At 35.7% G+C, this 136,789-nt stretch overlaps 10 protein-coding genes across 40 annotated transcripts; 6 read left to right on the top strand and 4 right to left on the bottom strand.

Annotated features, from left to right (window-relative positions):
• Window positions 1-8,869: 8,869 nt before the first annotated feature.
• Window positions 8,870-17,521, top strand: LOC124180926 (H(+)/Cl(-) exchange transporter 7). Of its 3 annotated transcripts, XM_046566867.1 has the most exons (13): window positions 8,870-8,972; window positions 9,243-9,408; window positions 9,471-9,599; window positions 10,175-10,373; window positions 10,775-11,028; window positions 11,535-11,712; window positions 12,105-12,629; window positions 13,469-13,638; window positions 13,719-13,898; window positions 14,171-14,380; window positions 15,088-15,333; window positions 15,946-16,026; window positions 16,401-17,521. In XM_046566867.1, exons 2-13 carry the CDS (start codon window positions 9,265-9,267, stop codon window positions 16,500-16,502), a joined length of 2,418 nt encoding a protein of 805 aa, XP_046422823.1. In that variant the 5' UTR covers window positions 8,870-8,972; window positions 9,243-9,264; the 3' UTR covers window positions 16,503-17,521. The 3 variants fall into 3 exon arrangements, with proteins under 3 accessions (XP_046422823.1, XP_046422824.1, XP_046422822.1); XM_046566866.1 differs by lacking the exon at window positions 8,870-8,972 and having other exon boundaries at window positions 8,992-9,408; XM_046566868.1 differs by lacking the exons at window positions 8,870-8,972; window positions 15,946-16,026; window positions 16,401-17,521 and having other exon boundaries at window positions 8,989-9,408; window positions 14,812-15,158.
• On the bottom strand, window positions 17,114-17,283 carry LOC124180930 (phosphatidylinositol N-acetylglucosaminyltransferase subunit Y). Its single transcript, XM_046566872.1, has one exon. The coding sequence runs from the start codon at window positions 17,281-17,283 to the stop codon at window positions 17,170-17,172; it is 114 nt and encodes a 37-aa protein (XP_046422828.1). The 3' UTR covers window positions 17,114-17,169.
• Window positions 17,522-18,132: 611 nt separating the features above from the next.
• LOC124180929 lies at window positions 18,133-19,913 on the top strand. Its single transcript, XM_046566870.1, has one exon. The coding sequence runs from the start codon at window positions 19,095-19,097 to the stop codon at window positions 19,662-19,664; it is 570 nt and encodes a 189-aa protein (XP_046422826.1). The 5' UTR covers window positions 18,133-19,094; the 3' UTR covers window positions 19,665-19,913.
• A 570-nt stretch (window positions 19,914-20,483) lies between these two features.
• On the top strand, window positions 20,484-27,457 carry LOC124180928. The gene has a single exon (XM_046566869.1). It carries the CDS (start codon window positions 21,021-21,023, stop codon window positions 22,194-22,196), a length of 1,176 nt encoding a protein of 391 aa, XP_046422825.1. The 5' UTR covers window positions 20,484-21,020; the 3' UTR covers window positions 22,197-27,457.
• A 1,167-nt stretch (window positions 27,458-28,624) lies between these two features.
• LOC124180924 (catenin delta-2) lies at window positions 28,625-58,198 on the bottom strand. Of its 11 annotated transcripts, none has more exons than XM_046566857.1 (16): window positions 57,204-58,195; window positions 51,406-51,482; window positions 50,646-50,711; window positions 46,871-46,912; window positions 46,655-46,784; window positions 46,230-46,512; window positions 45,905-46,030; window positions 45,669-45,728; window positions 44,103-44,731; window positions 43,251-43,638; window positions 40,963-41,580; window positions 40,150-40,288; window positions 39,709-39,832; window positions 38,427-38,525; window positions 31,135-31,384; window positions 28,625-30,995 (listed from the first exon to the last, which is right to left on the bottom strand). In XM_046566857.1, the coding sequence occupies exons 2-15, from the start codon at window positions 51,435-51,437 to the stop codon at window positions 31,139-31,141; spliced, it is 2,982 nt and encodes a 993-aa protein (XP_046422813.1). In that variant the 5' UTR covers window positions 51,438-51,482; window positions 57,204-58,195; the 3' UTR covers window positions 28,625-30,995; window positions 31,135-31,138. The 11 variants fall into 11 exon arrangements, with proteins under 11 accessions (XP_046422813.1, XP_046422811.1, XP_046422816.1 ...); XM_046566855.1 differs by having other exon boundaries at window positions 28,625-31,384; window positions 57,204-57,772; window positions 57,866-58,195; XM_046566860.1 differs by having other exon boundaries at window positions 28,625-31,381; window positions 38,427-38,522; window positions 57,204-58,198.
• A 1,267-nt stretch (window positions 58,199-59,465) lies between these two features.
• Window positions 59,466-66,947, top strand: LOC124180563 (tyrosine-protein kinase transmembrane receptor Ror2). 8 transcript variants are annotated; one of them, XM_046566231.1, is made up of 7 exons: window positions 59,466-59,606; window positions 59,699-60,479; window positions 60,559-60,749; window positions 63,230-63,491; window positions 63,835-64,077; window positions 64,497-64,684; window positions 65,829-66,947. In XM_046566231.1, the coding sequence occupies exons 2-7, from the start codon at window positions 60,419-60,421 to the stop codon at window positions 66,828-66,830; spliced, it is 1,947 nt and encodes a 648-aa protein (XP_046422187.1). In that variant the 5' UTR covers window positions 59,466-59,606; window positions 59,699-60,418; the 3' UTR covers window positions 66,831-66,947. The 8 variants fall into 8 exon arrangements, with proteins under 8 accessions (XP_046422187.1, XP_046422188.1, XP_046422191.1 ...); XM_046566232.1 differs by having other exon boundaries at window positions 59,694-60,479; XM_046566235.1 differs by having other exon boundaries at window positions 59,466-59,633; window positions 59,998-60,479.
• A 7,927-nt stretch (window positions 66,948-74,874) lies between these two features.
• LOC124180561 (RUN domain-containing protein 1) lies at window positions 74,875-87,323 on the bottom strand. Of its 2 annotated transcripts, XM_046566222.1 has the most exons (9): window positions 86,742-87,322; window positions 85,558-85,651; window positions 84,576-84,746; window positions 80,867-81,047; window positions 80,320-80,414; window positions 79,491-80,237; window positions 79,315-79,412; window positions 78,828-78,922; window positions 74,875-76,604 (listed from the first exon to the last, which is right to left on the bottom strand). In XM_046566222.1, the coding sequence occupies exons 1-9, from the start codon at window positions 86,900-86,902 to the stop codon at window positions 76,498-76,500; spliced, it is 1,749 nt and encodes a 582-aa protein (XP_046422178.1). In that variant the 5' UTR covers window positions 86,903-87,322; the 3' UTR covers window positions 74,875-76,497. The 2 variants fall into 2 exon arrangements, with proteins under 2 accessions (XP_046422178.1, XP_046422180.1); XM_046566224.1 differs by lacking the exon at window positions 79,315-79,412 and having other exon boundaries at window positions 86,742-87,323.
• Window positions 87,324-89,407: 2,084 nt separating this feature from the next.
• LOC124180562 lies at window positions 89,408-92,084 on the bottom strand. 4 transcript variants are annotated; one of them, XM_046566226.1, is made up of 3 exons: window positions 92,016-92,084; window positions 91,218-91,322; window positions 89,408-90,726 (listed from the first exon to the last, which is right to left on the bottom strand). In XM_046566226.1, exons 1-3 carry the CDS (start codon window positions 92,067-92,069, stop codon window positions 90,142-90,144), a joined length of 744 nt encoding a protein of 247 aa, XP_046422182.1. In that variant the 5' UTR covers window positions 92,070-92,084; the 3' UTR covers window positions 89,408-90,141. The 4 variants fall into 4 exon arrangements, with proteins under 4 accessions (XP_046422182.1, XP_046422183.1, XP_046422184.1 ...); XM_046566227.1 differs by lacking the exon at window positions 92,016-92,084 and adding an exon at window positions 91,595-91,748; XM_046566228.1 differs by lacking the exon at window positions 92,016-92,084 and adding an exon at window positions 91,591-91,742.
• A 45-nt stretch (window positions 92,085-92,129) lies between these two features.
• On the top strand, window positions 92,130-106,715 carry LOC124180558 (myotubularin-related protein 13). 5 transcript variants are annotated; one of them, XM_046566209.1, is made up of 26 exons: window positions 92,133-92,731; window positions 92,809-92,844; window positions 93,402-93,487; window positions 93,703-93,990; window positions 94,137-94,356; window positions 94,448-94,689; window positions 94,822-95,127; window positions 95,842-96,019; window positions 96,144-96,348; window positions 96,466-97,323; window positions 97,477-97,714; window positions 98,119-98,314; window positions 99,563-99,872; window positions 99,951-100,144; window positions 100,619-101,017; window positions 101,134-101,350; window positions 101,723-101,924; window positions 102,347-102,492; window positions 102,675-103,341; window positions 103,510-103,688; window positions 103,898-104,045; window positions 104,716-104,861; window positions 105,020-105,249; window positions 105,331-105,537; window positions 105,616-105,698; window positions 105,787-106,715. In XM_046566209.1, exons 1-26 carry the CDS (start codon window positions 92,638-92,640, stop codon window positions 105,877-105,879), a joined length of 6,168 nt encoding a protein of 2,055 aa, XP_046422165.1. In that variant the 5' UTR covers window positions 92,133-92,637; the 3' UTR covers window positions 105,880-106,715. The 5 variants fall into 5 exon arrangements, with proteins under 5 accessions (XP_046422168.1, XP_046422165.1, XP_046422164.1 ...); XM_046566208.1 differs by having other exon boundaries at window positions 101,711-101,924; XM_046566211.1 differs by lacking the exon at window positions 92,809-92,844.
• A 2,156-nt stretch (window positions 106,716-108,871) lies between these two features.
• Window positions 108,872-136,252, top strand: LOC124180559 (open rectifier potassium channel protein 1). 4 transcript variants are annotated; one of them, XM_046566215.1, is made up of 9 exons: window positions 112,624-112,721; window positions 112,836-112,955; window positions 120,174-120,766; window positions 129,042-129,218; window positions 130,691-131,065; window positions 131,367-131,629; window positions 131,744-131,899; window positions 132,141-133,361; window positions 133,589-136,252. In XM_046566215.1, exons 3-9 carry the CDS (start codon window positions 120,625-120,627, stop codon window positions 135,077-135,079), a joined length of 3,825 nt encoding a protein of 1,274 aa, XP_046422171.1. In that variant the 5' UTR covers window positions 112,624-112,721; window positions 112,836-112,955; window positions 120,174-120,624; the 3' UTR covers window positions 135,080-136,252. The 4 variants fall into 4 exon arrangements, with proteins under 4 accessions (XP_046422170.1, XP_046422171.1, XP_046422172.1 ...); XM_046566214.1 differs by lacking the exons at window positions 112,624-112,721; window positions 112,836-112,955 and adding an exon at window positions 108,872-109,221; XM_046566216.1 differs by lacking the exons at window positions 112,624-112,721; window positions 112,836-112,955 and adding an exon at window positions 118,795-119,132.
• The last annotated feature ends 537 nt before the right edge of the window (window positions 136,253-136,789 follow it).

Here is a 136,789-nt window from a genome sequence, read left to right as displayed (position 1 = left end):
AATTCGTTCTGTGATTCCAGCAGGAATTTAAATGTTTTTCAGTGCTTTCTACAGGAATATAAAATTCATTCCGTGATTCCAGTAGGAATTTAAATGTTTTTTAGTGCTTTCCACAGGAATATAAAATTCGTTCAGTGATTCCAGCAGGAATTTAAACATTTTTCAGTGTCTTCCACAGGAATATAAAATTCGTTTAGTGATTCCAGTAGGAATTTAAATATTTTTCAGTGCCTTCCACAGGAATATAAAATTCGTTCCGTGATTCCAGTAGGAATTTAAATGTTTTTAAGTGCTCTTCATAGGAATATAAAATTCATTCCGCGATTCCAGTAGGAATCAAAATATTTTTCAGTGCCTTCCACAGGAATATAAAATTCGTTTGGTGATTCCAGTAGGAATTTAAATATTTTTCAGTGCCTTCCACAGGAATATAAAATTCGTTCCGTGATTCCAGCAGGAATTTAAATATGTTTCAGTGCTTTCCACAGGAATATAAAATTCATTCCGTGATTCCAGTAGGAATTTAAATGTTTTCAAGTGCTCTTCATAGGAATATAAAATTCATTCCGCGATTCCAGTGGGAATTAAAATATTTTTCAGTGCCTTCCACAGGAATATAAAATTCGTTCAGTGATTCGAGCAGGAATTTGAATGTTTTTTAGTGCTTTCCACAGGAATATAAAATTCGTTCAGTGATTCCAGCGGGAATTTAAACGTTTTTCAGTGCTTTCCATAGGAATAAAAAATACATTCCGCGATTCCAGTAGGAATTAAAATATTTTTCAGTGCCTTCCACAGGAATATAAAATTCGTTTGGTGATTCCAGTAGGAATTTAAATATTTTTCAGTGCCTTTCACAGGAATATAAAATTCGTTCTGTGATTCCAGCGGGAATTTAAACGTTTTTCAGTGCTTTCCACAGGAATATAAAATTCATTCCGTGATTCCAGTAGGAATTTAAATGTTTTCAAGTGCTCTTCATAGGAATATAAAATTCATTCCGCGATTCCAGTGGGAATTAAAATATTTTTCAGTGCCTTCCACAGGAATATAAAATTCGTTCAGTGATTCGAGCAGGAATTTGAATGTTTTTTAGTGCTTTCCACAGGAATATAAAATTCGTTCAGTGATTCCAGCGGGAATTTAAACGTTTTTCAGTGCTTTCCATAGGAATATAAAATACATTCCGCGATTCCAGTAGGAATTTAAATATTTTTCAGTGCCTTTCACAGGAATATAAAATTCGTTCTGTGATTCCAGCAGGAATTTAAATATGTTTCAGTGCTTTCCACAGGAATATAAAATTCATTCCGTGATTCCAGTAGGAATTTAAATGTTTTTCAGTGCTTTCCATAGGAATATAAAATTCATTCCGTGATTCCAGTAGGAATATAAATATTTTTTAGTGCTTTCCACAGGAATATAAAATTCGTTCAGTGATTCCAGCAGGAATTTAAATGTTTTTCAGTGCCTTCCACAGGAATTTAAAATTCATTCTGTGATTCCAGTAGGAATTCAAATATTTTTCATGTACCTGGCATGTAAATAAAATTCCAGTTTATATTCACAGTGATAACTTTTTTATCAAATTTGTCAAAAAGTATATTTTTCTATTCGTGGCGGGTGTAAGTTATTCAAAAAGTAGAGTCTGAGGTGATTGTGACAATGCAGCGTCAGGAAATCCAAACATGTCGAAGATGTGGAACAGCTGAACCGATCATTTTTTTTTTACACAAGGTACACAAACAAAATGATTTTATAATTGTTATATATCCTTCAAATCATCAATCATTTCATTCATCTTTTTTACTTATTGCATAAACAATGCGACTAAGTAATTTTTTTTGTTCATTTTTCAGTGTGGTCTTTGGTGGATTCATCTGGACAGGCAGTGCGAGGATCGCTTTCATGCCGTGGAGCTACGGAGCTACAAGGTAAAATTTCCCATACATGATAATCTACAATTTTCTAACATTTTTTATGCATCTGTAAATTGAAAAACGACGGTACTCAGTTTTCTGTACAATGAATTTAAAAAACATCACGCTATTGCATGTATGATACAACAGTTTTCTAAGCTTAACCGTTACTTCTGTATTCGTTTTAGCATTCAGCGGAGACATCCGAGTAACTTCTCCATTACTTGGCAACGTTGGTGAGTTTGCATGTGTTGGGTTACGGTTTTTTATCCCCTGGGATTCCTCTGTCACGTGGCGTGGCGGTAACAATTGTTACACAAATCTTCGATTTCTTAGCTGCATGGATAGGCTCATTCACGATCACAACGTGCTTCACTTGCAGTCCAATAATTTTTTTTCGCAATTTAATGTACCGTAGCTTACTCGAAGTTAGAAATTTTGCACGTTGCTAAAAGTGGAATGAGCATCGCGACAGGTAACCGTCGCTTACTCGGCACTCGCGAGATCGAATTGTGTTTCGCAAATGATGTAATAATCTACGTTTGAATTTACCGATGATGTCGTTTAAGTGATGGGTTCACCTGAGGTTTGAACGTATTCAATTATTCACAATATTGATAAATCGATAAAATTCCAAAGTCTGGCATAACGTAACGTAATGAAATTGCATCTTATATTATTATATATCATTTTCAACCCTTTAAAAGTCAACAAATATTGATCAACTGCAGGCTTAGCTCGCTTAGAAAAATGCTAATTGGCATACAGGATGTTTTTAATCTATTTTACAAAATGTTAATGTACCGATAGTCTGCCAACATTTACTAAAATAATACATACAACACTAGAGTTGGCGGGACATAACCGCGATACTGTATTCTGAGTAGGCAGACTATGATATAAAAACATTTTGCTCCCAACAGGTAACCAACGAAAATGTAAGTCAGCGACCACGGCGCGAATGATGAAGAATGATGTGTGTTGGAAAAAATGGCGAATCGTTTAGATCGAATATAGGTAACCGGGTAGGTAGGTGGACGTTTTGGGATCCGTCGCGGGGTTTATGCATGTGTGTGTGAGTCTCTCTTTTCCGTTGGGTGGTTCCGTTGGGGAACGGGTAAGGTTAGGAAGGTCGCGATATACCGTGATGTTACTGACTTTTGTAATCCACAGCGTCAAACGATCACAGAAATCTTGCTCTCAAAAGACTCCGTATTCGAGTCTCTTGACCATTTCCAAGCATTTGAATAAGAACGAGATTGAATTTCTTATTTCCTGTAACTCTGCAACCATTTTTCAATTCCAACAACTGAAAAAGAATAGAAACGGAACTATTAGCAGAATTATGGATCCCGTTTCTTCAGGTTACCGAATTAAGCATGTTTTATTCCAATGAGAAACTGTGCGTTTTAATTTGTATCTTCGTTTATATTCGATTTTATCTGTTCTTTCCGATCCCGTCCGATCCGCGACAATGTCACATCTTATAGCCTATTCATTTCAATTATTCATTTAGAATATGGGATTGCAATTTCCCGATTCTGTTCTTTCCATCCGAATCCATTCGTTTCAAAAAATACAATTCATCCGAATCCGATTCGTATGCTTTCATATTCTTTGAAACGAATTGATTCCCACGGAAAGAACAGAATCGGATTAGAATTTGCAATCCCCCTATTCTAAATGAATAATTGAAACGAATAGGTTGTGAGAGGTGGCATTGTCGCGGATAGGACGGGATAGGAAAGAACGGATCAAATCGAATATAAACGAATAAACAGATTAAAACGAACAGTTTCTCATTGGAATATAACATGCTTAATTCGGCAACCTACAAAAACGGGATCCATAATTCTGCTAATAATTCCGTTTTTATTCTTTTTCAGTTGTTGGGCTCGTTATTCAATTCAATTATTAAGTCATTACCGATGATTATTCCATACAATTGATCTCTGTGATCGTCTGAATGGGCAAAACGCATCTCTGGACCATCTATCGCGTTCCGTGGTACGCTAGATGGGGAGAGATGCTGAGCTCGAAGACTTCGCGTCGAAGAGGACCGCCGACCGTCACGCCACACAATAATGCATGCCCTCCAACCTCCTTCCTCATTTCAAATTGATTTGTAATCTGAGAACAACAATCCGCATAGCAATGTATCTCATACAAAAAGATACAGATGCGGATTGGGCTTCTACAGAATTTTTGGGACAAGTTCCACATAATACAAATTTTTTGACAGTTTAATCTGTCGCGCCTTTTTGCGCGTAGATTAATCACGAGAGTTGGACGCAGCCTTTTGCGCGTAAATTAACCACGGGAATCGGACACGTTTTTACGCGCCGATTTTGAAAACGGTATATGGAAGAGTTACACACTTTCGATGTGTTAATCTTTCAACTCTTCGGTCAATTATGTACGAATAATAAAGTTTTCAAGTTCCTCGGCGCCTTTTGCGCGTGGACTTGATACCTTTCAGTCGTGAGAGAAAGCGCGTTATTTTACAACCGGAGCTCAACGCGCAGGTATAGAAATCTCGGTAGTGTTCAGTGAAAGTGGAGAATCTTGACGTAAGTATTTATAAAATATATATGAAACGTACAGAAACACTCGTTTAACTGATCGTATTATTTTCTGTTTCAGGGCAACAAAACCAATTTTTTAACAAATGCACTGAGAACTATAGAATTTTCAGTCGAAAAAGATATTCACTTCAATAACTCAATGCAGAAAAAGATATGGATTCAACACAAATTTTAAATGCTTTTTATTCATCAATACAATTAATAATCGAAGCAACGAATATTAACGTGAATATCATGTTAGACTCGATCCATTTTTGGTCTATGTATGGACTTGTGTGATTGTGCTAACCATACCTTCGTTTGTTTCAGGTAATAAAATTTTAGCTTGTTTAAGGTAATCACCCCTTTGTCCGATCGTGCTAATCATACCTTTATCTATTTCAGCTAACCAAACTTTTTATCTGTTTCTGCTAATTAAACCTTTTGTCTGTTTTAGGAAATCAAATTTTATGTCTGTTCCAACTAACCGAAACCTCTGTCTATTTCAGATAATGAAACTTTTTGACCGTTTCGCTAATCAAACCTTTTGTCTGTTTCAGCCAATCAAACTTTTTGTCTGTTTTAGCTAATCAAATCTTCTATCTGTTTCGAGTGAATAATTTGTCTCTTTTTTCGTTAATTTTTTTTTTTATTTATCTAACTGTGAGTTAAGAATATTTTTGACTGTATCGACATATGTCACTAATTATATATTTCACCTGTTTCAGGTAACTGCATTTTATTGACTGTACAGAAAACTTATCGTTCCTTTCCTAGGCTTAGGTCTGGTTTAGGTCTAGTTCAGGGTCAGTGATCTTGTTTTCACCGATAGATAGATTTAGCGATGAAGGTCAGAATCATCATGATCACAAAGTGTGGTAAAAGTTATTCAGATGTTGTTTTTCTTAATGGTTTTACAGTCTTTTATTGCGATTGTTTTAGTGATTGAGTTTTTTTTCTCGAGTGGCTCACAGGTCATGTTCGGTTTGTATTTTACTGTAGAATTATACAGCTCTGTCTTATTTTGGTGGTTGTGCTGATTCTACTCTGATTTGTTTTCATTCCTTCAAAGATTTCTGCATCGTCTTCCGATAGGTAAATGCCAACGTCTTACAGCCATTCGTAATTTCGATCTTGGTTTAGGTATTGATTGTTTTACATATTCACCAGGTTCTCCATTTTATTGATTATCTCATACCTCATAAGAAAAATAACCCGTACGCGAACATCCAAAATCAATCGCTGTTCGCCTATAGAATGAACATAAATACCCTTCATGCATAATAAAATAACCATCTTTCATCCATAATTGAAACAGTCATCTTTCATCGATCATAAATAGTCAGCGAGTTATATGAACTGATAAGTTTCGAACCAACCGCGAATATACGCAAGTACAAATCGATTGGGAAAAACAATTTACCGTCATTAACATGTGAAAAAAAGTCACTTGCAATTTTTCGAAGAACGTAAGATCGATCTTGCTACGATTCTCTATGGAGTAGGCCCACTGGGGATACCACGTAAAAAAAAAAAACGCGCCAGGTGCTTACCGCTTGCGGTGGTGTGGAAACAAGCATAAGAGAACTTATTTTCACTGGCCAAATACTAACATATTGTAATTTTTCAAATGACAATTTTATTCTGGCGTTAATATAACTCATTGTCAATAAAATTTATGCTTCGATAATGTATAACGCATATGGAATCGTAATACCTTTCTCTAGTTTAATCAGAGTGAATTCCACGTAAATACATTTTCAGGGTTCGTACGCACAGGGAAAACTGGGAAAACCGGGAAAACTGAGGGAGTTTCTTACAGCAGGGAAAAGTCAGGGAAAAGTTAGGGAATTTCGAAAGTAAGACTGGAATTTTAAGTTTCTTGAAGAAATAAACTCGTTCTTATACGTACATTACTTGATATCAAACCTCCTTTCGTGTTTTCTTACCGAAAATCGCTGGCTGTTGTTTGTAAATTAGTAGTCGGACAGTAAATTAATTACTAGGTAATATCGGAGGTATTGGTATTAATACGCAAAAAAATTGTCATTAATGAGCGGCATATTTCTTGGAAGGTTACTGAAAAAAAATCCTATTTTCAAGCTGGAACACTTGGAAAAGTCAGGGAAATTCGGGTTCCAAAAAGCGTACGAACTCTGGTTTTCCTTTTTGATAAATTTCGTTTCTTAACAATCAACAAGGTGCACATCCCTTTGGCAAGTTAGAGTATACATACTATAGTTGTCAACGGCAAAAAGGAAAACAGGAAAGTTAGAAAAATTTTAAAATCACTTTTGTAACAGAGTAGCAACCGCAGTATAATTTTTGTAATTTTGTGATGACTTCGGAAACTGAATAACGCGAATATCAGTAAGTAGAATGACGTTAAAAACCCTTGTATCCACAAAAATACTTCTTTATCGTGAAACCTATTAGAATGGCTACCCTCGAAAATTATTTCGTTGTTTAAAAAAAAAACTATCTGAATAGATATTGGCAAAAATTATTTTTACATGTACAAAAAATATTGAAATTAATTCTCAATACTGTCAAGTATATCATTCAAAGGTAACTTCATGTAGAGAGACATCCCTCTTCGGAAAAATGTTGAAATAAACGTAACAAATAAAAAGTTAGTTAGGTATAAAGTGAAAACATTTATGCACTATACGTGGCGAACCTCTTTATAAAATATTTATGAAATAACTAGTAATGTCATCGATACAGATGCAACAGCAGCCAAATAACTTTATTAAAGGTTTCTACTTTAATACAGAATCTGAATAATCCATGTTGAGGGAAAACTTTAATTGCGGGGTCGTTTGAAAATAGTACATCGGTTCTGAGTGCAAGAGAATATTGCGCAGACAAAACGTGACATATGTATATCTAGACGTGAAGCACGCTATTTCATGCCGCGGATTCGCACTCTGTAGATTTCATTCGCGTACTTACTGCTAGCTCAAAGAAGATTGTGTTTTTCGAAAAGAGTGGTAACAGACTATGTTGGTGGTCTTGAATTTGTTAGACCCAATCCGAGAATCTGTGCATTTAATTGCATCAAGATGCTGTGTATAGTAAATTCTTCAGTCATACGTGTAACAATATAATCACAGAATCCGCTCAATCATTTCTTTACTTTATTTTATTCTAAATTCTAAAAGGTCCGCCAAGTACTCCAATTTTTTCGTTTCTTGACTAGATATTTATTTGTTACGCTTATTTCGAAATTCCTATAGAGATATAATATGTCCTCTTTCTATTAATTTATGATTGATTGAGGTACTTGACAGTTAAGATTGATTTTAATATTTGTATGTAACACTAGTACAGTTACGCGTCTTCTTTCGCCCGCGTTCGGTATGTAATCATTCTAGCGACAGTACAAAAAAAGAGCGATCAGAGCATGTAGTAATTCAACTTGTTCTTTTTTCTACTTTGCTATAAAACAAAATTTGTCAACCACACTTTTGTTACATAAAGTATCATGTGTACCACAGAGGCAGTGTTTTTCGCCCCGCGCATTTGCAACATCAGTCTTCGACTTGCAAACGTGCTCGCCGATGACTCTGCTTACAAATTTATACAAAAAGACCTACTTTACCGCCTTGGTGCACAATCTACTATTGTTTTTACTAACTCTGTATCGATCAATGCAGCTTTGTTCAGCTAAGACTGGTTTTGGTTTTTATTGGTTCTGTAGCTTCAAGAGCTTGACCTTCACGGTGATTCAACATTTGTAATAAACAATTCCAGAAACAACTACGTAGAGGTTTTATGGAATTCCTAGATAACAACACGCGTACAAATTTTATAGCAAAAAGACAGCAATGCTTACAAAGCATTGCTAGCAATATTAGGAACAGATGTATGCCCCAATTGCTATCAAAATCGAAGCTGATCATTCTAAGCAAAACTTGTCAGCAAATATCTGCTAAATGAAAACAAAACGCAACAATAATCGCCGCAAGCGAAGCAAACTTTTCGCATAAACGTAGACAAAGCTGACACCCACATCTATGAAGTTAGAATAAAATAAGGTAGTGAATTTGAAACATCAAAACGTACAAATATCATTAAAGAGCTATTCTACGTATGTCATATATTATTTCACTTCGAGAATTACATGTTAAACACTGTTCAGCAAGGTCCTTATGTACGTTGCAAAAGTTTCGCGTGTCCAGCTATCAGCTCCAACGGCTAGTTTTTCATTCACATTATTTAGAACGTATACCTACCCCATGTACATTCAAAGAGAATAGTCTCCGCCCCACGGTCTTACATCACTCTCTTAATCGTACGTCAGAGAGAGAACCACCGCGGGACTAACTCTGTCCTTTGGTCTCTGCTGCAGCTGATTCGTCACGTGACTGATCAGCGTTCTCCATTCGAATGTCATATTTTTTCAGTGGCAAACGTGCCTTGCCTGGTTGAGTCAGGCGTGATGCGAGGAAATGAAACCATAGGATCACTGATATACTACACGAAGGTTATCTTCTTTTTTCCGCGTATGAATGTTGAATCACGCGGTGAAGTCCCTGCAATGACGCAATATGCTTTTGTCGGGGTTAGAGACTCGCACATTGCGTAGTTTCTTCTGGTTCCCTGTCAATCGCAAGCTGTATAACAGAACAGGTGTATAGATCGTGTGCTGTCAAATGAAGTGTCACCCACGTGATTTTTGAACAAATGTTGAACGTCGCTCTCAATAATGTGCCGCTTTACTGTTGTCGTAATTTCTTAATTTTTAAACTGGCAGAAAACGATCTCTAAAGAAAACCATGGAGCAAGACGAACCAACGGTCTCGAACGTAACCATAAACGATAGTGTTGACTTTTCGACCGACGACTTTGATAAACTTTTAAAACCGCCTCGGAATAATTTTCATTCTTATTTAAACGAAGACGTCAGCGTCAGATTCCCGGTAAGAATCATGCAATTCTAATCCCTGCTGGCACGATTTTCATTCGCTTTTGTTTTCCACAGAGAACGAGGACCAACCATAATGCTACTTTATCCAGTGCCTCCGAATGCACAAATCACATGTCGTTTACAAGGCTTTCATCAGAGGCAATACTCCCTGGGGCTATGAACTACCTTTCGGCCAATTATGAGGTTACATAAAATTTTAATGTTTTTGTCTTATTCCTCACATTTCCATTAAACTATATTTTGGACTATTGTCAGTTAATCGTCATACCTAGTAACACGATCATGACTCAGCTAGAGTTGCGATAGTCATGCACTCTCACAGCGGAGGTTCGAATAAATTCAACCTATATTATATTATCGCTAAGATTTTTAAGAATACTGCTACTCGTACGGATTCAAGAACAGTGCTGCCTATGCTTTTCACCATTAGAAGTTTGCAATCATGAAACATCGCTATGTTCAAGTATTTTTTGAGTCACTAGCGTGACAGGCAGCATGATTTCAGTACAGTGACTTTACCCTGTCAATAGATACAGCACATTTTAATTTGTTATATATCTGTACCATATGCATTATTCATCATTTCCTTGAAATGCCAGTAGAACGACCCATTTGTGATTTCCTTGACTGCCCTAAACTGTCGTCGTCTTTACTTAAATTATCATAGATTATACCTAAAGAAAGAGAGCAGTCTGTAATGATTTTCAATTATTTTATAGGTATAAGTATGATATTAAAACTTTTCATTGTTCTTTCAGAGTCTTGATTATGACACCTGTGAAAATCAATTACTGTTGGATGAAGAAAGAAAAAAAGGATACAAATTTGTGGTCAAGAAAAATGTTGCACGATGGTTTATTTTCTTACTCATCGGAATTTTCACCGCTCTTATTGCATGCTTTGTCGACATATCTATTAGTGAGGCGTCAAAACTGAAGTATAACTCATTAAAAAAATGTATCCTTTATTGCAATATAGTAATAATCTACAAAATGTCCTGTAAGTGAGTCCTTCACACGATATCTTACTCTTGATCTTTCGTGCGTTCAAAAAATCAAATTACAAATCGTCCAGAACAGAATAAATCTTCTCAAATCATCAAGGCAATGACGCCAGGCTGCTTGTGGAATCATGGGATCATGGAGAGAATATCAGTGTTGTTGATGGGACGAGAATGCATGGGTTCTACTAATATATTCTATATTCTAATTTCCATTCACTGCATGATCTGGAAATCTATACCATTATATTTTAGGCAGTTCCATTTGCATTGAAAAATGAATAGAACACTCGTAAGTGCTACAAATTTATATTATCATTTTTCAAACTTATATATTGACCTTGACTGCATTACAAAGGTATTGATCAATGCATTTCTCAAAACTGTTTATGGTTGCCATATCTCCTCTGGCTAGTCATGAACTTAGTACCAGTTTTAATAGGCTCTATCTTAGTGGCATATGTCGAACCTGTAGCAGCCGGCAGTGGGATTCCACAAATTAAATGCTACTTGAACGGAGTTAAAGTGCCAAGGGTTGTCCGAATCAAAACGTTAGTTGTAAAAATGATCGGGGTCATTTGCACTGTGGTTGGTGGCCTAGCTGGAGGAAAGGTAAAGTATTTCAATCATATAAGTGAAGTAAATACAATTTTGAAGTATAAAAAGAAGCCCAGAAAATTTCATAGGACACTAGAAAATTTTGAAAATTCTCAATCTTGCAATTTATCGTACTTTTTTTTAAATTAATTTGTAATTTTATTTATTTAATCTGTAATTCTCAAATAATCTTGTACAACACCACAATCCCAACATAGAATCTGACATATTCTGATACTTGCAAAAATTTCATTTCATTCAACCATATTTTCAGAAATGCATCGGAGTAGTCAATTCTTCAGATTGCATATTGTCTGTTAAATATGTAATTTCAACTTACCTTTGGATTCACTGGTGTTATAATTTTTGCGAAATGTGATGTTTTCTTTGAATGCAAATAATTTCCTTAAATTTCACAGCATCTTCCAAATTACATCCTAGGCAATACCCTAAATCTGTTAGAGTTTATATAAAATCAATTATCTTTAATACATCAGGATAATAATGCTTACATTTTATAGGAGGGACCAATGATACATTCTGGAGCGGTTGTGGCCGCAGGCATTTCGCAAGGCAAAAGTACAACTTTCAAAAAAGATTTTGGAATTTTCAAGTATTTCCGAGAGGATCACGAGAAACGAGATTTTGTATCAGGAGGTGCAGCGTCAGGTGTATCTGCAGCGTTTGGAGCACCAATCGGTTTGTTTTTATCTATCAACCACTTAGAACTTCATTTTAAAATAACATAAAAAAATTGTTGTGATTAGACTCAGCTGTATTGTAAATTAAGCTTTCTCACTGTTACATGTACAAAGCTTTAGATGTTGCATTCTTAACAAAAGTATCAGACCGTCTCATACATGTAGATTTATTTGATCAATCTTTTAACAAATCAATTTGCCAACCAAACATCTTATCATAAGCATGATCATTTACTAACACACTGCCTCACATAATAAAAGTCTATTTCCAATGAAGCTATGAAGCATGTTCTCCAATAATTGTACTACATTTCTGCTTTCTACAGTTGAAGTAACATACTTATTGTATTCTCAGAATTAATTAATTAATTCTATTGTGTGTTACTGTAGGTGGCGTGTTGTTTAGTATCGAAGAAGGCACCAGTTTTTTTAAGCAAAGTTTGACCTGGAGAACTTTTTTCGCTAGCATGATAACAACTTTTATGATGAACATAATTCTTAGTGCATATCATGGACATCCAGGTGAACTATCTTATCCAGGATTGATAAACTTGGGAAAATTTGATGAAATACCGTATCAATTCTATGAAATACCATTGTTCATGATAATTGGAACATTGGGGGGAATTCTTGGAGCACTTTGGAATCACGTCAATTACAAAATTTCATGCTATCGGCTGCGGTTTATAAAAACGAATTGGATAAAAGTGCTCGAAGCCTTGTTTATAGCAGTTCTGAGTGCCACCCTTGGATTCCTGATGATTTATTTTATTGATGATTGCAAGAGTACAAAAGAGTTCTCTATGGATTTTCCTATTCAAATGTATTGTGAGGATGGAAAATACAGTGCAGTTGCTGCTCTCTGGTTTCAAACTCCTGAAAGTAGCGTTAACTCACTGTTTCATGATTCCAAAGGTAAGCAAGACACAGTCAATACTTCTTAAACCCGCTTTTAACAGTTTGTATTTCATTGCGTGATATTCGGGAATATTAAATAATGTGGCTTCTCAGCTCTGAATCTCAAGTAAAGTATCAGGACTACAGGACTATTCTTAAAAAGTCTTACAAAAATAAGTAATAATATTATGCTCCAACTGTTCTGATTTTTATATTTTTACTTATACATTGATTTAAGGACATGTTTTAAAAATACTTACGCTGTTTGTGACAAAAAAAAATATTGAATTTACCTGCCATACTATTATTCATCCCCCATACAAAATTGCTTTTGTACTTTATAATACTCCATTGAGTATTAGAGTACGACTACAATGTTGTTTTGGTTGTTATTAGATATCTGTTCACCATAATAATGATGGGGTAGCGGTCGACAAGTGACATTGTGTCCAGGGGTCTCAAAAATCCTAGAGTTCTATTTGTGTCCTGTAAATTCTCATAATTTAAAAAATAATAGTGTAATACGTATCGGGGAAAAAGAGGGACGATACCATTCAAGGCAACAATGGAAATTACAGAAACATAACTCTGATCTAAACGCAAAACCTTGTGATATTGTTAGAAATTATTCCAAATATCTGGAGAAAATAAAAATTTTCCGGTACTCCACACTATTGGATATTAGGAATTTTTTTATGCAAAACGAAACAATGTCAGCACTAATAAGGATTCAATATCAATGTTGTCAATTTATCAAGTGGTTTTTTACTTTATTAATCGAAAGTATAACATTAAGTCCTATGCGAAGTTCAATTTTTCAGCCATACGATTTATAGTTTAAAATTGATCCATCACAGGTTCCCAAAATGATGAAACACTGGTTATCTTCGTAATCTTGTACTTTCTCTTGGCTGCTTGCACTTTCGGTCTTTCTATGTCGAGTGGTCTCTTCATCCCTTCACTTTTGATTGGCGCTGCCTGGGGTAGATTAGTTGGATCCGGCCTTTCCAAGTTGTGGCCCAACTGTGTAAGAAATTTCACATGATTATACTATACTCCGTATTTCAAACTGTCAAACTTCAACCACACCACTCTTTTTTTTTTTAGGAGATCTTTGATCCAAGAAAATATGCATTATTAGGTGCAGCTGCTCAGCTTGGCGGTGTAGTTAGAATGACAATCAGCTTGACCGTAATTCTTATAGAGGCAACTGATGGAATATTCTTTGGTCTTCCACTTATTATTGTACTCTTAATGGCCAAATGGGTTGGTGATTTCTTCAATGAGGTATGCACTTGTTAAATTGTGAGGGTTGAATACTATGGCAATTGAGTCAATTTCTACTATCAATACTAGTAATTGTATAGTCAAACTGTTGATAACTGAGGTAATTGAAATTAGTGTGTGCAATATTGTTACTGATATGAAATAACTTTTCATGAATCATATTAAACATTGTCACCAACAATAGGAACAATTTAAATATTTATCTAACTTTCTCATTTGCAATAAGATCAACATAGTTTTGAATATTGTAATGAAACAGCTTATGAACACAGGGTATCTACGATATTCACATACAAATGACCGGAGTACCCATATTACCATGGGAACCACCACCGTTATCAAACAATATTTATGCAAGTGAAATAATGAGTCATCCTGTGGTTACACTGAAAACTGTTGAAAACGTCGGCCATATAGTCGAGCTTCTGAAATGTGTTTCATTTAACGGATTTCCTGTTGTTGACCCACCAACGAGTGATCAGGTATGAAAAAAAATCTTTTAACTAAATTTTTAGATGTCAATAGTGAACTGAAAATAAGTAATTCTCTAAAATTCTGTTTACAAAATTGTACATTTGAAGAATCAATCAGTTCTCAGATTTTTTTATTCTTCCATATCGATACGTCTTAGGCAGTTTATGATTTTAAGCTAAAAATGAAAGAAACTTTGCTTTTACATTAAACTGTAGAAAATTAATTTTTAGTTGTTTACTCATTTTTCACATCAAATAGGATAAACTATGCTTAGAGCATCAATATTAACAGAATAAGAATCTTTTCAAAAACATGGGTGCACTACATTTGTATTGCAGATAACCCAATGAAATCTTAAAAAACTGAAGAATCATTTGGTAAAAAAATGTAAATCCCTAAGGCCTAATGAGATAAAAAAATAAAAAATAACCCATTTTAGATTAGCCCATAACACGATTTTTAATTCTCTTAACCACTCTTGACGAAATCCTTGGATACAAATAATTCGAGCGTGCCAACAACCAATAAATTCATAGTAAAAGGTAAACATGTTCAGATACTTGAGAAATCTGTTCAGCAGTGGTTGTTACGATGATAAGTCTGATTTCTATGAAACAAAATCATAGAATCTCAAGCACATAATTGACAGTATTTATAAACAAGTCTGAAGCTTCTTCATTTTATTATATGTGTGATATTTAAATGTGTATTTCAGGAAGAAATAAATTCCTACGGACGGTTCAGAGGCTTGATTTTGCGTTCTCAGCTAATTGTTTTACTACAGAATAAAATATACAATGAATACAGTGAATATTGGGATGAATTTCTGAACATCGAAATGTTCAGAAGCGAGTATCCTCGATATTCTACTATTGACCATGTCAACGTTACTGCAGACGAAAAAACCTACAATATGGATTTACGACCCTTTATGAATCCATCACCGTATACAGTTCAACATGTAAGAATATTTTACGATTCTCTGATCCTAATCGTTTTACATGCATCAAGGTGTATGCTGCAAGTACATACACATGCACAGAGCACACATGTGAACGGCTTTGTTTTGGACAAGTTGGTTCCGTTAACAATGGAAAATCGGCCTACAGCGTTTTTTTTTTTAACCATTTAGGTAAACTTTTCCAAACTCTAGAAAATAATAGCCGAACACTACATCTATATCCTGCATGACTTCAACCGATATCTCATCACGTTAGTTTTTAGTAGCCAACCTTCTTAAAAAAAACTTGATATCAACTTGTTTTCCAAATTAACGGACGATATACATGACAAGTTGTGTTTTCCATTATTTATTTACTTTTGCTACTAATTTTAAAATTGAGATTGATCATAAATTGATTGCATTTAATCATTTGCTGTTGTTTTTATTATAATTGTTTTTGTCACTTTGAACATTAGTTGATGCTTCTATTCTTATTTTTATAAATAATAGTTACTGTTTATGATAACTACACCACTGCGTATAACTTGGACTAAGAACTGTATCAAGTAAAATAGATAATCACAACAATGTCAGTCAACAAAACATTCCAAATAAATGTTATCATTTCAGTCTGCCACTTTACCACGGGTATTCAGGCTCTTCAGGGCCTTGGGACTGCGCCACCTACCAATAGTCAATGATACAAATGAGGTAAGCCTACATATCATGTATATTCTGTAATCGAACACTAAAAGTTCTTGAAATGCTTTGCGAAAAATTGTCCATATGTTGGTAATGCCACATGTAACTAAAAAAATATACTTGGCCAATCAAGAACCACTACGTAACGGGTGTGTGCATGAAAACAATTCGATGACTGGCATTTAAAAGTAAATGCGGAAAACAGGTAACTTGGTTGAAAACATCATTGTTATTTATATAATTTATTATGTTGAATTGGACTAAGTAAAATATCGAATAAATGAAAAATTATCGTGAGTGGTAATTTTGGATTAATCAAGAGTACTCATGTAATGTGGTAATTGAATATCGAAATCATACGTTGGCGTGACTGTGTATTTCAGGTGATTGGAATGGTGACCAGAAAGGACATCGCCCGATTTCGAATTTGGAGGCATCAGGGGCGAATGGGTTTAGATGAACTTTTAATATCAGATAAACTCTAATATTCTGACGAATATTATTGTGATACTGTTGTTCCACTATTCTGTTAAACTTTTAGACATGAGTTCGCACAAATTGAGTAGAAGGACCACAAGTTTGTCAAAGGTTGCAGCCCACGAAACTCAATCATCTCAAACAATAGCTTAATCATAAAGGACTATATATACCAGGCCCAAAAAACATTACATCGAAGTTAGCGGGCAGAGTTAGCTGAATGCACTACCATCGTTCACAATGCGGCAGTGAGGATTAACAATCAAAATTTCAGCAAATGTCTGGGAAAAATAATACAATCATAAAATGATTTGTGTTAAACTCTATCACATTATCCTGTGTACCAAAAGTTCAGCATTTTTGGCTATTAACTCTACTCTGACTACTGGTTTCAGGTTTATCGAAGAAAACATGACAATTTTGTAGATTGCAGATTGGCAGGTAGATTTTCTGCAGCAAACACTATACTTTCACATATGAGACCTTTCATCATCACAAAACATAAGACACAATTAGGAAGTACTTTTTACAATAAAAGTAAAAAAAAATATACAACCATCATTATTGGTGATAGAGCTCTGCATACGAAGGTCAGAACTCAAGGGTAATATTAGAATAATATATAGAAAAGAGCAATCATTACAGCTTTATTATTTATTTGGATCTTCTACAACATTAATTATTGATAAATAATTCCCAGCCTAGCCAAGACCAAAGTTTAAAGAATAAGTGTACAGGTACAAGTACCAACAAGAGAAGAAAGTAGTATTCAAATGTTGTAACATACATTTTATCCACTTGTTTCACGTTGATAGTTTATTATCATATAACTTGGATATGTTATATTTTTTATAACTGCATCATACTGAAGTTTAGATACGGCATGCAGTTATTATAGAAAGAATTGGACGTAAGATGCGTAGTTGATATTATCTGTAAAAAAGAAAGGCACAACTTCCATGAAATGTTGCTTAGCCATTTACCTTTAAGTACTAAACGTAAATAAAGTTATATTTTCAATTATTAACCTCTCTGAGCTGGTCCTGTTTAACTTTAGATAACGAGGTTATCTGTAATTATGTTGATCTTTGAACAAACGCCCGGATCATTTCCTTCCATCTTATTCTTCCCAGTAGGTTTTAGAATATGTACCTCACAATAATACTGAGTTCCGATGGGATAAATTTCTAAAAAATGACAAAATCTAGTTATCTGAGAGTTCATAATGATGAAATTATGGCATAGTATTGCATTATTACATCTTTTTATACACCATGTGTTATTTGAAATCTCTTAGATCAACATTGATTAATCGAAAATTCACGTGAATATATACTCGTATGTTTGAATTGAATATTTCTCGGTAAAATCAAGTATCAGACAAATAAGATTCTCACATCAATCTTTTGTAGCAAGTGAAATCGTTGAGAGTATTTTGATTTTTTAGGTAAGAATGAATACTGAAACAAAATTCAATACAAAATGTTGGTTTAATTTTGGAGTTTCATGATAGTTTGACATACTGCCCACCCTGTTCAATACTTATAGAACTGGATTTAGACAGTGGTGCTCGAAAATTTTTTTATGTAAATGAAATTAATTTTGTGTAAGTATATAGACCATAAATTTTGTGTAGAATCATATTTTTTTGCCATTAATTTGGGTGAATAGAAATGTGAATCTCTCACGGCAAATCTGAAATCTCAATAAAAATGAACTGTTTGATAGTTAAATTCATTTTACAGACATTATTTAACAATGAGCTGTAATATCTACAGTCAACAATGCGGACAATTCGAGTGCGAGAATTTCCGCGGAAAATCAACACATTCCCTCTGTCATCAAGTATTTGAAAACGCGATTGACCATTCAGATTTTATGCGCGTACGGCCGAGCACGCTGACAATGACTTCGTAGATATTTTCATGTAAATTTACCCATCAAACCGATTTCTTGAACCTTCAGTACGTAGATAGCAAGTTATCAGAAATAAATTACAATACTCGTGAACACCGTTAAATCATGTTAAAAATCGTACGAAATGAATTTGAACTGGCATTACTTTATTCTGAAATTGTCAATTTCTACGCCAGAGATTCAGAAATAGATTGGCCTAAGGTAAATATCACGGGGTGCCGGTAACAAAACGGCGACTATCTCCTTCTAATCTTCAATAAACGCAGCCTATCGAGACCTTATAATTTTTTGCGAAACTGTACTAGTAAAAAAAGTGTCGAGTCAAATCTTTACGGCCAGTGGAATGTCTTGCGCATTCATCTGCAAATTAGGTCGGGAAATAATTACCAAATTCCGATGAAACTATTCGGGAAATGGGTGACAAGATTCATACTTGCTGTAATTCCAATACGAGAAGATAATAGAATCACCTCTTGCAGTAATCGTACGTGACTTGATTGCGACTACATGGCCTATAGCTGTCGGCCATTGTTACGATAAACGATTAGCAGATCAGTTGCTATCGCTACCGTACGCACAGTCCCGAGAGGGCTACGCATGCGCTACGAATCACATAGAAGAACCGGTAGGGTTCAAAATTTTAAATAAAACCTAGAATTAATGAATACGAAGTTACGGCTGCAATGAACAGATACTTGAAACGCAAAAAAGTACTTAAGACAATGCCAAAGAAGAAAAACCAAAGTTTGAAAGTGAAAAGTGTTAGGTCAACTATACAAAGTAGCGGCAGACCAACACCACGACCTTATGAAACTGAAGAAGAAGCAATAATTCGACGTTTTCACGATGCTCAGCGAATGGCAAGATTTCGAGCTAAACGAAAAAAAGCCCTGGAACAGAGGGAGATGCTAGAATCATCGGGACTTGCAAGGATGACTGTTGTATCGGAGACGAAGAAGAGAAACTTAATATTGCAACTAACTGAACCTTTTATCATGGTTTCTAATTCGAAAACAATTCAATCTATGTCTGCAAAAAGGCTTGAACAAAGTCCGACAATACATTTACCTTTAGTTCCTGACCAAAGCAAGTACTCCCAACTTCTGAGTGTTATCGAAGAACTTGGAAAGGACATTCGACTGACTTATGCTGGAAGCCGCACTTCTGTTGAACGACTCAAGGTGGGCATCGTACGTGCCAAATTATTAGTCAGAGATTGCCTATTAGAGACTGAAGTGAATTCTAAATTATAATAGGTCAAGACTATCAATTTAGAAAAGTATACACCATAGTCTCTGTTCCTAATTTGATACAAGACCTCTGAGCGTGGATTGAAGTTATAATCATTAAACCATTAAGAAGCACTATGATGTTACGCAAATTTCCAATTATGCAACATTTGAAATGTATTGAAGTTTAAGTCTGACGTTTCGATATCCTATTTTTAGAAATGAAAATGGTAGAACTACTAAATATTAATTAATTTCTAAGTTTGCAGTGAATAAAATCTTATAACTCATGTATGTTTTTAGTAATGTGACATTCCTTTTTAACACTTTGGGTCAGTGACCAAAACGACAGAAGATTATTATAGCCTTTTTGGCCATCAGAGAGGAACTCAATATAGCAGCTGTTGAAAAGATTTTTATTTACAAACTTCTTGAATTTTGTTTCAGTTGTTGGCGTATATACATATATTGTAATGAAAGTTCACGTTCGTCAAAACAAAAATCTTTTCTGTTTCGCCGTGTCCGCGAATACGCCCGGGAATAGTTGATTTCGTAATGGGCAGATAGTTGTGTCAACCAAAGTGTAAGAATTTAAATCGTTGCATGGGACGCTTTAGTAAAACCGAAATAACAGCCGCTGTGTAAAAGGGCTGTGATTCGAAGCCTCGCGGCTTCGTTGGAAACCGTGGAAACATCATAGAGAAACATGCCAAATAAAAATAATCTGAGATATTCCTCATGAACCGGTCTGTGCAATTGGTTGATCTAGCGTATGGCTAGTGGCTAATTTTGGAACGCACCCAAGGGCTCTAGTGGGTATAATCGATGCTTAAAATGAACGCAGCCACATCGCACGTAGCCATAGCTGTAGGAAGCCATTCATGCACGCATGCTATCAGTGAACTTAGTTGTCCTCTCTAAAAGTGTGGAGGCTGTATCAGGATATTACATGTTGTTCGCGAAGTCGCGATACTGAGCGTGTGTTATTCAGTGATCAGTTCATATTACGAAGATATTTTCCGTACTTAAGATCCGATCCGGTTCACCGATAGTACCTGACTTCAGCAAGGCACCCGATGTTGCGGTGAGGCTAAATTTTCAAAGTTCAAGAAATCGGCCGAATTTTGTCAGCCATTGTTGTGATTGAGGTGAAAACTTGATACACGTAAAGACATCATACCAGTACTAAATTGTTGTCGAGTTCGTGCGCATGCGCACTTTACATTACGCAAAGAAATGTTGTTATTTGAAATGAAAAAATGAAACACTCTTCGGCGAATCGTTGCGGCATGATGTACCCTGTGTTGTACTCACTGGTAAGCAAAAATTTTACCTCGCGAAGGTAAAAGGATATTGCGTGCTTATCGAAGAAAGAAATTAATGTCAGAAGCAATCGAGGATCGAGCACTAAGGTTATACTCAACAGCTGATAGGATGAAGAATGCCAGGGCCAAAGAGACAGAAGAGCAGGCCGCTCTTAGAAGGATGCAAGAAGCACAGAGAATGGCCAGGCACCGTGCGAAGAAGAAGAGATGTCTTGACGAAAACTTAGCCAGAGAAATATCGAAAATTGCAGAGCTTTCAAAAATCCCAGACGCAGCGACCATTGCTCAGATGTCAGAGATGAATATGAATAAAATTTCGGCAGAGTTGAAGCAGATGATGGAAAGGGGTAAAGTGCCGGAGCATATAGTTCAAATGGCTCAGCTTGCTGAATTTAGCAAAATGACAGAATTACATAAGATCTCAGCCGACATGGGAAAGCGGTACGAGATGGAGAAGATGGCAGAGTACGCCAAGACAGCGGAATACATGAAAATGCAGGAAATAGCTAAAATGAGCGAAATGGTGAAGCTGTCAGAGATGGCAAAGTATAACGATATGTCGAAAATGAATGAGATTGCTAAGATGAATGAATTGATGAAAATATCTCAGATGGCTAAAATCAACGAGGTTCAACGGATGAATGAGATAGCAAAGCTGAACGAAATGGTCAAAATGACTGAGATGGCGAAGTACAACAATGACATCGCCAAACTAACAGAAATAGCTCAGATTAATGAAGTTGCCAAGGAAATTGCCAAAATGAATGAGAAGACAAAAATGAATGAGATGATGAAGTTAGCTAATGTTCAGAACGACATTACAAAAATGCCCGAGTACTCTAAAATGGCAGAAATGGCCAAGCTCACTGAACTTGCCAAGCTCAACGAAATAACAATTACAAAATTGAATGACCCTATTCCACCTAAGATCCACGATATTCCTCGTATTCCGGAGCCTGTAATTAATGTACCTAACCCACGCAACCTGCAGAGTGTTCAAACTGTTCAAACCGCTCAAGCCAGCCCTTCGAGCACTATAAACTTTCCGTCGGTGCCTGGGCAAGGGAAGTATGCCCAGCTCTTGGTGATAATAGAAGAACTTGGACGAGACATCCGCCTCTCGTATGCTGGGAGCCGCAGTGCCGCAGAACGGCTTAAAATGGGTATTCAACATGCACGGATTCTTGTTCGTGAATGCCTCCTTGAAACTGAGCACAATGCTAGACAATGATAAATTAAAATTCATAACCGATACCCGGTTCGTATTACTGTGCGATACCCGTACTGTAATGCTTACAACAAATCAATTAAAATTCAATTTTACATTCTTTACTGTTTAGGTAAATATTATTTTTATCAGGGCCACAGGGGCGTTCCTTAATCCAGTTGAGTTGGCTTATCTAAATCTGCTACACTTGTGTTTGATTTTAATTCTGTGGGAACGTACCTTTATGTGAGCTATGGAACCAATTGTATACAATTTCACATCTACCCTTAAAATTTTCATTTATTATTCAGGGTGCCTTAGAATTGCGTACTATAAAGTATCATTCTCGAGTCAAAGGTTAGCAAAAGAGGTTCTTACAAACTCAATCTTTAATTGTTCCAGGGTATATTGAGCAGATTTAATTATCAAAAGCAACAAATGTTTGCATTCGGTGCACATGCGTAACTCCTCATCACAATTTCCTGTCGATAAACAATGTGTAGTAACAATCCCAAAAACATGAGCATTTGTGATAAATCGTAATACCTTTGCATCCAAATTTTTACAGTTTTGCGTATAACATTCAGTACTTGTCAATCTACAAAGATTTTCATTAGTAGAAAGTCTGCAAAAAATCGTGCACATGGACTGCAACCTTATAATATATATATATACGTATTACCCTTGGTAATTTATCCTGTAAATAAAAGGGGGTATTTATTTAGATCTGAGATGTCCAAAAGAAATATGTTGATCAATACCCTTCCAATAATACAGTTTAGTGGTGTGTTGAGGTATAATATTGAATGTTGCTGCCTAAGCTAGTGACGAAACAGCTTGGATCAACCACTCTTTAAATTTAAGTAATTTTCATCTTCAGTTGATTAGATGAAACGCCATTGCGAGTTGTACCCAGATCCTTCTGATAAGCCAAGTTTCACTTGAAAAAACAATACTAGGTCAATAAATAAGTGAGCTTCACAAGTTTATAAAATCAGAGACTGGTTATCTGAGTGATTATTTGGCGCATCAAAAGTTCTGTTGTCATCTGATCAAAGAGTGTTTTGTAAGCAATATTAGAAATTAATTCTTACATGATTATAGTTTAAGGGACTAACTGATTACGATAATAAAACATTGTTATTGCAGACTTGACTCAACGCACCTTAATTATTACAGATATATACCTTTTTCATAGGCAATGGATAATTTTTGTCAAATCTTAAAATAAAATATGGCTTAGTTGTTGCAGATATATTCCCCTTGAGTCATTTATGTAGTTTATAAAATATACAACTTAGGCATTGTTTAGGGAGATTTCGGGTCGTACGGTGGTGTTCAATTCCGTTGAAATAGGTTTTTGAAAGGTGAGCGAACCATGAAATGTCATGTTTCTCATTATTCTCATGAAAATGACCTTAATTAGGCAACAATTATTTGTTTAAAGAATCGAGATCGGGACCTTTACTGTCAGGCGCGAATCTTCTGTTGGGCCTTAATTCGACTTGTACCTTTTTCTGAACGTCACCTGTAAAGTACGAAAAGTCTGAAAAGCGCGGGCCTATTTTCTTCTGCTAACTTCTGCTTCATTTATTCTTCACCATACTTCAACGTACCTTCCATACTTCACCTTCCGACAACTAAGCCATACCCAATTGCGAGGTTGGCCATGCTCATTTTCTCTACCTTCAACATGGCATTAGAGAATGAAATTATTCAATTACTATGCCAAGAAAGTTTGTATCTGAAACAAAGCATGTAGAAGTATCTTGCCTTTTCTGAAATAGGGGGAGGGCATACAAGGAATGTTTATATAAGATATTAAAATATACCAATTGCTACTTCACTTGATAATAAATTTAATTTTACAATGTTTCTCATCCCGATTATTATCATGGTTTGTAGATGCAGTAACAGATAGTATAGTACTATTCGGTATTTTTTAAACTACCAAAGTTTAACCGTGATTGTTTAAGTTTGCGAGCAATCTTTTATTAATACAGTCTGTCTGATCTCAGGTTTTCGTATATTTTTGTAATTGGTGAAAACGTTAATTCTCATTATTTTTATCTCACGTAAGTATTACACTAGAGAAGGGCAAGATAGCTTTATGATACAAATACATGCAATTACACGTAAATGAGCCAATCCATGAATCTTCAGCCAGCTTTCTAGGGTAAAGATTTCGATTTAGCCGACATTTGGTTACGTTGTATGTGGTCATCCATAGTCATCGGTAACCGGGAAATGTGAGGGAATTTTAATCTTGGCCAGAGAAAAAGAGATGACCAAACATCTGATAAATGGCTGGAAAGAAAATTAAAAAATTCTCATGGTATTATTGAAAAAAACAAAAAAAAAATTTGGGGCAACCAGACACGACAGAAGTGAAGCATACAATTTCCTAATCAACTTACATTAAAATGAAGAATTGGAGGTATTTCAATTGGTGATTCGAAGCACTAATGAAGACAATAACAACTTTGGTCAGGGAAAAGTGTGAGAATTTTTTTTTCCTAAAAAAAGTGACCACCATGAGTGTACACTGAGATATGAAAACTTTTCGGATCTTAGGTCCCCAAGCCTCAGCGTTTACGAAAGACACGTTGGTCAATTTTATCTATTTTTTCGAACTAGACCGTTGTCTTCGAATTTTTAGCCCTTCCTGTCGTCTGAAATATAATGAACTCATTTTTGTGTGAAAAAAGCAAATTTTTTTCGTATCGGAGATTTATTTTAAGGTGGATCATCCGAAAGGGCCAAAAACTTAGATTCATTTGAGATGTTGGTAATTGTGTACCGATATACTCCAAAGTGTTTAGTTTCTCACACGAAAAAATTAAAACAAAAATTGTTGAAGAAAAAAAATGTGAATTCCGTAAATTCAAGATCTCTTCCTATTTTCATCCCACTGTCAAAAGTTCAAGTTATTCAAAAGTTTTAGGATGTTCTTAAATATGTCTACTTTCTGGAACAAACAAATTAAAATAATTTGTTTTTCTGACCTTTGCATATGCATGACACAACATGTGAAAAAACGCTTATTTCGTATTTCTTGAGAATTATCTAAAAATAGATTTCAGATTCGTAAAGATCAAACTTTTCGATACACAAAATACATTACGTCATATCTTTTGCAATGAAAGGAAGTGCTAAAACTCGAGAACAAAGCTTCAATTTAAAACTGGTAAATTTGATGAACGTATTTCCCGTAAACGGTAGGCCAATATACCAAAAAATTGGAGGATTTTTATATAATATACTAGAAGATATTCAAGTTACAGAAAAATTTGAATTTTGAGCTCAGAAAGCTAGCCGGAGGTTCATGGATCGGTCTAAATATAATTACTCAAGATCCGGTCTCCCTATTCTGGACTTGAAAATATATATTTATACATGTATAAATGATTCAAAACAACTAGAATATGTTTATGTAATATGCGACTGAACCTCACGTTAATCAAGTCCCTATAACAATAATTACTTTATTAATATGTAGTTGTAAAGGAGGTTTTCGAACTTGTCACACTCAATGTTCATTATCACAATTGACGCCTGATAAATTCCACTCGAATTTTACTCTCTCTAAAATTCCCACTGGCGTGTGGAAACCTGTAGAAGCATAACTTGTCTCCTACCATTACTCTCTGTAACACTTGAGACTATTGGAACTATTTTCCACTTATCTTCCACAAGTCTAAAAAATTTGTAGGGAGTTTATTGTAACCTTAACCCGTAGTAACCACACCTCCATTGAGGATACATACCAACCACTAGTATGATTTAGGATTTTGCATTTTCAGAGTACTACAACTCGTACAGATAATCCAAAAGTATTCAATAATCAATATTTCTTGGAATAAAAATTCCCCAAAATCCAATAGGAAATCTCAAATACAAAAAAATAATATTGCTGTAGTGAAAATGCGTCGAAATCTAATCGAACTGGTTCAAAAATCATTTTTTGGTTGAAATGTACTCGACGAAAATAATATTTTATAAACATTACAGACCATCGAAGATTTTTAAGTGTGTTTGAACATAGCTACCCTATATTTTTTGAAAGGTAAAGAAATCAGTACATGGTTTATTTGTGATGACAAAACATGTTTCTTTATTTTTTCCTTTTTGTAGAAAATATTACAAAAATTGAAATGTTTCCGTTCGCTTGTAGGTATACCTTAATTTACATCATCAGCGCACTCGATGCAAAGTCCGCATCTGTGGCCGTCGGAAATGCGACCTGATTTCGACTAACAAAGTAGAAATTATAAAAATTTGCATATTTTCGTACTAGAAACTAAAAATTATGTTCAAATACTTACATTCAACATTTTTTCCGTAAAAATATACGACATTTTTGTTTTCATCGCGCGCCTACTTTTCAAACGCTGCTCCCACACTAGTGCTGATTTGTACTTCGTCGCACTTTTCACGCTATTTAAGTCCGATTTTAAAACGAATGACACCAAGACATTGCGCAGGTGTCTGTCCAGCCCAGGGTGATAACATATTTGTCGTGATGGGGAAAGATCTTTATGGAAAGCCGTTAAAAAGAGCCACGAACAAGAAATTTTAGGTAATGCGAATTTGCACTGGTGTAGTTACTACGGGTTTAAAACTTCTCAGTCGGTGAAAAAAGTTTAGTTTACACAATGAAATTGGAACCATAAGTCGCACACAACACTGTCAGAATCTTCAAAAAATCGCCATCAACTGTTTACCATAATGGAAAGTTTATACAAATAAAAATTTGTGATATTTAGAAAAGTGTTCTGCAAGTAAGCACACTTTGAAATTATCGTGCCGCAATTGAAGCAAGACCTCTTATACACATAGAATACTATATTTAAAACTACATCATTTCTAAACGTGCTTCCTAAATTCGTTGAAACGGTTGAAATGATTCTATGATACTGATATTTTGTACACATTTTCCGTTCAATTTTCTTTGCAAAATATTAAAACAATCACAGAAAACAGATATTAATTTCACACCATTTTACTTTTGAGCTCAATTACTTGAATTATACAGCCAGATTTATTCCTAAAATGATCTGCAAGGAGTGAACTGTTTTAATATGCTAACGTTACATGATAAAATAATCATGTCTACAATTTCTTATGTACTTTACCAAGTTTTTCACTCACACGCAGTTCGGGAACACCCTATTTGGGCTGATCAATAAATAGACATTGTCTTAGGTCTGTCTAATTGATCGATATTATGTATCCGTATGAAGTAGAAAGTTAAGCTATTCGTAAATAAACTTACCGATTTTCTATTACCCTCTTATCATTTCACACCTGTCAACGTGATTTTCATAAAACTAAAAGTTGGGATGTCTAATTTCTTTCAGAATTTTTTTCACGTCCGATCGATACACTTAAACGGAGAGTTTCAGATCTCGGATCACAGATTCTGCGGAAACTTATGGAAATTTCTTAGGCCCGAATTATAGAGCCATTGATGCGTAGTTACGTTCGTTCGGTCTTCCTTCGCATCGATTTACAACCCATCAGGTTGTTCAAAATTTTGTAGCGATGTATCAATAGAATTAGGCCACTCTTCTACCCCCGAACAATTCTAATACGTCAGGTTCTCAAGAATTCGCAGCTTATAATTTACTATGGCTCTGAAATAATATTGTATCCGTTTACACTTGAAACTATGAGAACCTGTCGTCAAAACTTCAAGAGAGGACAATCAAAATTAATATTTCAGACATAAAATACACAACAGATTTCGATTTCCACTCGTTAAACTGCTAATACACTGAATTTTATTACAACGAATGAAACTGCACGTTAGAAGCTCTATATTTTAGGGTAAGGAAACACGTCTAGAAGTTTCGACAGGATCCGTGATCGAAAGGTCAGATAATATCCTTACTAGGAAAGAATTCTAAATTGAGAACTTTTTTCCATGCAATTTCTTCGATTTTAGTCGGTTGTTTCTTTGTTCGGCTGCCACAAAAGTACGAAGACTCGTGCATAGGACATGAATACAGAAATATTCAAACGCCCTATAATATGTTCGGGATTTAATCGAGTTTCGTCCAACTTCTCGGCGCTAAATAAATTATTCAAGACGAAGTTATCATGTACTCGTTCGAGCAGTTCATCAGTTAAAAACAAAATCTTTTATACCATCAAGTTTTTGTGCAGCTCCGAAAAAGTTGATTAAAATGAGACACCCTGTATATTGCGATCGTTTTTGGTAATTCATTAGGTATAAATCTTTCCTCTCTACCTAGATGTAATGTAGGCATTTTAGTTCTTGAACAAAGAAATACGTAAGAAAACTAAATGTACGTTAATTATTAACATACGTATATAAATTTAGCAGTTCAGGAGCACACTTCAATTTTGTACTAACCAAAATAGCCTGTACATGTGATTCGATTAAAAAAGGACACGGGTCTAGGTAAAATTATTAATACTAACTCAGGTAGATTTGTAGACCGTCTTTGTAACGTCTATTCATATTTTAATTATTACAAGTTGCTTATTTTTATAATTTTTTAACATTGCTGGTGTACAGTTCTATTACTTTACAAGGTGAGTCACATGAATTTTCTACAGATTAGGGAGTCTTTTGCTACTCGTAGGATAGACCACTTCTGCTAAGGGGAAGATCTACTGGTTGTAGATATTGCGTATATACACAATGTATGGAATACCGCCAGTAGTGACTAAAACGTAAATACATTACTTAAGCCTTAATCGGCTGCTGACTTCTTCATGTACAATAAAATAGACCATTGGCATATTTAAACCACGATTTTGTTATTGATGATAAACACAAAGAAAACAATTTATTAGCTCACTTGAAATTATTCTAATTCCTTTCAGACATTCACAATCAAAAATTGATTCATTATAACATTTTTTCAACTGAAAATGTTTCCATTCAGTTCAAACTTATCAATATACACCCATATACGATAACAAAATAATCGTACAAGAACAGGTTTAGAAGGGATCAAAACGATTTACACTTCTTATTGATTTATTTCCATTTACTGGAATATAGGATATTGGATTCAAGAGAATCGGGTGTCATTAAATTTATGACTCCATTTTTTCAACAATCTTCCATGCTTCTTCATTCTATATAATCTGAATGTAAAAAGAAAATATCCAGTAACATTACAGAGAAATATGATATTGCTTTCAAGTGACTAATGATGTAGGAATAAGGCTTTTCGAAGGGAATTTTGTATATTCAGATACACAGAAATACAATCGATCAGACAATCACCACAAGCTAAACAATTTGAAGTTTGAAATTATTATGAAACATTTTAGAAATTTCCAAGACTTTTTCGAATCCTGTGACCGCCGGACACTATAGTCTCATTAGTATAAAAGTTATTCTATGTAAGCTGGTACAATGTGAAACTTTTACAGAATTCCTACAATCTTTTAAAAATTTCCCAACTCTTCTAGATTTTTCAGGTTTATGACCAACCTGTGGTGTTTTTTTTCTCTTACTTTTCAATAATTATCTGCTTAGTATAAAATACTCAAATACAGTTTTGAAGTGAACATTTTGAAAGTATCAGCATTATATTGTTCCTTCAATTATGTAAAAAACAGTTGTCAATGGAAGCATAGTTACGGACTAGACACACTACTGCGAGTATTGGTAGATAGTTACTCCTTCATCATTTTCACTTTGAACATGAATTTAACAGCATAGACGGAAAATTGCGTTTCTTTGTTCAACAAATATCTAGATGTAACACTTGCCGTAGCTTCACCATGTAGTTGTGCAATTTTCAGCACTATTCTCAAGAAATGAGGCAAGGAAAACTTGATAATAGATATTTTCTACACCTTTTTGTTTATATTCATTTGTGCCCAGTTATCCGTGGTAACAACACAGAACACAAAGCAAAAATATATTTTATGCCTTATTTACCTGATGACTCGGTAGTGAGCCAGTAAGTCTTCATCAACTCTGTCTAATAACTTCATTGAAGTCAGGAATAAGGGGCCTTTTCCCCATGCTGTGTGGTCGTGGCTTACCATTAGTTTCAAGCCAGACGCTCAGATCTGTAGAGTCACGTGACTGCCCCCTCAATGCGCTTGAGATAATTTTTTTACAAAGTTAATTTATTTTAACACTTTTAATACATTGCAATATACTTGCAACACAGTGCAGTTCGTTACATGTTCTAAGTAAACCTCCCCCGTGGAACGTCCACGGCATTAAAAGTTTACATGTGATAACATTAACATAATTTATAAATATCAATTATTATGTATGCATCTGGGCAGATGATTTATACGAGTTCATCGCCACATATTTATATACGTTTTCTTATTTTGAAAATACAATAATCAGTACAGGTTGTCGACGTTATACTTAATAATATAATATGTATGTATATGGGTGTGCGCGCGTGTGTGTATGTGTATGTGTGTGTGTGTGTGTATAAATTTAGAATTGTGCATAAAGTTAGAGCCATTAATTGCAGCTATAGCCATGGATGCAACGGGATGAATCATAGATTCTTATCGTTAATTCCTAAATGATTTATGTAAATGCTATATTATCAATAGATCGAATATTATAAGACTATCACTCACCTCTAAGGTTTTTATCGCCCGCTTGCTTAACATTAATTGGTGTAGCCGTTTGAGACTTAAGTTGAATTGATTCAATTTTACAAACGCCCACAATCATTGCATTGTTCGATTTTATTTCAGTTGAGTGATATTGAATTTTATTTTCAACGATGGAACTTGATGAAACCAGCAAATAATACGAGGTGGATCATCGTCCTCGTCCTCGTCCTCGGTTGAATAAAATTTCTATCGTGTTAATAATTAGTTATTATTTTTATCATTTAAACAGACTTGGAAAGACTATTCTTACATTACTTCAGCCGTTCACCACCCGCCACTTCACTCGCTCTTTATAAGCCTATTTATTTTGAAAGTGTTTCATTACTTTATTATACCCAAGAGTCCCCGGCTGTTGCCGCCGTTGTACTAGGAGGAATGCTCGCCGTTGTAGGTACCACTTGTTCTTGAATACCGACACCATCCCTCACCCACTGCGGATTTCCGGTTCCCCCCGCAACCGTCCCACCCTGAACCCCTTGACCACCCTGAACCTGACCCGCCCCCATCTCATACTGCCGTTTCTTTTTCTTCTCCAAGTTAACTTGCGCATAGAGCGGCTCACCGGGTTTTGGCTGCTGCAACACACACACAAGCCTACATTAGTACCGTGCAATTGCCACCCGAGTTTATATTTTCTCGTCTTTTCTTTCGCTAACATGTTTTTATCAACCATACTAGGCTTTTTGCTGGTTTCAACAACGTTCCTAATGCGGTCGAAAAAGTATTTTATTGTCGATCGTCTTCAAATCGGATCAAAGGGATTGTCTTTTCCAATTCCGAAATTCATAAAATCAGAATCGGTCACAGTTATACCACTCTGCGTTATGCTTTTCTTTATACGAAATAAATACACATCAAAGTCACAAAGTAAGCTAAAGGGTTGAAACACTGCACTTCACAAAAGCAAATCATTTGGTTTAGAATGCTCATGCCTCAATTGAATCTCAATTGGTCAAATGCATTCCACTGTATACACTGTCGATTTCGGAACGCTTTTTAGATATTTTGAACGAAGCTTCGTACCGTTTATACTTTTTCAATAAATATTTGATAAAAAGGCAAATTTAAAACCGTCAAGAGTTCGAGATTTTTTTGGGTAGTTCGTACTTTCAGTTCCAAAATCAATAGACAACTTTCAAGTCTACGCATTTATCAGTGTATTACATTTGTACTCCTTAAACATCTAAAATAGTAAGAACTCAAAGCACATATAACTATAAGATCGGGCTGGAAGAAATATTACTATAGTATTTTCTTCACAATTTTCGCTTCAGTTATTGTTTTAAAATATATGTAACATGGTTTTGAATCCAGCAGATTGGAACAGCGTGGTGAAAACTGCGACATAGTAATATGTGTATGCAATCTCCATTTACATAATATATTTCAGATAAATTGGTGGTATGGCAAAAGATGTCAATTCAAAAATAGAGTTTATTTCACAGGTATGTGTTGCAGTAATTAAAGCTCAAGTTCTTGAATAAGTGCACTATTGAAACAATTCTAATAATACAGCCAATTCTAAAATGTAAATCAACACAATTGTTCTTCTACGAATTTTCTCCCTTTAAAAGATGTTGGTTTCGTCGTGCAAGATTAAAGATTTTAGTTTCATATTATAGACGATCATTGGCTGAAGTGTATCTTACGGTATGTACGAAAAATTAGGATTGCTCATTAAGTAAGATTGGAGATATTGATTGATAATGTTGGAATATTTTGATATAGTATAATGGAAGACTTGGGTGATACAGTATGAAATTTGTTTATAGTAATGAAATGAACAATGACAAACATTCTCTACATATTGTTTGTTAAAGCAATTTGTCAATTTATATCGTTGGTAAATAAGACAAGGAACTGACAAAATATCTTGCCGTAATATTTCAACCACGAAATTAAATGGATGTTTGATAATCTCCATTTGATCGCATTTTACTTTCTCAGTTGTGTTATTTTTGAAAATACATGAAGTGTTCAAGTATTTTTGAAACAAGGTATTACAGAATATTCTGTATACACAATTTTTTTTACGCATTATTGAAGACTGCTTTTTAAAATTCAATTGTCTAGAGAATTGCAAACTGATCTCTAAGCATTGTATAATTGTGCGCATACTTCTTCAAATCAACTCTAATATAGCCTTCCGAAATTTTAATGACAAAATGATTCGCGTTTCACGCACTTTTAAAACAACTTTTGTTCTTCCACCGAATATTTTTCATATAATTATTTCCTATGATCCGAATTTGGAAAACATCGACTGTTATACTTTATAACCGCATATATAATTTCTTGTAGAAATGACTTCTTGACATCAATATGATGCAGGATAGGTTTCTTGAATATGAAAGTTATTAAACGTAAGCAAAACTTTTGATACGTTTAATGACCTTCATGTCCAAGAAACCTGTCCTGTATATAATTTCTGTTTGGTGTATGATATTCATATGTGTAATTATTACCCAAATATTGTGGGAAAATGTGATGGTAAATAAAAAATAAGTGTTTGTTTAAGCAAACGTAGGCAGTAAAATATTGTAAAGATTTTTGGCATGTGTCTTAAGGGCATTAGAAATTCTTATGTTCAGCTTGGAGTTCGGCAACAAATCAATTATGCATTACTGCCATTACTCTGAAAAGAAGAAAATTATTGAAACAGAAAATAACTTAAAAAGATATACCTTGGTATCACACCTCCCACAGCTCCTAAAAATACTCCAAAGTCATTATTTTAAGTTGTCACAACTCTGAACTCCAAGAGATAAAAATTTACTTTCACAAGTACTTATTTTTATTAGGTCAATATATATATAAATATTCGATATACATATATTTGTAACTATATTCAATTATATGTACGAACATCCTTCACTATAGTTAGTGTATTAAAAAACCTTTTCCAAAATATAGTGAGAAATGAGAAGTATATTTTCAAAAGTGAGAATAAAATTTGTTAAATAGTAAAATAAAATATATTAATGAGAGGAAATACCTCTAAACGAACAAAATATTTCAATTTAAATATAAAAGAACAAACGGATCTTGTTATTAGCTTAGTTCTTTTTTTCCAATGTTATATTTATAAATATTAACTTCATAAATATCTTTAAATATACGTATGTAATTTATGATTAACTACTTGCTTCTGATATTGTGAACTATGCCTGCGCTACTAACTATTTCTTTTACTAATAAGCTTTCATTCAAAAACCTTTTCAGATGATCACCTCAATCATAATTCGAATAACTGATTCTAAAAATATACAGAACAATATTTTTACAAGGGATATCGCGCAATTTTGTTAATAAGCAATATCGCCTTTGGAAAAATATAAACAATTATACATGAATATTGATTGACCGGACTGCATGTTCAAATGAGCAAAGACATTGACAAATCATAGTAGACCTGATTCTGTTACACGTGATGACTGTTATTGCTGATAGAATTTTTATCCATCATACGTTGCTCCGTGATATTATGCACCTATCGGTATAGGTGCAGTCAGGGTGAAATGGCTAATTGTAAATTCTATTGGTTGATTCGATTACTAACTATCAGTAGGATGAATCAAATGAGAGAGAGAAATACCTTATCAGCAATTTAGGAATGTAATAGCAACATCAGACTGCTTGCAATGGCAATCAAAAATGAAAAATAGTTGAGTATGATGTTTACTAGATGTTGTGAAAATGTTAGAGTATAAATCACATCGCATCGGTAAATTAGCCGTAATCTAGCAACCATTTGCCTTAGAATAAATAGTTGGATACGATGATTAAAATTTTTTTTAATCCTGTACTTATAATAGTAGGCCTAGTTGAAGAACAGGCAGTATAAACAAAACATTATGGGTACTTTATTTATATACGATTTATAGTATCACAGGCCTGGGCAGACACTATGAGAGGGGGTACCTTTCGAAAATTTCAACGTCTTAGGGAAATTTCTGAAATACATAGTCTTGTGAATAGTAGAAATTTCATATCTTATAAAATGTAGTCATGAAAATGTTACTCTGTAATTTTCTCTACTGAAAGTTGGTCCGTTAAGAAGATTCGTCGTCAACCGATGGAAAAGTTTCTGAATAATTAGAAAATAAGATAAGAAATCTGAGCAACGATTAATCTGAATTTTCATAACAATTGCTTTTTCTTTATTACTATCTTCCGTTCAGTAATGAGAGGCGATGTTTCATAGATTCAATAAATAATCTCGGATCACATACAAGGCGTATTCTTAGGAACCATCGAGCTAAGCAGGCCCCTGTGTTTCCCTTCAGATTCAAATCTTGCTATATTGTTAAAAAAAAAAATTGGTGACCTCTCAGATCAGAGGGGTAAAATTGTAAGAATACCGGTATTGTTTCAAGTGTTTTTATTAATCGAATTAAGGGTTTCGCGAATATTAAAATCTATTCACACTAGTATGAACGAGCAGAAAAGATCCCCATAATGTTTGTACTTTAGGCCACAGGAGTTTTGAATCTGGTATTACCAGATAGACATCACTTTTATACAAAAAAGTAATGAACAATGTAACTACAAAGTTTCGTCCAAGCACTAGAGATATTATGTATCGTTATGCACTTTTACTTTTCAGTTTGATTGCTTTCTCATCATATGTATTATGCGTGGATTTGTTTTACACTCTTACAGCGAAATGGTGGGGATGAACGCAATGTTACGCGCATTTATTTAAGTGCTTCGCGATTTCTAAGGAAGCTTATGCTCGGCACTTCAGCGTACTGTACCTTGATCCGTTAAAAACACTCTATTTTGAGACACATGTACCTGTGAATGTATTGACTTTAGGTGATTCTGATAATTGTTATCCAAACGCAAAAAAAAAAAAAAGTTTGAAGTGACACATGTATGATTTATTTATCATTTACACTATGAAGTAAATTCATAGAGGAAACAAAGTATTTCAATCATACAACTTCCCTATTGTGTCTGTTGAAAATTAATGATTGTTACCGAATCGTATTTATCATCGCTACCTGTTGATATGTGAAAAATTGGAGTTTTCTAAGTATAATTGGTGTTTTCTATTCCTTGGCAAGCATTCAAAGTACGTAGTGCCAAATTTATGTAATAAATTATGACGCTCCGTCAAATTAAGTTCTAACACGTTTTTGACTTTTGTGCCTCAAAAAGAATGTTGCCATACACAAATTGAATTTACAGTTCAGAGGATTCAAGAATTTAGATCATTGCTATCTTCAAACAAATTTTAATTTGTTAGCTCCTATTCGAAGTTTAGAAATCTCCAAACCGACCCAGAACTGATGAATTGAATCTAAACAGTAGCTGACGAAGTTTTACGTTTCATGACAAAATTGAAAATAAAAAACTGAAATTATCGTAACAAATAAATCAAATAATTGATCTTCTCTGCCTTTTTGTACAACTTTTGCTGGAGTGTTCTATAGTTTCATTTATCATCTTTAAACACGACCTTTAATACTGTTTAAAATTACTTGTAAGCATATTTAGTCGTTAAGTTGGCACAATATTTAGTTTGTTTTGAATGTTTAAAAAATAGATATAGAAACGATGTGTGTGTATGTGTGCGTGTATAACTCAGTAATGTGGTCGAAAAATAATAGCCATTAATTAAATTGAACCCACCATCTGATGATAATGATATTAACACACGTATAAAATTCTACGTTTATTTTGAGTGAGCTAACGTACGAGAGTGATGGAGAATTTTGTAAAATGCTAATTACTATTTGGTCCAGCAATAGCCGTCGTTTGTTCTTCAACAATGGCATGTATACTAATTAGACCCTGCGTTTGTTTTAGTGATTCATCTTTGAGATTATTATTGATTATTATATTACCCCTATCTATAATTTAAAAATGAGCTAAAAACACAATTGTTTCTTCGTTAGTTTATATTAGCGCTTTCAACTGCAGACAAAGAAAGAAATACAATAAAAGTATTTCAATAACATAAATTATATAGGCTGTTGGTTGAAAGTGAACTGTTATAAGTAAATATACATTTACTTATTGAACAGCTACAATTCGATTTGATACAGGAGAAATTGTGCCACTTATGAGTTATAGTAGCGATGCTCGGCAAAACAGAAAAAAAAAGTCGAAGGTCACAGGCAGCAGCGTATTATTGTAACTAAACTCTATCCTGGTGAAAGTAGTTGAAATAAAATCTTCAGAAGCTATTTAAAAATGCATCTGACTATTAAATGTGTTCTTCGTGTAATAATGCGTCTGCCTTTGAAGAGCTAAAGTGCTAATTGGTATTACGTTTAATGTATTATTAATTGACTTAGTTTTCTTTTATATAATTCAAATTCATTCCAACGTTCTATAACCTACAACGTGCTACCAGACTTGGTTATTTTCCAAGTGATTAATAAATTCACGCTAGCATACAAATCTGATAATAATGATTTATAATGTTTTACTTGATACATTCCATCGTCAATTAATGGAAATTGTAATCACGAATTAGCCAGGGGGCCATTTAACAAATACGTTTGCTTTGGAGAGGGATGGGGGTTCCAGAAGAGCGTGACAATCAGTTTTTTTGCTCGTAAATTTTAGATCGTCCGCGGTCTGGGACAATTTTTTATTTATTTTTTTCAAATTTAGATTGGAGAATGAGAAAATGAATATTGTGCCAATGATTTTCAGAATTTTATCATAAATTCTCGATTGAAGTAAAATTTTGTATTTTCAGTACATAAATAATATAAATCACAGAATTTGTCAAAAATAGCATTATGGAAAAATAATAACTTTTGGTAGCCCCCCCCCCCCGGATTTGTAGCGTATTATTTTAGAGTTTGAAAGAAACGAGCCAACCGTTAAAGGGACAGTGGTCTAAAATCTTCCAAAGCAAATGTACATGTTTAATGGCCCCTAGTATCATTATATATGCGTGTGTATATATATATATATGTATATATTTAGTATTATAATTAATATTCATTTCTTTTTATTGCTAATCGAAAAGCTTTGATAAATTAACAAATTAATAAATTACTCTGTTTATAATAGGTCTAAGATCCAAATATATTGTGACTTGTAAATTGGGAAGAATTGATTAATTATTTGTAAAGTAGAAGAGACAGAGTAAAACAACACAAGTAATTCTTTAAGAATGCAAAAAATTCGAATAGACATTCAATTTCTATGTACTCACTTTTCCAATATAAACTTCCATAAAGTAGCCTATTTAAAGAAGTATTAAAATATAAAATGAAGTTTTACTTTTATAATACATAATTATTGAAAAAGAAACAAAAAATAAAAACTAGGGCAAGAATAATTTTGATCATTTTCTTGGAAAAAAAGAGAAAAAAAGCTCCACACAGCTTTGAGATTACATTGGGCAACTAAAATTTAGAACCAATATCAAGCAGAGAAGGTAAAAGTGCAGAGTTTTTGTAAACGAAATTTTTATAATATTGTAAGAAAAAATAGGTGCATAACATGAATTTGATATCACTTACGCAGCAACTGTTTATACTGTATTCGACATATCTTAGAATGTAAATCATGTGTGCGTGTACAAAGGTGTGTTCAATTATTATTTTTTTTTTGTGGAGGGTCATTTGTTTCAATCATCTAATGACTTACTGGTATCGAGGGAAATACGCAAACTCCTCCAGCTGGTGGGGCATGTCCAACACTCTGCTTAGGATACTGCATATCTGACATGGTCAGCTCTTCATTCTGCTGAATAAAACAAAAAAGATTCAGCCATGGCTATGACATTCGTCATACATACACAAACAACAAATAGAAAAATATTGTTTGCAGATTAATGAGAAATACCACGATGTAAAAAGTTAATCACGAATATGAAATGAGTAATTATTATATTGAATATTTAATAACACTGTAAAACAGTAATTTGTTCGGCAGAAATACAAATAATTAGTTATGTTAACTAGTAATAAAAGTCACGTCAATGTGGTAACATCGAAATTTATGAAATATAAGAGGTGTCATCTTTCATAAAATCACTTGATCTTAATTTAGTAGGTTTTGTACTGAATGTCTTTCTTGTACTACTCACGCAGGTGCTCAGCTGAGCTCATACAATCTCAAATATCTATGAGAAACTGAAAGTAGTCCACATTTTTTTGTAACACGCACAATGAAAGTTCTCTTTTATGCATCCTCCACATAAAGGAATTTTTTAAACCTTAGTGCGACAAAAACTTTCCGCACCGCTAGCGACGAATAGCGTTGCAGAAAAGTTTTCAAGTTCCGGTGCACGGTGCATAATAAAACAGGACTTGACATTACAGATGTAATGAAAAATAGTGTTCAATACACGACCGAACAGTGCCAATTGCCACCTTTACGTTCTATCATCAAAAATACTATTGCATTATTCACAATATTTCCAGAGGAAACTCTACAGTCCGTTGAAATGTGTTGTAAGTAATCATGTGGAATATAGAAAAAACTCCGCTTACAAACAAATCCGTGGGCACAAGGTTCAAAAGTGCGTCACATGATAGGAAAACCACCCATGCATTTACAGTCATTTATTAAATACCGGCCACCCAATCTCGAGTAAGAAAAGAGCCGCTCAAGTGGGCTTCAGGTAAAATCTACTGCGCCGGTTGCACTTGTGGCCATTATTTAATAAATGACCCTGTACACATAGCGAGTAAAACCGATTCTACCTAATGTTGGCTCACTCATCGCTTCACATTTTGAGTTGTCCACTTTTTGTTTACTAAATAGTAATTGATTGGATTACATGTATCCATAAGGGTTAGTGGTGTGGAATGAAAAATAAATTAAGTTTAAATGAAAATTACAAAACAAAGTTTTCATAAATAATACATGAACCACAGGTCAGAAACATAAAGCATTGTGAAATTGTTTTTGAAACTTTGCTTACCTGTTGATACATTGTAGGCCGTCCTACGTTGTTGGAATTTTGACTAGGCCTTTGCATGGTACGATCTTCGTATCGTGTGCTTCCTTGACTCGCCATTGGTCGATTCAGAGTACTGCAATCAAAGCTAAAATTTTATATAGAATCGGAAGGCTTTAAACTGGGATGGGACTCTGCAGTTTTTTTTTTTTTGTAATAAATATCAATACAATATCGTGAGTTGTTATAGAATAAAATTAAGCAGAGTCCCTAAACATAAAATAAGAACAACATAAAATGTTATCAGTAGCAAATAAAATCATGACTTATTTTATAATTATAATAAAGTCTGTTCAAGACATGAAATGACGAGTATACGTGAGTAGTAAAATGTTTTTAGAACGGAATTACGAGGTACTTTGTTAACCGTCATGCTCTCAATGTAAATTGAACTGATTCTAATACCTGTTGGCATTATTAGGAGAATTCGGTCCAGAGTTTCTAGCTGCCACAGTTTTTGTGACAAAGTCTTGTTCCTTCCAGCCATGTTTCTTGTAAACATCTCTCAGTTCTTGATGCTGCCACATGGTAAACAAAACTTGTCCTGGTAAAAAACAAAAAATTACCAAATTTTTTCCAGTGGCTGTTAATTTAATATTATTACAATTTAATCTTGTTGAATGCAAGAAATATAATAACAAATCATTTTTAGAGTTATACGAATCATGAGGCTCAGTAATCACTATTATCACATCACTAGTTGACATGTAATGTGATGATTCAGTAACTGTTATGCTTCTGATAATCTCTTAGATGTAGAGGGAAGAAAAGAAATTCTATTTCAATAGAATATGATTGTAGTCTGTCGTAGTTATAATAATATAGATATGAATATTTCAGTACTAATTAAACATTCACTATACATGTCAAACTAGTATAATATCTCATGATTTCCTGTCCTTTTTTTTTCAAGTTTGGATTCCAAAAAAGTAAAGTTCCTACATTTATTCATCTTCGTCAGAAAGAGAAAACTAGTGGAAGATGAGTCAAAATATTCGAAATTGAAAACATGAAAATTGTGATTTGTTATTCATAAAAAAAATTTCACAAAACTGGTCTTGAACTGCATACAAAATCATGTGCCAATGTAACCAAAAAACTGCTGATTCGCAATGTCAATCTTTTTTAACAACACTTTTTCAGATACTATAGAATTCCACGGTATTTGATGATACGATGTCATACGCGTTGAATTTATCTTTAGACACGAGTACTAACCTGAGAACTTGAGAACACGAGGAGTGTATTTTTGTCTCTGTCTAGTGATATTCATAAGCCTTTCCACACCACCAGCATCAAGTAGTGATCTTGAAAACTCGGCATTTTTCTTTATAACTTCATTCAGTGTTGCCAAGACAGCAGCTATCGTATCGTCACTGGTACCTTGATCGTGCTGATTATTTCCTGATGGCAATTTTTGGATGAGATCTCTCATCGCATATTTTCCTATAAGCTCTTTATTTCGCTGGTCTATTGCCAGATTTCTTAGAGCCGTCGCGACCGCGCATACTACTCTGTCAACTTCCATTCGAAGGAGCTCTACCAAAATTGGAAGACCCTTTTCTTTTCTAACAGCTGCGCGCATCTCGATACTCGGTTGCCAATAGCAGGCTGCAAGATTTTGCAGAGCTCCCGCTGCTGCTTCAAGAGTTTCAGGGTTCGAACACGTTTGTAAGAGACTCAAATATGACTGAACTACTTCAGGTTGCCAAAGTAGTTCCATCCCCTTAACCGGTTCATTTCTAGGATTAGTTGTGCGCGAGGTCATCGCTTCTTTTTGAACCGGTTGACCATCTTTTTTCTTTTTACTACCACCAAAGCATCCCAGATTTTCTCCTACGGAATAAACCAAAAAAATAAGAACTCTTTTAAAATTTTAATTCTGAAGGAGATTAAAAAGAGGAACTTATTTATTTCAATTGAGCAAAATGAAAATAAAATAAAAAATTATATATGCGGCGTATTATTTTTCTCTTTCTCTGTTGATCATATTCAATGCCTTAAGAGAAAAGAAAAACAAATATCAATTATTGTCCAAAATAATAAATGGCGTTTCATTTTGTTCACACCATTTGCAGTTGTAGAAATCCAGTTTTATATTAGAAAGCATATTAAAAATTCTTTAAAATTTGGCATGTATCAGCTCAGAAATGAAACAGTAATCACTAATGTTCACGCTGATTGGCTGTGGAAAGCTAGCGATGCATATATTCTGGGCAATATTCAACCCTAAGGGTTACAAATGTCTGGTCATTCATGGAAAGCAAAGAATCAACTTGAACACGTTGTACAAAATAAGCATTCGCCAATAACATTACAATGATATCTTACCTTGGCATAAACCGTATGCTAAAAAGATTGAAATTTTCTTTTTATCTGGTTCTAGTTACAAGGAAATTACCATATTATACTTCTATAACTCTACCACGTGAACATTTCTAATCATGTTTTGTTTTTCTGTGTGGCTTAAATTATTCTCAACACTTTTTAAAAATCAAATATCTCCAGTAGATTATTGTATTGATATAAAGTCAGATGAATAATAATATTGCTAACTATAAAATAGGCTTTTAGCAATCCCAGATAACAAATGTCTTAAAAATTATAGGTAACAGCAAAGATAAGATGACTCTGGACATGTATTATTTCAAAAACTGTGCATGGATTAAGTTTCCTGCAAGATAGTATCTGAAGGTAAACTTTCCATGTCCTGACCTACTAACACTGTAGTACCTACTAGAAGTTGTACTCTATGGACGTTCAACACAGTATCTACTTTGATTGAAGTATCAGATACTTGACGAGTCTATGCATTTTTTCACTTCTGTGAAATCGTGGTATCATTCCAAATAAAAAATGATGGTAACGTTTGCTAATGACTACTGATGTTTCTAACCCTATTTATGAATAGTGGAAAATGTGCTTCCCACCAAATCCAACATCATATGTTTTCTACTATTATTAAATTCATGTCAGCTTTTGTCATAGGAATATTTGATAAATTGATATTTGCCCACGAAAGTGTTAACAAATGAAAAGATCGACAACTAATGAACAGATAATACAAGACTTCTGATTGGACCTAACGTGAACATTTGTGATCTATGATTGACTTCTATGCAACAATTGATTGCTCATTCCATGACAGATTGATCAGAGACTGGAGGCCACCATCTCCAATTTCGATCACATTAGAGATGTTTGTGTCACCACCAATAGAGATGTGCAAAGGGGTCAATGGAAAAATTTATTCTCGCAGTGGAGTAAAGTTTCCGATCACACAAATTTATGTAGATGTTGATAGCGTACTTGTTTTAGTACGTGCATAGCAAATACTTCAATACTTCATTTATATATTGGTGGAACATTTTTAATAAGGGTTTAAATATTTGATTTTTGTATAATGTACTGTGTTTTAATTAAGGGATGAGAGTCGCATCATGAACGTTTCTTTATTTTCAAACCCATAACTCATCTCGATACTCAAAAATGATTAGTATATTTACCTTTGGCAGGTGCTGAGACTCTGTTTTGCACAGTGGACTGTATGGGATGTTTGTCATAGTTTGGATCTTCAACCTCTTGACATCTGTAGCTTAGATTCCTAAGAATGCAGACGCAATTTTCTACAATTTTATTTCCTATGTTTGATTTCTCAATAGCAGATCTAACGACGTATAGCAAGGCATCTACCAGACCCTCGCACTCTCTCAGTTTCTTTCTGGCATATTCACCAGCGCTAGACACATTCCTTAGCACACCTGATGCGTTTCTGAAGACAGTTGACCAGCACGTTTCTCCACTTGTAGAATTTGGATCCCAACCGCTATGCGGGATAATAATATTATTAACTACCATTGTTACTCCGTCATCGATTATTGATCGTTTCAAGTCCTAGAAAAATATACAAAGAATTAAGATTATTAATAAGTGGTGTCTAACCAACGATTAATGAAACGTGTTGATGTAATTTCGAAAGTTCAACTTCCACTAAAGTGCTTACGTTTCTCAGTTCGATTACAATAAATCATGAGGACTTTGCTGAGTGGGTAAAATAATATAAAAAATTGATTGGCAAATTGGATTTGGCAGCAGTTACATTTCATTCAAGTTAAGGTGGGTCAGTCAATAAGTGGATAATTTTGCAGAAAAAAGTAATTTTACAATAATAGTAAACAAATCATACTCAAAATTTTGATGACACCGATACATTGACTCACCGGTATAAACTCTCTTTCAGAGTTTAAATTTCGACACGACTTGATTATAAATTTAACTTCAATATAGTTTGAGGAGTTATTACTAAAATATTTCTTATTAATATACAGACGGAGGTGATAGAATGATGAACATCTTACTTCACAAGAAGATAAGTTCCATAAAACTCCAGTAACAAGTTCTTTAACATCAGCATCAGACGTTCTTCTTAGTAAATTAATAAGAGCAGGAACGCCACCAGCGTTCTTTATGGCTCGTTTATTTTCATCATTTTGTCTTCCATAAGAAAGATTTCTGAGAGCTCCGCAAGCATTTCTGTATACATCAGGACTATCGTGATTCAACAATTGAACCAATGGCGGTATTCCACCAAGGCTACGAGTCTTCTGTTTATTGGGATCGTCCATATAACATAAATGTTGCAAATAAGCTGCAGCATTTGCCTTAATCACATTGTTTGGATTACTTAGGAAGCCGATCACTTCCGATAAGTTCGGATCCCTCCATCGCGTTGATTTCTGATCATCGTCCAACGGACTTGCCATTCCTGGAACAGCGGGATGACGTGCTTGCAATCGTTGGATATGAACGTCATCCTCGAATATTCCAGGGGGCACACCACTCGACAAAGGTGCAGGATGACCTTCCTCGTAACCAACAGGCACCTCTCCCGGCACACCTACGGATCCCATGCCTACAACCCCGGGCCCATATCCTACTGGACCATATGGCGAAGGAGAGACATAACCATATGCAACTTTGGCCTCATCTAATGAAACAGGTCAATGTAAAATGATTCTTGTAAATAAGTGAAGACAAAAATACTTGGCAAATTTCGGGATGGCAGATCAACATCAATTTATTTTTCAACTTATTACTGTCAGAGAATTTCCATAAGACAGACTCACTTGTAATAACAGAGATAAAACGTTGTACAAATATCTAAGGAATGTACACACTCATGAATTTTTTCATACAGAAAAAAGAGATGCGCAAGGAAATTTTCTACTCAAATATATTCTCCTCAAATTTGAAAAGTATTTTACAATCAACCAAGCTCCTTCTGAAATTACTGATAAGAATAACGACTCGATTATGAAATTTAAATCCTGAATTGATGTATCCAAAAATTCATAATTCTATGTAAGAATTATGCCCGAAATTATTTCATGCAGTCTGGTTTCAATGTAAATTCACTTGCCGATAGTGACAATACCATAATTATTTATTACGGTGGCTATAGATTAGCTGATCCCAAATTCCTTAGATTTTCGAGTTCAAACGTTCAATCTTACTTGGTTTTACTTAGGTACACCATAAGGAACACAGGCTGACGTTTGCACATAGGAATTCAGAACCTACATTGCTTTCATTCTTATTGTATTTCTAAATGATATTCCAGTCATTCTGTCTGATGAACACTATCTTTCAATTTGAAAGAATACATACTCATTGTTAAATCTTGATATTGCCTGACTGAGGGAATACGTGTTTTTTTATTTTGTGGATGAGCAAAATTGCTGCCATTTTTCAAACGGTAAAATTTTCCAACAAGTTCCAATTTTTGTGCTGAATAGATTGCATTGCAGTCTTATTCAATGTAGTTACTTGGATACGTTCAAGTTGAACATACCTATGTAAGCTGTCAGTCAAAGATTCAGTTCGTTTACAGTAGTATAATGTAATATTTATAAACATGTAGTTACCATGTGGATGTTGAGAAGGTTCTCCAGAATCATCCATGTTCCATGAGTTACTGATTTGATCTAAAGGAAAATTATTTCTATGAATACAAGCACTGCTTATGATAATAGCAGAACAAACATCTGTTAAACACAAGTTAAAGACAATATCTGTGCCCATGCCCATTAATACTAATAGTTCTTAAAACGCGATTAAATAACATCGTCTGAAACGACGTGAAAATGAGCAAATTATTCACCATATTGGTCTCCAGGGCCTCCGGGACTAGGCGTGATACGATAATGATCTTGCAATCCCGAGTTCAAGCCTGGGTCCACATCGTTATAGCCTGCTTCTAAGTAAGGAGCTGATTTTCGTAAATACTCTGTGACAAGAAATATATGCAACAGTGAAGTGGTTGTAAGGATTAATAAAAAGTGATTCATCGAGAATTGAAAATATATCCACTGGAGCAGAATTCGGTCTTCAAATAAAAAAGGAAAAACTCTTTTCCACTTATATTTATTATTATTATTATTTTATTAATCTTTACATTATTGATAAAATCAAGTAAACGGTGTTACCATGAGTCGGAGAAGCATGACTATGTTCGGACGGGCTGTGCGGACTATGAGGAGAATGAGGTCGTGGCATGTAAAGCCCATGAGGTCCAGGATATCCAGGTTGTGCGGGATAGCCCAAATATCCGTCGTAATGCTCAAATCCAACCATATAAGGGTCTGCTTGATATCGTGGATCAGCATGCTGGTAATCCTGTGGCAACAGTGGCACTGACATGTAGCTTACAGCACCCGTGTCTGGTTCCATGTGGGAGACTTCGCGCACAACCTTGGTAACTGTTGTGACCTGAAGTAGAATTATACCATTAACTATACAATACTGATAAGTGGTGTGAAACAGGCTGTGACTTTTTCACTTCCATAGGTGACGTTTGGCGAGTTTCCACCATAACTGAGTAAGTCTGAGGTTGCAGAATGTGAGAATATACCTGCTGAGATGTTTGCTGTTTGTGGGATCGCATGACCAATGGATCTTCTTGTACAGATAAATGTGAAGAGTGCAAGGAGTGTGTATCAGTCTGTCCATTGCTACCATGGTAATCAGTGTCATTTTGTCCTCTGTGGCACAAAATTAAGTCATAATTAAATTCTGCATATTAATGAAAAAGTCAATGAGGAACTAATTAATATCTCAAAGTACTTACGTATATTGAGGCATGTCTGGACCTTTTTCTTGAAGTACTCGTCTGAAAAAATGTGAAATATATTTTAGCCCTCTGCAGCTATAAAATTCATAGGTAAAAACAAGCAAGAAAACAATTTTACTGCATGAAGTTTCTTCACTATTAGTTAACCTTTATCAATGTACAGAAGAATAATCTCGCGAAAAGAAATGAATAAAATAAGACTAGAAACATTAACTCTTGCATTCTTGTAATCGATCATGCAATCAGCAATAAAAAAATATTGTTGCTGCAGGTACAACAATAAAATCGACTTAGCGATGGTAGATTTGAGACACAGATATTGCTATTGCGTTTTCTAACCACTTTCCTTATTTGCAGTACAGCAGTGGTTGTTTACAAAAAGTTCAACTTAAAGGCTGAAAGAGCTCTGTCAGGAAAACTAAGTGTGATTGGCATAGAAATGCAAAGTTTTCTATCTCGAAAAAACCATGTGTGACTTAGTTGAGCATCTGCAAAAGCCACTGACGAGGGAGTCAATGTGCACATGCTCATTCTTGTGCAGTTGCCTTGCCATCGGACCTTATTGGTGGTCAATCCTGACGCTAAGAGCTTCCTAAACGATTTTTGGGCACAAGCTTATAAGTGAGGTGCTCACAATATTGAAAATTGGAAGCAAAAATTCAAACAGAGTCTACTGTACATAATTAAATATGTTCAACGATGACTTGGACTGGTTATCTTACTTATTACAGTACAACCTCTCAATAGTGCCACTTCTCTTAATCCGTGCTCGGGTGCTTCCCCCACTACCGTAATACACTCTAGCGTTTTCTGCATTTTCTTTCGACAATACAGCCAGTGAAATGCATAAACACTTATTCCAGAGATTCAGTAGTATGTATGTAAACGGAACACAAAGGTACGAAAGTTCACTTTTTAACCCGGAGATTGCTCTGTAATTTTGTTTACATTTTACTATTTTTAAGTCGTTTACGAGCAAAAAATTTAATTGCAACTTAAAATTCAAGTGCAGCTTGGGTACAACATTAAGAATCAACGAACCCCACCTATTGAATTAAAAATTAAGAATAGAGGTGAAAAAAAAAAAAACCAATTAATTATATTTGCACCAATGATAGTAAACATCTCGGTAAATATAAATGAAATGATATTCCTATGATGTAATCTTGACCTTTTAAACGCTACTTCAATGCAAAAAGTTTGTTGTACTTACAGAAAAAAAGACTATCATAAGTCCAAATTTAATGTACTATAGTGACGGAAAACGTGTTGAAATGATGTTTATGTGCAGTATGTCGGTGCAATAGTTGTCCAATTCAATTACAGAATTTTACTACTGAATTTTGGTGGCAGGAATCGTATTAATCTAAATGTTTCTTACAACACATTGTCTCAATACAACAATAAAAAAAGCCTCACAGCTATACTGAACGTTAAGTTTGCCACGCGATTTACAGAAAACGTACAAACTGCGTGTAGATATCCTGGTTTTCAATCAATGGTGGCGCTAAAATACGAAAACTAGAAGGATGAAGTTAGCAACGTTACTGTAACGATGCATGTTTAAGAAAAATCGGTACTTCGAATCTATAAAAATCTTCAAAATTTAGTAAACCATGATAAATAAAATATACTTATGTTTCGTAAAGCCGACTCCTCGAGGTATTCGAAAATTGCGCAATAATGACTTTTGCCCAGCTGTGTCGTTACGTTAATGTTATTAATTTCAGCCTTATCGAAAACGGCACTCAGTGCACGTTGTTTCTCTAAGTTGAACTCGCTATCACTGTATCACTTGTCGTTTAGGATTCTATAAAAGAAGTACATTTTCACGATCATAATTTTGTTAACAATATCAACGCGCAGTTTGACTAAATTTTGCAAACCAATTACAGTGCTTTGATGGTGGGAAATGTGAAAAGTGAAATTACAGAATATGAACCCTGATTGGCCGAAACCACGTTTGTTACGTGATCGGTTAGTTAAGGGACAAATGAGGAGGGACAGACAGGATATCATCCTAATGTTTCCCTCTCTGGTTTCCTGTTTTTCGGCTAGAAGTCTCCCACTAGGTATTTACTACCTAATCTTTATTTCGTTTCTTTGCTTACGGTCTTGTAATACTCCTACATTTACTGACCGAGCAAATTCACCCTTTTAATTCCTATATTAAATAAACAAACGAATGGAAAGGTTCAAATTTCGGCGGCGCATCGCTCTTTTATAGTAGAATTCACAAAAGTTACTCATATTTCGAAAATCGTCAAAAAAGTGTCGTTTTTTGACACGTCTTACTATTTCGACATTTCCATCTTTTATTTACGAAATTATTGTCATTCTTATTTCTCGTCTAGCGACCTCAATATTGCATGAAAACAGTTTAACGACAGCTCATTTTACTCCTTATTCTTTGCGGAATGGTGGAAAGTATCTCAACTATGCACTTTTTGGCCCCTGAAATGCGGGAAATGTGGAAATAGTACCACGGCGCAAAAAAACAGCACATTTTTGGGATGTGAGTAACTTTCCTGAATTCCGCTACAAAAGAGCGATGTGCCGTCGAAATTTGAACCCTTTCCCTTCGTTTATTTATTTAATATAGGAAGAAAAAGAGTGAGTTTGTTCGGTCGGTAAAGGTAGGAGTACTACATGGCCTGAATACTGCTTTCAATAGCTACAATACACGTGCTTGTAGCTCAGTGGTCGAATCAGAAGTTTCGGTTCGCGCAGGCGCGGGCGCTATCGTCGTTATCGATTCGTTTCTTGGCTACAAGTGTGCTCGCTTCAGTGACTCGCTCTCGTACAATAACAACTCTAACGCGAATCTTTCGAACGAGTCTGAACCACAATCTCTTTACTCACTACCTCCTACTTACTACAATCATTTAGTAACCATATCCTACCAAAGAGAACTTGCCGTGGGCAATTTTTCCGTTAGATGCTAGTTGGTACTATTGTCAATTTGAGTGTTTGACGGTAAAATAAGATGTCAGTAGGTGTTTTGTCGGTAACGTTGGGTATTCAATCTTCGTCTAAAAAGTGGGATGGAAATTTAAATACCACAAAAATACCAATGTAAGACATTAATATTTACTGGATATTTTTTGAACTATCGGTAGATTACCATTTAAATTTGCGGACACGCCAACTCCCATTAGGCTGGCTATCTTTGGTCGAATATGGTTACACGATACTACCATGCACAAGTGTAATAGGTTTCCTCGTTCAAAGATGATAAAATAATTATTAAACCAATTTCAGTCACTAAGGATTACCATGAAACGTCAAAATGAAATAAATTACTAAAATTTCAACACTATTGCAAAGTCTTGGTACAAAAAAATGTACAGAATGGTGGTGAGCTACTTATAATGCAGAGATAATTTGTGTCGTACTAAAAATATTCAAACAGAGCACAAGAAGAAGTATTGGCTCAAAATATCGTACCACTTTTATTACTTATTAAATTTATTAAATTTCATGCCTCAAAAGATCTGTACAATAACGTGTTTCAAAATAAGATTATTTATAGTATTTAGAAATGTCCAAGGCAATATTTGAAAGCCTTTTCCACTACAGTTTTTCAGTTACACAATTACACTGTACAAGTAGACTAAAACCGATACAGCTTATAATTTAAAAGAATAACAAAATACTGGATAGTGAGGGTAATTCATGCTACCTAGAGCTTTCAACATTGGTGCTAATCCGCAGTCTCATTAGCCCGAGTTACAGCGTGCTAAAACGTGCGATGCGTCAGCTAATTAGTCACCTCTGCGTAATTTCAGTGCGCGTTATGTTGTGCTCTTGTCTCTGCTCGATCCGCCGATTCACCAGCCTAGTTTACATTGTGTTCTTCATTTTAGAAAGTTCACTTTATTATGCAGAATATTGTATTAGAAATCATATATTAATTGCACCCACTTTCCAACTTGTTACAAAAATAATTCTATTCCCGATTCAACTATAATAGCCACTTTATTAACCTGATAAGCGGGGAAAAAGTATATGAGGGAATTTGCGTGAAAAATAGTAGGTACATTATGTAACACGGGGATAATACCAATTATTCTCTTGTTACATAATGTACTGTTTTCTTCCCAACTATACCGCGGATCAAGCAAGTTACTGCGAAATTCAATAGGAATTTGCAACGTCAATGTAACAAAAGTATAGGAATTAAATTCAGCGTGTGTTTTGATGGTTTATGAGATGGAAAAGAAATGAGCATAAAGTTTGTTACTGCGTGATTTATTTTCTTCAATCATTCCCTCAAAGTCTTCGAGAGTTAAAATAACTGAATTATTTGTGTCCAGTCCACTTTTTAGTAAGAGTGAAAAATACGACCGTTACGAAGATCCAGAAATCGTCTGATCGGTTTAAGGAAAACCCTCATTTTCAAAATTTATTCTCTACTTATTTCTTATCTCCTTCTTGCTTCAATTACATTTTTTCTATCTCAAATAAGAGAAAATGTATCGGAAACCACATAAAGGTGTGTGTACAGAAAAATTTGCAAAATTTAGACTTACAGACAGGAGTCAACCAGCTGATTGTTTGACATAGCAGCTGATCACTGTAGCTTCCTCCCAGCTACGGGCTGCCTCACCTAAAACGATAATAATTTCTTAAATGAACCAGTATTCTCTGTGAAATAAACTGTAGAAACAACTATCATTGAATTTGAACTAGCTTTTTTACTCTTCCACACGAGCAGACTGATGTGAAATTACTCGGAGAATATAAATCTCAAGTTTATCGTACGGTATCTAGATAGTATTACCTAAGATAGTCATCGTAGATAAATTTTACGCATCTTTGTCTTATCTACTGTTTTTTACGGTACAAAGATAAGAAAAACGCATGCTGAAACAAAAGTGACGCCATTCGGAGGCAAGACTCTGATATAGATTCCCAAAAATGATTGGGAATCAATTTGGAATTTCTTCTTGGACCAAATCAAATCCTGTAAAGCGCGCTTCAAGTACTCCATTTCCGTATACTGCGGTAAAATAACGTTAGCGCATGCGCATAATTGAAGCGCTACACGTTTATGACATAGTAGGGCTATTTTTGGCACATGCACACTTTCGAATAATTCAATTTTACGCACAGTGCCATTCAGCGTAAGATCTTAAATGCTTTCAGTAGAACCTTGAATGATTCGCAAACCAAACTTTCCTTCACAGGTGTTGCATAAAATAAAGTAATCATACGACAATATCTGACAATATCGTGTGGTTGCTGTAACACTTGCCTACGGTTTATGCCGCAAACTTCACTCTCGTCAGAAATCAACCACGTTCTGCACTAGTAACACAATGTAATATTGTCGCTCAAACTAAATTTGACTTGATCTAACCAAATCTGTCGTTGTTACAAAAACGTACATTGTCTGGTAAACTCCGCCAATATTTCGTTGCCTTTCGCAAAAAATAATTTGCAGCAACATGATTTTTTTTTTGCCTCATGTAAAGAAATTTTGTGTGAAGTAAACAATTCTTTTTTCTCAGTATATTAGGAATTTTGTACTTTCATTGCTATGTTTTTATTTATCTAGATGAAAATTAAGCTAATCTTACCGTTTAGAGATAATTGCACGAGAAATCTTTCATCTTTTGTAGAGAATTTTTATTTTCATCTTATTAATATTTACATCTTATCTTTATCTATATTAGAATACTCATTATCTTGTACAATTCTGCAAGTTACGCATTGTTGCATAATTCCGCATGCTTGTGGCTTTATCAAAGGAAAAATATCTCGGCCAAGGATTTTAAAAAGTTCAAAAAAATATAGCTACATCAAGTTTCCAAAAGAGTTCAAATGTGTTTCACATTGTAAAGGAATGATTTTTTAGTATTTAATTTGTGAATAAATGTTCTGCCAAATGTACAAAATAGTTGTAATCACAAGCCGGTGGTGGCGCTGCGGGCTGACTCTACTGCCAAGGTAATCGGCACGGCCGAAAAATTCGCAGTTCTCGAACTACTGTCCCCGTGTGTACCTGGGAGATTTCCTTTAAATTGAGAATTGTTGTGAGTAGCTTTCTAAACATGAGATTCAAGTTCGCCAAGTTTAATTTGCCAATGCATTTTCATTGAAAAAATTGTTATTTTGCGACCTCAGAATTGTTTGAAATTACGTAAGCCGTAATAAAGCGCAAAACATGCTCAGATTTTGCAAAAACACTTCCTTCCAATGACTTCATTCGTATTTTGTACTAGTTGTTGCCTGCGGCTTCGTTCCCGGCATGCGTTTCAATGCCACTGAAAGAAAGTGTTTTGAAATCATACGAACTCTCCCTAAACCTTAGAGCATATACTGTACATGCTCTAAGCCCTAAGCTATGTGAAATACATTCATTTGTTGATACGATTCGCGCGCCACCTATAGGAAAATGGTTGTACCGATTCGGAAACGTTCGCGGGCGTGCGCCACGAACTTAGTATTACTTCGTGGCGTGCGCAGAACTCACCAAAGTTTCACCGCAATAGGATGAATGATATAGGAGAAGGTATACGGTACAAAGAAAGAAACATTCATATAAGTATACGTGATGATAATACTTGTATACGTTTGTACACATCCGTATATTTACATAGGTAGCCGCATACAAGATATTTCAGATTTAATGCAGAAATTGTGCAAATTCACTGTATAAAAAGTGAAGGGTGAACCATACCTGTATCGCACATGTATGTCTCATCTGTCTACAAATTATTGTACAGAGTCTTGATTGTCAATCTTCTTTCTGTACATAGCTGGTGAGTATTCTTATCTAATTAGTATGCTCTATTTCTATTGTCTGTATTTTTACGTTTCGTTGTCTATTATCCTTTGTGATTTTTGCAACAACCGTATCGTCAGTATCGCTCAATCCTAGAATGCAGAATGAGGCGAACATCTCGAAGTGTAAATATTTCCATCTCCGAACAGATTCATTTTAAAAATTAAAAAATTGTAGTTGCAGAAGATAAAGATGTCAACTACATTTGTAAAAATTATAATTAAACCGAAATTGCTTGCTAATTACATGTGTAATTTGTACTTGATTCCGTCAGACAATCAAACGTGAAAGTAAAAAGCAAATTTTTGCTCTAATTAGTAAATACAAATGGAATTGATATTTTAATTCACGCTCATTGTAAAATTCTTTAATCATATTGTAATTCATTCCATCTGCATGTGATTTACGATCGAAATGTAATCAAGTATAAAATGAAATTACGAGATGTCTAATACTGATGACGTAAGATTGAAGGAAATATTTACTTCGGTTGGTTATTCTCCATTTTCATTGATCTTGTCTGTAAAATTGACTGTTGACGATCTTATACGATCCTGTAAATCATATACTAATTTCAACCGACAGTTCCGCCGGTGGTTTAAAAACAGTCGTGATAAATTGGGTAGCTCACTGGAATATAGGTACATAGAAAATCGTACAAAATTGAAGTTACTTCCGTTAACCTGAGTAAACATTACGAAAAAAATCGTTACGTTGCAATTTTAGAATGAATTTGAAGGAGTTTGTTTTTCAAAATATGAGCCCCATTAGGGTTTTACAAATATTATATAATCTTAAGGTTGCGAAAAAACAGTTTTTCTTAAACCTGCATCGTGAAGTTAACGTTACTAACTTCAACGTAATAAAATCTGCTAATGCGGTGAAAATTCTTGCTTCGGCAGCAAAATTTCTTGCTGTCTCTGCACACAGAAAAAAGTCTGGTTGAACAAAATAGAATGGTGGAGGTTACGGGCGGACAAACATGGATTTTGTTACAACTAAAGATCTTGTAATATAATAGAATGTTTCGTTATCTCTTACATCTGCCACAAAATATTTTATCACATCAACTGAGTAATTATGGCAACCGGAAGATAATCTGAGTTTACTCACCAGTAATCGCCGTTTTGATTTTGGTTCAACCAATGCTTTTTTCCGGTGTACATTGACACTTAAATTTGCTGAACGAGCGTATTATTGTTTCCATGTAGGTCTGCTAAGAAATAAGCGGCTTTCTTATACAGGCCATGTGAGTGGAAATTATTACACAATTTTAGTTATTGATAGCACGTGAATAGCACACAAATCTTGCACAACGGAGATCTGATTTCGATTAGATACCGAGGCAGCACTTCTCTTTTGGGCCGGAAGTGCGTTTTGATCAGAAGATCATTATATAATTAAAAAAAAAGAAAAACAAATGACACCTGCTTATTTTCAAAGCACGTAAATGCCACGTAATTCGACGAGGATGAAACTAGCAGCCATAATCAGCAGCTAAACGTTTCCAATGTTCATTCGAAGAAGGTAATGAAGTCCGAAAATCAAAATTTTCCGAAATACCTTGAACTCCCAATACTTTTATAGAATCGTGAGGATAAAACTGTACTGCATTTTTCTCTTTTCAAAAAGTTTAACACGTTTGGGTGCTAACTCCGGCTGCTAGCTTCAGCTTCATGTAATTCGTGCGCAACGAAGATCGCGATACGATTTGATTCCGAAGCAAGCGCTTCTCTTTTGGACCGCGGCGGAAGTGGATTTAACTTATCGATAGAAAACCCTTATATAATTCAAGAAACGAATGAGACCTGCATATTTTAATAGCAATTAAATAGCACCTAATGCACGCGTATTGAAACTATTCAAAATTTTACAAAAATTGCGTTTCCCGATTACCTATGGAGTACAAAATTCAACAGCTGTAGCCAAAATCAGCACATACAAAAGACTACTAATTTGTAGATGATGCGTTTTTCAATTTTGAATTGGTGGAAGTCGTAACTTAATTAATTGGTTTCCACAACAACGAAGGAGGCACAAAATATGATCGTATCATGATCTTTCAGTGTGCATAATCTCTCCAATCATTATTTAAAATGGCGTGCTCAATTTTTCGGAACTACTAAAATTACAGTGTAGAAGACTGTCGTGTATAGCCTGCCCCCCACCCCCCTCTTCTAAAAAAAGTAATTTTCATCTGGTTACCAAACTGATTGTGAGCGTAAAATTTTTCGATTGCGCGATTCAAAAACACAACATTTGACATTAGAAAACCAACTTTCGCACTAGTTCGACAGGCAACTATTCGCTTATTCTGATTCTCCCTGAACAAAAAAAAGGGTACATTTTACGGGCAAACATTCATTTTATGTTTTATGATTGGAGAAAGTAAAGAATTTAGCCAATTGCGAAAAGTGAACAAACGTCGATCGGTTAAATGTACCCTGATTAACATAAATGCAGGAGGAATTACCCTGTTAAATTGCCCATCAGACATTTAGACGAATTCTCGCAGTATACATACCCAGCGTACATACTCATTGTCAGTATGTACCCGCGTTAAAAACAAAAGGTCTGAAGTGAATACCGACGGTTGTCACAATAAGTCAAGTGACGTACTACTTTGGCAATAACCTTATATAGGTATGTATGTATATTGTATACGTATATACATAGTTCGAGGTTCACCCGCCCACGTATCTACTCTGTTCATCACACTGCATCAGTTATTTAAATTTATCCGTTTATTTATTTTTATTCGCCGTCAAAACAACTGATCAACCGAACAATTTTATTATATAAGATATGTCACGCGATGTATTTTATTGTTTGTAATTTCTTGTGTGTTAGTTATTTCAATTTTTTTGTCAATTTGCAATGCCGACACATTGCGTTGGTTAGAAATCTGTTCTGAGTAATGAATACCCAAATAGAATTGTTAGAGGAACACCCCCCACGCCCTCCTCACCTGCCATCCGTGCATTCTACTCGTTCTGCTCACGCGCGTTTCTGTCACTAAAAAGTAGTTGCATTTGACTGATGGCCACTTACGGGGGGTGAGTGGAGCTAATGAAAGAGCCGGAATAAATTTTGGGTGGACGGCAGGGGTCCGGGGGGGGGGGGGGGGGGAGGAGGCTCCACCAATCGTCACCGCGACCCGAAAATGTTTACAAAAAGAAAGTATGTGTCATTGACAAGTGGCCGCCTCTGCAATTAGTGACAGATTGGCTGTAATACAGTTATATTGGAAAGCTTAATACCTGGAATATTTACGGAATTGAGTCAGCTAATACGATATAAACAGAAAAATCGGCTAACTGAACATTGTAGTACTGTGAAAGGATTTACCACAATTGTCAAGCAACCATTGAATGCAAGAAGCGTAAAATAATAATTTACTTAGAGTGCCCGCTGCAGGCAGGTAATAATCATACAGGGCCAAACTCTGCTCAGGGTAAAATAACGCGTAAACAAATTGCAACGTCGAGAAGATGTTACAATTTTTTTCACAAGTATAAAGACACGATAAATTCAACTTACCTGCGTGAAATGTCATGTGTGAACATGATGCGCGGCGACGGTTAAATTGGTTGAAATCTTTTATTTTTCGTAAAGATATATTATTATTCTTCTCATATAATTAAAATGACAACCGTGCGTCTGTGTTCACGGATGCAACGGTTCACGTCTTCGCTCGTTTCAGCTACTGTCACGCCGCGTCCCCCGGCGTTGCTTCGAGCTATTTTCTTCGAGGTTTTTGCCTTCCATAAATCCTTAATTCGTTCTAGACTCGAGAACTTTGATTGAGCTTGTATTAATTCTCGCGCTTTAGCCACGAGACACCATGTAAAACCTTTCAATTTACATCATATTATTTTTACGATAACTGGAATATTACATTGTAAAACTAGTATTACTACGATTTTGTGAAAAAAGTTTTCACATCATTTGTCACTTTTGTACTGCCACCATTCGTGTGATCTTTACACAAGTATCCCCGTTCGCAGAACACAATCTTCTGATACGTGTTATCACTTCAGGAATAAGAATTTAACGTAATTAGTCGTAACTATAGTTCTTCCGCAAGAGGGATGGACTCGTAGCGAGTTCTAGTGAAAACGGAGTAAGAAAAAAAATTAAAAATTCATTCAAAACATAAACGGCCGCCGCACGAAACCAAACACCAGCCTCGCGTGCATTACTTTGGTCTGCTCAGGAGTAGTTGGTTTCCATTGCAAGATACGTGGCTGGCTTCTATATTCCCTCTGCTGTTCGCTCCCACTGTTCACTTCACTGTCGTTTCACCATCGCATTGCGGTTCCGTCCATTGAAGAAGTTATTAAGACAATTCCACCGCGTAGTCATTCAACGAAAAACCGCTAACGAACATCTATTTCGATCATACACGTGCAGAAGATTACGCGAAACGCCGTAATTCTTCACGGCATGTCACCCAGCTCGCTTTGCCAACGCCTACACACGGCAAGTAGTAACGACGCCCCACACATACTCACGCGCACGCGCTTAGTGCAGCGCATGCAAACAGCGGTGGAACGAGTGAGTACAAAGATCGGCGGCCATCTTGCCGGAAGACTCCGCCCTGATGGTATATACCGAAAAATCCTCAATGCATATTCCACGCCAGCCTACAATATATTGTGGACTGCACATGCTATATCGTTAATAAAAATAAGTTAAAAATTTTAAGAATATGTGTCATATCTACTCTGATAAACCATAGTAAGGTTGTATTGTTTTCTTTAAATACAATCTATGTGCAATTTCGCTTGACCGAAAATCTTTTTGAAAATCTTGCGGAGCTGTATATTCTTTGTTTTAAATAAATAGATCAGACTTGGTCCGTCAGTTGGAATCAGATTCCAATCAATTTATAATTCCTGATATATCTTGCTAAAAACATTGGTCTCGTCGTTTCTTTCTATTAGGTATGTCTATAACGCTGGGTCACCAATTTGCCTGCTAGTGTTGTCCACCCGAAATTTATTTCTGATGTCAGGGGACTGTTGTTTATTAGGTTTAGTGGCACCCTTCGCAGGGGTTCTTGAGTAATTTGAAATTCTGAAAATAATACCGAAGACATTGTGCTTGGCACTTGATACACTGAAATGATCAATAATCAAATGTTTGCAGTGGAGAAATCATTTCTGATATGACGTCACTTCGTGTGACGTAGGTGAGCTTAAAGTAAAAGCATTTTTCACTGGATGCACTTTGGTGCTCTGAGTGTTATTTTCCTAGCTTTCAACCAATAGTAGAAGGGGAATTTTAGGAAGCTCGCAATCAGTGCGGACTTGGCCTTCAGTCGCGATCACGGTCTTATAGGTATACAGGTCTGGAAACTCCTATGCTGTGAGCCACGATTATTCGTGTCGCTTAGCGAGTGCAAATTTCGATTCTAGCAGCACCACCAGTTGTCGCTGCAGTCTAGTTAGCAGGATAACGATAACCTTATAAATACGATGAGTGAGCGTGAGGAGCGAATACCCATATACATATACCGCGAATGCCACGGCTTGTCTGGACCCCCCCCGGCCCCTCCAAAGCTGTTGATAAGATCGCAACGAATCTAGTGGCGACTAATGAACACAAAAATTGCTTCAATAAGCGACATACCCCCTCCAATGGAGTTTCCAGACCTGTATATCAATATAAGACCGTGGTCGCGATGCTAAAATCTCGAAATATATTAACTACCCAGAACTTCGGATAGGTGGCGTATCGGACGAATTTTCCGAAGCAGATATAGGTATACATCATGGTCATCGCACACTCTGTGTATCACATGATGACAGTAGGCAAGGTGTGATCTTGCGCATCAATCTCTAAAAACCAATCGTGTCCCGCACTATGCCCGCACCCAACGAAAGCCATCTTGGATATTCAACCAATCGCATTCGAGATCATTCGGCGCTCCTTTTGAAGGTAGAAATCTACACGCATAGAATTATGGTACATTTATTTTTCAAAGATGGCTTCCATTGGGTTCATAACCAAATATGGTTTGTGCAGAACAGATCGAAAATGCTTCGACCGGAGGAACACACCATATTTTTTTACATCATGGCTAAACCCACCCAGACCCGGTAAACTGTTACGAAAATCAACCCAGGGCAACAGTCTTTATAAATTTACAGTAAACGAAATCTGTGCTGGAAATATGCATCTAGAATCTATAAACCGATAAGCCTAGAAGTTTTTCCGTATTAAAAAAAAAAAATTTGTAAATATAGTGCGGGAGAAACTTCATCCATAATCTGTATGCTCGCCCACCTGTTCCACGAAAATAAAACAAATCGGAATTTTGACTTTTCAGAAACACATGAAGTTGCTATTTGTAACCTTATTTAAAATGAACTATGTCAGATCCACAGTGTCGACTGATCATTGTACGAACTGGCAATGGAATAACAGAAACACTTAATAAATTAAACACCTATGGAAACAATAATTAGTCATTGACGAACCAAGTGCAACATTACTTGTTTGGCTAGAACAAACCTCACTTTGAAAGATAATTATACGTACTAACAAGGAATCAAAGTAAACATAAACACTAGTTAAATAGTCCCTGCATTATGATAAAAAAAACGTGTTTTCAAAGGCCAATAACCATCCTTGATTTTCTCTTCTGACTTGTCGAAGAAATTATAACCCAATTAAAAATGTGATTAATTCGTCGAAAATACAGACGTGCTGACTACGCGAAAAATTTTGACGTTTCATAATCAATCGCGATGGTGTTTTTGCAAATTTTCTGTTTCTTCATAACCCTCCAACTGTCATCAACAGAAAATAGTAAGTATTGAGATATATACTTGAGCAATATTGGAACGTTTTTCAAGTTACTCCGCTAAAATATTTTTACGTTCTACAGATTCCAGTATGAAGGGTTACTGCGCACCTTACAATGGGAAAATTTGTAAAAAATATTTGACTGGTATAGGACAAGTTTGGTTCAATGATTCGGATGGAAATAATGGAGACTGGCTGAATGAAAAGATTACGACTGGCTTATGGACAGATTTAATCAAAACACTTATTGAACCTTGTCGTTCGGCTGCAGAGGTTTAGTATATTCCTTAATACTTATAACATTTTATAAATTTTTCTTAGCATCTCTTGACGAGGCTAAATACAACTTTAAGCCAATTTGTTTCATTTCTGTCATGCCTTGGACTTTTGAAACTCTGTAGTTTTCATTGTATATGAAGGTCTGATCGATCTTTTTTGATACATAATGAAAAGATAGGTCACCGCAATATTCAGTCATAAGTTCATATTGTGTTCTTATAGCTAGATTAACAAGTTTTATTCATACCACAAGAGCTTGATATGGTAACACAGTATTATTAGTCATTTGAGATTTCGATCCAGCCTAATCGAGCAAAACTCCAGGCATCCAGTTTTTGATACGAAAAATTAATTTGGTTGTAAAATATTCATCAATTCCAAGCTCAAACTCGTGAAATTCATTTATAAGAATAGATTATTATGCTTTAAATAATGTGAACATTGTATTTAAATGAAATTAATATAGCAAGCAACTGCGAATTTTGTCACTGTCGATATCGAAGGGCAAAAAGAATCCATTCCTTCATGAAATGGGACTGTTATATAAGTCTGAAATGGAAAACAGATCATTCCAGAATAAATATTGACTGTATTACTTTCCGCACAAACAACTTGTATGAAGATTGTGAAAGTGCAAGAATCACTCTTGCAATTCAACTTATCGCAGTTGAGTTTCTATATACAATTTAGTGTTGTTGGAAAGTCAGAGGAAACTTAAGAGATTTGGTCTTTATAGTGCAGTTGAAAGAGATGTTGACAACTGATAGTTTCCAATTTTGACTCTGAAATAAAAATGTTCAAGATCATGTTCCTTATTGGCTGAGCTTGAAATTGACTGCTACTGTGCAAAATTGAAAGTGACGTCAACTGTACGACAGGCAATACAGGAAAAATTCTATCAGGATGATGGCAGTATTTAAAACAAGCGAGAAAAACAGCTTACGATGCAAATTATACTGGTATCAGATACCTATTTAGGAGTTAGAAAAGCAAGAAGCATGGCAGAGAACGTTTTCATATTAAATCATGCAATAATTGAGTAGTATAGAATAATAAATGTAGTAAAGTCTAACATGCTGTGTTCCTGAAAAGAGGGAGAAAGGCGAAACAAGAGCTTAGATGTCGAAAAGAGAACATATAGAAGAAGTTAAGGATTTCAAATACTTAGGGTACACATAACATGCATTCTGATCGATTATATCTACTTAACTAGTATGTATTGGTAGCAGACGATGGAGGCTACCTTGAGTCAGTCAGAATCCAGCACGTTATATGTACCTGTTCAAGAGGAATAAGAAAGGGATTAGTCGTATCAGAGAATTGACGAGGAAAGGGAATGTATTGGTGTCCGAGGTTTGATACAGAGGTAATTTAAAGATAGCTACTGTAGAAGAAAGATGCTCTTTAAATACCCAGTCGTATCAGTAATAATGTATAGCGCAAAAGTATGGAGATTCAAGGGACAAAAGGGGATAGAGAAGGTCCAACTAAATCGTACAAAGTGGACACTAGGTCCGGGCTGTAGAAGATAAGAATACACATGAGAAAAAGGATGATAAGATTCAAGAAGACAGCACAGAAAGCCGATAACAAGGAACTTTTAAATGAATGCATCACGTAAAGAGAAAATGCAGCTATGATGGGGGTGAGGGCAAGGGAGGAGTACTTAAATAGAAATGGCTGGACGCAAGAGGGCATAAAGCAAGGAGGGACAGTTGAAAGAGAAGTGTTAGAGAGAATCGGGAGGAAAGATGCAGACAAATAGTTTCAGCGGTAAAGTGGAAAAATGAATAAGTTAAGGTATGATAGGAAATATTGGCACATAACGACGAAGGGAATGTCAGGCGGAATACCTTGGTAAATCAGTTACCAAAGATAAATTGAAGACTATAGTAAGATGGAGATGAGGGAATGAGGAAAAGGCTAACAAAGATTGGAGAAGTCACGGGAAAAAACTGTGTAATCTATGTAAAAGAAGTTCAGAAACACCGAAGCACCTAGTGTATAACTGCAAAGTAGTAAGTGAGGAAACCTTGAAGATGATAAAAGTTCTGGACCAGTCCAGGAACGGCAGAAGATGGCTCAAGAAAGTGGGAGTGAAAAGGAAGCAGAAAGGGAGAAACGAAGAGCCTAGTTAAGGGAAAGCGAACAAATTAGGAATGCAATACAATTTCACATGTTTTATTCAGAATGTAATGTAATCATTAATCAAAGCCAACATATGTAAGGGGAGTCTCCTCTGGGCTCTAGGGCTGAAAATAAAAATTGTCAATTGTGGAATACCGTGTTGAGTTCATCTCAATGAGTAAATTCAAGAATACACGAAAAATTAATTTTCTGCAACTACATTTTCTTAAAAAATCAATCCTTTAGTGTACTTGGAGCACCCTGCTACTACGACATTATTGGTTTTACACAAGCAGTAATAGTCGTAATTTATACTAGTTCATCCAACGTTGAATATTTCATTTTAGAAACTACTATGCATGTATGCATTCCCGCAATGTGTCGACTCCGTGGGTTTGCCACTTTGTTACGAAGACTGCATGGCAGTACGGCAACAGTTTTGTTTGGTGAACTGGGCCATGATAGAAGAACATAAAAAAAGGGCAAGCTATATCAGGTCCAGAGGGCATTTCACCCTTCCAGACTGTGAGAGCTTACCCAGGATTAGCAAAGGTCCACAAACGTGTTCAAATGCCTCTTTAACAGACATGAATACTGAACTTATCACTCGTACGTTGAAGGATATATTTTTCATTCTGATTATATGCAGCTAGTTTCAAAATACATTCCACAACTGGTTCGTTAAAGCTTGTTATTTGAAATTTCAATTTACGTTCAAAGAAAGTCTATGGACCCTTGTTTCGTAACTGCTCGGAAAAAGCATGCAATATATTTCTTGTGTGGTAAAATTCATTCATTCATAAGTGTATCGTCTATGTGTATTACTGCGCTACTTAGTATAATTGTGGTATCAGATTTCTTTTGCGAAAGTTTTAAAGCAGCTTTGTCTGATTGAAACGTTGAAATTTGGATTAGCTAGATTTTTATGAAGATACTAGTAACCATTTTTCAGGTGACTGCGTGATAGGTAATGGACGTTTTTACCTTGGATTTGTAAACAAGACAAAATCCGGACTAGATTGTCAATCATGGGCCATACAAGAGCCTCACAGTCACGATAGACCTCCGGATGTTTTTCCACAACTTCAAAATGCCGAAAACTATTGCAGAAATGCCGGTGGGGATGAACCGATGCCCTGGTGCTATACAATGGATCCAAATGTTCGCTGGGAGCTCTGCGATATACCGATTTGTGGTATGATATTTTAAATAAGTGACAGTTAGATAATGTTAATCGAAAAACTTAGTGTCTACCAATATGTTAATCAGGCACCAAACCGACAAGTTGAGGCTTGAACTCGGTACAGCTACACCTTGTTAAGGTTTCCTGCAGTTATTTTTTTGCTTCTCTGGCAAATGCAGGTGTTTCTATTAAATATTTAAGATAGCTGCAGACGCATAATGATGGTCACCAAGCCATCCCCTCTGTTGTATGAGGATAAACGCTATTGGGAATGGCGGGTGTTAGGTAGTGATTACGATTATTGTTATCATAATGTTTCTCAATAGGTTTACGAATAGAAAGATAATTAAGGGTCATTTCCATATGGATTTGGCTAGTCCGAGCAATTGAAATTTAGAATGGGACACATCTAAAATCTATTCATGTTTTAGCCAACTCCACGGAGGTTACAATGGAAATTGATCTCGAAGACTTGACGATGGAAGCGTTTTTCACACCAAGATTAATACTGATACTGTCGTCAATAGGATTCGTTTGTATTCTTGTACTTCTTCTATCGATACTACTGTGCCAAAGACTGCAGAAACAGCATCATGGCTATAATCCTACAGAAACACAGGTAACTATCAAACATTTGATATAGATAGCATGACGCTTTTACATTGAAACATTATGAAAAATATTCAGTTTGTTTGGTAAAGAACCATTGGTACAAAAAATTCAAATCCTATTTCTTAGAATTCACTTCAAAGTATTGAAAAAACGAATATGATCGGAGTAGCGTAAAATTTTTCACTATTTATACCATTTCGTCACTATTCAAGTAAAAATCACGTTACTTACATTAAGTTACTTATACCCGTGAAATGTGTTTGCTCTTATAATTGGCAGTTTAAAAAGACAATTCAATTTAATGAGTGAACATTCCCAATCATCGCTTTGAAATGAAGAAACTTTGTAGGCGTGTGAAAAAGTACCAAATATAAAACACTTCTTTTTTTTATATCGGCGAAATTTTGGTTTTACAATATTTTTCCCATTCAAAAGAAGACAAGGAGAAGTAATGGACCTAGTTCCACTAACCTCAAGAAGGCGGGGAAAGAGGGGCGCAGAGGGAGGAAGTAAGGACTTGGGCCCGTCTTTCCCCGCCACTTCTCAACTCCCAAACAATACTATACAAAATTTACCATTGCTATTAAATTTCGGAGTACATAGTTTGTAATATTATTCAGTAATTCATCCTTTCTCATTTCTTTTTCAATTTCTCGAGCTGTAATTAGATTTAACTCTCATTCGATGTAATTGACCGCACCACAGCCTTGTTCAAGTATGGGTGTATTATCATGGATAGGCAGTCTTGACAATGCGTTATAAAATTGTGTGTTCGATGGAAAAAAGGGCCTTAAAATCGATTTGAAAAGCAAAGACTACTATGATTTTTTTTAAATATCTACTATTTTATAAAGTTTTAACCGATTGCACTTGGTCTGCACACAGTGCAGATCCCATGCTTTATTGCCCTTGTTACTGGTCAAAGACTAACGATATTGCTTTTGGTGCAAACTGAGTGTTACCAATTTAAAAGCGCTGTTGATGTTCCTCGTCCATTCTGAAATAGCAACTTATATAAATTTGGCTAAGTGAGAAGAACGCCTGGTAAAAACTTTATTTTTTAATAATCGTTCACAACTACCTTAGTGATACATTTCGAATAGAGTGTTTGACAGCTGACAGCTCATTCAGAAATGTATTTTTAATCTTAGGAAGTGAATATCGATCTGGACAAATTGCCGAGCAACGACGCTTATCATCACACAGGGGCACAGCTAAATCCGAAATTAGAGAAATTAGAATTTCCCAGGAACAATATTATATATGTCAGGGACTTGGGTCAGGGAGCATTTGGTCGTGTATTCCAAGCAAAAGCACCAGGACTTGTGTCCGAAGAAGAATTCACGAATGTAGCGGTGAAAATGTTGAAGGATGAAGCCTCGGATGATTTGTTGGTAGACTTCGAGCGAGAAGCTTGTTTGCTAGCGGAGTTTGACCACCCAAATATCGTCAAACTACTTGGAGTCTGTGCGATAGGGCGTCCAATGTGTTTGCTATTTGAGTACATGGGGAGAGGTGATCTGAACGAATTTTTAAGATCATGTTCCCCGGGAAATTACATAGTTAGAAGCATTGAAAACGACTCTTTTAGAGATATGAGATTGTCTCATATGAATCTTATTATGATAGCCATACAAGTTGCATCTGGCATGGTGTATTTGTCGGACAGAAAATTTGTGCATCGTGATCTAGCGACGAGAAATTGTTTGATCAATGATCAAATGGTTGTTAAAATAGCGGATTTTGGTTTATCGCAAAAGATTTATCTACAGGATTATTACAAGGGTGATGAACAAGATGCTATTCCTGTAAGATGGATGCCACTTGAGAGTATATTGTATAATAAATATACGATAGAGACTGATATTTGGGCTTTCGCTGTATGCTTGTGGGAGATTTTCAGTTTTGCTCTTCAACCTTACTACGGAATGACCCACGAAGAGGTGGTTAAATATATCAAAGACGGCCACGTACTTCAATGTCCGGATAACACACCTCAGCCAATTTATGAACTCATGAAACTTTGTTGGAATAAAAAACCTTCCGATAGACCAACATTTAGAATGATTTATCAAACACTGAGCGGTATAAAACATGATATGGAAATTCCGAACGACAAATGTGGCAGCAATTCGTTAGATAACAATGTTTGAAAATATTACAATTTCAGTCAATCGATTAACACTCTCTTGTACATTCAATTGTAAGGTCAATTATATCGGAAAAAGTCACCAATAACAAAAAAATCGAGACGTTTTAAGTTTCCAAAAGCCTGTTTCATGGAAAACACTTATTTAAATCGAAACAACTCACAGCTTATTTCCTTCTTCTACAGTCCATTCTGTTCGTACGGGCTTGTAAGCGTTTTCACTCGTTCAAAATATTTCATGCCAAGTACGTTTCAAGCAATGATGTAACTATTTATGAATTAATATTTTCGGGTGCTGCTCTTAAATTTGTAAAGCAAAGAGGTTCGAGTAACAACTCATCTTTCTTTACTAACTAAACCAATTTCATTTACATCTTCTCGTTTAATACCAACCCTTTCGTAAATAATGGTTGGCTAAAGTTGGAATAAACCAACCTGTAATAAGAAACCGAAGACTCATTTTCTAATAACGTTTGTGACTGTTCTTGAATATATCTATACTGCAACGAATTTTTATACCATTGGTTAGCGATTTGATATAATTTTTCTCCAATAATATGTTGGAAACATGTGTCAGTTGAATTACAAGTAAACAAGCTTCTGCTCAGATGCTAAACGAATCGGTTGTCGATTTTTCCAGCTTCGACTGCATAAAATAATCTTTGACCTTCATCAGATTTTTTCTTCAATTCATTCAGATGTTGATTTTATCTGGGTCTATAACACAACATTTTGAAGTCCGGTATCTCAAATTAGGATTACTAAGTAAGGAAAGAGAAATTTTGTAATGTACAGCTTTGGTCAAAGTTTCTAACTTACATTAGGTCCAAAGTTACTGTCCAAAGGACTTTCAGATTTTCAAAGATTCACGAATAAAATCCCAAAGAAATTCTGGATGGTTATTTAACCAATTCGGCGAAGGTCGGGGCAAAAGCTTGTTCAATTTCGCTCGGACTGACCTACTTTCGTTTTATCGATCTGAATAATAGTTTATTAGTGTATTGTTCTGGATGTATCGAGTAATTCTTACACTAGTCCTTGTTGAAAACTAAAATTTGTGCCTACGTATTATTCAAATTTCAAATTGGCTTTAAAAGTTTTCATTAGTTATAGTGGCCATCGGAATTATGAACCTATAATAAAAAGAAGTAACGACACCAACGAAAATTTTGCACAGAAAATACGAATTTAATAATAATATCATTTTCAGAAGTTTAGATGTGCAATAATTTGGCTTTGGTTGTATATGTAGTTTGTAGCATTTATTTATCAAAAGAAGGTGATTGAATTTTTGCTTTTCATTATGTTGCTAATTTTGTAACATGTTCTATCAGTCACTGGGCCTATGGAATACCAATTTTTCATGCATGAAATATGGAGAATAATTTCAGAAATCGATAACGATAAAAACTTCATCGGCTTATCCATCGATATCTGTAAAGTAATTCATATTTAAACATAAAATTGCTGGCTAATAATAAATAAGCGGATTTATTTTCTATCTTTATCTCAGTTTCAAATAAGTTAAGACGTGGTATCCAATTACATAGCGAAAATAGATTTCGAACGTATATCAGGGTGAAAATTTAATTCATTTATGGGAGTTCGATAAGGTATGGAATTCCACACCTTCAATATTTGGAGGTATGCCATGCTCGTTACTTAGCCTCTAGTTTATTTCCGTAAGCCGTATTTCCGATATGACAGTGATATATTTGACGTGGATGTGGCAAAATAGAAGTGCAAATTAATAGCGAATATTGTGATATTTAGGAATGGCACCATAGAATAATTATTTCACGTCCTATGATGAAAAATGTGGATTTTTTTCCTGTTAACTAAGTAATTCATTGAGTATTCAATTTCGCGATATTCATTGGTACGGGCGATTATTGATTATGTTACAATTGATGTTTTATCAAGGACTTTTCTGGTGCGAGATGGAACTAAACAAGGTGCCGAAAGTCCTAGAAAACCGGAAAAACCGGGAATAGTCGGCGAATTTTAGATTTTTCTTTTTACGGGAAAAATCACGATAAGGTCGGGAAATTTTATTTGAGTAAAATTGTTATCACCCCGTTGAATTCTATTACTATCTTCTATTCCTCCAATCTACGAAGACTGAAAAACAGGATCTGTATTTAATACTGTTTTTAATATATTTTTTCACTCGTTTTCAACCGTCTGCTCATTAAAATACTGCGTTATGAATTACGGAACATATACTAATGCTTTGTTTAATGATATGGCAATCTAATTGAATTTACCATGGTTTTTAACAATGTAGTGAAGTAATTACTTAACTTCGTGAAGTTCGTGTAAATCGAAATTTTTAGCCATGGATATGGTTAAAGAAAAGTGTTTAATATCATACAAAGGCCGTGGAGTTTCATTCCAGTCAAGTATGTTCAAAGAATTTTGAAAGAATTGAATTCAATACTGTGAGGTTTCGAATAACGAGTAGTATGGTATACCTTAAAATATTGATTAAAATTACCAGTAAAGGTTAATCTATATTTTAACTTCACGAAACAGGACATATTGGGGATCAAATTTTGAAGTATAAAGTCACCTTCATTAAATGCAAGTTTTACTTATCCTCAGCACAATATCGTTACTGCTAATATTTGTTGTGTATAACCAGTTGAATATGGTACGGCAATTTATTTATTGTACAGGTTGCATCATTAGGTACGAAATCTCATTGTTTACATAGAAAATTCCGATTTAGAATTCTATTTCAGAATCTGTACTTGAAATTAGGACATTAATTGAAAGTTACAATGTTTTGAATCTCATTCGGATTCATTTTGATTACCTTAGTCACTCGAGTAGTGCGTAACTAGAGATTAACATTCAAAGTTTCACCGTAAACTAATGTAGATACAGAGAAGAAAAGCTTAGGCGAAGTTATATTTTCACAAGGTACGAAATATTAATGAAGAATGTTAGGGACCTTTAAATGGCAAAAATCTCGAGTTAGCTCTTGAAAATTATTCATGTACATTTCGACTGAATATTCAGAATTAAGAAGCCTAGTTTGCAGCACTTGTTAACCAGAAGCTTATATGCTTTTGCATACATACTTCTACGAACTATACGTGACAATATTTTCAATCGCCACGTTCTGTCTATCTAGCGCATGTTCGCAGGAGTGCGAAATTGATTTCATTTGAGTCATCACCAATCCTTTTCAAGCATCACTATAATTTTAGAATTAAAAGAAAATGGGGTATTATTTAATTGTTGGTATGAATAGGTTAAAAGTAACATACTGTTTGTGATTTATGTATATTATTAACGTTGAGTAGCTATATTCTGTTAATTAAAGAGAGCCAATCACTAAGTAGAATTAGGGCGGATTCCGAACTCTTATTCTCAGCTCACCAAAAAAGTGGGACCAATTTCGTTCACGGAGTTGGGTAGTATTTAAATTTTCGTATTCAAATTGGCGCATATGATTTTTAGGCAGGTAAATATTTCCAAAGTTATTGAACGGAATAATGTTCTTAAATTGCACGGATGTGTTCGAATACGACAGCATCATCCAGGCATACGACGATCGAAGAACGCCCGTGTAACAATTTATCTATTATTTACCTAGTTCGAATAATTAAGTTTCAGATTGTTACGAGTTCTATAAATTCCAAGGTTAAATTTTAGTACGTGAATCCTGCAGCTCCAATTAAATTAATTGTTATTGGGCCGTACGAACAATGCCAACTATATCGGTTTGCTTCATTCATTCAATTGCTTCCTATTGAACGAGAGGACTTCGATTCGACAGAAATTAGTGTTAACGTTTAATAGTACTACAGAACCGTTTCTACGGAAAAATATCTTAAATATTCTATAGATTTGTTTCAAGAGGTTTTCTTAATAAAGGGTCAATTGAAAGCTTTAATTCGTTCGTAATAATGGAGCAGAAGCAGTTGCTTCTTACACTCGTGAGTTCCATATTCGAACACTAGGGTGTTTCACATTCAAATAATTTTTGATCGAATCTATTAGCGCATGCAAAAAATGCTTATTTCTGATCTAAAAAGAAGCCCTAAAAAGACTGAGCACTGTAGGACCAGTTTCAGTGTGTGCGAGATTATTTTTCTGAAACAATGAAAAATGATATTACCACCCTTTTGTCATGTACTATCTCTTTTATAGTTTACCAAAAAATAATTATAGCTCAAAAAGATTACCGAAAGCGAATTACCGAGAAATGCTTATACAGAAGGGTTGCAGTAATGCATTTCTTTGTAAAACATGAAAGATAATATTATAAAAATGCATGAAAACACGCATGAAAAAACGCGTGGAACATGCTAACGCTGTATAAAATCGTTCTCGCACTCCATGAAACTGGTTCTACAGTGCTCGGTCTTTTTGAAACTTTTTTGAGACCAGCGCCGGTAGAAAAATCGAAATTTGTTTGAACGTGAAACACCCTATTCGACACGTTGAATCAATATCAAAGTATCATTCCAAAGACTGTCCTATATTACCATTTCACAGTATTCTTTCGTTAACACGCACAATATATAGGTAATATAAATTATTCTAGATGTATCCGATGTTTAATGAATAGATTTTTACGTCTAGTGACAGAATTAATTTGGGAAAAGATGACAAGTAATATAAGGTTCGTGTGTTATGTGTAAAATTTCCAATGTTGTTTAACTTACGTATATTTTAATGCACACATGTAAGTTGTTGGAAGTATACAGATGTACTAATACACCTATAAATTAGATTGAATTGATTGATTGACATTATAAAGGCCCATTTATTACGTGCATATGGGGAATTCCACACGAAGTCGGCCACCTCCTGATCTCGACACATTCGATTCTGATTCTCTTTTAGCATGAAATGTTGTTTTCTGTGTACGCATTTTTACTCTTTCGTCTGAAAACAGATCAGCGTGAAGTTGATAAACATAGTTGATAATTTGGACTTTGATGTTTTTTAAAAAATTTCGATTCTTTATCAAAAGAACCGTGAAAATGAGAATCCTGTTGTCGTTCCGGTTGACAAAATGCGAATTAAAAAAACAAAAAAAGATACGTGAAATATTTATTGCCAATTGCACCCTAATGTTTTTACATATTGTATATATGTGTCAGTTATACGAGCAACAAAATAGCATCACATGTGGGGCTGTCCACGTTAATCCACCCTATCTTCAGACCTCATCACCTATGATATTTTTCCCTTCAGGAACGTTTATGTACTGTGCTAAAAGACTGTGATTTCTTATGGATTATAATGTGTTCAAAATTTTTCACTTTCTTCTCAACCGTTATATCGCAGGAACTACATGCGCTCATCGTACAATGAAAAATCGAGTATAAAAACTTTGCAAATTGAATAAACTTTCTGATAGAAAATATTTCAATATTTTCAACAAATCCAAAACTCATATTCTTAAAAAATTGAAAATAAGATAATTTTTCTGCCAAAGTTGGTCCATTCTTACTTCTCATCTTTCACGCGGATTCCTTGATTCATCCGAAAAGTACAACAAAAAGTCGCTTTTTCTATTAAGTCGAATTAATTGCCTTGGAGAAAAAAAATTGGCGTCGTGCGTTTTTAAGTTATAACTCACACCTCACAATCCACACTAGTGATCCTACATAAAGCAAAATAAACTGACGTCAATACATCACAAAACATATGGATGTGGCTTGTAACATTTACATTCCGTAACAACCACGTTTGCCCAAACATATATTATGCACACGTATCCATGTAAAAGTTAATATACTTATACGGGATATTTCTCCAATCAGTAGCTCACAATCAGACCTCAAAAAATCATATTTGTAATCAATCAGATTAATCTGATGCACAAATTATTGCACGATTACGTTTGACTTTGAATCAAAAAAAAAAAAACTGATTAGGTATAGCGTTTTGTTGTGTTCGAAAGCGTTTCTTTAACCGAATTCTCTGCGGTTTATGGACAATAGAGTAATTTAATAATAAACACGTTAGAAACTCACAAGTTTTTCACAAATTTGAAACAACATACATGTGTTATGTAATATTTTACAATTACGGGTAAATCATAGCAATGTCAGAATTTTGAAATAACCAAAATGTTGAAATTTCTTTAGATGTTCGTAAAACTTGGGAACAGATAAATGTTATAAATGACAGAAACTAAAACTAAATTTCATGAAGTTATTCGGTAATGTGATACAACCTCATATTTTGTTAGTTTCAAATCTGAACACAAAATATCAAGAGATTCTCAAATACGTTAAAGTTTGAAAACCGGTGCGTTCTGTGAAGAAATATTTCATGAAACGAAATATGTCTTTAAACATTTATTCAACACTCGTAAGCCTTTGGAGTTCTTTCGAAAAGGTCGCTTGGAAAACAGAACTACTTGATACTGGGGGGTGCGCGGTATTTCTGTATCTCTTTCCTAGAAATGTATCGGTATGGGAACCGGTTATCAACGGCGATACCGAAGTATCGAGATTCCGGTATATGCCATAATATCGTAAAATCGATGGATACCGACATATTGAAGGTTCGGTAAATCCCGCAATACAGAAAAACCGGTATATACGGAATATTGAGATTCGGTAGACAGTTGATAATGTATTATTGTAAATATATATATATGTATATATTCGCTGGATACGAATACCAAATACCGAAACTCAAAATCAAACCCTCGTACATACTGGACGGTATAAACTCTACGAGACATAAGTTTGCAAAACGTAAAATTATAAGACGTAAGTTATGAAGGTGAGAAAATATATGATATACGTTAAGGCTGCCAGCAAAATATTTGTGTTAATAGTTCAGGTTCTTTGCGACAACGAAGATAATTAATAGTTTTTTTTTTTTTTGCATAAATTTGATTTATTTAATACTCCAGCCGTTCCATTTTCAACTCATAACACACTCTGTTTGTTTCGTTCGTGAGTATTTATATTGTCAGTATTTAGTACAGTTTAATACAGATTTTTCTCAGTCTTTCCCAACAATATTAGTCGATTCGAGCTAGCCTACAGAAATATAGATCTTTCAGAATTCACCGAAATTTTTGATTCTTGGTATTTATCGAAACTTTGCTTATGGGATAATGCACCGAAATTTCGATGCTTCGGGATTTATGAAAATATCGGTACTCCGGTTAACCGAATACGAAATCCGTACCTAAATTCGATCCATAATTCTCAATACCGTGCACTCCTCGATACCGTACTCGATTATATTGCTACAACAGACTGTCCAACCAAGTACAATATTACTTATATTTTTTACGCTTCTTGTACTGAAAACTAAACAAATGCTCAACTATACCTTACATTGAATGATATATCCGAAATAATGTTACACTTTGATACTACGGTTGAAATCTGACAAGTATATTGATGTTTAAGATGTACTGTACATATGAAATTGGTAGTTAAGGTATCAAAAATGGGCTGAGCTACGCTTGGAGATCGGTAATTTGAAGTACTAATCGATAATTTGCAACAATTTATACGAACAATAAATAATTGACCGTGTAATACTTGTGGTTTTCAAATTCTTATTGTACTCAATACGTTGCAGTTAAGTAATGTTAGTGGCGATGCATTATTGCACTTTTTGCCAGCGACCAACGAGCCAATAATTCTGGATGTTGTATTACAATGTATTAATATTAACGGTTATGTAAGTCTATATATTATTATGAATGTAGTCTCTATACTGAATTTTATATATACCATTATCTCTTAATATGTAAAAATGTTGCGTGCTATTGCATTAATGACACAACGGATTATTGCTGTGTACAAGTTTTGTATGAAATAAAAATCAATTTCCTATTTTCGACATCTTTTTTTTCGCGGTAAACGGAGAAACGGTCAGCACTGAGTAAATTGTCGTGACATCCCAACGGGCTCGGCTCTACGGAAAACTGTTGTATTCTCTGTCATGTCGCCCACATTTTTACATACTCACATATATTTCAGTGAAGTATGTCTCAAAGCTGCTGTTCTTCTGCTGTGAACGCCAGTAATTAAGAAAACACTAAACGCCAATATTTTTATCAAACTTTATTGTTATCTCAAGGTTATTTGGAATTGGGATATAACAACGTAACAATGAAGTCATTCCATAAATATATTTCACTTCTTTTCAGCAAAGGAACCTGTAATTCTCTAAAGTATTTCATTCATAAACAGAAAATATTTTCATTATGACACAACTATAGCTAACATTTTTTACTAGCTCAGTTTTACACATTTCAATTTGTCAGAGGAGAATATAATACAAGTGATACTTTTATTACTTAAACCCAATCAACATATATCGTAACGTCGTCGTAGAAGTAAATGTTTCACACCGTGACATGACTTAGCCGCAACTAGTTTACGTGCCGTCACATGTTAGTGTTACACGTTTTCTTTTATCAACCATTCAGATATTTTAGAATTTCTCCTAACTAACAAATGAATCAAAACACTCGATACCATTACAAATCTATGAATGAATAAAATATTAACTATGATGTATGAATTATAGAATTGCCGAGCGTCTTACTCTGCCAACAAAGTAATGCAGCAAGTTTATGTACTTTTTTAAAAAATTCTCACGCAAACTTCTCCAAGGTTCAAAAACTCATTTGAAACCGTAACAACAATAGCAGAGTAAGGTGACTCAGCATACGCTGTGTTGCTTAGTACTTTAGGTAATACTATGTATTCATTTTAAACAAAATGTTTCAATCTTCGTATATTTTTATCAGCAGAGTAATTATTTTTGTCACGAAGCTACATTGTAGAAAAAATATTACCAAGTGATTGCATGTAATTGAAAATGAGGACAACTACAAAATTGTGCCTCCTTCTCTTTCTAAGCTATGTTTAGGAATTGATACCGTGGTAGTTGATATGAATTCAGTTTATACGATGCGTAAAAAAAATTTTGTTGAAGAAAGTCTGAACAATATTTACGAATGAAAAGAGTTACTTGCTATTAGATAAACATAAATAATAATAACGAAAAACGTTCAGATCTCATTTAATGTAACAATAATATTTCGTTATTATTAATATTATTATAACAATATTGAATGTTGCGTGATTGCTGCAACGTTAGACCACGTAAAAGCTTCACATTTACCTTCTTATTTGCTCAATTCCAAGATAATGTGAATTTCTTGGTCTTAGTCCGAAATTAATGTTTGTAAAATTTGTTCTAATATCCTCGCGAAAATGGTCGAATGTAGCCCACATTTGCTTCATAAAATCTACCCTAATGAATACAAATCTATATTCGGCATTAGCGTGAAACTGTAGGGGGTGAACGAAATGAAACTAGCTATTGGCAAGTTGAATGGTAAAAATGAAGGCAGGGTCGATTCGCTAATTCTCCTCTGCCAGTTTCAGCGGCATGGGGGACATAGCGCTGTGCTGCTGGACCACGAATCTAACGGCAAGCTTTGATCCTTGCCTTTTTTACCATCCAGAAGATCCGGCGCTTTTCAACTTGACAATACCCGTAAATTCTTAAAAAATTACTTACTCGTCCTGTCAGTCTGCGATACTTGATCTATGAAAAACTGTGACGCAGATATGATTAAGTCGGTGAGGAATGAATATTTTGAATAATTACTAAATGTCGATGAAATTTGTAGAAATATTAACGCTTTACGGATCGCTTTAAAATGCATCTTTGATATTCTGGAATTGTCGTACAGCCAGGTCAACGGGTAGATCGAATTTAAAATTAGTAAGACGATCCAAAGAATGAAAGCCATCCTGAAAACCTAGGACACATGAAGCAAACAAGAATTAGAATACCTTAAGTAGTGGAATTTCACAATTCTTGAACACATCTGTATGCAGGGTGTTTGTGTTGATTCTGGACATACTGTTCCATTATGAGTGAAGTAAAACTACATTTACTACTAATAGCAAGATCACACTGGGAAATTGTTGACGATATTCATACATTTAATTTTATTTTATTCGATTATTCCGGTTAGCCTTTTATTTCTTAGTGTGTCAGTTAAATAAAATAAAGTAATCATGTTCGGTTACGCGATTCGTTTACTATTAAGGTTGTTACCGGCGAGAGTAAGATGAATGAAAGTTATATATAGTAGAGAAATTATGTGAGAGCTAAGTGTAAACACGACATCACCTATGTATTCAACGCCACGTTCGGCTAACTGAAAGAGCTGACAGTATATAGTCAGTATTGCTCCGAACGTCGCGCTAGCAAGGTGTAAGTGCTGTAGGATAATGATGCGTCTATGCGTAAATACGCATGTAATGTGGTATTTTGATTGGGATAACTCGCGGAAAGACAGTAACTTGTGTGAAACGAGAGCCAGCCTGTGCGAAATACGGCTTTACGCCGGGATGGTTGACACGCCGGGAAACTGGTGCGAAAATTACAGTTCGTGCATCCGCAGTGGGACCAAAAACGGTATCGCGAGTTGAACCGTCTCGAGTGGATTCTCGCGACGGTTGTCACGCCAGTTAGATTTCAGTGAAACAAGAGAAAAGAAAGTGTGTGAGACTACCGATTGACGCTGTTGTTATTGGAATACAAAGGCCATTTGGAATATTTGATTGTGCAAGGAACACAGGTAAAGTGACTTCACCCTTAATTGAATGCTTAGTTATTAAGGACGTTGCCTACTCCCGGCGGAACTGCTGCTTGCAGACGTTCACGCGATGCAAGTTTTCTCCGTCATTTATAAAGATATCGAACTTCCATTAGAAGCTTTTTGAAGGCAAAGGAGCAATCTGTGTCGTGTATTTTTCCGAATTTCAATTTTTTTTTTCAGAGTCGTAAAAAACAGAACTGAAAGTGAGCAAAGTTCCCGTCGTAATAAAACAAGAATGAATTTTTTTTTCACAATTCTACGAAATACACGACACAGATAGACCCTTCACCTTTGATTTAGGACTAAGAGCAATAAAATCGACTCAAGAGTTGCGAGAAAACTTGCACGAGCTGAAGCATGAAACAGCGGATTTTCGCCGCGAAAAGCGATTGCTTGCTAGCTCTTAAGTTATTCGGTGTGTTCTTCGTGAATAAATATTCGTAAAGTATCTAAAACTCCTTGATACGTGTTCATCAGTCATTCGCTATGACTAAGATAAGGAAAGTGTTACGGAAAAGTAAGAAAAAGGGCCAGGGTTGCAAAAATTTGGCGGCTTATCAGCGGGAAAGGTTGAGGTAAATAGAATGGCATCAAGTTTGCTTACATAGACTTGATTGTTTTCATTTTCAGACCGACTAATTAACATGCACGTTTTATTAATTCAGAACACCGTATTTTCCTGACAATCTCTTCGAATTATTATTTAACGTCCCTTTCTCAATGTGTGTTTTGTCAACCTATTCTTCGGAAAATCATTTTCCATCTTTCGTCCACTCACGATTACAAACTTACCGATGACTTTTACCGCACACTGATCTACCTGACTGACTATTTGATTGTGATATTTGACATCTACTTGCCAAGGTCAATGCACAATACACTAATGAATTGAAAACCTGACGTGCTATCGAAGACAATGTTGCAGCGTAAAGTTCTGCCTTTTGCCAGCAATAGTAGACTCCAGACGTGCTCGACAACTTCCGATTCGCGACCCTCGTCGTATAATTGAAGCTAGAAATTCTGCGGTCAAATCAAAACACTTAACGACTGATGTTTCCACCCGTAAGAAAAAGAAAACGACCAAAACTTTTGGTTTCTTCACCAAAGTTTTAAGCAACGTAAATCGAGTTATAATCGTCTGATTTACACGAATTTCTACTGAGAAATTACGTGTGGCACGAGTGTGTGCCATAAAATCATTGCAACGATTATTTTTTTGGATATAAAAAATGTAAAACATCCGACTGTTGGAAAATTATAATGTTCCAAAATCCGTATTGCAGTTATATGCTTCACTTAGAAAACCTAAAAGTTTTTTATTGACTTTACTGGTTCGATCCAAGGTTAAATTCAAAGGGAATTGAAGCAACTTACCAGTTTTTACTACGTAGCTCCATGAAGTGTAATAGTTCTCCAATAGGTACTGTGACTGCAGTATCAACTTTAGCCAGACAACTAATTTGTTTAGACTGTAAAAAAAAGCAAGTACAGTTTTTTATCGATCAAATGAGATCCCACATTAAGCTAATCAGGTATATCACGTTAAAATTTTAAGATTGTCAACCATTCTAGAAACTAGAAAGATTCAGGGGGTTTTGGTTCAGAGAAAAGTTAAAAAATTTTAAGATTCTTTGTATTGCTTTTTTGCCATTGAGCAAAGGATCAATCTCGATTTTGATTCATGAAGTAACGCACTGGAACTTCTTGGGGCAAATTGAGCATATATCGGTCGATTGAGTTTTCTAATGGTCTAGAACCTTTTTAATGTAACAAAATTAATATACAGAATCGGAGACAATAATAGAAAATGTTGTATGGTTAGCATGGAAAAGTTCACATTGATGAATTGAAAAAGACTTACTTCAATGCTGCGCAAACGAAAGCTTTGAAGTGAGAATCGTAACTTCTTTTATATGGCGTATGCGATGCAACAATATTTCCAATAGTGGTTAACAGACTCTGAAACCCAATCAGAAATACAGAAATGTGATGATTACATCGAGCACTTCGTTATGAATCACTTATTGATCTACTCACTTGTTTTGAAGAAATTGTACTTCTGCCTGATAGATCCAGGTTAAAACTCTGTGAAAGTTTTTGAGCAGGACTGGAATTATACGTGTGACCATTCTTGATGTCGTAATACCTCAAAATCAATTCCCATATATGCATAGAATTTGTTGAAGAATTGTGTCGTTGAGGAAAACAGCCGACGAATGGTACAACACTTGATGCTTGGTTATCTAATGTTAGCCCGTGTTGCAGCAGATCTCGTATGCTTACAGTGAGATGCTTTCGAACTGCGAATGTTATTTTTGCGTTGGATTGGGTTGTCGGTGAGTCCGAATCCGAAGTATAATCATTGTCCTCAGCTGTGTCATTTTTTGCTTCTGCTATCTGTGCTAGAACATGCTCTACGGCAACGTCCAATCGTGTTCTCAAGTCCCTCCAATTTCGCGCAGCATTTTTTTTCATATTTTTTCTAGCCTGATCACTGCTACAGCCCAACTGTGACAAAGCGAACATGTGAAGTAAAGCCGCAGCTCTTCTTATCGTAAATAGAGTCTTAGACTGTATTTCCTCGTCTTCCGATCTGTTCTTGAATGATTTTCGCCCATATGACGATGATGCTGTTCCGTTTGTGTGTACGGGGCATGCACACGTGCAGGCTAAGCTCTCAGGGCTTACTTCACCTTGTAAATAATTAATAAAACGTTCCAGATCTGTGATCTGAGTTTTAAGTTGTGTCACAAGCTGTTCCTTCATTTTCAATGGGCTAACGATCTGTAATCGACAAAGGATAAGTCCAAGTTTAGAGAATCTCATTCAGACAACTCACTTGCAGCAGGCTTCTGTGTATACTTACTTGACTAATTGCGCAATCAACTTGCCACCGTAAATCTTCTAGTGGTAGCTTGCATAGATCGTCAATGTCAAAGTTCAACTTTTCTTTAAGGTGATCTGGAATTGCAAACAGTGAAAATTGTAACTAATTTATTATTACAAAGAGGTGAATTGTTCCGGAAGATGTAATCTTACATTTGTATATACAAAATTTGAAAAAACATCTGTATTGAAAAAAATCGATCGTCAAAATCGAATTTTGGCATCTTAGACTGCAAAATGGTGTTTGAGAAGAAACACAGCATTTTCAGATTAATTCTGCGTGAGCACTGCAAGCTAGGATATTTTAACGTTGTGATTCTATTGATGGACAGAACTTTAAAAAAACAGTTCACTAAAATTGATGATGACCGGGTTTCAAGAGTGACCGAATTTTTCTAAAATCATTCTTTGCTACGTCTGGTGAGACATACATACGCACGAACAACGCAAAAGTGATTCACAATAATCTTTCGCATTTTAAGCAGAACATATGATTATCAATTCATACAAGCGATGGTCATACTTACTGATGATTAAATTTTGACGTTCCAATATAACACTCTGAGGTGGACCCGCACCTCCAGTTTCATAAGCGTACTTTTCTAGATCTTCCAGCTGCGACTTAAGCTGAACTATCAACTCGCGTTGTTTTGTCCGTTGCAGTGCCATTTTAGTTTCAACTTCACTGTCGCTTATTGAACTGATTGCCTATTAAATTCCGACAAAAACAGATTAAGATATTTGCGATCAAAAAGTCGTATAACAATTCATAAATTATCTCAATCTTATTCGATATTCTATCGATACCTAAATCATTTTCATTGTATATTATTCATCTGCAATGAAAGATTAATATGTGTAAAGTGAGAAGTAAAGGATACTTCACAACAGAGTAGTAACGAAAAAAACCCTGTTTGTCTATTCAGATATTTCTTAATTGGGCAGAGAATTCATCACGTAGATTCAAAAGACAAGTAAAAAGTAATTTCAATTGAAAAATGTTTGATCACCGATACGAATTGTTCATCAGGTCAACAATTCTACGGCAAGTGAAACCTGGTATAAAAATTACATTTTAGCCTATCAGGTCAACGAAAGTTTTAAATTGTCTCGAAATTTATTATTGCAAAGACGTTGCATTATTTGAATGAGTTTTATTTCCTATGTGCGTCAGCAATCATTTTTTTTTTTGGATAATGTAAAAGGTTTTCTATTACAAGCGTAAAGATCAAAATATGTTTTTTTTTTTGTGAAGTTTTACGGGAATACATAGAAATTAAGCAAGCAATCTTTGAATCTCGACCAATCTCAACTCAGCTCTTTTTAGCGAGTTGATCAACTAATTGTAAACTCTGAAGTTGGAGGGGTAGCCACTCAAAAAATCCGAAATTGATTTTTTGTGACCCTCTTATGATAACAAAATCATATAGGTATATTCAGCTCGAATCATGATCGAGTCAATTTAGAACAGTTTTTCGAAAAGGAGTGTTCTTGATTTAAACTGTGAACATTTTTCCTCTTCTGCCAGCATGTACATCGGGCGGTCCTGTCTAATCTGTTAATACCCCTTCCAATATCTAGATCTCCTGGTCCTCGCCTCTCAATCCTAATTCTGTTTGTCCCTATCTGTGCGTAATAATGCTTCTATAGTTTTTCCCCCCTTGTCCCTTCTTCTTTCGAGTTCACTTGTCGACCATCCTCTCTTCCTTAGGAACTCTTCCCTCTCTGTCCCCCACTTTCCCTTTATCTTGTCTTCTGTTCTACAAGCCAAGCTTCCTTATTAAATTTACTTCTCATTTCTCCATCTTTTCCTCAAATTTCAGTGCGCTTTTTCTGGCGCTTGTCGCCATGTTATTTATATAATTAATTTGGCAAATCTTGTATTTCAAAATTTTAACATAAAGTAAAAGCTTAAGCATGTCACATTAATTTTTTCGGATTTTTAGTAAGATGTTTTCCAGTCTTTTTAAGCATGGGGTCGATTTGACGTCCTCCTAGACTTAGGTGGTACAAAAAAAAAAAAAAAGACCTTCGGTAATTGAGTTAAGGAGAGAAAGAAACCTCATTGGGAAGCTTATTGACTAATAACGAAAAAGTTGTATTTGAGATAGTAAGTGGAAACATAACGATGCGGTAGTCATTAAGCAGAAAATAGAACCCGAGAGAAATCTTAATTTAAATGTTAATAAGCGAGAGAAGAGAGAAATCAAACATGTTAGTCGGTTAAAGTTAAAATGTAGTTGTTGACAATTGAGACAGAGTCAACTAAAAAAGTAGTATCTGAGTGGATAGGGAGGAGTTTAATGTATTGAAATTAGTAACATTGTATTTGCGACTTACAATTAGGCCTCTCTACTTGTTTGATTAGAATCAGTCGGTAATTAACTGTTATAGAGTTGACACGTAATTTCAATAAGCTTATCTTTAAATATCATGAACTCACCACTATAATTTCCACATTGATATACCTTACACACTACAGCATATACAAATTTCAGTAGAATCAAAATTTTGAGCTTCAAAAACAGGCCGAAGCTTCGTGAATCTGCGCATGTATATGATATGTTTTTGAATGTCACGGTTTACTTTGATGCCTGAGTTTTCTATTGCTTCGATAGGAAGTATTACTTGTATAATGTGGATGTGATAGACCTCAAATGTTTGCTCTTATTATCTTACTATCGAAAAAGATTCGCACTTTCATCTCTAGGTTCTTCACTTTTATGCTACCAGAAGCTCACTTTATGTGGAATTCGATTTCATACTTTTGGTGAGCATTACTACCGAACTGACGAAAAAATCATATCTGTTTTTCTCTTACTATTATTTATGGGAGATTAGAAAACTAACAAATTCCTCACTTAGGTGGATTTGAACTGACGGCGAGTGGTACTAAACTCAAACTATAGAATTGGAATTTATGACAAAACATTATGTGTACATATAGTGGCGCAAAAAAGTACTTACAGTGTATGAGGCATTTGAGGTATCTAGACATCACATAATAAGGGTGCAAAAATTAAATAAGTACAGCCAACAATTTACAAAATTAGAACATATTTATTTAGTTACTAAAGCATAATATAAAAACCAAGTACAAAGCAAAGACTGGAAAATATAAATAAATATTTACACAAATCATACAAACAACAATGAGATCAAATGCACCAATAATGAAGCAAATTTGAATAAATATTATTTATGCTCAAGTTTGCCAAAATAAGAAGAAAAAATGAGTTGAATAAGGTAATTGATCAAAGCTCATTTCATCATTGCTCACAGCCAATAATTTTCAAGATTCAGTTCAATAAAATCTTAATGCAGCATAAATAAAAAATGAACCTAGTTGTATTTGTTATCACAGTAAAATTGATTCTGCACGTTCTCAGGACTCGATTTTGTGATGAAACTGGCGAAAGCAATTTTTGTTATATGTCAAGATTGTCATGTTATCAATGTTGTAAGCATCCAGAAAATGATAATAGATCTTTTCGTTGATTCGGCTATTTAATTATGGATTTAAAATTGTGTAATAGGAAACCATTTCCAAAATATTTATTTAACTCTGCTGCATTTTATAATCAGTTGTACATGCCTTCCAAAGTGAACTTTACTCTGCAGTCAAACGTAAACAGAATTTTTTCCGCAGTCTGAGAACGTGCAAAATTCATTTTCTTGTAATCTGGGGGCATATCTTTGATCAATACTGGAAATAATGGCTGTTCCTCGAAGAATTAGAGTGTTCGACAGCAAAGTCTAGACTCATATATGATTCAGGTACTAGTAGCTATGTACAATGAAGTACTACACATGTAAAACTACCTGTGTTGAGTTGAGGTAACAACATACACCCAACGCTATTCACATTTAATTTTAGTTCCTCAACTCATGATGTATACAGAATTTGGGACTGATACTTAAGACAAGATACTATAAGGTCCCGAATTATCTTTGGAATATTCTGGTAAATAATATTAAAATACAAACTAGCAAGGTGCTTGCCTAAAAATTTCTTTGAAATACATCAGTTCCTAAAAACTGCACTCAATATTTTCAAAACTCATCCCCCAAGGTATAAGCGTTGAAAAATAATATCAAGAAATAAAAAGACATCGATAATCAGATATAGCAGCACAGGAAACCGAAGGCAAGGTAATACTGGTACAATGTTACCATGGTTCGGCAGGACGAGGACGTATCAGATATACCTTCATCAGAGTATTTTGTGCGGCTTACGCTTTGATCGTGAGATGACATAACCGCAGAAGAAGGAGCTATGTGATTTTCTGCACACAAGTTACTTGGAACATCTGGTATTCCACGAAATGCAAACTCCTCCAGTTCTTTGAGTAGACTCTCTTTCTGTGCTGCTGGGGCATCGACGATTTGCCTCAACCTGAACTGAACCTGGAAACAAGTAACCGATTAGATTATAACAAATAATAAATAAAGATACGGTTCTTAGATTTAGGAAAAATGTAGTACTTATGAGATACCAATAGGTCGGAAGTTCAGAGTTGTCAAAAAAACATTAAGACGGTTTCTGAATAAGGGGGAAGGTGAGCTCGGTCAAAATATTGTAAATATGCGAACACCATGACCGCAGTCACGATGGAACTTGTCGTGTATTGCTAGGTAGTAACGAGTTAGTTGTTCTAGCATTTTCATTGTATTTACACCTATTATAATGTAAAAATAAAAATTTCAATTCAGTATATAGCAATTTAGTGTAAAACTAAACTCTATACTATCTATCAGTTCACCAAAAGTTCTATTGTCACGTCGATCATGCAAATTGAAGAAGAAATTGAGAACTAAATTTGAATGATATTCGAACAGCATGATATAGTTTTACCAGCCCATAAATAACAAAGGCAATTTCATATCTAAATAATAACTGTGATGGTTTTAACGGAGATAACAATGCTGTAATTTTTTTTACAAATCCTTTTTGCTGCAGGCTGGATTGCCGCACTATCAAACATATCTAATATTTTCATTCAGGTGTAATTGTGAGGGGTCACAGGAAGTGATGTGGAATAATTCTCGTGGAAGTTCCTGATAATATTTTCAATCAATAAGCAGTTTATAGGATTGTCACAAAAGTATAAATTTTCAGTTCAAAGTAATATAACGATTGAATATCTAAAAAATGGTTTCAAAATCATGAATGCTACAGTTCGATTTCATGAATGAATATTAAGATTAAGGTTTTTACCTGGGCAAAATGTGTTGTTAATGCAATCAAAGAAGAGTTGAGCATTTCTTGTTCTTCTTCCAATATCTTGAGTCTTTCTGTATCACATGACAAGCTGTGGAAAAGTAATTAAGTAGTTTACAATACAGATTCAAATACTCATGAACATGCAATAAATCAGTTTGGGAATTATAACTAAGGTTGAAAAATCGTGGTGTCTAGAGTCAGGAAATTTCTAGAAAATTAACAATATTAGGCATAAAATTAATGTCAAAACAGTAACACATATGCTAAATACACTTTTATGAACAGAGAAAATTGAATCACTGTCTCGGACTCATAAATGAATACGTCGTATGTATTTGTGTATTTTACATCTGATTCATGTTATGAAAAGGTGTCGTAGCATGCTATAGTACAAAATGTGTTGGAATTTGGTGTGCCTAATCGAATCACCAAGAGTCATAGTTGTTTGCAGTACTAACAGTGCACTAAATTCACAGTGGCTGCCATGTTCAAATTGGTTGTTGATTGTGACAAATAAGTATAAAGTTCATTGTACAGAACTCTCTGAGGGGCCTTTGCATGAAATAAATTTGGATACACAATAGGTTGTTTCGTGTGAAAGCAATACTTTTTTTAGCTGTTATCTGAAGAACATTGGAAAAAATAAATCCTCGCAGAAGCATACATCTCTTAAATCTAATCTTGAAAAGTCTCTTTTGGAACTCGAAGTCTTCCAGGTTTCAGAGATATCTTTCCTGCTATGTACAAGTTTCTCAGGTAGAAGCAAAGAAAATATTCACTTTTAAGCAAAACATCTGAATACATAGATCTGACATTAAAAATTAAGTTGAAACAGTAATAAAATAAGTTTATCCCATAAGCCATTTGTTGTGGATATTCACATGGCAGAGTAATTGCATGCGAAGTACGCTAAAGTTATACATGTTGCACACATTTTGCAAACGGTTCCATGTAGGTTCACTGTGTAATGTGAATAGCATTTACAAAAATATATAGATATCAGAAACTGAGTATATCAATTGGTTGAGGATTTATTAGGTATATTGGAACATATTATCTCACTGCAGAAACCAACAATTGTTTATCAGGCAAATTAATTAATGATTATTATGATTAAAAAAAATCTGAAGTTGTGAAAATAGTGATTAGATTCAGGAACATTTCTGTCATTGCCGTACCTTTCCATGCTATGGGTATATTTGTATCGCAATTCATCTCCAAAATCATCGTCGCCATCGTTAGCTCCGACTGGAGCCCATCTTTCACCAGCAGGTCTCTCATTTTCATCAGAATTCAGTTCGTCAATATCATTTTCAAATTTCTGAATTTTACTAGTCATTTTGTCGCGTTGTTCTCCGCCTTTTTCCGTTTCCCTTTTTCTACGGATAAGAATACGTTGATCGAGGTTCTTCAAATTTGTATAGATTTTTCCTTCTATTTCAAACGTGACGCGAAATTTTGAGGTTACGACAACAAAGCTCGTAAATAGAAGATTTTGATTTGATACTCATGTTTATTTTATATTATTACACGTATTGCGATTGCTTTCTAAGGAATCTTTGTGTTATCCACGAAGTAATACTAATGTTACGTTGTGTAATCTAAGAGATGGTGACGTCGATCAGTCAGTTACTTCGACCAGGGAAAAATGTAGACTAGAGTGGACTATGAGAGAAGAGACTAATCGCAAAGTTGCTACGACCAGCTTTTCCTACGGTGTAATCGGGAAGGACGAGTGTAATATGAGAGTAATTCAACCGGCCTTCGATCTCAGTTCCGTATACTACTATCCCCTGGTTAATACCCGAGTGAGTTGATTTTTTTTTTAATCGTTCTACTTGGTGGTTGGTGTTTGATGGTCTATAATTTAGTCCACGGTCTTAAATACAGATCTGGAAACTCGATTGGAGGGGGTATGTCGCTTATTGAAGCAATTTTTGTGTTCACTAGTCGCCATTAGGTTCGTTGCGATCTTATCAAGCCGCTAGAATCGAAATTTGCACTCGCTAAGCAATACGAATAATCGTGGCTCCCAGCATAGGAGTTTCCAGACCTGTATATAAGACCGTTATTATTAATGAAACAAATTCGACTAGGGAATTCAAAAGACGTCAGCCCCTCGTGATTGTATTTTGGGTCCCGCTTGTGGGGAATCGTTTGTTGGTGTTATCGGCGCTTGACCAGCTTTCAATAGTCCCCCGATTATCTGTAAAAATTGGGAAACCCCCCTCACCCCCCAAAAAAAAATGAAATGACTGTAGTTAGGCATTAGTCTTGGGAGCTTGTCTAAATTTGTTGCGAGCAAACAAATTGTCTTTTAAAAGCATCAATTTGTATTTTTCTTCTCCATTTTCTTTAGTCTTCTTAATGAAGACAGGGATTACGTATAGATTAAAACACTCCGCTCGGATCTGAAAAATTTCGCGGGATGTGGTACATCCACAACACGGAGTACAACTGGCGGGAAACTTACCATTCTCGAGGAACATTTACCGGTCCGTCTTTCCGTGATCCATGTTCTGTGTGCACGTGGGACCTCACCCTAAATTGCAATGTATTTAATTTCCTTTACCAGTAATCGTTTGTTGGTCATTTGCGGCAGGAAGTCTCTCTTACTTCCTGGTTTGCAGGTGTTTGATAACCCAATCAACCCGCTTTTATAAAGTTTAATTATATACGAATTGATTGAAGTGATTGACGATGCAGCTGATATGATGCAGCTGATATGGAATGCATTGTCCCATAATTCGTATAAAAACGAAGTTACACTTCGTTTCGGACCAAAGACAGGTTAGCCAGAAAATTGAGGCATTTATGCACTTAAGACTTATTTTATTGGCAGCAAAAAATAGCAGCAGTCACAATTCACTGAAAGTTACTAGCACTTTCGGCGTAAGTTTTTGCTGCTTGAAGTTCATTCATCCGAACAGCGAAGCAGCAAATACAAGACATTTTATGACCAGCGATGCTGCTGCGGCAAGTCACTAGATAGACGCGGTAGTAACATCTAATGAGTTACTAAACTGCTGCTGCTTTTTGCTGTCCATGAAATCTCACCTTCAACTAACAGTTAAAAGTGCTTTCCGAATCAGCTAGGAGCATTGAAAACTCTTTTAGACAAAGGTAGAACTACTTGCAAACTCGGCAGCGCAAAAGAGATGAAAGATTTTTGACAGTACGGAGAAGGTTTCCATTTACGAAATCAGTCAGAAGCGAAGTAATCAGTGAGCAGACTCGTGTGCCTGTGTTGGACAGCAGGGCAGCAGCTTGCAATAATCATGCCCGATTCTGCCGTAAAGTGCTGCCGAACCACTGAAATATAGTCATACTGGAGTGCTTGCCGTAACACGTTTAAAAAAAAAAATGCAAAAAGTTCAAATCTTGATGCGGGGCAAAATAATCGACCGAAAGAAATGCAAACAATGAAAATTTCTTTTGGCCAATTATTTTACCCCAAACGTGGATTTTTAGTGTAATGTTTGGTTATATTATTAAAACATCATATAAAATCGAAATTTTATTTACAGCATATAACATCATAATTGTTCGCAATTTATTTTTAGACGACTCATTTTACCCCAATTTTTTTGGCTTTTATACTTCGAAACAATGTACTGTGTAGAATACATCGTAACTCTTGATTTAAACCGAATAATTTAAATATAGTGAATAAATAATATAACAAATTTTAAAAATGTCAAATATTCCATACTTTCGTCTTTCTTTACAAATTTATTAGTCACGTTAAATAACAAAATCGTTGAGCTTGTTCTAAACTTTTTTTTCCTACATTTTATGAAAAGTACGGACATCAAAATTATACATTGGAATATTTTTTAAACTCATGTTAAATATTGAAAAAAATAAAATCAAAAAACATCGAAAAAACCGATGTAATTAGCATTTAAATTTCCAATCGCTCGGTGCCACATGTTAACTTTATCGGAAAAGGCGCAAACTCGGTAGAAATTTTTTGTTCTAGAATATGAACATATTTTTCGGGTGAGATAGAATAAATTCAGAAATGACCAAATTAAGGAACACCCTAGACCATACGTTGGGTAAACAATGGATAATAATAATAGTAAATAATAATAAGGTATACTCTATGCATTTTTTACAATTATACAAATATTAAGAACCCCCATATCGCACGATGTTTCGTGACAGCATTCTGGCAGTTTGGCAGTTTTCTTAAAATAACACCGCAATTTTTACTAGCTGTATAATTATAGTCGCCTGCTGAGATGTTGTACGAATAGAGTATAGCGTAAAAGGGTGTAAAATCTATAAAAAAGTCGTACTGGACAAATTTTGTAATATTAGTTTGTACTTGAATGCGATACAATATTTTACTCTTTAACTTCTTTGAATAAGTTGATAAATGCACCTTGCATCACTCTTCCAGTTAGCAGTTCAACTCCTTATATCTCTATAATGATTTGCACCGACAATCAATTTTTGTATTGAGTGATATTTTTCAGTCAAATGCTCTTCTCCTTTTCCTGAAAACTGCAACATTGTTTACATCACTTTTCTCATTTCTCACTCGTTCCCACAAGTTAGAGATTAATTTAATTATTTTTTCTGTTTGAATATAATGGGAGAAGTCCCTCGTGAGCACATCAATATGTTCATATCAACCTGTGTAGCCTTGCTACGCATGTGCTTCCGGATGCTTATATTACATTGAATATCTTTGTGGCTGAGGGTTTTGTTTTTTGGTATTACGTTTTCATAGCTTCTACTATGTTCTTCTACCGTCAATATTTTCGCTAAAGAAATATCATTTGGTTCAGTTTTCACAATAACTGGAGGCAATTCAAGTTTATCTCCAGTTAACGCTTCTCCAAATACTTTTTCTTGGGAAGGCTCTCTTGGTTCATTCTTAACAATCCTTGAAAGTGGTTCATCTTTAATGTCAATATTATAATCATCCCTGGTTTCAGTACTAATAATGGTTCCACTATCTCTGTGGCCAGGTGACTCACTCGCCATCAATCTGTAGTATTCCTTATCTAATTTTTCAGCTTTGCACGGTGCATCTAGTAATGAAGTATTTTTATCACCGGTGTCTGAGATGCGTGGCAACACCCCAGCTTTCAGTTTAATACTTGTCCCCATTATCCTATACTTCAACCAGTTTTCAGCATCCTCTTCTAGCTATAAAAAATTAATATAATAAAAAATTATACATTTTTTAAGCTTTGAATTAAGTAAGTTGGTATTTGCTGTCGAGTATTGTTTACACTAGAAGCATGTTGTATGACACAAAAAAAAAAAAAAAAAATCGGATATCTAGAGAACCTGAAGTAACAAATTTTTCAGTGGTCAAGTGGTCAATCGATCACGATGATAATGAGCTTGGAATCAAGGTGACTTGGAGCAAGTGTGTGATAAGTCAAGAGTGATTTTAATTTTTTATATTTTGCAGTATAATGTAAATAGTAAAGCATGCGTATCACTCATATTCATATTTTCAAAACTATAAAAAGTAATAACCACATCATTTTGTCTCTGTCTAAGAATAACATTATTTTCGAACTCATAACCTCAATGATTATACAGCGGTGGTATGTTTATATATTCTTTCTGTCGATATGGTCAAAAACAGATTTGGTTACTTGATGTTTACGCCTAATAGTTTAACTTACGTTAAAATGATCTCCACAACAATAGACACTGGATACATGATTGAAGTAAACATCTTTGCCTGTTCTACCGACTGCTTCGGCCCATTGTTTTCGGACAGCAGTTCCCTGTGGCAATTTAATGAATGCTTTCAAAGGCTGGTCAAAGCTATTTGACGAACATCCAGGTACAAAACACTTTTTATGCCATTTGCGTGAGCTCATTTCTGGATTATAGATCCCAAGTGTCCTAGCTCAGATACGTCTGTGCACGTAATCAATCACAACAATTTCGCCCAATTTTATGACTGACTTCATGGAGCGTAATTCAGGTGGAAAGCGGAACTGTATGCATGTATACCTTATGCTCAGAGTGTATACATAATAGTTTACATACATACATGATACTTATAGTTTTTCATCGGCTGCACTTGGTGCACACATTTCATGGGTAGCAAAAAGTAGCAGCAGCAGCAATTCACTGAAAGTTACCAGCACTTCTGGCGCAAGTTTCCGCTGCTTGAAGTGCATCATTTTAATGCGCACTGTTGCCGCTGCGTCAAATCATTAGACTGTGATAACGGCTGTGTTCGTAAATTGACTGACAGTACTGAAAATTCCCTAGGACAGAGTCAGAGCTATTCACGAACTTCGATGCGCAAAAGAGATAAAAGATTGCTGACAGTACTGTCAGTCAATTTTCGAACACTGCCAACATCTAGTAGGTTACTAAACTGCTGCTGCTTGTTGCTGTCATGGATGCATTCGCGGAGCACGTTTTAAGCGCTTTAGGCATTTTTTGCTGTTCGACTTGTCGCTTACAGCTTCGCGTGCAGCTAGCGGAGAAATCGCGTACTGTTCGACTGTCAGATCCATCAACACGTAGACGTTGACGTCGAGTTGATCCTCCTTCTCTCTGCCCTCTATACTTTCGGTAGCACGTCGCACTTGTGTACTTCTTTATTAGTGGTGTAGTTGGCGTTTAACTGAAATTTAATGTAGCGCTTTAGTTTGGAAGGTTATGGATTAAAGCTTCAGGGTGTGGCATCAAATTGTGATTTACAAAACAATGAGAATTTATCAAACGTATTATGCTATGTATAATCACTAGCCGAGTACGACAATTACTGTCGACGACGTGCAACGGTGTTTTTTTTTCACGTTACAGTTTTGACACTTGATACAGTCCCACTCTTTCACCCAACTGACAATATTTCATCGAATATACGCATATACATAACATAATTACATTTCATAGAACTGGTCTCATCGCATTGTAAAAGTATAAGAAGCATCACTGGAGTATCATCAACTAGTTATAGAGTTGAGAAAATTTACATGATGTGCTAGGATAGCAAGTGGTCCACCAGAGTGGACGGTGGTTGTTCACGAGGTGTTGCATACAATCTTTCCTCGTAATGTCAAGTAAATAACTCTATGTGGGATGTTCTCCAGTTCTCCCACTCCGCACGAGTTCACCGAAATGTCTCGGTTGGCCGACTACTTTGTTGTCGTCGGTTACGATCACGAGAAAGAAAGTAAGTCACCATTTCAATATTATAAACAAATCTCATTTATCAATTGCTACAACCACCCTCTTATTTCAAACTCAAAGTTAAAATGCTGCACAAAAAGTTGAGACCGAATGAATGTACGTATGTATAATATATTATAGCTTACTTCCATATTTGATCTATGCATGAATGAGTTGCTCAATGTGTATCTTAACTTATATCCTAAACAAATACTTTGTTTGTACAGCTATGGAAAATACTCTAAATTTATGTCAATAATTTTATATTATTGGTACAACTGTCATGCAAGTTTTGTTTCGAAAAGTATCGTAGAAGTATTTTCAGCTGTTTAATACCATATTTTTATTCAAACAGCAATTTAATTGTTGTCATTGATGATAATGAACTTGCACTTTGGTCTGTCGCAAGGTATTCAAATGCAAATAATATATTAGCATCTTGAAAATTCTTAGAATTACGTGACACGTTTGTCATAAGTCCCTCATATTTGGTTGTAAAACATTTGTGAAAGAACTTCTAGCACAGAGCATCTGTTATAATAATACTTGTACCAAAGAGTGATTCTAGTTTTAATGCAACAAATTGGCTTGTTTATGGTATATTTTTTATACATTATTATCGTGGTAATTGTTTATATTCAATATTCTTGTATATAATGTGAATATTTCCACAGGGAGTGGGATAAGCAATGGGATAATCCTGCAAAGGTTTCCCAAAAAAGACTGGCCAGATACACCTTTTATCGAAGGAATAGAATGGGTGAGAAGTTTCGTTAAAATCGCCAACCAACCTTTTAATCATGTTGATACTTGAAATAAGTTCTTAGAAAGTGGAAGAATCCTAAAATATTCAAGTGATTTCTAACATATGTATAATAAGTTATAGTTCCAGGCATATACTTTTGAATGTTCTAATTAATGTTTGATATGAAAATAACTGCCATACTTATAAGTCACTTCTCCTTATTATTTCAGTTTTGCCAACCACAAGGATGGGCACTGTCAACGGACAGACAGGAGCCTCGTTTTTTTGTATCCATTCTAACAGACATCGATGCAAATCGCCATTACTGTGCTTGTATGTGCTTCAATGAAACAGTTTCTATAACACCCAGTAAACCAGTCGATGAAGAGGAAGACCCTGTAGATGGAGACAACCGTACTTTAGCCCGGAGTATTCCTGCCATTACTCATCATAGTATTATGTACGCGCCAAAATGTCTGGTGCTGGTTTCCAGGCTTGATTACATCGAAACATTTAGAGTATGTCATTTGATGGACTTTTCACCAACTGTAATTTTTGTTGCATCTGAACAGATTCCTCTAGAAATAATAATCGGATTATAGCTTATGATTTAAAAATTATGCATGTTGCATCTTTGAAACACCTTTAAAAATGTTGACCACAGAACTGCCTCGGAATCATATACACAGTGTACGTAGAAAATCTTGGTATACCATTGGAAACACTGGTTGGAAATATTCTTGGATGTATACAAGTACCTCCTGCGGGTGGACCGCAAGTTCGCTTTAGTATTGGTGCAGGGGACCGTCAGGCACTACAACCACCCATCAGTCCTTCACTTCCAATCACTGACACGAGTGTCAATTTACTATTCCAACAACTTGGTAAATATCTAACTATAATCGTGAGAACTTATTTCACGTTGAGAAAAGGCTTAGTGCTTACCTGAGTTACTTGAACACTATTCATTTGCAGGTATTCGTAACGTGCTTGTGCTCTTTTGCGGAGTTATGACTGAACACAAAATTCTATTCCACTCGGCGAGCTATTCCCGGTTAACAGAGGGATGCCGAGCACTTACAGCATTAATGTACCCGTTTCGATATACCCATGTTTACATTCCACTGCTACCAGCTGCTTTGGTCGAGGTTTTAAGTACACCTACTCCATTTATAATGGGTGTTCACAGTTCGCTTAAGTACGAGGTTGCAGAGCTGGTAGGTTGTATTGCTAGTTAGAGATTTGAAATATGTTGTGTGAATTTCTTATAGTAATTGTTGTATAGTATCGTTACAAGTTTGTAGGAAGTCAAGGCTAAGGGGTCCAATTACAGAAAACATTCTTTTCAGATGGACGTCATAGTGGCCGATTTGGATGGTGGCTCTATAACAGTACCTGATGGAGTATCCTTATCATTACTCCCAGAACCTCTTTTGTCGCAAACCCAAGATGCATTGTCACTTGTTCTTCAACCAGAATTGAGCTGTGCCGACTACGCTTTTCCCCCGTTAGCAACAAGAGCACCACATCCTCCGATGCTAGATAAAGAACTTCGAGCTGTATTTATGCGTACATTTGCTCAGCTTTTACAAGGCTATCGGAGTTGTCTGACTTTGATACGAATTCATCCAAAGCCTGTCATAACTTTTCACAAGGTATGGTATATTAGGACTAATATTTTTGTTATTATTTCTTTTTTTCACGAAGAAAAAAGTCAATTAATTTCCTCCTTGTTATCACTACACTTTCAAGTATAATTTCGGGCTGTTAGCAAGTCACATTTAAAAATTTTTTTCAGATACTTTCTACAATTTTAATGTATAAACTACTTTATTTTACTGAAAAATTCCATTCAACCTGTTCGTCTATGAACACGACTGAATCAATAGTTTTTTTACGTGATTTCCAGCCTGAAAAAAAGTCTCTCCATAAGGAATAGGATTATTCAAATTTTGTGAGAAACAAAGTCATTGGATGCTGAAAAAAATCTTTGCTGTAATTGTCACAGATATAATCATGTTATTTTTGTCAACTGACATCCTTGGAAAAATTCTAGTACCAGTTGCTTCTAAATTGGTTTCTAAAACTGCAAGATTTGTGAAAGTGGTTTCATTTTTTATTAGACTGAAACTTTGATTATAAAATTCCATTGAATAGTACAATGATAGTTTTTGTTTTTTTTTGCTAAAGTTTTGTTAGATGATAACAGCAACGAGTCGAAAATATTTAATCAGTTATAACAGCGAACTTTTAAACTTTTTTTAATCAGTAATTTTTTTCTGGTGCTTTGATTTTCTTGTAACGATAGCTTCATGGCTATATCTCTCAAGTTTTCTCCATAATAAAATAAATCTAATTTTTACTAACAGGCTGCATTCTTGGGAGAACGAGGCCTAACTGATTGTGATTTCACAACAAGGGTTCTCGATTGCATGTTCTTCACGTCATTTATAGTTGAACGAGGGCCGCCATGGCGACCTTGCGATGTTTGGGATGAATTGCATAGTAACCTTAGTGATCACCTTAAACAAGAAGCACAGGATCATCGTAAGTATTCTTGTAATGTGATGGATGCTTTACTAGCAGCAAGGGTACTACGAAATTATTAGGGCCCAGTAGTTACTTTTCGCAAGAGAATCTTTGGCTTTAAAAAATATCTTATATTTTTCAGGATTGCTATTGACTCACATTCAAGAGTTGGCTCAGCAACTATACACAAATGAAAACCCAAATCCTCAACCCTATGTACAAAAGATTCTTAAGCCACCTGAAGGAGCATTTGCTAGAATTCACCAACCACCATTGCCACATATCAATTGTGATCAAGTACAGGCAATAATAGATGAAGGATTGGCTAAGAATAATCTCAAAGTTAGGTATGCCTTCCAATCCGAGTAACTGTATTATGAAATATATTCATTGGCATTTTTAAATTTATCTGCTTTTATTCTCAGAGCGCCGAAATAACGAGTAACGATTTTTTTTTGTTCTAGATTATCTTCATTGAGGCCAATTCAGCCACGTATAGTTCCTATGGGGCCTCATATCTCAATAATCCATGACACTAGACATTTAGTAAGTAACTCGGCACGAAGACTAGAAGTATTACGCAATTGTATAAACTGTATATTTGAGAACAAAATATCCGATGCAAGAAAAACGTTTCCTGCAGTATTAAGAGCTTTAAAAAGCAAGGCAGCCCGATTGGCGCTGTGTATGGAGTTGGCACAGCATGTCGTTGGCAATAAAGCAATGCTTGAGCATCAGCAATTCGATCTTGTTGTGCGGCTAATGAATTGCGCTCTACAAGACGATTCTTCAATGGATGAACACGGAGTAGCTGCGGCATTACTTCCTCTGGCAACAGCTTTCTGTAGGAAATTATGTACTGGAATAATACAATTCGCATATACTTGCATCCAAGAGCACGCGGTGTGGCAAAACCAGCAATTCTGGGAATCGGCATTTTACCTTGATGTTCAAAAAGATATCAAACGTTTGTATCTCCCTGGTGAAAACACAGGTCAAAGGTCATTCAACGATAACGTGCTCAGTCCTATCAGCCCTCGAGAAACCAAAGAGTTCCCATTTAAAGACCGATCATCGATGTACAGAGTCCAAGAACCTTCAGCTTTAGAAATAGCTGCTGAACAGATGAGGATCTGGTCAAATATAGATGCGGAAAAACAACGAGAATTAATAATTAGTGAGGAAAGTACCATGTACAGCCAAGCTATACACTATGCCAACAGAATGGTGTACCTATTAGTACCATTAGATATCGGAGCCAAAGCTCACAGACAAGATAATGTTTATGATGATGAACGTGCGAGCAATAGCATCACTAATAGGTATGCACTGTGAAAACCAATGTCCATGAGCATACTTCGTCTTACAAAGATTTAATACTTGCTATTTTCTTGTCACGAAACTCAAGCTGTATAATAATAGCTATTGCTTACTTGGTCTATTCAATTAATTATCGCGTCATGTTTGATTAACAGTGTAGCTAGTGACAGCGGAGATGCAGAATCAGGTTTTGAAGAAGCCGACCCTCGTGAAACTGGAGTTGCGGTAATACGTATGGTTTCTCGGTTCGTAGACAGAGTATGTACTGAAGGTGGTGTCAGTGCTGAGCACGTCAGATGCCTTCATCAAATGGTACCAGGCGTCGTACACATGCATATCGAAACTCTTGAAGCTGTCCATCGAGAGAGTAAACGTTTACCTCCCATTCAAAAAGTAGGATATTTTCGAGCTAACAATTATTTATTCGAAACGTATGAATTTTTTCTTGGTGACTTATCTGGGTTACAAAAAGAATTTACTAGTAGTTACTTTTCTTTCGATAAAATCATTTTGAGTTATATGTTTTGGGCTTTATAATCTTTTTTAACATTTTTTTATCTCTCAGCTCAAAAATTCTTATCAGAGTTTCAGAATTAACTTAATTAAACTTTGGAAATGATAGAAACTCGTCTTTTTTTTAAACTTAATTTTTATGACTAGTCATTTTCATTTCAAATTTGCGATCGAAGCATGTAGTTTGACAATCTATTTCTGTATGCAAAGAATTCCCTTTTATTTTACTTTTTCGATTTACGGTATCGCTGCCAGTCCTGACTCAATCTGTACTCTACTTGCAGCCAAAGATCCTAACTCCCAATATGTTACCTGGAGAAGAAATAATAATGGATGGCTTACGAGTATATCTGTTACCTGATGGTAGAGAAGAGGGTTCCGCAGGTCTACCAAAAGCGCCGCCTCTCTTGCCAGCTGAAGGAGCTATATTTTTGACAAATTATCGCATAGTTTTTAAAGGAACTCCTTGTGATCCATTCGGTAAGTTATTTGTAATTCATAACATGATTTTATAAACATTTCTGTTGGGCAGTACACAATACCTTATAAAAAATTTTTATATCTGAATTGTGCAAAAAATTTAATACTGCATGTTTCGCACAATGGGGTGCAGCAATGTATATCCTCAACGCAATTATTCTCCTATTCTCAATATTGCTGGCTATGCATTCATTTACATTTATTTCGAAAAAATATGAATTATAAAAGTAATCGAAAATAAAACTGATGAACTCAGTTACTCATTAGAAAGTCGGTGATTTTAAATTTAATTTCACCCAGTATAACATTGTTCGTTTCTACAATCATGAATAAATATAAATTCACGGAAAATCGGGAATTCTTAAAAATATCTAGGAATTGCAGTTCGTTATGGAGATCAAAGAAATGCTAGTTAACGCGTTGCCTAGGAAAAGTTACCCCATATTCAATTTAATAGAAAAGATGGACAAAAGCTAGGGAGTTTGATTTAAGCCACAGAACTCAGATTCAGATGTAGAGGCAATCATAAAGAATATTGTACTGAATATAAAAAGTAATTTTGGTTTCATTTGATCCATGAGGTTGAATTAAGTAGACGTTTTGTGTGATAGTGTACCTTACTTTCAATTCAGAAGCAATCACAGCATGTTTAAATTCTGGTAAAATATTTTCTGTTCATTTTATCATTAATCATGTTTCATTGTGTGTTTGATTTGAAAAATCTCGGAAAAGCCAGGGAGCTTTCAGTGTAATATTCGTTTCATGTAATCCTTTTTCGCGAGTCAAGAGAAGAGTAGGAAAGTATCTCTGTTGGAATGAGAAAATATCCAAGATAAAGTGAGTGAGGGGAATGTATGAGGTTTTTTTTGTATCTTGTGTTGAATCTAATTTAATACTTTGTATAAGTGGGATTTGATTCAAAACTTCAGTTTGAGGGTGACGATTCTAATCACGTCTAGCTACCTAGTTTTCAGATGATCATGTACCAGGTTTGTTGATTGTCTGTAAGTATGAGCATGTAATCATGTTATGCTTGTCACTCTGATAGTTTTTGCAATTACTTGATGTTTTAATTTCAAAATTTATTTCTTTATTCCTCGGTTTTCCTGTGTATTGATTTATGTGAACAGAATTATCACAGGCGATTCAATGTCCAACCTAGATGGATTATCTCTATCTCTATTGAATAGTTTCGTTGGTGCTCATGCCTTTTCTGTTGGTGCAATTGTTTGATCTCTGTTTTACTAGCCTGTGAGCAGTTGGTGGTACGAGCTTTCCCGGTAACATCGTTGACAAAGGAGAAGAAAGTTACAGCTCCGCACTTGGCTCATTTAGACCAATGCCTCCAAGAAGGTTTGCAATTACGCTCGTGTACTTTTCAACTGATAAAACTAGCTTTTGACGAAGAAGTGACTGCAGAAAATATCGATACATTTAAGAAACTGGTTCATAAAGAGCGGTATCCTCCACATATCTTTCATCACTTTGCCTTCAATGGGCAAGTTATGGTAACACAAACTACTCACCATAAGGGAAAAGAGAAAAATGCCACTCTCAAGTAAGTAGTGTTTCAATAAGTACATTCTTGTCAAATCCTACTAAGTTACATGAAAATGAATGTTTTCCAATACTTTAGGGGCTTCGCGAAGAAAACACTTCTGAAAACTGCTCGAAAGGCAGGATTCAAACCCAAGCCATCCTCTAAAAGGCAGAAATATGTTTTACCAAATATGAATTTTACAAGTAACAATAAATACATGACTTCACCTGGCAGAATGAGTCTCCCTGTTACAGATAATACGGATTTGAGCCACGACGATGATTTAAGCAGTGAGTAATATTAGTCTGATAAAAAATGAAACAAGTGGGAAAGCTTTATACGTACAGCAGCTGCTTTTTTTTTAAATAAAGACATATTTTCATAATATTCATGAAGATTCTCAGCTTACTATTGTTATACCTAAAACATAATGGATATATGTACAGTGATGCGACATGGTATTAGCTTCTACACTGATTTATCCGAATCATCTAGCCCAATTGATCACAAACAGATTTTCGAAATCTATTCAGGTGTGTCACAATATTTCGGAACATCGTAGGTCTAAAGATAATAAGCCAGCGGTTTTGCCAAAATGTGATGAAGATTTACTCTGTTTAGATCAATGACAACTATATTTGAGAGGTTTTTCTATATCATTTCTAGAATGAATCATGAGACAACGCTAACTAGGTAGTTTTTAATGACATGAAGGTAGTTTTTAACATTACATCGATCTTAAATAGTGATTTTTAACTTCGCAGTTGATGAATTCGAAATTCCTGGAATCATGCCGCAACTCCCAACAGATGCAAAAACCCTGGAACGCCTGTCTGAACGAAGCTATGTCAGAGACTGGTATCGGCTGGGATTATGCCCGAGTAGTCCACAGAATAACCGACGAAATGAACCGTTTCGCTTGTCTTCTGTAAACTGTGCATACATGATGTGCAGGAGCTACCCGGCCCTCTTAATAGTTCCTAATAGCGTAACAGACGAAAGTATTCGGAGGTTCTGCCGCTTGTACAGACATAGTAGAGTTCCAGCTATTACGTGGCGACATCCCAGAACGAAAGCTCTGTTGATAAGAGGTGCAGGTTATCATGGCAAAGGTGTAATGGGAATGCTAAAGGCGCATCCATCATCAACTGGGAACATCAAAGGTCTGTATTCAGAATGTTAAATTTTTGACAAAATCATCAAAGAGTTTTACGCATAATCTCTTCAAGTTATTACAGTAATGAAATCAATCAATCAATCGACATGTACTTTTAAATAGCTACCTCTTCTGAAAGTACCTCGTCCTTGGAGCAAGAAAAGTATATGATGGCACTTGTCGCAGCAACTCCACTTTCTGTATTGCGACAAGGTTCTGCTTGGGGCATGTCTGATAGCTCCCTTAGCATCGATTCGTTGTTTTTGGCTGCTGAAGACCGTAATGCAACGCCTGAACAATCAAGACGGAATCCTTTCAATAAGGCCATTGGCACACTTGGGTATGTATCTCAGTACTCACTCTTTGATATCATGGATGGAAATGTTTGCACCAATCTCGTTGTGCACGATGTAGATGCACTTACACACACACACACATTTGTTCATCCTCAGTTAATTCTCAGTTTATACACACGTTAGAATCTTCAAGGAAGATGCAATATCTGTTAGTAACATGGGATTGTTTATTCTAATTTTTGTCCATTCACAAATTATATTTACTTTTAAAGTATATTGAATAATTTATATTAAGTATCGCACATATCTAAATGCTGTGTTGTGCGCTAAGCATGTGCTTTGTATTTATTCTCATTGTCCGATTAGATGGTATTGCTTGCCTGATTCTGCGCTCTCTAACTTAGAATGTTCCCAAGATCATCGGGTGGCAAAGGGCCTAAAAACTTTGGACGTTGGGGTTCTCTTAAGGACAAAAGGCATAATTCTCAGGCTTCTCTTACGACGGTCAATCAGCGCGGTACCGTCCGACATTCTGCAGATTCAGACAGTGGAACTGAGTGTGTGCACACATTTCAACGTGCAGCGCTTTATATTCTTGGTGAAAAAGCTCACATGAAGGTAAAGTTTAAGTGCGTTTTATAAATAAAATGTAGATTATTCATGTGACTTTCATTTTTACGAGGATAGGAAAATTTATTCTTGCGTGGAGACCCATTTTCAGATTTAAATCAATTGTGCAAGTTCTTTATTTGTAAAATCTACTCCATCGATTCATCCTTGCGATTATGCAATGACTATATTATTTTCCATTGTCAATACTTCATAGTTTCCTAACATTAGAAGTGGTTTCTTCCACATTCATATTTCATATTAATGTGAGCTATATGTTTTACTAAAATTGTACAGTGAAAAAATATTAGGGTAATATGGTTATTGGTGAGTAGTCAAGGCGATATTTACTTTACGTAATTCAGTTGAACATGTTGAATTCTTCCAACTGTTTTGATGATATATAATTAAATACTTTTCACCTATTACAGGGCGTTAAGGCCGAATCTGCACCAAAAACAGACTTTATACCGGTCGAATATTTTGATGTGAGACATACGAAAGCTGCTTTCAAGAAACTGATGAGAGCCTGTGTGCCGAGTTCACTCAATCCAGAACCCGAGCAAAGCTTCTACAAGTAAGTAAAGTATAAACGAGGCCAAATCATTTTAGAATTCGATGGTTTCTAAAAATTGCATTGTGTTTCAGTAATTTTACACCATATCTACATTATAGCTGCATCAATACAAAAAATCTGAGGTGAAATGTTATTAATAGTCCTGTAAAACTGAAGTACATAAAACCTGCTTCTGTTTACAGGTTGATTGAAAGCTCGGAATGGTTGCAGCAATTACAGAGCACAATGCAACTGGCTGGTGCTGTAATAGATTTAATGGATGTACAAGGTTCTTCCGTAACTCTTTGCCTTGAAGATGGCTGGGATACGACAGCTACAGTTTGTTCGATAGCCCAAGTGTGTCTGGATCCTCACTATAGAACGATCGATGGGTTTAGAGTTTTGATAGAAAAAGAATGGCTTGGATTTGGTCATAGATTTGGGCATCGAAGTAATCTGGCAGTAAATTCGCAAACGACCAATTTCACACCTACGTTTCTTCAATTCTTGGACATTGTGCATCAGATACAAAAACAGTTTCCCCTAGCATTTGAGTTCAATGATTACTACCTTCGGTTTCTCGCTTATCATTCAGTATCTTGTCGTTTTAGAACATTTCTGTTAGATTGTGAATTTGATAGAGTAGAATGCGGTATTACTGCTGTCGAGGACAAACGGGGTTCATTAACTAGTCATCATAAAGGCGTTGACACCGGAAGCGATGACGAAACTGTGTATCCTGGTGGAAGGTTAGCAGGAACAAATACCGGCTCTAATCTTGGCCAGAGTATATTCGATTACATCGAAAAACAGCATGCCAGGTCACCATTGTTCTACAACTTTATGTATACCCCAAACACAGAACATCCAGTAAGTTGGTTTTTTTTCGTGGCTTAATACTATAGTAAATGATTTCTCTTGAGCGGTACCAATTTTACATCAAAGACAAATCCGGATAAATTTTCATTCTTACCTTGTTTAGCAATCAACACATTACATTGAGCATAACTTGTATAATAGAGTTTGCATCATGTGTAGGTTCTTCGACCAGCATCTCACCTACCCAGCCTAGAAATTTGGCAATATTATTTAGATGAGGAACTGGCACATGGACCGGGATATGATCTTGAAGTCTTGCAGTTAGATTCTGAACAAGAAGAGGAGGCTGAAGCTGCGGATGGAATCGTGAAAAGTAATCGGAAAGTTGTCACTCTTGGGTAGGTATTGAAAAAAGTGATGACTAATTAACAGTAATTTTAAAGTAAGAAGTGAAACAGCCACATAATATTTAGCAACCTTATTTACTGTAAGGTGGACAATTGAAATAATTGGATATATTTTTTCGCGCTTATTTCGGAAATTTTAACGTTGCATAGTAATCAGTTTACGTTAACTCCAACTAATAACATTTGACATTGTTCTCTAGATACGATGGAATAAGTACTATGGTACCGGATCAGTTCTCACATTTATTAGAGGAAATCCATAAACTTGAGACCGAACTTGGGCACTTACCACAAAAGTGGAAAGTATTGTGGGACAAACTGGAGTTACCCAACACAGATTCTCTTACGGTAAGGGCTGATGGTTTATTATTGATTTAGTGCATGGGTCCTCACTCTCAACTTTAGCACCATAGCGGAAGAATGGCAAGGGTCATCTATTTTCATACCGAGAATAGACAGTAGTTATTTCACGATTTAATAAGTAGAAACAACAGTGTTAATTTTCATAGGTATCAATATTTCATAGGCGGGCACTTGCGCGAGCCGAAGACAAATATTGAAAATACGCAAAGCCTAAAAGTCAGCAAGTTTTTTTATTGCAGAGCACAACAAAGAGCACTTTTTAGTAGTATTAGGACGTGAAAGTGTTCGTTTTTGTTCTGTTTGAAGCACAAACAAGTCCAAACAAAAGAAGATACGTAAACCATACTTTTCTTACATAAAATTAGTTATAGCAAAAATATTTAATTGCAGTGATGGTAGCACAAATTGTTTGTTTTTTCGATATATTAATTTTCGAATTCACATACGCTGCTTAGCGAAATGTGATGTAAATTAGCATCAAGTTCGTTCACTACTTCTTTCTATGAACACAATCGAGCAGCGTTTGGTTCTCGCGAAAGTCGATAACTGTGTAGAGACACGCATGAGCCATATCCTTAAAGTTCAACTAAATTTGACCCTATCACTTGTGCTTATTCCACTTTCGAATCGGTTTTCAAACTCACCTCTATTTCAGCGCCATGCATCATTTAGCACAGCCTTAGTGAGGTATCATGGTCGGTTAATCCACAAACGGTCCACTTTAGAACTTCTCTTAAGAGGAAAAATGGCTGGGGGTAACACAGCTGGAAATGAAAGTTCTGTGTACACTCATCCACACAGGTGAGAAAATGATTGCAGTGGAAACTTACTTATTCGACCTTCGGTTATTCAATCACAATTCCAGATTGTTCATTAATATTAATGGAGGATATTCGCTAAATATTGAAAATAAATTCAGACATATTTACCGATTTACATTTTTCTCCGTTACTAAACAGATTCGAGAGAATAGATTCGGCTATGCGTACTCATTGTGACTCGTGTGCTGGCGTTCTGTGGGGTCCGCTTAAAGCTGGAATGAGATGCGTTGATTGTGGCCAAGTATGTCACGATAAGTGTGCCGAATCCATGCCGAAAAACTGTACAAAGTATAATAAGGCAGTAGCAGAAAACTTGCAATCTCACACACTGACAAGGAGTGGTGGAGATAACGGAAGTGTTAATTCGAGTAAGTGTAAATAATCGTTTACTCATATAGAAGGTTAATTGAAGAATTGTTTAATTTTGAAAGCGAATGTGTCGGCTATAGGTGTCACGACAATTCAAACATCTTCGCAACAATATTATGAACAGTTCTCAAGTAATGTCGCTGAGAATCGAACTCACGAAGGATATCTTTACAAACGCGGTGTTGTACTAAAGGGATGGAAACAAAGATGGTTTGTTTTGGATTCTATAAAACATCAATTAAGGTATTATGACGCTATGGAAGATTCTCACTGTAAGGGATATATTGGTACGTTTACTTTATATTATCGAAATCCCAAGAAAATATGATTCCAGGTATCGAAAACGACATTTGTTCATTTTACAGATCTGGCTGAAGTAGTGTCTGTTACACCAGCAGCACCGACTCCTGGTCCGCCAAAGAAAACGGACGATAAATCATTTTTTGATGTAAATATTGTTTTCATTTCAGTGGAGTGAGAAAGATAAAATTTTTTTTCTCTATCGTTCATAACTTAAAACCATGTTGACATTTCAGCTGCGTACTAATAGACGAACTTACAACTTTTGTGCCGGAGATGCAGCTACAGCGCAAGAATGGATCGAGAAAGTTCAAGCATGTTTGCAGTAGTGTCTCTGATAAATTATAGTTACAATTTAAATTGTGCAAGTGACTGATAGAATAATTGAAATTTTTATTTTGTTACATACCTTTGTATAGTGTAATCCTATGGCGTATGCGTTGTGTGGCTGCAGTATTTTTACTTTACTTGTACTTTCCAAGTCAAAATTAACTGATGGTACGAGGTATTCAGCCACGCAGGAGGGAGACATCTCTCAACCAGCCCAATTAATAGAAATGACAACAAATGTAATATTGTATATTATTATGTTGAATTTGATTATATTATATTTCACATCAGATATGCAGCACAGCTGGAAGATAAATGATCATTAAAATTTATTATCTGTTAAGTTTTCCTTCAGTTGTCTTCGATTTTATACATTTTCAACAGAAAAATGTGAAAATATATATCATCTGTATAGATATAGTCGAATTAATTAGTAGATTATCTGTACATGTATATGTATCACGATATATTTCTTGATAAGATGTCTTGTCCTTGGGTAAAAACTTTTCCGATCGTTCATCTTCTTTAGGTACTTGAAGCGTATCAGGGTAGCGACATGCGGTAATTAACGCCCTAATTGCATTGGAATGCTTGTAATGTAATTAATGTGAAGTGTTTAAGCTATAACAGATTAAAAAGAATAATTATTATAATTGGTAATGCGGCGGAAATGTAGAAAAAAACAAAAAGGTCCAGACTCAGGGATGAAATATAACCAAAGTCCAGTGGACCAATTCAGTTATGGTATCTATAGATCTAAATTATCTCTGCCACTTTAACTAAACTATATCATTTCTCTGATATTATGTGAAAAGTAATAAAATTGTAAAAGTCATTCGCAAACTTTCTTCATTGTAGGAGCCTTGACGTATCACTGTTTTAATTATGATGAGAGAAATTAGGCACATGTTAGAAAATTTACCTAATCATTTCAGACTATAGAACACTATCAAATTCGTAAGTGTCATTTAGTCGTATTAACTTAGATTAGTAAAAAATTTGTAACCATTGAAATTTAACTTTAGAACCCTTGTTAATATCGGCGTTAAAAAAAACACATTCAACTACTTTTCGAAAAGTTCATATAATTCGTCCGATTTTGGTGATTAGTATAAAATGTTTTATTCATTCATGAATATAATAGAATTTATCTGAGACATTTTATTTTTTTTAGAACTCATCAGTTGGTTAAAAAAAATTAGGTTTGTACAATCGTTATAATGTACTAGGGCTGTGCAGGTTCTCAAAATCTCGGGAAAAAAGTTTGGGTTCGGGACGGGTTTGTATCGGATCGGGTTTTTTAGCGATCCTGGAATAGTCGGGAAACCGGGAATCTTCGGAAAAGCAGAAATCTTTGAAAAACCCTAAACGTGGGCAACTTAACTTACCCCATGTTTATAATAATCGACATGTACTAAATAGCAAGTAGTATATCTAAATGATATCAATATTTTCAGTAAAAATAAAGTCGGTCGATTGATGTGGATTTGTCGATGAAAAATGATATAGAATAATATTATTTCTCTGAAGTTGTTGACGCAATGAGGTCTCTTGAAATTTATCATCTTAAAAAATTTTCTTGTCTCACCGGGAAGTTTTCAATTTTAAGCATTTTTGTTTAAAACACGTTTTTCACCTGACCGTACGTTCAATACATCCTTAAAGCAACGTGTGTTTGATCACCTAACGATCTCTCTTACCTAACTCTCATATCTTCATTGTTAATTGTTTTTTCAATTAACGGAGAACAACGGATGCTCTCTTGTTATGCGATTTCTGGGAAAACTTCGGATTCGGCACGCCAAAGATAGGAATTACTTATCTATACCCCGGTCAAAGAAAAAAAGAAATTAGTAAATAGCAATTTGAATTTAATTGTATATGATGTTTGTCAAATTGATTTAGTCAAGCGAATTCGTCGATTCAACAAAAGCCTTTCTTGCCGCGATCGAGTAAAGTATTGATTCGAGTGAACCTTTCGATATGTTTCCGAAATTGAGTCAACTAAATATCATTTCATTTGAAGAGTATGTATTGTTCCTCCAAGTCGCATGTGCCTTGACACAAACAATCAGGTACTTCAAACAAAACAAGTACGTGGATATAGGCAACACAAAATTTACATCAATTGAATGCCACACTTTGTTGATCTAATCGGAGCTTGTTTGGCCTAAATGGTCGAATCAGTTGCATCAATTTGAAACAAGTTGACAATATCTTCATCGTAAACATCAGTTTACTAGTACTAAAAACGGCCACTAGGCGGTGAACTTTCTCGCCACTAAAGTAACCTCAGAGATACATAATTATAAATCCGGGTGATCGTTCCGTAAGCCGTATAGGCCTAACAGAAGATAAAGTGGTCGTCAGACCTTTCAAGACCGAAACGAGCATAGTGCCAAGTTTCGAATCATCGCAACTGATATTGATTGCAAATAAACAAAAATTAGTGGCACATGTACAGTTTCTACTTGTACATGGAAATCTGTTTTCGGGTTTTATTCATTAAATATCTAGTGAATCCTAAGATAAATTGAAGTAAAAAAATCATGAATGATATCATTCGAAGAATACGTTTCGTGCGTCTAAATAACTCTAATGTTCGGTCAATTCAACAGATTTTTGTAACAACAAATTTCATTAGCTGTTTCAACTGAACTCTTGACTCAACAAAACACGAATGAAAACAAGTTCAATTTGTTTTCATATAAAAATTACAAACATCATACAATCTGGTTTAAAATCCGCATTTTTTCGCGATTTCAATGAGAATAAACTTGACGAAATTTAAACGATAAAAATGGTTTCTAGTTTTCTCTACCACTATTTTTTACTTTATTCATGATACGATTTGCAAAATGATTCATTGTTCAAGGTAAATTCAAAAAACTGTATAACCATTAATGAATAAGTGGAAATTGTTCGGAAATAATATGTAATGGAGTAGACTTATTCTAAATTAATTAAAATTATTATTAGAAAAATTAATCAGCCATACAAAAATTTGTATAAGATATAAAAAAACTTGAACATATTTTCTATTTTGAAAAATGACTAAACCGCGAGACATAACTAAACAAGGAAGTTTCCTTCATTTAACGCCAGGACACTGAGTAGACGTATATGTACATAAACGTATGTTGAATTTGACGCGAGTGCGCCCTTAATAACATTCAAATATAAATACACATTATCGTGTACGAAAGTGTAACAAATGTTAGCTTGATAAACGTTATAATGTCCTGTACAAATTCATCGATTCGATCTGTTGCGAAAACAGTGCTTTATGTAATGCACATTACAAGTGTATAAGGTCACAAGCATGTTGGGGTTACCGCCACGTGAGTATATACTTTATACTAGCAATTAGAGAGTTTTTAAGACAGTGTTGCTAATTCTTTGACACACTAAGTCAATACTCGATCGAGGACGTAATATCATGTGAGACGTGCCTGAATATCCCATAGTTATCTTACTAATAACGCACCATACTTAATTTATGATGTTCCAATAAACTTAATATAATGAATTTATATTTTTGTATTCAAAATCGAATTAATTTTCACGGCTTAGAATTTATGACAACGTTTAAAACATACTTGTATTTTACGATCTTTATAATTTTTGTTCTGACGAATTTCATTTATAATTTTCTGAAAATTGTTACCAATAATTTAATTCTCTGGACACTAAACACATTGACTTGCCGGGTGCCGTGTTGGGATATTTTACCTTTCTTTGCCGTTTTACGGATGTATACCGTTTTTGAACGTGGTCAAAAATAAAATCAAAATGGGAGCAGTATTATCGACATTTAAATCAATTAAAATCCTTATTCAGCAAGTTCCACATCATTCAACCAACTGTTAGTTATCTCGTGTAATGCAGTTGAAACATACTTGTGTTTTACGGTTACCAGCGCAATGGCGAGACTAATATTTTTCACATTCTACATCTTTATTTTATTATGTTATTCGTTTTTAACTTACTTCCTATACTCTAATATCTTCAACAAACTTCTTAAATGTCCCAAAACAATAACTTGACTAAAATTTCATAACTTCGTTCAACCATTCTCTTCATTCCCATAATTCACCCTTACTTTTACCTCGCCCAGCTGTCTTTTCTCCTCCATGCGACGCTTCGGTGTTGAGCTCGTCGGTTCGTATTTCTCATTTTTCTCCTCGAATTCAAATATGCCCTCTTCCTGGCGCTTCTCGCTATTATCCACTTTTTCACGTCCTCCCTTGCTATGTAGCATGAAGTTTGCTTACCTACCTCTAGTGATCTTTTGATGTATTTATACTGTATACTCTCTTTGCCCAGCCTCTCTTGCCACCCCCGCATAGTGGGAAGTATTTATTTGATCCATGTCAATTATTACTGCGTTAAAATTTGATCAAGAAAAGGTCGCGCTGGGACGATGTTAAAATTAAACAACATGTTGATGTTATTTATTATTAAACATTAATTAATTTGAAAACCCGTAATGCCATTCATGATCTGTTTGACTAGTAGATGTACAAAAATGCCGTTTTCTACGAGGAAAATCCATATGCAATACAAGGGATAACTGAAAGATGTAAGTGATCAAACAAGGTCTTTTGATCCAATTTAACTGAGGTCATAACTATTTTGTTTTGTAGCATTTTCGACATTCTCGGGAAAAACTTTCATTACAAACTTTTCTTTCCAAGACATTTGAATCGCCAAAAATATTTCGAATGTCATATTTTTGTAAAAGAAATATCCGGAGAATACCAAACAAGTTTTTCACGGACCGTTGCGTTCGGAATACTTTTATCGGATAGTAATGAAAGGTATGCAGTCTATCTTCTATAGGCTCAACGAAGTTCAAAATGCCCAGAAACATATACCAATGGTAAATTCTACAATCTATACTTAGTACGATCTGCGAAGAATTATACTTCTCGTAAGGACCCGAAATGTACAAATTTTATTTCCGATAAACCTGAAAAGAGTATATTTTTTTTAAACAGATATAATTAAAGACATAGGAAAAATGGGCATTTCTGTAATTCCTGCGTACATTTTTCTGGTCATCTTCTTTACAGAAATAAGAAACGAAACTTTTTTCAGACAGTGGATTTAAAGACTGAGAAAAAAAAAAAAACATCGATTGATTGTGAGACTTTTTTACAATTGCCGGGATACGATTTGGGAAATAAGAATGATTAATTGGAATATTTAATAGGTCAACCGATAGTATTCAGACTTTGTGACATATGCATGGTCGATGTTGAAAATTTACGTTCATAATGAAAGAAATCATCATCAGCAGTCACTGCATAAGTTTCACTCTACATCGAATAAAAGTGAATCAGCACTTAATGTCGATTACTTACCCGAACAAAATGAAATTTCATTACCTCATCTGTGCAATTAATAACACCCGATGACCTTTAATTACTCAATTGTTATTCCAACATCTTTTTACAGCGTTTATCAATATGAATTGTATGCAAGAAACTATCTCAATACGAATAATTTTAAATGTTTTATCTCGTGGCAACGCACTGCGCCTCACGATCACACGACTACATAATGCAACCCAGAATTCAGTTTGCTAGATCAGGTCACTCCACGCTTGAATATTTTAATTGCGTCGACTCATTGTGCGATGAAGAGAGAAAGGAATAACATATGACGTCATTTATGCCAGCGCAAGTTTTAATCACGAAATATGTAACTATACGAACTACGCATATTATTATAGACGTGCACTGCGTCCTTTCTTACATACTTGATGTATTCATTATTTTTCAATATTCGTCTCGCACATCGAGTGAAATCGAATTTGCAGCAAAATGTCAAGTATCGCGTTCGCAAATAAGAAACAACAAAAAAAAAAAAACCATCTCTCCGGATCGTACGGATCATACAAACCCTACAATGACCTCAGTTATTCTTTCCTTTTCGAATTGTAGGCAGACTGCAGTATAATAAGATCAAGTACGAGTATATTATATAAACATTTTCAGTTAATAAAGAACATGTAAATAGCAAAGCAACAAGTGAATCGCGGTATCGTAACAGCCCTAAAACAGACCAAGAGTCGATATTGCTCCGGAATACTTTTACGAGGAGACTGAAAAATCGCCTCCCTCCCCCTCCAAAAAAAAAAAATAAAAAAAAATAACGGTGTCGATATTTTCCATTCCGTAAGACGAATGGTATGTATGCAGATAAATCCTTCAGCGAGAAGTTAAGATTGTCACCACAGCTGTCTTGCCGTAGTTTTATACGTTGCATACCTATATTTCATTGGCGATAAGTGAGAGGCAAGTACGAATATCCGTGCTCTTTGACACGGTAGAGAGTATGTATTGGGATACGACCTGTCATAAGCTTCGCGGGGATATCTCTGTGTGTCCTGGTGTTTTTAAGCGTCGAAATATACCAATTGTAATCGTTACGTTTCGCGAAGTTCATTGAGCGGGACTGTTTTTTTTTTTTTTTTTTTCTCTTCTGCCATCAGAATTTTCCGACCAAACCAATCGACGAATCGTGGAGAGAAGTCAGAGAGGGAGTGATAGGACTGTTCCGGTCCCTCATCCTCCCACCCACCATTGCAAAAGACCTTCCTCCTAGGTCTTTCGCCGGTTACAAGTTCAGTCGAGACGCTTCGCTCCGGCGCAGCTCGAATAAACGCCGTACCGGCGATTGTTTGTTGCTTGTTTTTTTTTTTTTTTTTTTTTTTTTTTTTTTTTTACATGTTTTCTTTTTCATTCCTCATTCTTTACTCAAGTGCTTTACCAAGATTTTTTAACCGATCTCTGTTCTGTTTCGATCGAAATTTTATCATTATTACAATCTGCCGGTTTGTTATTCTTTTTCGTCCCTGAAAATTTCTTATTCGAAGCATACGCATATCAAAGACATAGATTCACGAGGAGAAAACTAATCAGGATCTTTCTTTCATCGGTCATTCCAGAAAAGTTGGAGCTGTCTGAGATCGAGTTATTTACGTTAACGTATAATTAATAAGTTTACCTTGTTTATTGTACATGACGAAGAAATTGTGTGATTTGTATTCAAGAAGCGAGTGAAACAGGTAAGCGAATTTATTTTTCATTTTTTTTCTTATATTTCAATATTCAGTACTTTTGTCGATATACTTTCTACCGGATATTTCAGTTTACTTTAAACGTGTGCTGCAGTAACAGACTAAACGTTTACTCCTTACAAATGTTACCTGGGATATTGGTGGATTTTTCTGAAATTTTAATAAAGTTTCACTAATTCGTGCAGTGATTGTTCATACTCGGAACTGAAAGAGAATAACTGTAACATGTTTAAAACGAACCTGACGAAAGTTCGACATTGAAATAATTGAGTAAAAATTCGGGGCTAAAGAGATTTACATTATGATACATACCTATAGTTCGGTGGATGGTTGAGGTATAAAATGCGGTTAAACTGTATTAACGTAACAAAACAACACTAATTACGTATAATCTACTGAGTAAAATATGTACTCATTAGACCCAGACAACTTAGCACGAGACTGATAGTAAATCAACCGTATATATTTATAACAAAAGCGGTCTCTAATAGCTTGCAATGCACCTCATGAAAATTGCAGCGTAGTTAAGAAGAAACAACGCAACGAAACATGTAGCAAAAAAAATAAAATACTCACAATAATTAGTCAAAGTTTTTCGTTCTTGTTTCATCATAAAAGAATATAAGGAACGTGTATTGAATACCCGATATTTATTACAATTAAAATTGGATCATCCACGCATATCTATGCTCCAACAATCCTGCGATTCTTTACATCACTGCACCGATGTAATCATGTATGTACGTTTTAAAGTGCAAATACGAACGCAGAATTATTTTCTTTTTTTTAACTAACAATAGGGTAATAATTTTGCCTCATTTTTTACGGTTTCCTATTCATTTCACGTAGCCGGTCGATTTACGTAAATTTCATAAAACGTACGTGATCGAAACGTTTTATTGTGTATTTTAAATGAACACTGAATAAACGTGTCAGTTAAAGCAATTTATTAAGCCATAGTCACTAATTCGATGTGATTTGGTAAACTTTGCGATGAACTTTTCTTTTCATTCATTATTTTCTTATCTGCGTACGTAACTGAAGCTGGGCGTGGGTAAAAGCTTCGAGTTGGATGTAGTAAAAATGCTTGCGCATCGTCAAACACTTGTATCGCGTACGTGTAAGACGTAACACACGTTGTATACGTGAATATTGGCAATGGCAAATAAGATTCATTTGGGTGCATAATTTACAACTGGAGGAGTTTTCAAGCCTGCCCACAACAATAAATTGTACATATCCGTTCATGCTTTGCTACTCGTGGAATAATGACAAAAAATATAACAACGACACGAATCATCCATATCAATTTACGGACATCTTGTGTATTAAAGACTTCAATTCATGCTGGCCAAGTGAATTCTTATTCAAATGAATCCATTTCGTCTATCCGTGATAATTAAAGAATGACTCATGAAGAATGAATTATTTCACGTGTTCACGTTCGAACATATATATATATATATGTATATACGTAGACGTAAAAGATTTCGTTGAATTTACTAAATTTCCGATCTCAAGAAATCCCGTTTTGTTCAACGAAACAATTATCAGAACAATAATTTGGGTTATTGAGTGAAATCAGATTTATTGGTATTACCGAAACATTTCTTAAGGTAAAATGGATCGCCGTGTTTGGTAAATTCAAGGTTTTTTTCTTGAAAGGTACAATTTTTTTCGACTACGAGAGCACAGATTTTTATTGTTCAGACCACGACAGCGTTTTTAGCGATTGAAACTGTCGACGAGAAATCTATCCTCCGAATTAAAAAATCGTCGACAAAGATGTTAAAATCCAGGCTTATTTACAGCGGCGACACCGTTTTCGAGTTATTCTGAAAAAATTTGCATCCGTCGGTTGGATTGACGCATGGAGTTACTCGGCTACTGGTTCGTGGCTCGCTGGACGCTGGCTCAGTAAACAATTAGGCGTGTAAATTAATCTAATAGGACTGGCGATGTGTACCGAAGAGGTACGAGAGCGTTCCATATAAATGTTATCAATAGGTGATTGGTAATGTAATATTGCAGTATTTGTTATTATTCATTTCGACTTATCTTCAGCTAATCAATTTTCATACACTATTATCATAAGTAGGTATATCGGTATAATTGCTTTACCTATACAAATTTTTGCCATTAATTTGCTGATGGCTTTTCATCGAACTGATATAAATTACGTTCCGGGCTTTACTTTCTTTTTTTCGATCACAAAGGCAGCAACGGAAATCCGAGTGAAATAATTTATCATCGCATTCACGCATAAAGAATAAATTTTAGTGTCGGTAGTGTAATTGTCATGAATCTGGAAGGTACAATAAATGGCCTTTGTATAGGTCGGTCACGCGAATTTTTTAAAAATCTTCTAAGACGCCAGGAATGACGTTCGGTATTCATATGATAAATTAGCTTGAGAATGAAAATGTTTATGAGAATGAAACAAGCAAATGAGGTCTTGTAGAATTGTCTGAAAAATTGTGATCATAGGTATAATAACCAAATCTTGCCTTGAGATTTTCGACAATTATTACTTTTGAGGACGGCCTCGTCTATTCTAAGTTGGGGTTTAATTTATCCGAAGTACGTGGAATAAATGAAGTTCTATTGTTACATCACATTTTATGCAATCACGAAAGAATCAATGATATTTCCGACAATGAAATTCCTGCGTTTTTTCTTTAAATCAATGTCAGCTGTCGTTTTGCATTTCGGAATTTTTGGGTCAGGCAAATGTGGATCAAGGAATTTCAGAATTTTGATCTGCACTTATAAAACTTACTGCTTAACGAAGACAAAGTCTTACACGTAGAATTGATGCATAATTGTTAACATAGATTTCGATCAATTCGCGGTGCAGTTAACACATACATCCGATTATAATCTACATCGATCAAAGTCATTATTTACTCTGACGCGAAGCGTACGTTATGGAATCTCCGGGAATCGTTGCAAGCAATTTCTGTGTACCTACAGTCGCAATGAGGATATGAAAAGAAAACTTCAGAGCTTCAAAGAAGCGAGACTGAAAGTTATCTATACTGATTTTTTCCGTCAATAGGTTGAACTTAGTGTTGAACCAAAGTTCCGCCCGAAGACATTACAGGCGTTTATAATTACGTCACACATAGTTTCATCATGAGATGACAAGACTGCATATTATTATATATTATACGTATATTTAAAGGCTTGAATCAGCGCTAACTCTAAAGCCTTAACTCTCCGTTACCGTAAAAAGCAATGTTCCATTGGTAAAAAAAACTTTTTTAGTCGATATACAAAATAAAAAATACTAGTTTGATGAAAATGTAAAACTATTTCACCAATGAAGAGATATATCAGGTGCCTCGTTGGCGTTGTTGTTATACCAGTTAAATGTAGGGAACGCGTAGTTAATTGATCTTCAATTATAGAGGCTTTGTCGACTCAACATTCTACTGTGAAATGTCCAGCATTTAGTAGTTTTCCAGTCTACAGATAATCTGCACCGCTGATGATGTACGTTTCGGTATTTTTTTAGCGTGGTAACAAAGAGTTGGCTACAGCAACGCGAGCAGAGCGAGTCATGTTTGTAATCTAGAATTACCAATTTGTTTTACATTTATTAGTGATTTGATTATCTCCGGTTGGAAACCTTCTGAGAACAAACACGACGGTCTCGGCTTCCAAAAAACAATATTTATATCAGTTTACTTCGATTTTTGGTGTTCTAGTTCATGATTTCGTGGAACTCAAGAGTGATCTTAACTGATTTTGTGTCATTCCATGCAGTGATTTCACTTGATTAGAAAGCACGTGATTTCACGATGTATTTTCGAACGACTGATTATGCCGCTATCAGAAAATTTTATACAGTTTTGTGTTACAATATATCCACCGATGTCAACTAATTTTATAGTCACCGCACGTTAATTCGTTTAAATGAATCAATGCTTTGTTCTCTGTCATTTTCTTGTCCGCGATCATATAAAGTAATTAGCCAACCTCTTAAGCGATAATTCCAAACCCTACACCTAACTAGTTCAAAATTTCCTTCAGAATTATCTGCGAGTTATTGGGTCAAAACTTGGAAGGGTCAATATTTCGACTGGCCGAAATATCGAAATTTCAAACATGCGAAAATAAAATAACGAAAGATTTCGAACAATTCATCTTTCGGCCATTCGAAATATTGACCCTTCCAAGTTTTGACTTCCACCCGAGTGATTAAAGTTTTTTTTTAGCGTCATTACTAATATAATATCGATACTGAGACATTAACTTTATGAACAATCGATCAGATCAGATACTATAGCTGAAACAAATGAATTCCTGTTGATTTTTAACGAACTTACAATTAGTTTTATTCAATGTACCTACTCTGAATCAGAGTCGGCCGATTACGTTATTTTTCCGGCCGACCAAAGTAAACATTTTTTCAAACAAATTGTCTGCAATTGACCCGATCAAATCGAATGAATAATTTTCGAAATAGAAGTGTGCCGTCAGTTTGAAGGAAAACTAAATCTGATAGGTAGAACGAAATATATCTGTCGTAGACGATTTTTAATTTACATAAAGCAATTTGAGATTATCGGCGTAATTGGTTCATAGTTGACTAACGATTTTATATGACTGATTTCGGAAACTGTCTTTTGAGTATAACTGAGTGATTTCGAGTAACATGACCATGATCTTCACCGATTGATCCAATAAGGCGTCCGAGAGTAACCTTAATTAACTTCGATCGGAATGTCATCGGGCTCTGCGTTGTTTCACAAAAATTTCAACCAACTTCTGTCAGCTATTTTTATCAAGAGTCAAGTGCAATATATTTCAAAATGGGCAACTCCATTACGCGTTTTGTTTAAGCTTGTAAGTTAAATGTCGAATTGACGTTACGCGAATTACCACCGTGAATATAGACAAGAATTATCCTGGAAAATTCTGTGATATATCTTCCCCCTAATTATGCTTGCGAACCATAAGTCATTGCATGTTGACTTATTCGCATAGAATACGGTGTACAGGTGAACCTGTGTAAACAGGTCGCGTTGCAGCAAACATCGGTTACACCAACTGCGGAGCTATTATTAAAAATGGTGTTGAAAAGAGGAAGTTTACGAGGATAAAATAAAACATTAATCATCCTTTTTCTTCGACTATTTACTGACTCATTGTTGCCATATTCGAAGGTCGGATAAACGTGACAGGACCATAGGTTACATCGTCGCTTATGTGCATCAAATGCAAACTTTGCAAACAGATGAACACGACAGAAATTGTGGTAACGCATTCCAATGATCAACAGTGTCGTCAGTGAGACGTAAAATCCATGTAGGAAATACAAACTAGTACGCATTTATCGTCAGAGGTGGTTTTAATTCTGAGTAATAATAATCTTCCCAACTCTCACAAACGTCGAACGGATTTCATATCGTCACAGAGTGATGGTGTTACCAGGAAAGGAAACTTGCATGTCTTAATAAATAATACCAATAATAAAAACAACAAGTATTAAGGTCTTCCAATTTCCAGATTTGAGAAAAATACTTAGTCATGTTCTTTGTTTATTTGATATTTTTTATTAAAAAATTGGACGACACGTCGCGTAGTTTTGAACTCAGATTATTCTTCCTCAAAAACATGTGTATCGTATTTTTCGGGAAAATTGCACGGGTCTTCAATTTTTTAGTTTTGTTCATCCAGAAATAAACTACCTCACTTGTTCATGCGTACGTTTCAACCAACTTTACCACGTTTTCCGGTTTTTTTGCTTCGAACCGGAAGCTTCCTCTGCGGTTGGAAAAACGTATTACGTAAGCCACGCGGCCACTGAATTTTAAAGGCAACTTCTCAGAATTCTTATTACATTTACCGGTGTAAATATATGTATATAAATGCGCCTACAACGCGAGAGTTGCCTTATTATAGTTGATGCGATACATTCGTAGTAGCAGCTTAAGTACACCCGTGTATTATCAGCCTGAGGATGGTTAATTGAATATAAGAGGACCGTTTACGAGTTGTCTCAGAAATACAGTCTTTGTTGTTTGTTAAATTATATGTGTCGTTGCGTGTGTATAGTGACAATTTTTGTTTGTTTGTTCATTTAAATACCTGCAGTTGGAAAAATTTCGTGAATTCAAGTATACGAATAATTATTCCGAACCAATTACTTCAATCAAAGTAAGTGCTTGTTATCGATGTATACAATTAGTTTGATACTCGTTTGAAATTAATAATAATTCACTAAAAATAGGCGCGATCGTATTACTTAACAATCACTAGATTGAGGCGTGAAAAAAATGCGTTTCACTGTAAGAGTAAAAAGAAAGGAAAGAAAAAACGACCCGAACTTTCTGTTCAAAGTTATCGCGATCCAGGTGCAATTAAAAAACTAGGCACCAATTATCGAGGAGACTAGGTTTATCATTTCAAATGACTAACTACAAATTGCTTCTATTACGATTCTGTCGTACCGTCGATTCGTCTTCTTTTTTTTCTTCTACGTTTCTTTCAAGCCACGTTCTCTTCGAGTTAACGTCACGTTTCACGAGCATTACTGCACGTGAACTGTACCGCAATGACGTTGCGAAAACAAGGGCGAGGGCATAGTGAATTATGTTAATTTCTCAAACACGGCCGTAAAAGGTTGTCCGAAATTGTTTGAGAGCGTCGCTTCGAGGGCGGACGCAAGCAATCTAGTTTTGAGCCGCAACGCAGCAATTCGCCTTCGCTTAAATTGGCTTGCAGTGTTTCCAGTTTACCTCTGCATGGTCTATGACACCATATTCAGAGTTAACAACAGGTCACTTTACGCTCTTGTATTGTCATTATATATATATATATATTTATTTTGTTTGCACTGTCGTATTACGTCTGGAGATAAAAGATCTCAAGGATCACCCCCGCTAATGCCGCCTTCTTTATCTTCCTCTGATTTTCATACCAAAATTATTTCAGTCTCAAAATTGAAATTGGTCAGGCAAGGGCTTTCGTCAAGCGATCAATCGCAGATCCGTGTTGTCTTAGTGAATGAATGAATGAAATAACAAGCAATAACAACGACAAACAAATGAATATGAAGGGAAAATTTAAATCGATGACTTATATTTTGGTACGCAATTAAAAGAAATTTTAACGACGCAGATAAAGTTTGAAATTTCATCAAACGTATAATTCTTAAAATTTTCGACGCCAATCAAGGTGCTTTTGCTTTTGTTCCAGCTGCCTCTTCCAGAGAACTGATTGATCAAGTGAAGTGCTGTACAGGTTCCAGTGAATTCGAGACATCAGGTGAACTGACTGCCAACGGATTGTCAATAAATCCATACAATCTTCGCGATAAGGGTTGCAGAGCCAATTACGATCGGAAGATAATTGATATCAGTCTTGTTCAAAGCGTACAAAAAGAAAAGAAAGAAAGAAAAAAATATATCTTTTCAAACAAGTATAAAATAAAAGCTGAGATATAATACAACCAGGGAAAAATTTGTAGTGACGAGTGCCTGGAAGAGTGGTGGAAATATGGTTTCGTGACGATAGCTTTTTATTAGCCTCAAGTCGGTTCTTGCGAACGATATTTCAGCTGTCAAAGTTTTTGGTAGATTGACGAGGAACAGGTGCCTGCGAATAAAACATACGAAAATTCTGAGTGAGACTTGGAACATTGCTGAAAATGTCCAAACGACAATGGCTGGTTCTGCTCATGTTGTTCTTGACTTATTTGCTCCTGGGGGCTTTCATATTTTATCACATTGAGCACCCACTGGAGGTTGAAGAGGTTACAGAAGCCAGGAGGAGTCGCATTCAAATCAACGGTGAGTGTTTCATTTTTGATTGTACTGAAATCGCGCTCATCTCGAATATTCGCTTTTTTCGTCATCGATACGACAGTGCGAGCAATTCCATAAGTCTCGAGTCTTCGCAATTAGCAGAGAACATACTCATTATACGCATTAACTGCAATAAGGAATAGGTAACCTATAGCTACGGGCACGATAACCATGAGTGGCGAGTCCACATGTTGTGAAAATTGGATACACGGATGTCAAGGTGTACGATTGCACGATTGTGCAGTTTGTGCATCAGAATTTTATGTGCATGAATTGGTGCAAATTTTATCCGATCAGATAGCGGCATCTACTCTCCTGTGAGACTGCACATCGAATAATTTTGATAAAATTAAAAAACTTGGGATTTTTTTTTTATTTCTATACATTAAAACTACTTGTTTGTAAAAGTTGTATTGAAACTTTTGGAAGGACGTATGGACTGCGTTTTGTTTCATGGGAAATTGTTTTTACAACTAGTGTCGCGGATTGAACCTTGAATCACCCAACAATAATTGTTCACGTGTTTGGCAGGTCGAGAATTTGACCTTCACTTTTATACTCAATGCTTAATCACGGTCAATTGTATTCCTGATAAAGTAAACCTGTATTTCTCTAATTTCCGGACAGTTGTCAAACTGCACAATGGTACTTTAAACGTAACGAACACTGCAGGAGTGGCTCGGCTCGATGCCGTCGAATCAAACGGCTATTTTTTTCCATTTTGAATATTCTTATCAATGGTAAATTACCGTCATTGTCACACGTTCAACGTACCAAGCATAACCAATATCTTGTATCTTGACACAAGCCTATCACACAGAGAAATGTAAGAAAACAATTGTTCAGGTATTTTCTGGCTCGTTACTTCACGATCGAAAATACTCATAGATACAGTTGTTAACACACAAATGACAAACATTCGATCGTGCCCGGGAAAAAAGAAATTGGCAAGTACGCTTTTACATATTATTACGACGAACATCGATTGACGTAAAGAATAATTAACAAACCAGCTGCGAATCTATTTCGCAGATAAAACGAACAGTCTTCGGTTGCATACCCCGAACATGAGAATTTGTCGGTTTTATTTCCTTCTCCGTCCAGGATTCAGGATTCCTCATAGATTCTTCGTCAGATGTATTTATCGTGTTTGCAGTAAATGCAGATGAATTAAGTTTATACGTTAACAATACGATTTACCGATTAACGCAAGTATCTTTAGAGGACGTAGACATATCATTGACGCTTACGGCATGACAAACAGCATCAATTCCGACGAACGATCATAAGGTCTTTCACTCATCGCCATCGCAGCGTAATGTCAAGCGCAACCGGAACACGACATCTTGATCAGGAAAGTCACGTATCATCATTGCCGGCGTTTTCACTTGGCCACTGTACGACCTTGTCTCATGTCTTCGCACAAAATTACTTACTGTGGTCAATGGCCTCGTGGCCACCAGAGTTTTCAAACAAAACATTTACACCTTGATATTTTCCGTACTCTATCATGTCACTGTAATTATACGACTTCGGCGTTTCACTGGTGGTTTTGATCAGTGCGGACCTTCACATCTTTTTTCCGCTTCGGGGTCTTCAGTTGACGATATTGCGCATCGGAGTAAGGGGCGTGTGTGTAATCTCTGATTTCAATATTCATTATACCGGACACACACGTAGAATTGAATCACCGTGCAATACGTGGAGTAGTGCGTTAAGGGGATGTCGGACTTTCGTCAAATATGGCAAGTCGTATTTTATAATGCTTGCTTTTCCCATGTAGTGCTTTTTTTCTTTTCAAACTTTGGGAAATGGTTACAGCACTTATGATTATACCGTAGCTAACTGTAAGTGATATACTTTTCATATTTTCTAGTCAAGTTTCCGAAAGTTTTTCAGACAATTCAAAAACGCAATCATAAGCCCTATCATTTACCAAAGTTTGTAGAGATTTCATTGCTCGGAAACTGTAAGAATTCCGAAACAAGGTTTTTTGTATTTTACGGAAGTACAATATCCCTTTAACATAAGAGTGTCGATTGTAACAAAGTATTGACATTTTTTTAGCTGAAATAACAACATGTTTGACTGGAACTGATCTGCAAAAAAAGTTATGAATTTTAATCAATAATTTCTTGGACTGTCGCCTCGATTGAAGCAAATAATTTTATGATATTAATAACTATGCATTAGTTGAAGTAACAATATTCATGCTTCAGTTCGAATGTCTCATATTTTTGAATTGTATATCGCACATTCCGTATCAGCTGGACCAGGTCTGGACCCTCATATTTTGTGTTTTTCTTGCAAAAACACCTAGATTAACATTTTTCTGAAATATCTCCTACGAACTCGAAAAGTCGTAAGTGAACTCAAAAATTGTAAAATTTGAAAAATTGGTACATTTTATCCCGATCACTTTGGCGCAAGGTTCGTGATAGCAAACGAACTCCTTCCACGTGTTTCGAGACTTCAAAAGTCATACATAGACATACATAGTATTAAAGTTCGAAACCAAAGTTTGGATATCCGGATGTCAGAAAGTGACGTCACAAAAAAAATTTTTTCTTTTGACGTCATCGATCTGTAGTAATGGTAACGACCAAAATCAGCTAGCCAAATTCCTCAGTCTGGAAACAACCGCGCAGTAGAGCGGATGTATGAAGATCGCGCTCCGTAGATTTCGAGTATCGGGTTCTCTCTCTATCTCTTGGATCCTGTGCTCCGGGTCCGCTTCCTGGTGCAACTCGACTTCCAGGATAAACGCTCCGTAGTTCCGACTGTCCAGGTCCTTGACCTGATGACTTTTGACCTTCCGGACTAATTTTCAAGTTTACAAGTATGATTATTGGAAACGTCATGTTTGGTACTACCAAACCAATATGCATGCTTCAGATAACATTTTGAATCGGAAAAAAACCGAACGACCAGCATCAACAAATTGCAATTGGTGAGTGGTTGGCATTGTATGCATAGGAATACATGACAATAACGTCGTTCAATTAGAGCTAAAATTGCTGTGCGTCGTGTTTCAAATCTGTCGGCACTTAGCTGATTGTTCTGTGGTATTATTTGACGAAATTTATTGTCATAAAATCACAATACGTTATACTTACATTCATGTGTAATCGTGATTTGTAGTATTATATATAAAAAATCTTACTGGAAGATTCGGTTTGCGTCACATGCAGAAAGATGGTGTTCATTCTGTATACTGTGAAGTAAATACCAGAATTTTTTGGGAAGTCCATCGTGCCCCAATCTCCCCTACAACTATGTCATCTGGTAAAACACTGACAACGAGTATGCGAGCGCACGAACACAAAAACCAGTTACACTAGGCATCCGACCCCTAGCGAGTTTTAGCAAACGAGGGTTTTGAAACTAGTTTTTTATTATTTCGAAATGTTGCCATAAATGAATGTAGTCTCATAGTCGATGAGCACTTTTGGTCACATTTGGTCAGTTATAATTCAAAGGATATTAAAATGTCTTATATTTTTTATCCTAGCTTTCTATGGCTTCATTCGAAATCGTTAATTGCTTTGCACAACTAAAACGAACATCCCATACAGACACAGCGACACAAAGCTCCAACGCAAATGATTGTGACTTGCATTAAATGGGTCTAGGACTCGCATTCTTTGGTGGCTGTGGCCACGAGCGAATGATTCGTAACACTAAGAAAAATGCAAGGGGTTGAAGGTAGGTTAGAAAGTCGGTATGGAATTCGTGCTAATCTGTCGTTGTACGTGCGGTGAAGTTTATCGTCCCGATTTCATTAGAATATCCGACTGCTTGAACAGTTCTTATAAACACGCACCAACCCCAAGCGACGAAGGTATTAATTTGATGGATAGATTTTTCATACTTTCAACACTTTTATACTTCCCAGAATGTTGTCAATGTTTTTATTCTAATGACTGAAAAAAAATCAAAATTTTTTTGATTTCTCATGATAATTGAAATTTGGCTGCGAGTTTTCAACCTTATTTGGTTTGACAAGCAGCGATCATCGTCAGACGACTCATGCACGATCTGAAAGAGTATTTTAACAAAAATAAACAAGTTTATAACTCATGCTTTTCGGGAAGATATAGGAACAGTGATACGATAAAGCGATTTTTATACGCCAAATTAAAGGGTATCCCTACTTTTTCTAGTGTAATATTATTGCATCCATAAAACGTAATATTCATCAGCCTTTCTCACGTATCTTTATTTATCATTTCTGTGAAAGATACAGTAACGCTGCGTAGCTGGAGTTGAATATTAATTTCGCCAAAATCCGGTTGTAAAAGAGCATTTTTTTTATAATGGTGATAAGTAGGGGACGTGATAAACAGATTTTGCCGAAATTTCATACAGTGTTGCGTTTCGTTACAATGCGATTATCGTAGAGCGGGATTAGCTTGATACCAACCGTTGCATACGTCTCAACTTTCCATCTAACCTGCAACGACGTATCTAATCATACGTGCAGCTAGACGCCGCAAACCGTGTAGGCGGTGTAAATTGTGAGAAATAATATCCAGACGTTGACTGGGGTGTTTGACTTCTGTGTAATGGTATATGGTCAGAACACAAGCTACATGGTAGGTTCAGAAACTAGGCACGTTACAATTTCTGCGAATATTAGATTATCGTGTCTATTTGGCTATCCTTCTTGGTATAAAAGACCTTAAAGGAGATCGTCCAGGAGATCGAACGACTATAGAGTTTACGGTTAGAGTAGTTGTGTGATGTATCAACACGTTTGTTTAATCCCACGTTTTATCATCAGTGTTAACCACGCCGTCGTTACAGCCAATCTGATGAAGAATACGCGGTTAAGACACAGATCACTGATTGAAACTAGCTTCAGAATTCGTTGCTTCTGTATGAATCGTAGAGAAATTGGTAGTTTTTTTTGTATAAAATTTTCCGATACTTGTTACGGTAGATAAAAAGCTAAAAAAAATTGTTTGCTTGTATTCCTTCACACCTAAAGAACAGACGTTTCTCCACTCGCTCGATGGATATCTTGTAAGAGGTTTCTGTATGATTTCATTTATGATGGACACTATTTATCTTAATTGATATCAGACGGTGATTTAATTTATTGCCGATTATGTGCATATCATTCTTACATCTGATATCCATCTGGCTGTTTATCGAAACATACCTAATTATCGGCACGTCAGATGTGTAGCAAAATCTGGACCTTGATTACGTACAATTATCTTTCAACTACGTAGAATACCATTATACAGGGTAGTCAGTTCTAATCGACCTGGGCGAATATTTTTTAAAACAAAAATAGATACGTGAAAAAGTTTTATAGAAAACCTGTAGGGTTGCAAGGGAGAAAAACGATGCTGACATGTCCAAAGTACGTGTTCGCTATCTAAAATCATTACCATCGTCATATTTTTTCAGTCTTCTTTTCTTCACCTGAGCCTCTGCACGTGTCTATTAACCCTCACTCTTGTTGAAAAATTTTCTTGTGGATACAAAGTGTGTACGAGTTTGAACGTATATAATATTCTACATAATTTTTGTTTGGGTCATGAATTATGATCACAAACTTTTTAGCGAGAGTAAGGGACAATGTAGAAGTACAGAAGTTAACGTAAGTGAAAAAGACGAAAAGAGGTAAAAAAAATTCGAAAAGTTCACGATACTTGCACGTTTTCGAATTCGTTTTTGATCTCGCTATCAGCTTTTATTTGTGATCACACAACATCGCGGAAAGGAATTCGCATACCGTACGTAATTTTTTAATCATTCGTACATTTGAGTCTTGCGCATAATCAATTGTCTCTTAATCTGCGGAGGATACTTTATCTTGTTTAATAGGGCTATCCGCAGTAGGTCACTTACTTCCTATTATCTTATCAGTTGATATTTACCAGTCATATAATTGTTCATTTGCTCAATTATATCGCGGGACCGTAATGATTCGCGTTGTGCGGTTGAATACAGAAGGTTTCAGCGCACGATGACCTTACCTTTACGGAACGACGCATATCCAAAGGAACCATGCACCTAGTAGGCATACCATCGCGATTCATGTCAGATTTAGTCGTAATTTTCACGCGGGCATTGTGAAGTAGATTGTTATTTTGAGCTGTGCTTCAATTCTTTGAACGTATTTTTTTTTCGGTCTTACAACGAACCCCGATAAACAATTACAAGCAATTTATCGCCGAGAAACGACATGTGTCGTATGAATTGTTCGGTTGAACTCTGTTTCTGGATAATTCTCAGTGCGTAAGATAAACGTCATTGTCGACCATCCGTGACGAGTAACGTAATTAACTATCTTGGGGTACTACGTCGATTTGACTACCGTACGAAACTAGAGATCAGGAAAGCGGAAAAAATATTCTACACAGTAATGAGCTTCGAAATGAGCTCAATTTAATACCGCTTATGAAGATAACCGCTATCGTAATTAGTTGTGCGGATTTTTGTTTACTTTTGTTTGTATTATATAGTGCAAAGGTAATTCATCGCGTTAGGTGAATCAGTCAACACTGGGAATGAAAACCTTATTGCGTTGGACTTTTTTAACGTAAGTTTCTCAATTTCATTATAGAACCGTCGACATTTTTTGATCTGTGTCTCCGTTTTTATTTCACAGTTTTATCTCCAAGACTGCGAAGTTTTCATCGTGATACAAAGAAATTTACTCTAAACAACTCCTACGCCGTTGAAACGAAAAAGAGATTAGCCTTATTTTTATAATCATTGGAAAACAAAAGATGACTTGAAAATGAAACGAAAATTTGTTTTTTCAACAAAGAATTGACATTGAGCGACGACCTTTGGTACTTTCATCATAAGTTTCGACATCTCCAGAATCGAATCGCAGTAAAAGAGATTTGACTTGTTCTTTCTACGCAGTGTTATATTTTTGGTAAATAATACATGTTTTATTTTCGCTCGTGTTCGTGAGATTATCATCGTTTTTATGAGCTGCAGTTTAGAGTCTAAATCCTAAAACATTTTTCGGCGCGCTTGCATTTATTATCAAATTTGTATTGGTTTGTACGTTACAAAAGAGGTGCAATAATTTAGCTGGGTCATAACTTAATCAACGTATATGATTACTAGGTCACTAATTGGTACAATTGTATTCTAAAGTTTGACGTGAGTTAGTACACAGAATACAATAGCCAAAATGTGATTCAGTTGTACACAAAGAACGTTAAACTCATATGTATGTTGATGCGATATCTATTTTCGATGTCGTTCGTTTGACGTACAAGAGAATTCTTAAAATTGATGTGACGCAACAGGTTGTAAAGAAATAAAAGCCAGCTGTTATAATTTTCAAGTATTCCTTTGAGCCAACAGTTCCGAAGCATCATTGTGCACGTATAATAAGACCTGTTAAATTAAATACGATTGTTAGCGATCATATCTCTTCTTATCAAACCGCTTCAGGCGATTGTCGTTCGGTAATTGAGCCGACTGCCTGGTGATTCGTTGATGATGCAGCTTCGTATTGCGTTTCCATTGCAATCGTTTCTGGACGAGTGAATTAAGAAAGACAAGTTTTATTCTAGACGATTTGGTTGAAGGGGTTTAGGATCGCTGATGTTTTATTTGAGGAAACTTATGATCCTAGATTTCAATGTGACCATTGTAACACGATAACTTAGAATTTGACTTAAATGTTAGAAAATTCTAATTGAGAAAACGTGTTTAACATGTGAGCAGAATATTGCACCAAGCAAACATAAGAGTTCTGAAAATAAGTGTACTGTCATTCGAAACAGAACATTGACATTTTCAAAGCACGTAAAACTCTTTATGGTATCAAGGTTTATTTTCATGGATATTTGCACCAAACTATAACCATTTCAATCTTCAAGGCAGACATTGAATGACACATGAATCTATATATTTATATTACGCATTTACAGCTATAAATAAACACACAATGAGTTACGCACAATTTAGCGAGACTTAAAATACCAAACCACCTATTCTGTCGACGTAACTGAAATATCTCAATAACACAAAAGGTGTTTAATAATTGTTCGTAATATGAGAATAAATGGAAAGAATTTCGTTCATCAATTGCGAAGACTTGTGACACTGTTTGTGGTGATGCTAATTGCTTACACTGTTCAAAATTTTTGACAGCACGAGGTCACCTCGTGGCAAGTTGAACGATCCGACCGGTACGAGTTAGAAGGAGTTCATGATCGGCAAATGCCAATTGGTTTGTCAATACTGTTTGCAATATGGTTACCGATTCTTTTCACAGCACTTCTCCACGAGCACTACGTGCCGAACGAGGAACACGATCAAAATGAAATTTTCGAGAAACTCACCGCCTACTGCGGGAAGCCAGTTTCCAACTACACGGAGGGCGAAGTCGATCAGTATAAATGGGACTTTTACAACAGTTTTTACTTTGCATACACCGTCGTCAGTACTATTGGTAAGTAGAGAGAATGAAATATCATTGTATTGAAAATTCGTAGCTTCATTGCAAGTAGTCAGGCGGAAAGAAAAGAAAAACATACTAAACAGTTTGGAATGAATATATTCTTATTAGATATATAAAAGTCATTCTTCTGAAGTAGTCATTTTCAGAGCGAAAAATGTATTGAACAAAAATTAATTATTTTGACTCGAAGTTAATTGAAAATGATTAGTCCGTGTCCAAGCTATTTTTCCATTTTAATGGTCCATGATTTTCTTGGACACTGAGAAAAAAACAAAAAACGCGCAGTGCGATTAAAGATGAAAAATCTGTTTTGATGAATGTGCGAAAATTTTAATAATTAACATTATCCATAAAAAATCAATGGAATCATTGGAATTTGAAAAATGTAAGGCAATTTCGGTTAAAATGATTACTTCGGGAGAATCACTCATAAATCAATAATGGCGCGGTAATTATATATACATGGCAAGTGCAATTTAGTTTTGCTCAGTTGACTTACAGAATTAGCATGTTATATGAGTAAATGAATTCCAACGTCGTTTATAATCGTTCGACTCAAGGCTCTGATCCCATTAAAAGAGCCGTTGGTTGTTTGCAGATCGTATGTAATGTGTACAGCGATCATTAGTAGATCTCGTCAGAATTTGAACGTGGTCTTCAGATTTATCGGTGCGAAATACTAAGTATAAAATTTTAGCGCTTTTAGCGGCTCGCTATTGTCAACAATTGTCGAAGTTATTACGATGTCTGGGTATCTATCGTCATTTTTATACCATCGCATTTTAGTTAATTGATCTGTTTAAACAGAAATAAACTTGAAAGTCACAAAATAGAACAGAAAGAGATAGAATACCACTTTAAAAAGTAGGATTTTTATACACCTCCAAACATGGACTGCGACCGATTCAGGGCCACCAGTTTCGTCTGCTATGCAGGTTAAATAGATAGCAATAAATGTTACCGATGCTCAGATGCAATTGAAGTGAAGAAGTGTCAAAGTACAAACGACGCTGCTTGTAGAAACCCATTGGCAAACACATTTTCAAAATAACTTAACTTCGAGCAAAGTTCATAATTTAGTATCAATGATGAACCAACATTTCGTATATTGTTTATTTGAACAGTACTGCATTTACTCCCGGAATTGCGTGGTTTTTATATCAAACGAAGGTTTCCGACGAATCACCTACCTTGAAACTATATCAATGACCAAATTTACTTTGACCTGCACAGTCAATAATAAACAATGAGATGTCCCGTCTGATAAATCTTGACTTGGATCTAATAACACTTCAAAAGTTTATCGAATTGCCGTGATAACACTACGTTGTCAGATAGTTCTGTTGACACTCACTGGTCTCTCAAACATCTGGCCGTATAATTACATTGTGAACCAGATACAACTCCTTAAGTTAACCTATAACTCATGTCATAGCAAACATACGTTACGCCTCTGTTTCTAGGGTACGGAAATCTGGCACCAACGAATATGCTAGGACGAATTTTGATGATTTTTTACGCCCTCATCGGCATTCCAATGAATGGTATTCTGCTAACTCAACTTGGCGATTACTTTGGCAACGTGTTTATTCGAGCGCACCAGAAGTACAAATCGTATAAAAATGGGCCCTCCGATTCTCAGAAAAGACGGATTCCTCTGGAAACAGGACGGGCTGGTTTGATGGCTCAGATTCTAATGTATCTGGTACCGGGATTCGTCATGTTCATATTCTTTCCATCATTTTTGTTCTCGTACTGGGAGGGTTGGAAATACGACGAATCAGTCTACTATGCTTTTGTGACCCTCAGCACCATTGGTTTTGGCGATTACGTTGCAGGTAATTATATTTTAGAATTCAAGTTTCTTATGATATGTACTATGGTAGAGATCGTAACAGGGATAAAGTGTAATTCAACAATAAACTGAAATTTAAAATTTTCAACATGCCTGCTTTAAGAGGATTGGAGGTGAGTGGAGGGTGACAAAATATATAATTTCGTTACTCGAAGTTGTTAAAATGACAGGGAGGAATCGTAAGAATTTCGAATATCAAAAATTTGTAAATTTTTAACAATCATATCACAGACGTGTACAATATCACTAATAGTAAAATCAATCGTGGCCGCAATTAATTACAGGACAGGACAACACCAAGGGAAGTGGTATTTTCTGGATGTTCTATAAGGCCTTTCTTATAATTTGGATATCCTTTGGATTGGGATACTTGGTCATGATTATGAGCTTTATATCACGAGGTATGCGAAGTAAGAGGATTGCCAGGATAGAGCATAAGCTAGCTATGAACTTGAAACATACACAGAGCAAGATTTGGAACGAGGTCAACAAGGATGTCAATTACTTAAGGAGAGTCTTTAACGAGATCTACATGATGAAACTCAAGGTAAGGAACAAAAATGGGAACTTACTTATACATTTACCTATACTAACAATAAGTGAGCAATATTTTCCGTTTGAAATGCGAATGGGTTCTGAAAATGTCCCAATCTTTTTTTAGCCCGTGTATCGAGATGAGTACCAAAGTGAACTTCCGGAGTATAAATTCGCTCGAAGTCACAGTTTCCCGGATCTTCGTGAATTGGTGTATGGTGGCCGAGAAGTGGATGTTCCAGTTCATCCAAGACGACGTGCTAACAGTGAAGCTGCGCAAACTGTAAGTGTTTGACCTCACTTTTCCACAGCAACGTCTCTGATTTTGGTTACAAATTTGGACGGTATTGCGATGTCTTCTCGTTAAAGCTGTTCTATGTGTATACTCATTTTCCGAACAGTCGGTAAACAGTCTCGTACAAGATCTCAATTGTCCAGAAGTTAACCCAAAGTGATGAAAATGCGGCCCGTGAATAAACCTGGAATGAAAATGAATACCCATAGATGACTGCATCTTGTTTCAGATTCGATATGAGGCCGTAAATCGCGTACTGTCAGAAAGTGATCTCGAGAGGATAGACAAGAACGCGACATTTGCTTCTCATGCGATGGTCCAGCCAGCTGAACTGCTGGCTCGTCTTGTGACTGCCTTGGGCTCCATTCCGGCTCCTCCAGAACAATTCGATGTATCCGATGAAGAGACCAACCAGCCAGAGCTGAAGGGAGTCGATGGCTTTAGCGACAAAGACATTTTGGCAAGCGAAAAATCTTGGGCAGGTTCCGGGTGGAGAATTGGCGGTGAGAAAGTGACACCTTCTCAACCTCGGATGAGAGCAGCGAGTGAGATCAGGCTACAGAAGGATGACAACGGTTATGGTGATCATGAGCAGAATACCGAATGGACCTGGTCCGGGCCGGCGGCGTCGAGTAAGATTCAGGAACTGATGAAAGCGCGGCAAAAAAGTGGAAATTCTACTCCTATGAAGGGTTCCAAGTCCCGTCTGCCTTCCTTCTCTCTGTCATCGGTGCCAAAGACCATACGTCCTAGGTGGTTCAACCCATTCTCGAGCAAGAAGAACTCCGGCGAAGTGTCACGGCGGGAGTCCTTCCCAGGTTCCGATGTGGCCGACCAGCTGAAAGAGAATTACCTTTCCCACACTGGGAGTATGCGCCCTATGGCACAACCGGACCGTAGACAGTCCGCTGCTCCACATTATTTCACACACACAGGTGGAAACCTGCCGGATAGTCCGGAAGGGAATTTGCTCGAGGAAACGTCTTTGGCTGATTTCTTGCGTGCCCTAACTGCTTTGCACTCTCGAGTGGGCGCCGTTCCCGACGAATTTGTTTCAAGACCTCAGCGAAAATTAGGCACTGCAAGTCTGACTCCACCAAAGCTTCCCAGTCTTTTAGCTCTCTTCTCACCTCCTTCACACTTGGTACCGCAGAGCCAAAGTACACAGAGTACAGTTACAGCGGGTCAAATGGCTGAAAGGAGATTTTCTCTAAGACCGGTTGATGATTCTATCATGTCGACGCCCGGCCTTCGTCGTAAAGCCAGCTTCCTACCCGGTGCTGGATCCCGGCGATTCTCTCTAAGACCAGAAGAAAGCACAGTTACGTCCACGCAAAGCTACGGACGCAAAGGTAGCATGATACCCGGGTCGGTGCCCAGAAGATTTTCTTTGAAATCAGAATTCACAAATGCAAGGACTTCGCCACACAATACACCACCTTACACTCCGGTAAGTTTGAATTAGCAATAACTTCATTTCGGATTATAAGGGTACCGAGATTTCAATGGAATCTCGAATTTGACATGCGAAACTTGGCAGCAAATAGTTTGATAAGGAAGAACAGAATATACTGAGAGAAAAAATTTGCTGAATCAAACGAAATTGGTTTCTCATCTTATTTGGGTGAAATCAACCATTTTGTATGGCTAATATATCGTGTGCTGTTATTCTTGCAGGACCTTGTCCCACTTCATATACGAGAGCGACAAAATCCTCCACCATACTCGGCCGATCCGTTCATATTCGAATGTCCAAAGGAACCCTTGGTTCCGGCAGAAGTCGGCCCAGCCCAGGATGGCATTTCGATTCCTACTCGTGCCAAACCTCGTCGCTTTTCTCTTCGCCCAGCCCAAATTGGAGTTCCGCCAGCTCCTGCCTCGCCGAAAACATCCCAAATGGGCAGACCGATACCGAGATGGAAGGGTGGAATGCTACAACGCCAAATCAGCGAGCTGAACCTCCAACGACGTGAAAGAGCGTTTAGTTTAGGGGACGTCAACTCTATCAGAAATGAACGGCCTGTCGGTCAGACGAGCCCGTTGGCTTTGCCTAATACCAATTTGAACTCACCAAGCCTGACTTCAAGTCGCTCATCGCTGACGGACAACATCGACAAGGCAAACTCACAAGCACTAGGCAAAGCAGTGAACACTCTGGTATCTAGCGTATTTCCAACAAGAACATCTCGTTATGCTAGACAGAGTAGTGCAGGCTTTACTGATCACTTATCAAGCGGACAGAGCTCGAAAAACGATAAAACAGAAATACTTTCACGATCTTTGCAGCCTGCGCAAGCGTTGCATGGACAAGGACTGGTAAGACAAGACCAGGGTGCTTTGAAACCTTCTGGCGTAGGTTCAACGCGTTTGAACGCAAGCGTACAAAGAGTTTCTCCAGAAGTCAACGCGGCACAGCTGGCATCGCAGAATTCTAACCCATTCAATCCCTACTGCCGTGTAGAACAATTATCGGAAGCGCCAGAAGGATCTGGGCAAATCTCGACGGCCATTAAAATAGATGATCCAACAAAGTCTTCTGCCACCGATCGCTATAGTTCTTTGGAATTACATTCAGTTTTGATTGACCAACCATCGAGCAAATCTCTTCAGCCGTCAGTAGAACAGTATGTATTCAAACCGGATTCGCTAACGGAAGTCAGAGTCGATTCCCCCTTGACTGCGGCGATGATGGCTGCACACAGTCACAGATTATCCGCGAGTGAATCGATACCGGATTACGATATGCATGCAGCGAGGAAGATTTCTGTTATATCGGAAAAAAGTACCGCATCAGCGGACGCTTCGAGTGATGTAGAAAAATCTGCAAGCAGAAAGACTTCAACAATGTCTCAACGAAGCCTCAATTCTGCATCTCTGTCTGAAAGCAGAAAGAATTCGACATCCAAATCGGCCGCGTCAAATAAGCCGAGGGTTTCAATAGAATCTTACAAACCGTTGGTCGAGTTGACGATTGAAAAACCGGCAACGAACCCTTTCGAACAGTACCAAGCAACGGTGAAGTGCAAGATGGAAAGACCGCGAGATAGGTCTCTTGACTCCAGCGAACCATCGACGAGCGTAAAAGATAGTCATCGTCACTCCCCCCCCGTTTCAGCGTCTGAGAAATTAGAATCCACGCAGTCTTCGGTAAAGAGTAAAAATACTTAGAAGCGGTTCCGTGGTTCGCTGATTTTGAAGGAAATTGTTAACTCTTTGATCTAAAATACCTTAATTTCACGTACCTGAAAAACTCGGTAAAAGTATGGAGGGCGTGTTGAATGAAATGTATGTACTGTGCAACGGGACTGATTCGAAGACGGTTTTACGACTTTCACAATTTCTCAAAGGTAAAAAATAAGAAGTACCCAGAAGTGTTCATTGTCATATCGGGTTATTTCGTCGAGATGTTTCATGTGCTATTAACAAAGGGTGTACCGGTTATACCATTGTATATTACGTACTGTATGTACATGAGTGAATTCCTCATAAGACTATACGCCATGGGTGAGGTTAATGCGAGATATAAAACTGTTTACGTAAAAGCTTACGAAAATGAGTCAGCGTTAATTTTCTAGTGATTCTATGGGAACAAAAGGGGCAAACACGTAATTAGCAAATTAAAAGTGCATAGTACAATAACTAAGGAATGTTGTAGTTTGCGTTTAGCTTTTGACATTTAATTTCTTCAGTTGAAAAAGATATACGTATATACCTATGTGTATACTGTACCTACATGTATCTTTTGCCAAACGCCAGTTCAAGGTCCATATATTTAACTTATTTTGTCACTGGAAGCAATGAATTTCAAATAAATAATCAGCATATCAAGGTAAAACAAATGAGGCCACTTGTGTTAAGAATTGAATTTAGCAAAAAGCTGTGGCATTGAAATAAAAATGAGGGTGCCTCCTTGAAAATCATAGATTCAGCAATATTGATGGTACGCTGCAAAAAAATGTTCTGTCACAGAGGTCTTTTACCGTCAGTATTATAGTTTCTTACCAAGATTACGGCCAGAATATGAGATGAAAAGGTACAAGAGTGCTAATGATTAATTAGAAAAAATATATTATTTATTCGTCAGACAAGGATGCGGCAGGATCGATTCCACTAATATTTTATAAGTAGATGCCATTCTAAAATAAGTCTATAAATAAGAATGTTATTTAATAACTGTGAGTACGTTAATTATTAAACGGGCGTATGTGATCGGTGCTGTGATTATGTATTTCAATATCGCGCAGGGAGAGAGGGCAAAAATATTAGGTCCTCTTAATTCCCTCCGAACGGCCAGTACAATTCTGCAATAAAAACAAAGAAACCATCATCTTATTTCCCTGACCTATGCTGATGTTTATTCGGTAATCGAGCAGCTGCTCTTGCAAAAAATATCATTGTATTGAATATACATAATATTGAATGGTTCGAAATTTATTCAGTACAGTCAAATGTCCATTTGGGGATTTGTAATAAACTAAAAACAGTTATGTTGTCGAATCATAAGTGAATAAGTCTAATAACGTGAACATTAAATTTAATCTGTCAGTAATCTGGGAATATATTATGACAGATTTGAACGAAAATCCTTCGCCAGCGAATTGAACATAAGCCTCTGACATAGAAGGTAAGTTTTTGCAAAGCCGTATAACGAATCAATTATTTTTACATAAACCCATACAAATTCAGTTGGATTTATTCCAATTTTTTATAAAGTGATATAGTTTACTAAAAATACTTTTTACTGGCCGTATAATGAAACAATGTGGGTTGTAGATCGAAAAAGTGCCATAAGTAAAAAGGGCGTTAAAGCGAATTGTCGTATAGAGAGCGAACGTATAGAGACGTGTACTTATGGGTATACTCATTTTTTAATTAAAC

Source organism: Neodiprion fabricii, chromosome 4, assembly GCF_021155785.1.
Source record: "Neodiprion fabricii isolate iyNeoFabr1 chromosome 4, iyNeoFabr1.1, whole genome shotgun sequence".
NCBI lineage: Eukaryota > Metazoa > Arthropoda > Insecta > Hymenoptera > Diprionidae > Neodiprion > Neodiprion fabricii.
Note: the sequence above shows the minus strand (reverse complement) of the source record. Positions and strands in the feature narration are given on the sequence as shown.

Bases quoted from the DNA above. Each gene is read 5' to 3' on its own strand.
- LOC124180926 (XM_046566867.1), top strand. From the start codon at position 9,265: ATGGAGCAAGACGAACCAACGGTCTCGAACGTAACCATAAACGATAGT. The intron at 10,374-10,774 runs GTATCCTTTATT...TGCATTACAAAG, and splicing joins GTATAACTCATTAAAAAAAT to GTATTGATCAATGCATTTCT. The intron at 16,027-16,400 runs GTAAGCCTACAT...TGTGTATTTCAG, and splicing joins TAGTCAATGATACAAATGAG to GTGATTGGAATGGTGACCAG.
- LOC124180930 (XM_046566872.1), bottom strand. From the start codon at position 17,283: ATGTATGTTACAACATTTGAATACTACTTTCTTCTCTTGTTGGTACTT.
- LOC124180929 (XM_046566870.1), top strand. From the start codon at position 19,095: ATGAACAGATACTTGAAACGCAAAAAAGTACTTAAGACAATGCCAAAG.
- LOC124180928 (XM_046566869.1), top strand. From the start codon at position 21,021: ATGTCAGAAGCAATCGAGGATCGAGCACTAAGGTTATACTCAACAGCT.
- LOC124180924 (XM_046566857.1), bottom strand. From the start codon at position 51,437: ATGTCAAACAATCAGCTGGTTGACTCCTGTCT. The intron at 46,513-46,654 runs GTATATTCTCAC...ATTCTACTTCAG, and splicing joins AACAGCAAACATCTCAGCAG to GTCACAACAGTTACCAAGGT. The intron at 46,031-46,229 runs GTAACACCGTTT...TTCTTGTCACAG, and splicing joins TCATGCTTCTCCGACTCATG to AGTATTTACGAAAATCAGCT.
- LOC124180563 (XM_046566231.1), top strand. From the start codon at position 60,419: ATGGTGTTTTTGCAAATTTTCTGTTTCTTCATAACCCTCCAACTGTCA. The intron at 60,480-60,558 runs GTAAGTATTGAG...TACGTTCTACAG, and splicing joins ACTGTCATCAACAGAAAATA to ATTCCAGTATGAAGGGTTAC. The intron at 64,685-65,828 runs GTAACTATCAAA...TTTTAATCTTAG, and splicing joins ATAATCCTACAGAAACACAG to GAAGTGAATATCGATCTGGA.
- LOC124180561 (XM_046566222.1), bottom strand. From the start codon at position 86,902: ATGACTAGTAAAATTCAGAAATTTGAAAATGATATTGACGAACTGAAT. The intron at 81,048-84,575 runs GTAAGCCGCACA...GGAATTTAATAG, and splicing joins TGTCATCTCACGATCAAAGC to GCAATCAGTTCAATAAGCGA. The intron at 80,238-80,319 runs GTAAGTATACAC...TGTCGATTACAG, and splicing joins TTGATTGCGCAATTAGTCAA to ATCGTTAGCCCATTGAAAAT.
- LOC124180562 (XM_046566225.1), bottom strand. From the start codon at position 91,418: ATGAGCTCACGCAAATGGCATAAAAAGTGTTTTGTACCTGGATGTTCG. The intron at 90,727-91,217 runs GTAAGTTAAACT...AATTTTTTATAG, and splicing joins GTTGTGGAGATCATTTTAAC to CTAGAAGAGGATGCTGAAAA.
- LOC124180558 (XM_046566208.1), top strand. From the start codon at position 92,638: ATGTTCTCCAGTTCTCCCACTCCGCACGAGTTCACCGAAATGTCTCGG. The intron at 93,991-94,136 runs GTATGTCATTTG...TGTTGACCACAG, and splicing joins ATTACATCGAAACATTTAGA to AACTGCCTCGGAATCATATA. The intron at 97,715-98,118 runs GTAGGATATTTT...CTCTACTTGCAG, and splicing joins GTTTACCTCCCATTCAAAAA to CCAAAGATCCTAACTCCCAA.
- LOC124180559 (XM_046566214.1), top strand. From the start codon at position 120,625: ATGTCCAAACGACAATGGCTGGTTCTGCTCATGTTGTTCTTGACTTAT. The intron at 120,767-129,041 runs GTGAGTGTTTCA...TTCTTTTCACAG, and splicing joins GAGTCGCATTCAAATCAACG to CACTTCTCCACGAGCACTAC. The intron at 129,219-130,690 runs GTAAGTAGAGAG...CTCTGTTTCTAG, and splicing joins CACCGTCGTCAGTACTATTG to GGTACGGAAATCTGGCACCA.